General features: G+C 46.4%; 3 protein-coding genes and 2 non-coding genes across 15 annotated transcripts; all 5 read right to left on the bottom strand.

Moving 5' to 3' along the window:
* Positions 1 to 6608: 6608 nt before the first annotated feature.
* On the bottom strand, positions 6609 to 37997 carry IFFO1 (intermediate filament family orphan 1). Of its 7 annotated transcripts, none has more exons than XM_048503693.1 (10): positions 37034 to 37994; positions 18102 to 18162; positions 17911 to 18006; positions 15591 to 15731; positions 15177 to 15185; positions 14549 to 14733; positions 12460 to 12580; positions 9329 to 9427; positions 8059 to 8189; positions 6609 to 7358 (listed from the first exon to the last, which is right to left on the bottom strand). In XM_048503693.1, exons 1-10 carry the CDS (start codon positions 37795 to 37797, stop codon positions 7256 to 7258), a joined length of 1710 nt encoding a protein of 569 aa, XP_048359650.1. In that variant the 5' UTR covers positions 37798 to 37994; the 3' UTR covers positions 6609 to 7255. The 7 variants fall into 7 exon arrangements, with proteins under 7 accessions (XP_048359650.1, XP_048359652.1, XP_048359651.1 ...); XM_048503695.1 differs by having other exon boundaries at positions 15177 to 15182; XM_048503694.1 differs by having other exon boundaries at positions 9329 to 9424; positions 37034 to 37992.
* Positions 37998 to 48345: 10348 nt separating this feature from the next.
* NOP2 (NOP2 nucleolar protein) lies at positions 48346 to 68275 on the bottom strand. Its single transcript, XM_048504698.1, has 16 exons — positions 68079 to 68275; positions 65482 to 65527; positions 63105 to 63178; positions 59552 to 59808; positions 58282 to 58319; positions 57984 to 58138; positions 55942 to 56141; positions 54370 to 54459; positions 54184 to 54271; positions 53940 to 54080; positions 53560 to 53699; positions 52410 to 52499; positions 51656 to 51778; positions 51447 to 51544; positions 50985 to 51115; positions 48346 to 48910 (listed from the first exon to the last, which is right to left on the bottom strand). Exons 1-16 carry the CDS (start codon positions 68182 to 68184, stop codon positions 48573 to 48575), a joined length of 2115 nt encoding a protein of 704 aa, XP_048360655.1. The 5' UTR covers positions 68185 to 68275; the 3' UTR covers positions 48346 to 48572.
* On the bottom strand, positions 66054 to 66160 carry LOC125437358. The gene has a single exon (XR_007245197.1). It is a non-coding gene; the product is annotated as a small nucleolar RNA U13 (small nucleolar RNA).
* Positions 68276 to 71658: 3383 nt separating the features above from the next.
* Positions 71659 to 104097, bottom strand: CHD4 (chromodomain helicase DNA binding protein 4). Of its 5 annotated transcripts, none has more exons than XM_048502926.1 (41): positions 103964 to 104097; positions 102900 to 103080; positions 99180 to 99307; positions 98847 to 99041; positions 98379 to 98497; positions 97422 to 97663; positions 97077 to 97204; positions 96813 to 96948; positions 96193 to 96374; positions 95858 to 96097; positions 94064 to 94267; positions 93746 to 93951; positions 93029 to 93160; positions 92432 to 92528; positions 91225 to 91416; positions 90934 to 91134; positions 90451 to 90588; positions 89513 to 89634; positions 88802 to 88975; positions 88381 to 88522; positions 87664 to 87795; positions 87419 to 87536; positions 87136 to 87260; positions 86694 to 86958; positions 86440 to 86612; positions 86121 to 86301; positions 85782 to 85868; positions 85527 to 85615; positions 85308 to 85441; positions 84555 to 84699; positions 84214 to 84379; positions 83538 to 83668; positions 82157 to 82283; positions 81908 to 81985; positions 81661 to 81798; positions 81469 to 81577; positions 79419 to 79551; positions 77359 to 77554; positions 76813 to 77016; positions 72410 to 72585; positions 71659 to 72204 (listed from the first exon to the last, which is right to left on the bottom strand). In XM_048502926.1, the coding sequence occupies exons 2-41, from the start codon at positions 103006 to 103008 to the stop codon at positions 72187 to 72189; spliced, it is 6012 nt and encodes a 2003-aa protein (XP_048358883.1). In that variant the 5' UTR covers positions 103009 to 103080; positions 103964 to 104097; the 3' UTR covers positions 71659 to 72186. The 5 variants fall into 5 exon arrangements, with proteins under 5 accessions (XP_048358883.1, XP_048358884.1, XP_048358885.1 ...); XM_048502927.1 differs by having other exon boundaries at positions 82157 to 82280; XM_048502928.1 differs by having other exon boundaries at positions 102912 to 103080.
* On the bottom strand, positions 84040 to 84177 carry LOC125437354. Its single transcript, XR_007245193.1, has one exon. It is a non-coding gene; the product is annotated as a small Cajal body-specific RNA 11 (non-coding RNA).
* Positions 104098 to 115266: the final 11169 nt, after the last annotated feature.

The following is a 115266-nucleotide window of genomic DNA, read 5'->3' as shown; positions in this document are numbered from 1 at the left end:
TTCAGGTTATAAAATCAATAAAAGAAAAGCAGATTATCTTAAGCAAGAATTGATGGAGATTGGTGGACTCACAAACTGATGTCCATTCTAAACTTGGATGGATGTAATGAAATGCTATTTTTTTAAAAAAACTACTTGGCTACTTGGAAAAAGGGTGTGTGTTTGGTACCATGGATAGCAACTAAGGCTGTAGGTTCTATGAGAATATAACATTTGCAAACTATATTAAATGCTTGGATTTAGTTGTATCCCACTGTAGCCTCTAAATGCACTTAAATGTGTTTTACTTTAGGGGAGAATGCTGAACCCTGTGCTTTGGCTTAAACACTGAAATTGCCCATTATACGCTGTCCCTTAATTTTTCTTAGTCTAAACTACAGACACATGAGGACTTGTATTGGAGGTCTCACAACCTGGTCTGTGAGTCATTTTGTCTTAGGCAACTGTTAAAAGATGAATGAAAGCATCTGTTAACATCCCGCCTAAGAAAATGATACAAACCAGCTGCTGTTCAGAGCGTGAAATATGCTCTTTCCATATGAAACATGTCACATGCAGTAGCTTACTGATGTCTGCACTTGGAACATTAGACTAGGTATGTCCTGCTCCACATAAAGATGATAGTAGGTTGTATATTCCTCCACCACAGAACAAAGCCTGCTGGACTTTCTTTGTTAGAATGCTCTGCCTGGGTCCTGGTGCCCCTGCCCCCCATCTGTTTGCAGATTTGAAAGTAAAAACACATTTGTATCAAAGTTCCATGTTCAGTAATGCATAAAATAATGGTTTTGACAAAGGCAGTGCATAAAAATCAATTACTAGTAATGTGTAAGCATACAACTTTCTCAGCTGCTGCACTTCAACTGATTGAACTGACATTTTTATGTGAAATAGTATAGCAAATTTTGGCGAACCAGTAAAGATTTTAAACCAGCTCTGACATAAAGGAAAACTTTGTAGGGTAGGATCATTATATAATAAAAAGCTTTTTAAAAAGATACTCCAAAAGGGATACAAATTGGCCCAATCCAGCCAAGACACTTAGTTAGAAATCACAGTAGCTTTCTTGTTATCAACAAAAGAGACTTAAGTTTTCAGGATCTGATGGCAGCTGCTTCACTCCTGAGGCACTTTTAAGTATTTGAGGCTCAGATGTTGACCTTGACTCTACTGTTTTCCAGACTGGTGGTAGCATACAATTTTGCTCTTTTGTTAAAAGCAGATGGATGGGGTGCTGTGTGGTTTCCGGGCTGTATGGCCGTGTTCTAGCAGCATTCTCTCCTGACTTTTCGCCTGCATCTGTGGCTGGCATCTTCAGAGGATCCTCTGAAGATGCCAGCCACAGATGCAGGCGAAACGTCAGGAGAGAATGCTGCTAGAACACGGCCATACAGCCCGGAAACCACACAGCACCCCAGTGATTCCGGCTGTGAAAGCCTTCGACAGTACAGCAGATGGATGGTTCAGCCAAACATCCTGGAAAGGACCTACCTGCAGAATGTCAAGAAATTAAGGCACACCCTCCAATAGACAGGATATTCCATTATGTGCATCTGCTCAAATCCCATTGAAGGCCCAGAGCAGGGATTATTGCAGAGACACAATATGATCTGCTCAGTCCCTTTGCTGCAGAGAACACGGGATGGACTTATAAATGATAAGCTGTTTTAATGCACTTCAGCTATGCAAAAGGGGCAAGGGTCTCTGCCATATTGATAGTTACACATCTACATAGCTTTTCAGATTTAAGATCAAGGGTAACTCTCCCAGTACTTGGAGCTGGCTTTGCTTTCTTAGATGAGAAAATTTCTTGGTTGTTAAGAGGTGCAAAAACACTGAGTTACTGTAAATAGGTGGCCAAGTATTTGGCCTTCGTAGTAGCAGCGGATAGCTAAAGACCCATGTGCCTGGTTTGTTTCACCTAATTGTGTGCCTGATAATGACAGTGGTTGAAGGAACAAGGACTAAGTGTTGTGGGTTTTCTGGACTTTGTGGCAATGGTCTAGTAGTATTTTTGCTCCTAGCATTTTGCCCAAATCTATGGCTGGCAACTTGAAAGAGAAACACATCTTACCATGACATGCCTCTGGAAGATGCCAGACATAGATGTGGGCAAAATGCTAGGACCAAAGACTACCAGAGCGCAACCACACAGCCTCAAAAACCCACAAGGCCCAGTTGATTCTGGCCATGAAAGCCTTCAACAATACATTGAACAGGGATTGGATTGGGCATCTACAGAGCCTGTGGGGCCGAGCATACTGCTAGTACATAAACTTGGTTCTTGGAGCCTCATCAAACCTTTTACACTGCCTTTAAACTCATTGGCTGTCCCTGGCCCAGGCACACACACGGTCCAAACTACCCTGTAGTTTTGAAGAGGACAAAGCTGGGAACAATTATTACACACTGGATTTCTTGGAAGGATGCTCTAGCCGTAAGGAATGTGTACTATGAAACTTTGGGAGTTGGAAGAATTCACGTTTTGGGGTGCGTAGCAAGGTGTCACCCTGGCCTGGATGGCCCAGGTTAGCCCAATAAGCATAAGCATAAGCATAAGCATTTTATTGTTATTGTGCACGCACAACGAAATTTACAGCAGCATTCCTCGATGCACACAATTTCAGACTCATACATCATACTCATACAATTTCATACAATACATCATACTCATACAATTTCAGACTCATACATCATCCTCACTTTCCCCTTCCTCCACCCATCCCTACACAGCCCCAAACACATCAACGTGAAGCCGCGGAGTTTAGCATAGCCACAGCTCTAGAGTAGAAGCTGTCTCTAAGCCTCTTTGTCCTAGTTTTGATAGACCTGTATCGTCTACCAGATAGTAACAGTTCAAAAAGAGAGTGTGCTGGATGAGATGGGTCCCTCAGAATATTTTGGGCTTTTTTTAGGCTTCGGGAATTATAGAGTTCTTCCAACGAGGAGAGAGGGCAGCCGATAATCCTTTGTGCAGTATTGATCACCCTTTGGAGCGCCTTCCTATCTGCCACTGTGCAACTGGAGAACTATACACAGATGCAGTAGGTTAAGACACTCTCTATAGCACAGCGGTAAAAGGACACCAGGAGTTTTCCATCCAGTTGTTGCTTCCTTAAAAGTCTCAGATAGTACAGTCTTTGCTGGGCCTTCTTAACCACCGCGGCAGTCTGTACGCCCCAGGTCAAGTCCTCTTTAATCATAACGCCCAGAGATTTTAATCAATTTTAACGCCCAGAATTTTAATCATAACGCCCAATCTCATCAGATCCTGAAAACTAAGTAACAGCAGCCCTTCTCAGTATTTGGAGAAGAGCGAGGATTTCTGTACGGACAATGGCAAACCACCATTTATAAAAACCAGCAGGGTCACTGGGCTGTTCCACCAGGCTTTTCCATCTGGCCAGCCAGGATGAACCATCAGGGTACATCTAAGCCTCTCGTGGGTCTGCGTAAAGAATTTGCCATCTTTGTTACTGGGTTTTACTGTTTGAATTGTTGATTACGATCCATTTGTTTTAATTGTATCTATTTATTGTTTTACTGATTGTACACCACCCTGAGCCCTTTTTGGGAATGGGCAGCCAAGAAATCCTAAATAGATAAATAAATAAAATAAAAATACGTCAGCTGCTATTGTGCCATTTTTTTAAATATACATGCATACACCAAGCATTCTTGCACATCTTGATCTATATCTCAGGATGAATCTCTTTTTGCTTTTGGCACCTTTTATTCCTGTTGACTCTTCAGTTTGTTGTACTGCCAAGCCACATATTAGCAGTTACTGCTACAATTATAGTTTCCTACTTTGAATGAGGGAGTTTTGACTCTTGAAAGCTCATACCCAGAAATTCCTGTTGGTCTCTAAGGTGCTATGGGCCTTGAATCTAACTGCTGCAATTATAGTGGCTGTACTTCATGTAATTCACCACATCCAGCCACAAGGCATAGCCATGGTCTGTCTTCCTCTCACAGTCACCCAGGGAATGAGGACTGCTTGAATGCTCCAGTAGACCAATGTGGCAGCATTGTTTCATATAGAACAGTGTCTGGCTTAGGACTTACATTGGGTGTGCTTTTCTGGGTCACCAAAGAAATTTCACATGCTCTTGTGAGTACATGCTGGAATGCAAACCCACAGGTGTGACGAATGCCCTTATACGGCATTCAGTTTCCAGGGTGAGAGTCTACCCTGAAGGAGTTAAGCCCTGGCCAGCCCTGATTGGCTGGAGGGAAGTTGCAGGAATATAAATAGAGTCAGCCAGAGTGCTGAGGGTTCTTTGTCTTTTGGCTTTTGTGCCTTAGGGTACGTTTTAGCAGAGTGAGGAGATTAAGCCAAGATCTCTCACTGCTGTTGGTCTGACAGGAGTCAGACAGTTTACTCTATAAGCTGAGGAAGCTTACTAGAGACATCAGGAAACCCTGAGTCTGGTGGAGAGTCACCTGCCACTCAGGTGTTTGAGGGAAAACCTCTGACCAGACTAAAGTCTGTCCTCCACAGTATAACACCAGTCTTGGGAGGCCCAGTCCAGTGGCAGTGAGGCCAGTTTGGATTGTGGGAGAGGGAGGCTTGTGTGCCAGAATCCCACAGGGCAGAGACTGGGGTGTGTTGTTTAGTGGTTAGGTACAGAAGGACTAGAGTCTGCCAAAAGAGGGAGTGTGAAACCTCTAAAGTAAATATTTTCTAAAGCAATCTTTTTCTGAAGAAACATCTTACTAAAGTGACACCTGCGTGTGTCTAGTAATGTTTGAAACTGAAGTGAAGTGCCATTAACATCTCTGCAACCGTTAAGCTCTGAAACATTAAGCTCTGAAACCAACAAGTTTTAATTCCTCTCAAGTTACCTGAGAAACCTACTTTTAAGCCAGAAATAAATGTTTCAAGTTTTGTTCAGTTAAATCCGTTCCAGTCTCTATTTTTGTCTGTGTGTGTGTCCCCAGAAAGGGTGGTGTCCATTAAATCAGTTTGTGGGCTATAGTATAGTACAGATTGGTGGCAGCGAAAAAAAACAAATTTATTATTAGGGAGGTTCTGGAAACCAGCTGAAGCTAACAACTTCCCGTCCCGTTACAACAGGTCTTGATTTGGATCAGAACTGCAGCATGTGAACAGGAGTTAGCCCCCACCCCTCCCCATGTCATTTTACTCAACCTGAAACTGTCTGGGATTGCATTGTCATAGGCTCCATAGAGTACACACAGATTTCCCCAGCAGAGCAAACAACTGGCATAAAATCACAGAGTTGGAAGAGACCACAAGAGCCATCCAGTCCAATCCCCCACCATGTGGGAACACACAAAGTACTCCCAGCAGATGGCCACTCAGCCTCTGTTTAAAAACCGCCAATGAAGGAGATTCCACCACCCTCTGAAGCAGCATATTCCACTTCAAACAGTCTTACTGTCAGGAGGTTCTTCCTAATGTTTAGGTGGAATCTCTTTCCCCATAATTTGAATCTTTTACCCTGTGTCCTAGCCTCTGGAGCAGAAAAAAACAAGCTTGCTTACTTTTTGAACATGACATCCCTTCAAATATTTAAGCACAGCTACCATGTCACCTCTTAACCTTTGTTTCTCTCCAGACAAAACATATGCATACAGCATGGATTTCAGGTCTTTTACCATTTTGGTCACCCTCCTCTGGGCCTGCTCCAGCTTGTTGATATCCTTCCAGAATTGTGGTGCTCTGCACTGGACACAGCATTCCAGACCAACGCAGGCAGAATAGAGTGGCATTCCAGACCAACGAAGAATAGAGTGGTACAGTTACTTCCCTTGAGACACTGTACTCCTATAGATGCAGCTTAGAATTGCATTGGCTTTCTTAGCTACCACATCACACTGTTGATTTATGTTCAGCTTGTAGTCAACTAAGACTGAGTCCCAGATCCTTTTCACATATATTGTTGTCAAGTCAGTCCTAACAAAAAATATTGTTAAAAATATTCCAAAAGAGATACAAACTGGCCCAACCCACACCAGACACTAACTTACAAATGTCTGTATCCTCAGAACATGAAAATGACACAGGGGAGGGAGGTTGAATATCCCGCTCCCCATGGGTCACCTGAATTAATCCTTCATGTACCTGTGTGATAGAACAATGAAGAAGGGGCCCAGAAATTGAGCACAGTGCTCCAGGAACATACCTTGTCACCTGGACCCAGGGAAAACATAACGTGTTGTTGGACCTGCTTTTTTAATACCTGAACACCCAAAAGAGGGGAACAAACTTAACCCTACAAAACTAGAATTAAGTACATAGAAGGTCATGAAACTGTCAAAGTAATCATTAAATATAAAACTATTAAATATCAAAAACACATATGTATTTATTACAAATTAAAATCATCTGCACTTCTAAAAGGCCCATAATAACCTACCTTATACATACAATATCACAATTACAATTCACAGATAAGTGTAGATTATTTTAATTTGTGTTTTTGATATTTATTGGTTTTATATTTAGTGACCCCTTTAACAATTTCTTAACCTTTTAGGTACTTAATTCTAGTTATTAACACCTGCTCCAAGAGATTTTTGGTCAAGATCCCACCGTCCCTCAGAGAGACTCCTCGAAAACAAAAAGCCCAGACCAAAACTGTAGAAAATACCCATTTATTGGTTCCTCAGACATAGCACATCACAGACAATGTTTGTGTCACGGACACAGAACCAAGCAAAATGCAAAGGACGGAGCTGGGGAGGCAGCGGGAGGAGGCAGCAAAAGCCCAGTCTTCATCCCCAAAAGGAGAGGCTCTCGCTAGCTTGTACAATTCGGGGACTAAAGATGCGTTCCGTGAGCGAGGAGAGCCACACAGAGAGTCCAGCCGGCACCAAGAGAAGGTTCATTTTTTTGGCCTGGTGCTATTTCTTGGCACATGAGGACAGTCATGTATATTAAAAGGAGGTAAAGGAGGGAGGGGCTTTACTAGACCCCAGGAGGTTCTCAACTGCAGTTAAGGCAGATGTCTCCCCCCTAAAGCCCACAAGAGGCAAGGGATGGGAGGGGGAGAGAACGGAAAGGAGGTGATCAGATAGGAGAAGAATCGTGACACTGGACGCCTTGAGGGCATCTATCTAGCTTCACCTCCAGGCGTGGAGGGACAATGACAGAACTTTATGTGTTGGGAAGGCTCCTTGTCCCTTTCGGTCCCTCACAGCCATGGCCGGGACATGGCCCCCCACCACCACAACCTCCTGGGCCAGGAGGGGGGCTATGCAGAAGGGGGGCAGAGTCCTCCCCCCATTATCTTATGGAAGCATCACTCGGGAGGTCACGATCGGACTCCTCCATCTCCTCGTTTGGGGCTGATTCATTGTTCGGTACCGGAGTGAAAGCAGGAGACTTTCTGAAAGAAAAAAATGGCGGGGTCACATGGGCACAGGGGGCTGCGGGAAGGTAGGGAGGGATTGGCAAGCACCAGTTACAAGGTGAACTGGGAAAGGCAGCAAAATGGACACCGGCATACAAGACAAGGGGGCCTAAGAATGTGCTTGTAAATGATGAACTGCATTGGAATGGCAGGCTTACTTGATCGAGCAATTTCAAAGGGCACAGGAAAACACCAGGTGGGCCAGAGGGTTTCCAGGGGGAAAGGATCTTGCAAGCCCATGTTTGCATGAGGACAGGGGGCTGTGTGAACACTCTCCCCCAAGCTCAGCACTGCACTGAATTCACAGTCCCATAAAGCTAGGGTACAAAAGCCCAGCTGGTCGGCGACGTCTCTTTTGTCCGGTGGAGGTTCTCTTGAGACAGCGATTGCATCTGTCAAAACCGCCATCACCTTCTAGACACACATGGCACGAAATACAACGCCTGCCAGTCTGCAAGGGGGGGGGGGGGTGACAGCCAATCACTCAGAATCCAGCCCAACTGAGTCACCACCTCCCCCAACACACACACTCCCCTCCCACAACAGGAAGAGACTCCCCTCCTCCAGCCGCCGTTGCACCAACCCACTGCTAGTGAGAGAACCTGGTGGGTCTGAAATCCACAACCTCCCTCCTAGGATACAGAGTTAGGAGCCGTCTGCAGGTCCTGGAGCTCACCTGTCCCCAGATTGGGTGATGAGTCGGCGACAGGTCTCCATCTGCACATCCAGCCCACGCTTCATGCTGCACATCTCCATGTACTCATGAAGATGCCGGTTCATGTCATTCTTGGCCGTTGCCAGTTCCAGCTTCATCAAAAGGAAGAGATAGGTGGAGTCACCTTGCTGGTTGGGTAAGGATCATCTTGCCCACAACACATCCTTCTCTGTCAGAGAGAATAATGGCTGGACCACTGCTCTAAGCAAGAGTTATGCTCCACTCCAAAACTCCACTGAATGCAAGGGACAGGTCAGAACTACTATAAGGGGTTTCTGCAGAGCCTGCCCCAGGAGGCTGCAGCTGATTCCCAGTTGGTTGTTTGCAAAAACCAGCTGCAAATATTGAGGGTGCTTAAAAAGATCAGAACCCCAAAATAAGCATTGGACTTCCTCAAAGTTTGGTGAAGAGAAGATTAAGAGGTGACATGATAGCCATGTTTTGGGGGGCTAGTGACATAAAAATTTGTATTCCACTTTGTATTCCACCACCTTAGGTATGACCGACTGGGCCCTCAAGAGTGATGCTTCCCTTCCTAGAGCAACCCAGCTCCTGGTACCTCATTGGCTGCCAATGCTAACTGCTAACTTTTTGCATCACCAGCCCCAGCCAGTGGTGGGATTCTGCAGGTTTGCACCACTTCAGCAAAGCCTGTTGTTAAAATGGTGTTTGTAAACAACCAGTTGTTAAATTATTTGAATCCCACCACCAGAACCGGTTGTTAAATTATTTGAGTCCCTCCTCTGGCCCCAACTCTTCTTTGCCCTGGCAGCCCCCCTCCCCCTTTTATTCAGTGAACTGGCTAAATTTATCCCAGGCTTGATTAAAGCAGGGACAGCGTTAGGCTTGCCTTATCTTTTTTATCGTCAGTCTACAGACATGATTCCTACAAGGCCCAAATATAGCATTCAAAGAGGGAGGAGGTCAGGCATTAGGTTTCCCTAGGAATGTGTACACACAGGCGTCTGTAAAGAGAGGGAAGTTATGTATCCTCTTCCTTCTAGCAAGGACAGTCTCTGTAACCTTCTCCCTCCCCCAATAATGCCCTGCCCCTTCATTAAAAGAATTCCAGACATCAGCCTCAAAACATAACTTTCCCCTCCTATATTTTCTTTAAATAGTGTCACTTGAGGAAGAGTTCTCAGTGACTCTGGAGTCTGCTTTCAGCATCCTGAACCCAAAAAGGCCCAGCTCCCCCCCCCCCACCTATCTTCATTTCTTCCTCTCTCACCTCTATTTGGTCGATGGTTTCCTGATATTCTTTCTCCCTGCTCTTGAAGAGTGATTCTGTGTCTTTGATCACTTTCTCCAAACTGTCATCTGGTTGCTGGCAAGGGGAAAAGAAAATAGCAGTTGGCATCGTCCATTGGAAATAGGGAACAAAAAGCTACATAACTGACAAGCAGGATCACTTGCACAGAATACTGCATTTATAAAACTTAATTCATGGTTGGGTGTGATCATCTGATACAGACCCTTTCTGCACAAACATGCACAAACATACATGATTCTGCACAAACATACATGATACAGACCCTTTCTGCACAAACCTTTTAAAACGTGTTAAGGCAAGAAATAAAACGTTTCCTCCATGGACTTCCACATTGCTTTTATCCCAAAACATTTTATTTCCAGCCCCACAGTGTTTTAAATGAATCCCCTTTTAAAATGATTCTCTGGCTGAAACATTTTCAAAACGTCTTCAGTTGCCGTGCGATCTACTGACTATGATTCCCACACTTCTCTGCTTCCCTGAACTTCCTCCTTGGTGCCATCTTCTGAGCTCTCTCAGTGCCCCCTCGCCTGTTTATTTGCAGTGTTTCTCTGTTTGTCCTTTTATTGGGGGGGGGTAAACCTTTGAAGCATCGAATATACAAGCAGTATAGAGAACAGCAGCACAAGACTGTGAAACATTGATTCAACACAAAACTTTAAAAAAGGGGGGGGAATCACATAATGGAGCCCAGGAATAATTTCGAGGGATGAGTGTAGACATACATCACTGTAAAGGATGTATGTCCTCTATTATCCATTCCCCTATGGCCATAGTGGCGAACCTATGGAACTCCAGATGTTCATGGACTACAATTTCCACCAGCCCCTGATGGGAATTGTAGTTCATGAACATCTGGAGTGCCAAAGGTTCACCACCACTGCCTATGGGATCTTACACTGGCCGAATCCCCACTGAAAAATAAATACAGATACAACCAGGTTTCAAAAGAAACGGAACCTTTTAATCGAGGTTTCCCTCTCCCCACCACAGTGTGTGTGTGATGAGGACATCCATCTCAATCACGCTTTCAAACAGTGCAGCAATCCCCACTACCGCGCAATCAAACACGCAAACTGGTCAGCGGCTCTTCCTTCCTCTCCCTAATTGGCTGTCGTGCCGTGTTGGGGCGGGAACTTGGGGGTTTTTTGTGCAAAAAACCTGTGCTAACATTAAAGTGAGTACAGTTCTTTTGTGCACATGTTTAAGCAAGTAACATTCTCTCGTGCACACTTTTAAAGGAGTAATGTTCTCTCGTGCACATGTTACAATATGATAGACTCACTCAGCGCGAAACAAAAAAAAGACGCAAACACATTGAGCGCAGTCCGGCGCATTCTGATTGGCTGGAAGGCATTTGCGTCACTCTCTACGGCAGGAAATTTGAAACCACATTAGACCTCTGAACCTCCCGCCCGATCTAGATTGGAGACGTGTTTTTCTAAAAGGTTCACATTCAAGTGGGTTCGGGAAAAACACAGGATAAGGGGGGGGGGAACGCTAGAACCGCAATGAATCTGTGTTCGGCGGTTCAGCTGTGGGGATTCACGAAACCTGGATATTTCAGGTGAGTATCCCGAGATTAATCGGCAGTGGGGATTCGGCCACTATTACTTTAAGCTAAACAAAACTGTGATCACCTGTAGTTGACCTTCTTTTCTATGGCAGGAAAGAAGTTTGCAGCTTTGACTTTATACTGCTTATACTGACGCTATTTTTGGATGAAAAAATATCATCTTCATTTCTGACCCACCCTTTCTCACTGAGATTCAAGGTGGATTATAAAATATAAGCAATTCATCCAGATAGCAGACACCTCCAATAAACAAGGTCACTGGACTAAGGTTACAATGCAGAAAATGAACGCAAACAAAAAAAAACCCATCTGAGGTAGACAACAGCCCTTTCTGTACAAGTCAGTGAAGATGTTTTGCAACACTTGAAACTATTCCTGGCCATTTTGTGGTCATTCTAGTTTTTTAAAATAGCTGTGGATCCAATGCTAAAAATCTCAAAGCCTCTTGCTGCAATTCTCTAGGGGTCATGTCTTTGAGGTTACAAAGATATGACCCCCCCCCTCCCATTTAAAAAAAACTGACAAAGGTACAGCATGAGGTGGCCAGCATGAGCTCAGAAAATGGCGCCAACAAGGAAGTCTGGGAGGCATGAAAAATGTCTAAAAGAGCTCTGCACAGCACATGAAAACATTTTCAAAACTTTTCAGAAAAAGAATAGCAACCGAGCAGGATGCAAATAAATTGTTTGGAGGCTGGAAATCCAATGTTTTGGACTCAAAAACATGTGGATCTCCTCAAAGGAAATGTTTTATTTCCTGCCTCAAGACATTTTATTTGGGTTGTGCAGCAAGGGTCAACGCTGCAGTAAGAAGGAAGAAACTGGCAATGGAGTGTATTGTCCATATCAACGTTGAGGCCACTCACAACATAACATCCCAGAATACAGGCACCGTTTTGAGGCAGGAAATAAAACATTTCCTTTGAGGAGTTTCGCATTGTTTTTATCACCAAACATTTTATTTCCACCCTCAAAACATTTCAAGTGAATCCCCTTTAAAAATTATTCTTTGACTCAAATGTATTCAAAATGTCTTCAGTTGCTGTGTGATCTATTGACTTCTTTTCCCACACTTCTCTGCTTGCCTGAATTTCCTCCTCAATGCCATTTTCTACTCAGTTTCCCCCTCACCTGTTTATTTGCAGCATTTCTCTGTTTGTCCTTTTATTGGGGGGGGGGGCAGCATCATGCTGGCAGGGGATGATGGGAACTGTAGTCCATAACATCTGGAGGGGCACGAGTTTGACACCTGTGATCTAGTATATGAGGAGTATAGGATGCAGCACAAGGCTGTGAAACATTGAAGCATCTTTTCAACACAGAAAAAAAGGGGTGGGGAATCATGTAATGGTGGCCAGGAATTGTTTTGAGGGAGGGAGTGCAGACATATATTGTTGCAAAGGAGTGGGGGAATTGAAACGATTTAGAATGTTTTAGGGGATTTGTGCAGAAAGGTTCAGGGTCTTAGAGAACGCAGCAAGAGAGCCCTAGAAAACAAAGGGGTCACCAGTTACCTCTCCCTGGGCCTCTGCAGCAGCAATGGCATAGCCAGAGAAGTCTTCCCAGAGCAGCAGTGTCTCTTCCGTCTCCTCCCAGGTAAGGCTATCGCAGTCGTCTTCAAAATCGTATTCCCGCCTGGGGGTGAAGGAACAGGTGATCAGCTGTGGACAGACAAGGGCAACAGGAACCCTCTGGAAAGGGTGGGAGTAATGGTTTGAAGGCGCTCCTGTGCCTGCTTCATACTGGGACAGGCCAGACTGTAGGGAGAAGCTTCCAACCACTTTAATTTTTGTCTCTGTTGCAGAGGCGTTCCTCCCATTGGGCAAAGTGGGCCGCTGCTCGGGGCACCCCCTTGTGGGGGGCGCAAAAACTGCAGGTTCATTTGTGGGATTTTTTGTATTTTCAGCGTTTTTCCATTTTTGGCCTGAAGAGGGCGCAGCTTTTAGGCTAACAGCACCAAAATTTCAGAGATTTTTCGGGAGACTCTCCTGATGATATCAGCCAGGTTTGGTGAGGTTTGGTTTAGGGAGTCCAAAGTTATGGACTGGCAAAGGGAGTGCCCCAGCCCCCATTGTTTCCAATGGGAGTTAATAGAAGATGGGGGCTATACCTTTGAGGGTCCATAACTTTGGACCCCCTGAACCAAACTTCACCAAACCTGGGTGGTATTATCAGTAGGGTCTCACGAAGATACTCTGAAATTCTGGTGCTGTTAGCCTAAAAGCTGCGCCCTCTTCAGGCCAAAAATGGAAAAACGCTGAAAATACAAAAAATGCTATCTTAATAATTGTACCCCTGGCAGCAGGCACACCTAAATTTCCCCAGATTTTCCTTTTAAATCCACCCCTTCCTGCCAATGCTTGTTTTCTTTCTTTCTTTTATTCTCTCAATGCCTAATAAAGGTTAAGGTTGTTGTTGTTGTTAAATCCACCCCCTTCGGCATGGATTTAAAGGGAGAATCTGAGGCCCCCAGTTTAAACATTGAAAGTGATGCGGTTTCAGGGTGGGGGATAATCCACCGCAAACTTTATTAACTGTGCAGATTTTTAAAAATATCATTTTGTAGCAGCTGCCACCACAGCACAAGGATTTTCACTGAATGACTGAAGGTAAGCTGCAGCAGCCATTTTGGCTCTGCCTCCTACAGCAGTTGTTTTGTGGCTGCACTATCAGTTCTACATCATGAGCCCAAAGGTGCCTACAAGCTAAAAAAAGATTGGGGACCCCGGGCTGATCTAATAAAACTGGCTTTGCCGAACAGGGAAGGCTTCATGGATGTGGGACTTGGCTGGTATGTGCATATATTTGAAAGGCAAGAAAGCCACTTGCTTCCTGAAAGGACCTATCTGAAGGCAGACTGACATGAGAACCAGCATGGTGTAGTGGTTAAGAGCAGGTGGACTCTAATCTGGAGAACTGGGTTTGATTCCCCACTCCTTCACATGAGTGGTGGACTCTTATCTGGTGAACCAGATTTGTTTTCACACTCCTACATTCCTGTTGGGTGACCTTGGGCTCGTGGCAGTTTTCTCAGAACCCTCTCAGCTGCACCTACCTCACAAGGTGTCTGTTGTGGTGAGAGGAAGGGAAAGGAGTTTGTAAGCCCCTTTGAGTCTCCTTACAGGAGAGAAAGGTGCAATATGAATACAAACTCTTCTTCTTCCTTTGCTTTTGCATCATCTGCTGGCGTTCGACAAATTGACATACAGGATTGTTCCTTTTGTTAGCTACAGTTTATCACAAATGGCTCCAAATTCGAGGGAGAGGGCAGCTGAGGTTTCCTTTTTGGAGACCAGGTTGGGATTATGGTACGTTTGGCAACTGTGTGTTGGGAAATTCCTGGAGATTTGGTTGTGGATCCTGGAAAGGTTTGGTGGCAACGGAGAGACTTCAGCAGGATAGAATGCCATAGAGATCCCCCTCTAAAGATGCCATTTTCATAAAGGGAGAACTGATCTCTGTTGTCTGGAGATCAGTCACAATTCCACTTCATGAGGCCCCATGCAGAGGTTGGTACCCTAGCCTCAGGAAGGGTATCCCAACCAAGTACGAGTCAATGGGGCCACTGTTCTCCACAAGCAACACAAGGCAGGCGAGACTCACAGCTGGTTCAGCATCCTCTGCATCTCTTCATTGATGCTCATGGCTGTGGTCTCATCTTCTTCCTCCTCCTCTAGCTTTTTAGAAGCCTCACTCTCTGACAGGGAAGTGTCTTCGTCACTGACCAGCTTTCGGTCCCGCTTCCGGCCCATCGTAGCTGGGACCTTAATGGGAGATAAGTGCAGAGACTACAGACCGAGGTTGGGTTGGAGGTTAGAGGTAGGTGGGTGGGTGGGTGGGTGGGTGGGTGAGAAGAGATGGGAGGGGGAATGGGATGGCATGGATTGAGAGGAAGATTGAGATAGAAGTAGGGAGAGGAAAGAGAGAGAGAGACGGGCTTATTATGTCCAGGTTACAGATGGTGCGGTGGCTCAAATGCAATTTTAGAAACGTCGATTTTTAAAATTAAAAAAAGCTAAGCAACTGAAAATGGACTCTGATGAAGGTTCACAGTTAAAGGAACTCAAATCACACCCCAGAGAGAGATGGAGGCAAGAGAGGCCAGAGCGAGACAGAGGTTTAAAAGTTAAGGGAGAAAAAGATTGCCAGGATTAACAGATAAAAAACTTTATTTTACAGAAAGCTTCTAGCTCGCGCAAGTTTTTTTCCAGCTCAATGACAAAAAACTAACCAACTGCTTCTGTAGGGGAAGCAAGAGAAAGAAGAGTGAGTGAGAAAGAGAGGCCGTGAGGAGAAGTTGAGTGAGTGAATCAGACAGAGAGAGAGAGAAAAGGGGATGGGGGGAGAAGAGAGAGACGGTGTTAGAAAGACACACATACTAGGGCACCGTCTCCCTCTCCATCAGCTGTTCCCTTGACAGGACCCTTCAACTCAAACTGAAGTTACACTCTTGGGGGTCCCCCAAGCCCCCCTGAGACTGCAGAGAGGCCTGCCCTCAAACTGCCTGCCACTTTCTCCTGTGTGACAGAGGTGAATTCATGAAATGAGGGTTAGAATGACAAGGGTACATTTTTCGCAGAAGCGGCACACGTTCCCTTTGGCATTTCCCTTCAATAAAGGCTGCAAGGGAGTTGGGGCCTCTCACCTGAAACATTTTGATCATGTCCTCGCAGTTACGCTGCTGGGCCACGTCACACAGTTTTGCTGTGATGTCTATGCGTCGACAGATGTCCATGTCTACCTTCATGGCCTTTTCCTGAATCTTGGTATCTAGCTCAGTAAGGTTCTGGAACAGTACAAAGAAAAGATAACCACGGAGCGATAAGGCCCTTGGAAGATCCTGGTACAAATGATACCAACTTATTGGGTATGCTGGTATCCTCTCTCCTCAAATACCTGGTCAGCTAACAAAGAAGAGATGAGAAGGGAGAGCCAGCATGATGTAGCAGCTTGTGTCAGACCACAATCTAGGAGCCTAGGAATTGAGTCTCACATCTGACCATGAAACATTTTTTCATTGGTTCTGACCCCATAAAGGCATTTTTGTGCCTTTAGTTTTTGCTTCAGGTTTTTCTGTCCCCCACTTTCCCCCCGTCCTTTCAAAAAATACCTTTAATTTAATAAAAGCCAAGTCTTTTCCTTGTGGAAATATGTCTTTTTCCTTAAGTCTCCAAAAGGAAACAGAATAGAGACTTAATTTGTTACAGAAAAAGCTGGGAATTCAGACAACCCACTCAATCTATCACAGGGGTAGGGAACCTTTAACACTCAAAGAGCCATTTGGACCCGTTTTCCATGGGAAAAGAAAACACTTGGAGCCGCAAATAATTTTTGACATTTAAAATAAAGATAACACTATATATATAGGGGTTTTTTTTACCTTTTACTCCGCTCATTCTGAGAAGCGCATGGATGCGCCCGCCCTGCTGCCTGCAGGGCGGGCAAGGATGAAGCCGGCGGCTCGGCCTTGCCGGCCGCCGGGAAAGCGCCCAACCTGCTCCAACGAGAGGGGAAGCCCGTGGCACGGCCCAGCTGACCATGGGCAGTTGGTGCGCCCGCCCTGCTTCCTGCAGGGCAGGCAAGGATGGGGCCGGCGGCTCGGCTCATGGAGCCACAGTGCAAGGGCAGACAGACAGATGCGTCTCTCGAGCCGCGAGGTTCCGCATCTGATCTATCACATAAGCTATTATATATCAAAGAACCATAAAACAATATTTACAGTGCAATCTTAAGGAGAGTTACTCCAGTCTAAGCACATTAATTTAAATGGACTTACACTGAAGTAACTCTCCTTAGGACTGCATTGTTAGTGTTTTAAAAAATACAGCCATGATATTGATATAACGATATATGCACGCACCAAAAAGGGTGTGTTTGTCAGAGGCATATGGCCTATAGGGACATGGGGTCACCCATAGGTCACTCACGTCCTCAGGTGCATGCCTTTTGGTTATGTGGGGGATCCCAGGCGCCCTCCACATGATCAAAAGTCATGTGCCCCAGCCGCACGCCACCGAGCCCCGCCTCCCTGCAGGCTGGAGGCAGGGGGAGGGCAGGGTTTGGAGGTGGGTGGCTGCGGTGCCTGCCTGGGCTGCCCAGTCATGCCCCCAGCCTCTGTGCAGGCCTTCCCAGGACACTTATATCCAGTCAGACACAACAGGATTTTCTGTGCGTTGGGCTCATCTTCTGCTGTTCTTTTGCTCTCTTTCCAGCCCTGAAATATTGGGGTGATTAAATTCCTGTTCACATGCATGAATAGGCATTGATGCCTGCATAGTGAAAGTATGGGAGCCTGTACTTGCATACACCTGTTTGTAAGGAAACATGTGGTTTCAATCACCTGTTTCACTGTCACTGCAATAACTGTAACATGAGAAACACAGAGTTCATACAAAGAACAATCAAGTGTACAGTGTATACAGACTGAATGTACATGCATGGTAACTTGTCAACAGGGCTTAAAGGTGTACGTGTTGAGGCCAACATATACACTTTACCTAGTACTCCCTGTAATATTTATCTCCAGTACTGTTGATACAGGGACTGCTGCCACATGGTGAGCCAGCATAGTGTAATGGTTAAGAGCAGGTAGACTCTCATCTGGGAAACTGGGTTTGATTCCCCGCTGCTCCACATGAACGGTGGACTCTTAACTGGTGAACTGGATTTGTTTACCCCATTCCTACACACGAAGTTGCTTGGGCTAGTCACAGTTTGTTCAGAACTCTCTCAGCCCCACCTACCTCACAAGGTGACTGTCGTGGGGAGAGGAAGGGTTTATGAGTTTATGAGCCCCTTTGAGTCTCCTTACAGGACAGAAAGGGAGGGGGATATAAATCCAAAACTATATTTTTCTTTCCACTGTCTCAGCCTTTTGAGGGATCTGTGTCCGGTCTCATGACAAAGAAACATTTGATCAACTGACTCTCATAAAAGAGTTTTTGTTTGTGGATGCGTTGACTCACATTACTCATCAGCCCCTTGAAGACCACCAGCTCTGCCTTAAGCTGCTCCACCTTCATGGCCAGCTCCTCTTGGCATGCTTCAGCCTCTTGGGCTTCCTGTCAGAGAGGGAAACACCCCAATGAGACCTTCAAGTTCTTCTGTGAGAGGAGAGGACCAGGGGACAAGGAAACAGAAGAAATGGAAGTCTCACCTCATTAAGCTCAGTGATCTGATCTTGCAGCTGAACACGCAACGTGTACTCCTCTTCCCACCTGTCGAGACAAAACAAACAAGAATGTGCTTGAACTGAATCAGACCCTTGGTCCCTCGAGGTCAGTACTGTCTCATCAGACAGACAGTGCCCCTCCAGGTTCTCAGGCTGAGTTCCTTCACATCACTTATTACCAGATCCTCTTAAAGGAAGAGGCCAGGGATTGAACCTGGAACATCCTGCCAACCAAGCAGATACTCTACCACTGAGCCACAGCTCCTCAACTATAGTCTGTTTCAGAAAAAATATATTAGTAGGGTTGTATATTCCTCCACCACAGAACTCAATATGCCAGACCTTCTTTGTTGTGGAAAGCTCCGCCTGGGTCCTAGTGCCTACCTAAACCTACCCACCCACCCATCCGTTTTAAAGTAAAAATACATTTTGGCATTCAGTTTAATTATACAACATAATGGTTTTGACAAAGGCAGCACATAAAAATGAATGTTAATTCTCATATTCATTTGAGACTATATTCTAATGCAGAAGCACACAATCTTCTCAACCGCTTCTCAACCTCAACTGACCGTATTAACATATTTTTCTGAGACAACAATATAATAAAGATGAGCAAAATGTTTCAGCATCTGACAGACTCAAGGAGGAGGATCCTTTCTCTTTCACTGATTTTTAGGCCTGGCACAAAAAAACTTTCCTTGGGATTTTGGAGTGTGTAAGGAATTGGTTGTGGGACAGACACACCCTCTGGAATACGTAACAAGCACCACCAGGGAGTCTTTGCCTTTTCCTGAACTGAATTCACTGTCTATGTGAGGCAGCTTGTCAGGGGCAGACCCAGGAAATTCACCACAAACTATGTTTAATAAAAGCAACACATCTCAGCCTTTGGTACCTTGTGAATCAAACCATTACACTGGACAGATGATCTCCCACCGCCATGTCTCCCCTTGCCAATTTGGACTGGGCCAGAGCTTTGTAATCCCCTCCCTCCACACATCTATGGCCTTCAGCACTCAGCTGTCCCAGGTCTATGGACTAGCATTTTACTCCTGGGGATAACTAGGTAAACGCAGAGATCTATTCTCTGTAGGGTTCTAAGCAGCTAGGACAGGTAGTGAATTGTCGGCATTGCAGTACCTCCACTGCCTTGCAATGCCATGGAATGCATCACTGTGGGACACCCTGGATGCAGGCTTGGAAGCAACATTAGAAAATAATGGAAGTCAAATGTACAATAGTAATAACAACCTACATTTTAAAGTTAGCCTGATGTGTTGGGATCCCCCTAAGCAAAGAAATTCAAAACCAGAATTACTCTTTCCCCTTCTATTACCATTAATATTCAAGGGTAGTTAGAGAAATTGGAAGTGAATGCAGATTCCAGCATCTGGGGAATCTCACAGTGATTGCATGTAGACGGAGGGAGGGAAGGAGGGAGGGGGGTGTGTGAAGGAGAAAGGGGGGCTTGCAGTGAGCAGTCGAATTTAAAACACATACAACATATATGACAGAGGAAACAGTAGCAAAACAAACCATTCAAAACAAACACATGTAAGTGTCAGGTTTTGTTGTGTCACCTGCAATAACCAGACTCTTGGGTGCAGAAATCGATTTATTGCAGTGATGGCGAACCTTCGAGACCGAGTGCCCAAATTGCAACCCAAAACCCCAGTGGCGTAGCTAGGGAACATGGAGCCCGGGACAAAATCTGAGTTTTGCACACACACACCCCCGCATATGGGCATCGTCTTTCCCCCACCACGACCAAACACCATCACATTATAGAACATGCCCCAACACACAAATCTGTACACACCCAGGGCTCCCTAGTTTAAGCAACATTGAAAGTGATGCTATTTTTTGAAGGGGGGAATCCACCCTGAAACAGCATCACTTTTAATGTTGTTTAAACTAGAGAGCCCAGATTCTCCTTTTAAATTCACCTTAAAGAGAGACTCTGGGCTCTCTAGTTTAAACAATATTGAAAGTGATGCTGTTCCGTGGGTAGATCCTCCTCCCACTCCATCCGAACCCCAAACAGTATCATCATTGTTAATGTTGGTTGTTGTTGGTTTTCTGCTGGCGTATTGTCGTCTTGTAGGTCTTTAATCTCCTAATGAAGCTTTCATTTCTCCTTGTGCATTCTGTGGCTGGTGCATCTCTTCAGAGGTGTATCACAAGGAGAGAAGTCTGTTATACACCTCGTGTCCAGACTTCTCTTAATTAACAGGACTCTCCTCTGTGTGATACAATTCTGAAGCATGCCAGTTTTCACAGGATGCAGGTGAAACGCTAGGAAACAAGATCCACTCAGGACTTCAACGCCAACACAGCGTGCAAAACCCACAACAAGCAGTCATTGAATCCTTGGGTTGTGGAAAAAAGCCTTCTCAACAATACTTCTCTTAATGTTTTTTTTTACTCTCTAGGGGAGTCTCAGATTCTCCCTTTAAATCCACTCCAAAGGGGGAGGATTTAAAGAGAGAACCTGGGGATCTTCTAACTTTAGAAGAAATCCACTCCAAAGGGGGAGGATTTAAATCCACTCCTCCCAAAGGGGGAGGATTTAAAGAGAGAACCTGGGGAAAATTTGAGGGTGCCTGTCAGGAGAGCAATGTTTAAGCTAACAGTACCAAAATTTTAGGCTATCTCATAGGAGACTATCCTGATTATACCACCCGGGTTTAGTGAAGTTTGGTTCAGGGGGTCCAAAGTTATGGACCTTCAAAAGGGTAGCCCCATCTACCATTAGCTCCCATTGGAAACAATGGGGGATGAAGCACCCCTTTTGGGGGTCCATAACTTTGGACCCCCTGAACCAACCTTCACCAAACCTGGGTGGTATCAGCAGGAGACTATCCTTATGATACCACCTAGATTTAGTGTAGTTTGATTCAGAGGGTCCAAAGTTATGGACCCTCAAAATGATAGCCTCATCTACTATTAGGTCCCATTGGAAACAATGGAGGATGGGGTCACCCCCTTTGGGAGTCCATAACTTTGGACCCCCTGAACCAAACTTCACCAAACTTGGCTGGTATCTTCAGGAGAGTCACCTGACGATAGCCTGAAATTTTGGTGCCACTAGCCTAAAAACTGCACCCCTTCAGGCCAAAATTGGAAAAAACAGTTAAAAATACAGAAAGCCACAAACAAAATTTGAAAGGTAGGTTAGGCTGAGAAAGAGTATGCGTGACTGGCATGAGATCACCCAGCAAGCTTCACAGAAAAGGAAATCTGAGCCTGAATCTCCTATGTCCTAGTCTGATACCCTAACCACTATGCCACATGGTTTAAAAAGAGACGCATGCAATAGATTACAAAGCACTGTGAACTGCTATCAGGCTGGAAATCTGCTCTGTTAAGCAACACCGTCCAAACGAGATTCAGAAAAGACGCAAGAAAATAGTTCTTCACACACCACAGCATAACCTCATGGAACAAGCTGCTTTGAGATGTGGCCACGGCCACTAACTTTAAAAGAGAACTCAACAAATTCAAGGAGGAAACTGTTTGCAGTTATGAACAGAATGGAACCTCCATGTTCAGGAGCAGTGCAGCATGGAATGCAGGTTGATTGCTGAGGGGAGGGTTTGGTCTCAGAACCTCTGCTGCGATCCTTCTGGTCAGTCACTGTGCAAAATAGGACGCTGGAGACAGTGATCAGATCCAGATATCCTCAAGTTCTTAGCCCAGATGCTTGACTTAGCGGCTGCAGCAATGACATAGCTGTTCCCAGACTGCCATAATACCAGTGTGTTTCTCATCCTTCTGAATGCCCAGCAGGTAAAACCAACTACAGCTGGGCCGATTTATTCCTATTATCTGCTATGTTCAATCCTTCCAGGGTGGTGTAGTGATTAAGAGCAGTAGACCTGGTTTGATTCCCCACTCTTCCACATGAGTGGCGGGTTCTTATCTGCTGAACCAGATTTGTTTTCCCACTCCTTCATTTCTGCTGAGTGACCTTGGGTTAGCCAGAACTTTCTCAGCTCCACCTGGTGTCTCTTGCAGGGAGCGGAAGGAAAAAGGAGTTTGTCAGCCCTTTTGAGTCTCCTTAAAGGAGAGAAAGGCAGGGTATAAATCTAAACTCTTCTTCTTCTCCTCTTCCTCCTCCCAGTAGCTGTCAGGGAGCTGCAGAGGTGCGCAAGAATCCACTCCCGCAGGAGACCTAACCAAGAATTTCAAGATAAATGGAAAATATATTTTGTCTATTAACTTTCAAATGAAAAAAAATACTTATGAAATGAGATGCATATGGGTGAAGTGTTATATTCAAATCATCAATAATTTGTTAAGGCTTTAATATTCTGTTGTGTCCAAAAGGGGGGGGGGGAGTTAAAATGGAATGGAAATTTATATTAAATAAGGTGTTTATAATTTCACATTAAAACTTGTATACTGTTATTTTAGAAAACAATTATAGTAGTTACTTATTAATGCTTTTTCTTACTATTTTCTTTCTAACAGACGCTATTTTGAAAATGTGCATGTGTTTTTATGCTAAAAACTGTTTGTAAAATACACTGAATATTTCATGATTTTATAGAGAATTATTTGGTACAATTATATTAATTCTCTCGGTGCCCAGAACTATAACTAAGATATGATCTGTTTTTCTACTTTTTGTTTGTATTTCTGTACTTTTTGTTTGTATTGTCTGTTTACTTCTTTTCAGTTACTACTAAAAAATAAAAATATACTTTAAAAAAAAGAAAATCTATTGCTGCCTTTTGCCCTGAGCAGGAACACCAAGAGGTATCGCACATATGCCCAGAGGCTTCACTAGACTTGCAATAACTATTTTTTTCCATCAGCAAATGTTATTACCCTGATCTCCTAGCACAAGCTTTTAGAATTTTCCTTGGGTTCAGAAGGAGTTTGCTTGACTGAGAAACACCGGACCAAAGAGGTAACGTTGGGCAGAAAATTTTCCCATGTAGAAAATTTTACAACCAACTTATGTAAACAGAGTCTGCTCACCTATAGTTGTTGTGTTGCAGATCAGTCATGAGAGACAGAACGTAAATATGGGATATGAAATATGGAAATACCTCCCTTGATTGTACAAGTGTATTTGACTCCTCTGCTGGGGTGTACTGGTTAACAGCAGGTGAATCTGGACAGCCAGGTTTGATTCCCACTCCTCCACATGAGTGGCAGATTCTTAATCTGGTGAATTTATTTGTTTCCCTGCTCCTGCACATGAAGCCTGCTGGGTGACCTTGGGCTAGTCACACTTCTCTCAGAACTCTCTCATCCCCATCTACCTCTCAGGGTGCCTCTTGTGGGGAGAAAAAGGGAAGGTGTTCATCAGGTGCTTTGAGACTCCTTATGGTTAAGAAAAGTGAAGTATAAATCCAAACTACTACTCCTCTTCTTGTTATTTAAATTTGAATTGGATTTTTCAAAAAATCAAATTTACCCACAAAGGGCACAATTCCACTTCAAAGGCCCCTTGGGTGTCTGGAATCTGTTGTGTAGCTCTTGATACCGAAAACACTGACTGCAAATTCTTTGTTCCTTGGCCTGCCCATAAGAGTCTAAAACGAAGGATTTCCACAGCTTTTCCTAACACTCTAGCTATGATGAATGCAGAAGCAAAGCTGGATTTGGATCTGCACCAAAATACAACCCCATCTGTGTCCCACCTGTGTGCACCTTTTTAAAGTGAACATATACCTCCCCCCAGAGAAGTATGGAAGGGTCTGGTAGTTATGTGCAGCTAGGGTCATGTCTGATCTTTAGAATCTCTCTGGTGGACATTTGCTCTGTCCTCTAGCGTTATCTTTTGGTCATGGAAACAGCCATCAAGTTGCATCTGACTTACGGTGGCCCCTTACAGTTTTCAAGGCAAGAGAGAAATAGAGATGGTTTGCCATTGCCTGTCTCTGTATAGCGACTTTAGAATTCCTTGTTGGTCTCCTCTCCAAGTACTAACCAGAGCTGACTCCATTTCCTTTCTGAGATCTGGTGAGATTAGGCCAGCTTGGACCATCCAGGTCAGGGCAAATCTATCTTTAACCACTGCATAAAATAAACACTGGGATGTGGAATGGTGTAGGATAGCCTAATCTCATTAGATCTTGGAAGTTAAGCTTGGACAGAAGGCCTCCAAGGAAGGCTCTGCAGAGGCAGGCAATGGTAAACCACTTCTGTTTAACCACTTGCCCTAAAACCCCAGCAGGGGTCACTATATGCTGTGACACTTAACACACACACACACAATAAATACCACTTTATAACAGTTCCCTTTTTATCCTGCACAGCTGAACTACCATTTTGCCTTGGCTAAAATAAGTGGATACTTTTTTCCTCTAGCAAAGCCCATGCCAAACAGTCTCAATGCCAAAGGGCCAACCCTGCAGGAGACGAACAAACTGGCTGTTACTCATTGCTTCTTGGGGGAGAAAGAGCAGAAAACCAGGCAGAATTCAAGCAAGAAAGAATGATTCAAACAAGAAAGCTGCACAGGGAGGCAAACTGAAAGCTCAAATTTTTTCCTTCAAAATAAGTCTAACATTGCCTCCTATGGGGGGAATAGGAAAAAAATCAGTGATTTTTTTTGTACCAAACTTCCTGCTTTTAAAACTTTTTAAAATGAAATCTCAATTTTTAAAACGAAATCTCAATTTATTATAATTATGCTCAAAAAAATGTTTGTTATGAACTTTTAAAGCTGGCTCTATGGCCAACTATCAAAACATATCTTAATTAATTACTTAATGGTAGTCCACAGTCATATTTATAATGCACGATCAAATGTACTGTTCTGTATCATGCATTATAAATATTACATTAAAAGACTGTGGACTACCATTATTGACTTAATACTAGGTAAGGTTGCCAACGGGATTTCCAGCTATAACAACTGATCTCCAGATAACCAAGACCAGTTCCCCTGATGAAAATGACTGTTTTGAAGGGTGGATTCTGTGGCATTTTACCCTGCTGAGGTCACTTCCTTCCCCAAACTCTGCCATCCCCTGGCTTCACCCCCAGAATCTCCAGGCACCCCTCCCCCCAACCCAGAGGGGGCAACCCTAATATTAGAACAGAGGGACCAGAAGTCACTAAAGGTAGCAGGATCTGATCTCTGGCTCCACCTATAACTGAGTCTCCTATAGTGATGTTGCTTCTATTCGAAATCCTCTAACCACCTAAACGTTACAGCTTGCTCAGTTTATAAATCAGAAAGCTTTATGGCCTTGCTTCCATCTTTATGGAAAGCCCTACTAGGTCCTATGAAGCCCTTGCTATTCAAAAATTCTGGGCATCTGTTTTCCCAGGAAACAGAATCATTTACATACTCAGAAAAACAAACATTCAGTCATGTTGCAGAAAGAAAATGAATGCTATATGTTCATACGTGCACATGAACATATGCACAACTAACTACTTATTTTGCATCCAAAGGCAGCTTGGCATGAATCCTACACCAAGAGTTATCAGGCAAGATTACCTAAAATGGCAAGTCTGTTATTAAATACTTGAGAAGCTGTGCAACAAGAGCCTCCTGAGTAACATAAAAACTTTATTAAACTCTGAATCAACATTTTTCAACAATTAAATCCAGAAGTTGCCTGGCACCAAACCTTGTTGAGTTTAGCCAGCTGAGTAGGGAAAGAGAAGGGAAATTTCATTCCCTTTGGCAAATCCCATCTTCCACTCTCCCATCCCAGTGCCCCAGACAGAACCAATTATGGTTTCCCAAACTTGCCCTGTTTCCCCAAACGGAACCTCCACTGCAGACTGTGAGGAGAAAATAGGGACGATTCCCTCAGGAAGCGAAGATGGGCCAGTGTGGTATAGTGGTAAAGAGTGGTAGACTCTAATCTGGTGAAGCAGGTTTGTTTCCCCAGCTCCTGCACACAAAGCCTGCTGGGTGACCTTGGGCTAGTCACAATTCTCTCAGAAATCTCTTAGCCCCACCTACCGCCCAAGGTGTCTGTTGTGGGGAGAGGAAGGGAAACACTTTGTAAGATGCTTTGAGACTCCTTCAGGAGCTAAAAGCGGGCTATAAAAACCAATTCTTCTTCCTATCCATTAATGGTGGCCATACTCACTCCTTCATAGAAGGGATGAGGGGATGCTCCTGTGGTAATGCCATTTCTAAGTATGACCCTCTTCTTTCCTCCTTGGGAATGAGCAACAGCCATGCACTTAAACAGCAGAGAGCCAGGGTGAGAACTTCAGGACTAATCCTGCCCCTAGAAATCACAGTGCCCAGGGTGGGGAAACAGTCTTGCCCCTTTCTCAGCTCTGGCCCTCCCTGCAGCCCTGACATGGTGACACAACCCAGTTTGTATCCTTCTACTCTATCAAACCAGTTTGGAAGACTTCCTCCATCCTATGGAGCCTCTCACAAACAGAAGAAACAGAGGACACAGTGTGTAACAGACTTCCCTCTGTGATACACCTCTGAAGATGCCAGCCCCAGATGCAGGCGAAACGTTAGGAACAAGATCCACCAGGCCACGGCCACACAACCCACCAGAACCAAACAGAGGAATGCTTTCCCATTTGTCTGAGTAGGGTGGTAGCATGCATACAAACAGCCCAAGTCTTATTTATTTACTTCATTTATATCCCTTTCTCCCCAAAGGGATTCAAAGTAGCTTACATTGTTTACCTCACCACCATTTTACCCTTACAATAACACCGTGGGTGGGTTAGGTTGAATGTGTGTGACTGTCCCAAGGTCACACAGTAAGCTTCCAAGGGAGAGTGGGGATTTGAACTCAGGTCTCCCAGATTGGACACTTTAATTGCCCCACCCTACTGGCTCTCCAGTCTTTTCCTTTCTCAGAACAGCTCAGCTAATACCAGACTGAGAGAATGCTTAGGAGTGGCTTAAACATATTATGCACACAACGCCCCAACCATCAATATGCGCAAAACTGCACATCATTATGACAGGAGAAGGAGAGTGCAAGAGAGAAGACAGCAGAGCCCCCGACTCAATGCACATAAACAGAAGAAAATGAATGGGAGGACTCAGAAATGCCGGCGGAATCCTGGGGGAGTCCCAACATTTACGATCTGACCAGGGTTACCTCAGAGAGATTACAGCACAGTTCCATCCTTCCTTCCTTTTCTTGATCTTCATGGAACAGAATATCAGGAACTGGCTTTTCCACAGACAGAAATAGGGTTGGAGTCTTGCCCCTTACTCAATCCTCTCCCCTCCAGCCCAACAGCCCTCTCCTTCAAATTCAGCCTTCACTTTCTTGCCTCGCCAGCTGCTGAAAACACTAACAAGGGAGCTGAACAGCTGCAGACTGCAAGAATTAGACTCCTTCTCCTTCTCTTTGCTTGGCCTCCTTTCTTCTCTTGACCCGGCTTCTCAAACTCATCTGCAATGCACCATTCCCTGCTAAAAGCCTCACCACAACAGGCTTTCCCCTCCCTCACAGGCCAGACAACCAAACAGAATCCAGCAGGCACAGTTTCCTCGCATGACCCTTGCTGCCTCCCCAAGCTCACGCCTTGGCCACAACCAAGGAAGCAGCTTCATCTACAGGCTCCAGGACTGCCAACCCCCCCCCCCCCCCACACACACACAAGGCATCCGAGGATACAGCAAAACAAACCCCCGAAGAATCCAAGAAGCTGGCTCTGCCTCAGGAGAATGGTAACTCTCCAGTCATCATTCTCAGCTGCAGTGAACCATCAGGGCTTCAAGAATGCAGACCCTACTGGGAGGCAATGTTCCCCCACCCCACCCCGTAGCACTCCCCCAGGCCCCATTTGAGTGACCAGATGGGATCACCATTATGGGAGGGGGAAGGGTCAAGGGGCCACCCTCTGAATGACAAGGAAAACTATGAAGCCAGAAAAGCTGACTGAGTCTCATCTGGGGGGGTCTTGTCTGAACACCAGGGTGCAAAGGACAGTATCAATCTTCACCCTACAGGTTTCATGAATGATTCACAGGTTTTATTTACTTTATTTTTAGCCCACCTTTCTCACAGAAACCCAAAGTGGATCAATCAAAGTAATCTACCAGAGGGGACAACCCATAAGCAATTGCTGTTTTATTGTTTTATCATATTAAACCAGTGGTTCCCAACCTGGGGTACACCAGAGCATTGGGAGGTACGTGAAAAAGATCAAATATAGGGTTTGCTAATATGGGGGTACAATTTTAGGGAAATGATTTGCCAAGGAGTAGGTGAGTGAAAAAAGGTTAGGAACCACTGTGTTAAAGGTTGCAAACTACTCTGAGCCTGTAGAAGATGAGAAGTTTAGAAATGTAATAAACACAAACATTGTAATGGGATTAGGATGGCAAAAACCTGAAGCAAAGTTGGAGCAAAGTGTAAGTATTAATGTGACATGTTAAACATTGCAGAAATCATACAATAGGATAATACACAGAGAAGCAAATAGCATGTGCTACACATAGCAGTACAGTTCACAGTGCCTTTCCCTTTGTTTAAGCACCTTCCTGAACGATTCTACCAATTCCCTCCATTTTAGAGGAGTAGTTTTTAAGGTCAGCTACAACAGTGGTCTCATAAATGTATACATATCTGCTGATGTTTCCTAGCACAACAGTTATTCAGAGTATTAGCATGCATGCACATGAGCACACACACAAAATATAGACGAATGCACTTCCCAGATGTTAGTGAGGAACAGGATGCAAGAATTTCTTTGCTGGACCCCATTCTGTTATCAAGCGGATGCCTCAGGGAAGCTATTTGGTATTTTAACATGTTTGCACCCAGCTCCTCTAAGAGGGGACACACACTAAAGGAAAAAGTATGTCTACTTTATAGGTTTAAGTTGGCTTCTGGGTTCTAGGTCTCCAGGGAATGATGGCAACTGTACTTCTTGAGGAGGTACAGTTATCTCCAAAAGAACTCTCTGCACCTTCAAATTATAGTTCTCAGGGTTTACAGACTGAAGCCATAATGTTCCCCCGTTGGTTTTAAAGCAATGTCAATTCACATCCAGTATCCCCTCACTGTTTTTGAAGTACTAGGTATTAAGTACCCATAAGGCCAAGCTTTCAAAACTGAAAAAGATAAAACTTTTGTCACAGACAATTTTCCCAGATTTGGCACAGTTTAAGGCAGAGGTGTGAGGCAGCAGATTTTCCAGTGCTTTGTTTTTCCTCTGAAAGTTTTCCGTTTCTAAAGCTTGATCGTTTCATAAAACAAACAATGAAAGTGTGCCATGGCTAATACAGTATTAGGCACACTATGCGGTTTCAAGATGGTAATTAAGTTTTTTTTTCAGATGACTATCCTTAGGAATTATATGAGAGAGTGAGTGCAGGTTTTATTGATTTGCAAATGGGAGTGGTGGTAAAAATCACAAAGTTATCATAATCCATTTTTTTAAAGATCAAGTTACAAAGGCACCTGATTAGTTTTGATTCAAAGCTAAAAAATTTATATATGTGCCTCCTCTCACATATCACCTGAGGGACAGGTGATCGCTAACACCAATCTTACAGAGAAGTAACAAGCAATGCAGCTAGTGAAGTGTCCCACTGACTTCCATGGACAAGATTTTAGATTAATGGACAACCTTACACAGGTTTTTTTTGTATGCACCACTAAGTCACAGCTCAGTTATGGTGACCCCATAGGCCTTCCAGGGCAAGAGATGTTCAGAGGTGGTTTGCCATTGCATGCCTCTACATGAGCACAGTTATTTGGGTGTGCTAACTTAACTTGGTGCATTAACTGTACTTTGTGCATTTGAGGTTTTTCCCCTTAAACAATGTAAGGGAAAAACATGCTATAGTTAAGTCCATAGAATTATTATATCAATAAAAAATAATTCCCACATAAAGCTTTGAATTTGTTTCAATATAACATTTTGACTATGCATGATTTATTTTCCCCTCATCAGATACTTCCATTCAAGTATTTGTTGCTATGGGGATAAGAAATTAGAATTGGGTTACTTTTAAAATATGTTAACTTAGATGTAAGTCAGGATCAACATGCTAAATCAAATCCTGCTGTATTTAGGGCACAGGATAATTTTCCAAAAGATGTTCCAATCCTATTTTTTTCCAGCAAACCAGAAAGCATGAGGAGGTGGAGCTGTTGTCTTGTTCAAATCTATTCCAGCCCTCAGACTTGTGGCACTGAAGAAATCGGCAGCATTTCCTTCTCTCTGCTTCCTCCACTTTGCCAAGCTTTCAGTTTTGAAAACTGGAAAACTCTCTGGAATTTTTCAAACTTCACATTACTCATTGGGCATGTGGACTCCATTTTCTTTCAGAACAGCATAGCTGAGGGATTCATGAGAAGAAAGAAACGAAAACAAGTAAAGGAGAAAGACAGTAATTCAGCTAGAGAGGCAAATTTCTTTCTGACTGGGTAACTATTCTTTCCCTGAAATTGTGATGAGGAAACAGCCAAGAGAGGTGCTAAATAAAGTCCTTCAGCTATGTCCTTTCACAGGTTACAAGTTGGATTCACATAGAAAAGTTGAGGAACATGTGTCTAGAATGTCCACACACCCTGTTTACCTCAGAGTTTTCAGTATGTTTATTAACCCATGTGATTTTAAGAAGAGACTTGCACAGAGAAACAAAGCAGCTGACAATTTATGTGTTTCTTTTTCTCTGTACAAGCAAAAGCTATACCCGCTAAATTTCCAGATGTCAGGCTGTAATTAACAGCATGGGAGGAAGCCACAACACATGTAATACCTTTATTAGAAGTGATCAACACAATTCAAAAATGTGTGAGAAGTGTTCACCCGAACTTTTCATCAGGCTGAATGTTATAAAACAAATTGGGAAAGGAGGGGGGAAAGATTTTTTGTAATCCATTACATCAATGCCTTTTCTCACAAGCTTAATACTGATGGGCAGGCAGATATTAAAATGGCACCACTGGTGTCAGGTTACACCTAATTCCTGTCAGCAAGAAAAAAAATGATGTGCCTCCACTGAAATCACAAAGTGCAGCAGTTTTGCTTGTCTCTGACACTAAGCAAGATTCACAGAAATTCATTTGCAGTAATTGTATTAACTATTCTAGAGATAAGTCTGCACAAGGTTTAAAGTCAGAAAAGCCAAACTGGGTAGTTTCACTTCATGTAGTGGGTAATTCTCCATTTGCACAAAGGCTAGAGTAAAAATACCCCCCCCTCGCCAAAAAAAAAAAGGATATGCCTTGTAGGTTCTGTTGTGCAAAACATCTTCTCACTAGATGTTCATTTGCAGGCGACATGTTGATTCCCTTCCTCGTGTACCAAAAAATCTTGAATTGCCCTACTTGGAGCAATGTGTGTCAAAAGTCCCACTGAGAAGAAGAGCTAAATACAAGTTAAAAGCACAGCATCAAATGATGGGAGAATGTGGAAAGCCAAGAAGCAACAAAAACATCATGGGGCAGGGATTCGAACAGAAGTCTGGAATTTGGGAGGTTCATGTCCTTCTTCTTCCCCAAAGATCACAGAGTGACCTTGAACCATCCACCTTCTCTCAGACTAACCTACTTCACAGGGTTGTTGTGAGGATAAAACGGGGGAAGGAGATGCTTGTGTGCTGCTGTGAAGGAATATGGGTGGGATTAAAATGCACTGGGGTGGGGGACTTGATCCATTCCCAGCCCATCTCTTTCCAGTCATCCCTCCACCATGGTTATACATGCTTGGAAGGGTAAACACATTTGGAGTGGCTTTTCAGAACAGGGAAAAAAGATAAGTACCCTCCAGCATGGTAACAGCCAGAGTGGTGTAGCAGTTAAGAGCGGGTGGACTCTAACCTGGAGAACCGGGTTTGATTCCCCACTCCTCCATTTGAGTGATGGAGCCTTATCTGGTGAACCAGATTTGTCTCCCCACTCCTACATTCCTGATGGGTGACCTTGGGCTAGTCACAGTTTTTTCAGAACTCTCTCAGCCCCACCAACCTCAGAAGGTGTCTGTTGTGCGGAGAGGAAGGGAAAGGAGTTTGTAAGCCCATTTGAGTCCCCTTACAGGAGAGAATGGGGGGTATAAAGTCAAACTCTTCTTCTTCCTCCACATCTGCTGGGTTTCCTCCTCAAAGTCCTTTCTCATGGATACACACAAAGCCAAAATTTTCCTCAAGTTAGGCCACACCAATGGATTAAGGTCAGTCCAGTCTCCTCTGATATGCAGCAGCTCTCCAGAGTCCGGGAAAGAGGTTTTTTTCCACATAACCTGCTAACTAGAGATTCCTTCCCGTCAGCAGCTGTTCCCTGTCGGTTTGTTTCTCCCATCAAAAGATGCTCCATTCTACAGACCTTTTGCTTATGATCACAAAACCAAATTAGCCTCTTGAAGTGCTCTGAAGTGCATCCTTTTTAAGACCCCTTTTCAAGGGTTCAAATCTGCATCACAGTATACCCCATTAGCATGGAAAATAGCAATAGGGACAGAACCTGCCCCAACAGCATTTAGAAGAGTGCATCCATCTGGACCAAGACTCCATCCCAATTCTCCAAAATGCATCCATCACCCTGGTAAGTTTAAACTGCCTGGAATTTTGCAAATGATGCAGATCTTCCCACTTCACCCCTATGTTGGTGTTCTTCTCAAAGCCTGGGACCTACAGGCATGCAATTGTATGTGAGGGGGGCTGTATTTAAACTACATGTCACCTTCCCCCCCAACCCCCTCCCAAAAAAGGTAATGGCAGTTTATGCAGCCTAAGCCCACCAAATGTGGCCACTGGCAAAGCTCTTCAGATGAAGTCAAGGCATCTCAGTGGGCGGGGCTTGGCTGAGCCCCAAAAAAGCACTTGGGTTTATTTTGCTATGCCAGGAATGGTCATCCAATCTATCCTTCACTTATCTTCTCTGAGAAAAGCGGGGTGAGGAGAGAGGGAGAAGAGCTTTATTGTCTTTCTCAGCAATGGGAAACAGGCTGCTATTCTAACAGACGGGAAGATTAAATATTAACGCCAATCGATGAAGCATGATCAGATTCAGAACTCTGATTCTACAAACATGGATCAATGGGATCATGCTTGGAACTTCCAGTTTCTAGGTTTGTAATCTGCTGGGGTATTTGTATGCATGTCTGTGTGGAGGAGTGGTTCTTGTTCAGAGCTGTACATCCTTGGCACCTTTTTGTTTGTTTTAAGTTCTGCACTCAGAAGCAAGACCACTTGCATCTATGTCAATTAAGAACATTTGCATCTGTTTTCCTGATGTTTGCAGTTTATGCTGCTTCCACTAATACAAGAGCCCTGGTGGATCAGCCTCACCTAGCCCAGCATCTGGTTTTCAGCAATGGACAGCTACGTGCTTCTGGGAAGCCATAACCTGTAAGAACGTGGAACACCTTCCTTCTAAAGCCACCTAAAGTGATAGCAAATTCTATTATTAATTAGTTGTCACTTAAAGAACTGCTTTCTTTGTCTGTTCTTGAATTCACTCCACCAACCTTAATTCTGTTGACTTACCCAGAAATAGAGCATCATAAGAAACTTTTCTTCATACCATGAACCATTTTATAGATTTCCAGCATGCTTTCTCCTTAGCACTCTTTCTTCTTAAACTAAGATCTCACAATTTGCTTTGGTGTTTTATGGTTTGGTTTTCCCTTACTGCAAATTTCCTAGGTCCAGGTTACTCTCTCTCACACACACATACACCATTCACTTCCAAGAAAAGTCTGCCAGAATTATATGCCTGATGTCAAGTTTCCTGTTTGCATGTAGTGGGAGAACGCACACAATCTTCCATTTTTTCACATATATACACTTGTTGCTGTGTATAATTTCTGTGGAATTACTAGACTTCATTTTCAGAGTGGCATCAGCTGTGGTAGGAAAGGAACTACAATTGAAGAGAAACCCAAACAAGAGCAACCCAAACAAACCAAAGCAGTCCTCCAAAACTTTCCAGTTTTATGTTCCTTGGATTGTTTTTATGGAAGTGCTTTTTGGCTCTGCATCAGATCATCATGGTTCCCTGTAACCCATCAGCAATGGATCTGTAGGCAGTTTTGTATATCTACTTACTGTACCTTCCAAACACAGGCAAAGCAAGTGGGAACAGGTACGATAACACAGGTGAGCATTACACACAACCCCTGCACTCCCTCAGGTATATTCCTTGCCTGTCACACAAAGTGACGATGTTGATGCTCAGATCTTTGCTTGTAAAGGCCTCTTCAGCCTTCAAGTCAGGAGCTGTCCTCTGCTGGCTCCATCAAAAGATGCTCCACTCTACAGGATTCTGTTCGCTTTATGGATCTCTGTGACTCCGCATCAGCTTCTTCTCAAATCCCCTCTGTCTGAACGGTCAGGGAGTTTGCAAACCCAAGTGTCTCCAGATGTTCATGAACTACAAATCCCATCAGCCCCTGCCAGCAGACCCCTGTTGTTAGAGCCCTTTGCCAAGGTTCAAATGTGCTATTATTATAAGGTGGAAAATAGCAATTGGCACAGGACCAGTCCCGGCAGAATTCAGAAGAGAGCACCCATTCGAACCAAGGTCCCTCCCCCCACATTCTGCAAGATGCATCGATGGCCCTGTTATGTTTCACCAGCCTGGAATTTCACAATCACAACCGATCTTCCTACCAATCGATCTTCCTACCCCATTTCAATGTTCTTCCCCAATCCGTTCTCTCCCATGAAGAATTTGCCTGACTCTTTCTAGCCATTTTTTCCTACTCAAAATTGCCCTCCCAAACTACACAGAGGTGTAGGAGGACTGATGACACACATACCTGTATCTCCCCTCCTTGCTCTAGCAAAAAAGCAGCACGGAGGAGGATTTTAGAGGAAAGAGCTAAGCGACTATTTTTGCAATGTTGACATGCCTTGTTTCTGAGCCAGTGTGGTGTAGTGGTTATGAGCAAGGGGACTCTAATCTGGAAAAAATGGGTTTGATTCCCCACTCCTCCACATGAGCAGCAGGCTCTTATCTGGTGAACTAGATTTGTTTCCCCCACTCCTACATTCCTGTTGGGTGACCTTGGGCTAGTCGCAGTTCCTTCAGAGCCCCACCTACCTCACAAGGTGTCTGTTGTGAGGAGAGGAAGGGAAAGGAGTTTGTGAGCTGCCCTTGAGTCTTCTTTCAGGAGAGAAAGGTGGGATATAAATCCAAACTCTTCTTCTTTTTCTTCGTGATGATGAAGAACACATAAGGGAACACAGACTTGGGGCTTCATACATCGCATAGGCTGACCCCTGTGCCTTTGTTCTCAGGCAGAAACAATACACATAATTGTGTTTGTGTTGGAAAGTACCTCAAGCTACAACTGACTTAGGGTCACCCTGTGGGGCTTATGAAGCAAGAGCAGAGGTGATTTTCTCTTGCCTGCCTCCGCACAGTGACCCTAGACATCCTTGGTGGTCTCCCATCCAGATATCAACTAAGGTTGAATCTGTTTGGCTTCCGAGATCAGGCTAGCCTGGGTTGTCCAGGTCAGGGTACTGACAAGCTGGAACAGGTCCAGAGGAGGGCTACCAAAATGGTGAAAGGTCTGGAATCCACGCCCTACAAGGAGAAACTTAAGGAGCTGGGTATGTTTAGTTTGGTGAAAAGAAGGTTAAGAGGTGACATGATAGCCATGTTTAGATATCTGAAGGGGTGTCGTGTTGGTGAGGGAGCAAGCTTGTTTTCTGTGGCTCCAGAGACTTGTACCAGGAGTAATAGGTTCAAGGTGAAGGAGAAGAGATTCCACCTAAACATCAGGAAAAACTTCCTGACAGTAAGGGCTGTTTGACAGTGGAGTGCACTACCTCGGAGTGTGGTGGATTCTCTTTCTTTGGAGGTTTTTAAACAGAGACACGATGGCCATCTGTCATGAGTGCTTTGATTGTGTCTTCCTGCATTGCAGATGGTTGCACTTGATGGCCCTTGGGGTCTCTTCCAACTCTATGATTCTAGGTCTAACTGCTTTTGCCCATCTTTATTTGTTTCTCTTTCTCCCTCCTTTTCTTCCTGTTTGGCTTGTGACTCTCCTGTCTCCCCGCAACTGTCTAAATTTAGACTGGGCAGGGCCCCGGCTTTTGCCAATGCAGAAAAGCAAAGCCGTTGGAAGGGCCATATAAAGAATCCCTCACCACAGCTTGTGATAAATATAAGGCAAAACAGATGCCACTCTGGCATCTCAGCACCTTCCCAAGCTCAATCAGCACCTGCCACAAAACTCATTTGCTGCGGCCCCAGGCAAGAACATGGCAAAGGCAGTCCGGTGCTATCTGGAACAGTCAAGTAGTTTTAGGCTGGCACCTTAAATGGGGAGGCAGCAAATAGGCGTGTGGGATCAGTTCTTGGCCAGGCTACTGGTCCCGCTGGAGGGCATTTTGCTAATATGCAATTTTATTCCTCCATTCCCTCCTCCCCAGTTTGCATAAAGAGGAGGATGACTTTGCCTTGCACAGTATCTGGAGATTTATAGATTTAAGGAGCAGTCTGGAAAGCACAACCAGAACTCCAAGGGGATGATGGAGGGGGGAAAAGAGAGTGATCTAATTCCACGTCTGGGAGAGAGCAGATGAGTGTTTTAGATGCATGTCTGAATCACTTCCAGAGTCTTCCACTCTGAAAGAGGACAGCATCTTGCACCAGACCAGGCTGGACCTGATGCCAGAACAAGACGACACAGGCGTACCATAGGCGGTTAACTCTTTGTGGGCATTAAGGTGCCACATCAGCAGCTACACCAAGAGCCCATTTCCCCCTCTTTCTCCAAAAGGTCAACCCACAGAGGACAGTAATGAGCTACCTCTGAAAAAGCTGGCTTGGGGGAGGGAGGAGATATGGATCCAGGGCACTGAGGAAGAGCAAGTTAATTCTTGAGAGACTCAAAACACACCAGCAGTCAGTGCGCCATTGTGGGGGGGACGGGACGGGATGGGGGCGTGGAGCCCCGACCTGAGAAACCAGCTGAGTTTATGGCTGGCATCATCCCTCCCCGCGTCCGCGTCCGGTCAGGTGGGGCCTCCTCACCTGCGCTTATACTCGTCCCGCTCCCTCTTCACCTTGGCCAGGACGTTGTAGAGGGCGCGGATCTCGGGCGTGATGGTGTCGATCTGGACGCCCACGCCGTCGGGGTGGACCCAGGAGACGCCGGGCCCTTGCACCAGGGTGGTCTCCGGGCCGGGCCCCAGGCGGCGCGCCTGCGAGAAGGACCAGATGGTGCCGGGCAAGAAGCGCGGCGAGGCCGAGAAGGAGCCGCCGGGCAAGGAGGCGGCGGAGGCCGAGGTGGGCGTCAGCGGGGCCCCCGGCGGGTGGCCCCCGGGCGAGCTCAGCCCCCTCGACGGCGCGCCCAGCCCCGCCGTGCCCAGGGAGAGCCCGAGCGGCCGGATGGGGCTGACGAAGCCGGTCTGCACGGCCTGGTCGCGCCGGGGGGCGCCGCACCGCCGGGCCGCCCCCTCGTCCAGGGCCTGCTGGAGCTGCTTCTCCAGCTGCCGGTTGCGGCGCTCCAGCTCGTGCACCTTGGCCAGGAAGCAGCGGAAGCGCAGGTTGAGGGTCTTCAGCACGTTGATGTTGGAGCCCAGGTCGTTGCGCAGCGCCATGGCGGGCGGGGGGGGCGCCGCCGCGAAGGGGCCCCCGCCGACGCCGACGCCCAGGGAGCCCAGCGGGGCCAGAGGATCCCCGTCCCACGAGTCGCCGGGGAAGAGGAAGGGCGGCTGCGGAGGCTGCTCGGCCGCGCCCAGGCCCGCCTGCTCCTGCGGCAGGAGGAAGAGGTTGGGGCCGAATAGCGGGTTCATGGCTGGCGCCGCCGCCGCCGCCGCGGCCGGCCGGGGGAAGCGGCCGAGGGTGGGTGGGCTGAGGCGGCGCGCCGCCGAGCCAATCGCGCCCGGGGGCTGCAGCCCGGCCGGCGGAGCAGGGGCGGGCTCCGGGTGGCGAGGGGCCGGCCGCCCCTCCCTCCCTCCCTGCCTGCCTCCCTCCCGATGGCTCCGCGGCGCTGCAGAGAGAGGGGAGGCGCCTCGGCCGGCGGGGGGGGCGGGCGGGGAGGCTGCGGCGTCTGCCCGGGCGGGCGGCGGAGAGGTGTGCGCCGCACGTCCAGGGGGGATCCGAGGACGCGCGGCAGGTGCCAAAACGGCGCCCCCGAAGCCTCCCTGGGCGAGATCAGCCGCCCTGGACGCTTCCCTCGCAAGGAGGGCGACTGGGCGGTGGGGGGAGGGGGGAGGATCTGGACTGCCAGGAAGGAGAACAACAGCGAGGTTACGTGGCCCCTAACCGGCCTGAGCCTCGACTCCTTCCTCGCTTTCTTTGCTGCCGCCCCTTCCCACGACGCACACACGTGTCTATCTGCACAGTTCTCAACGCCGCCAGCGCGCCTTGGTTTGCCTGAATGCGAGGCGCGAAGGGGACTCGGAGGGGAGGACGGTGCGCGCAGACGGGTTGGTGCGTTCACGGTGACGGTGGCGGTCCCAGGGCTGACGCTCGCTCCGCATTTCCTCGGCCTTCAGGCGCAGTCACTGCGCACTTCTTTCAAGAAAAGCTTGCAAGCACCACATTGCCTTCCCTCGCCCCCCCTCCCCAAGTGCGCATTGCAAAATTTGATGTTTTTCTCTGCACTAGTCCTCTGGAAATTGAATGCTGCAGGTTAGCCCGATCTCATCAGCACTTTGGAAGTAGCAGGGGCTCGGGTTGCCAACTTTGCCTTGGGAAATACCCAGGGCAGGCTCTACAGCTTTTTTGGGAGGTGGGGAAAATCCAAAATGATCCTCCCCATATATAATATATACATATTTTCTATCTATACGCATGTTTGTAATATAATCAACAACTTTTTAAAACGATACAATAAATCATGTTCATTTCTATTAACTGTTAAATGAATAATGACACCTTTACGTTATTTTACCTACCTGTCAAGTTTCAATATTCCCTCAGCCCCCCTGCAAACGTCAAAACCCAACCCAAGGAGAAAGTTTTTCAACTTAGCATTTTCCCGGACTTTTTTTTAAAAATACAGCCCCTATAATTTTGAGTTGGGAAACAACAAACCCACGTCACGCTCCTTCTCAGCCTGATAAAGTACAGCCCAAGAAAAGCTTTATCTGGTAATTATGCTGCTGGAAGCTACAATGACTAAAGTGAAGCTTCTGTACTTTAGTCACTGGGAAATACACGGAATGCTGGGAAATGTTGAAGATGGCAGGAAAAGAGGAAGACCCGCCATGACATGGATTGACTCAATGAAGGGAGCCCCCGTGGCTCTCAGTTTGCATGACTTGAGCAAGGCTGCCGATTAGAGAGGATGTTTGGGAGGTCATAGATTCTTAAGTCAGAGGTGACTTGATGGCTCATAATGCAGGAGGAGGAGGAGGAGGAGGAGTTTGGATTTATACCCCCCTCCCTTTCTCTCCTGTAAGGAGACTCAAAGGGGCTTACAATCTCCTTTCCCTTCCCCCACCCCCAACAAACACCCGGTGAGGTGGGTAGGGCTGAGAGAGCTCAGAACTGTGACTAGCCCAAGGTCACCCAGCTGGCGTGTGTTGGAGTGCACAAACTAATCTGGTTTACCAGATAAGCCGCCATAGCTCAAGTGGCAGAGCATGGAATCAAACCTGGTTCTCCAGATTAGAGTGCACCTGCTCTTAACCACTACACCATGCTGGCTCTCAGGCCTCTTGCCCCCTCACTCCACCTTTCCCAAGGTGTAAAATCAGGCTCTTTGAGGAAGGCCAAGCCTATCAAATTAGGGGAAAGGTCTATTCATACTTTGGCAAACCAAGGCATAACACAGTTCCCTGTTTTAAAGCAATGTGTGGGGGTGGGGTAAAAGGACCCATCCTCTTCCCCTCCATCCTCTTGGACTCCAGGCTGCTCTAGGGCGGAGAGAGAAGGGCATCGGGCATTCTAAATCTTTAATGGTCACCAGATCCCGGAAGCCTTCTCCCCCTGTGTTTTCTCCCCACCCCCTGAAGTGATAGAGCCCAAAGTGTACAATGGCCACTACCAACGTGCAGTCGTTGAAGGGATGGGACAGAAATGGGAAAGTCCTGCAGATGGAAGAGTGGAGGGTGCCTTGGCCAGCAGAAGGGAGATTAGTGAGGCCAAGGAAGGTTACTTGGGGGCCTGTGTCTCCCGTTGCATATAGCTTGTGACATCTTTGAACTTCTCAGGTGCCTTTTCCTCTCCTTCACTCGCCACAGTTTCACCTGATCAACAGCCACAGCTTCTGCCTTATCTAGGGCTGTGACTCCCCTCTGAGGCCCAGGGTCAGCCTCTCCTTTCCTCTCCACCTCCTAGAAGCAGCCTAATTGTGGGATGGGGCGCATGCTGCAGAACCAGCCCCCTCCCCCCACCTCCTAGCGGCTGCCTAATTGCACTGCAGAATAAGCCATTCCTTTCAGGCAATGGAACCCCCTGGCCCCCTCTCTGCCCACCACCCAGGGCACCTGCCCCCTCCCCCTCCCTAGATCCAGTCCTGAAAATACCTGGAGATTTTGAGGGTGGAGCCTGAGGAGGGTGGGATTTGGGAAGGGGAGAGACTTCAATGCCATACAGTCTACCTTCCAAAGCAGCCATTTTCTCCAGGTGGACTAATCTCTGCCACCTGAAGATGACCAGCAGTGGCATATCTGCCTAGGGACAAGGGGTACCCGGGCGCCACTCTTCTGGTCACGTGGGGGGTGCAAAATCGCCCCCCCACGTGACCGGGAAGTCCTGCTGTCTCGTCGTTTTTGCGTGCCTTGACCCCGTCCGAGGCACGCAAAAACGACAAGACAGCAGGACTTCCTGCTGCCTCCAAGCACCCTCAACGCCACCATGGACTCCCCCCTCCCCGAAGGCCTCCCAGCCAGCAGCCTGCAGTCTCTTCTGACCTCCCTTCAGGGCAGGCCAAAAGAGACTGCAGTCCCGGCCTCGGAGATCATTTTTTATAAGCACTGAGGCCGGGGCTTGATGAGCAGGAAGTCTCACCCCTTCCTTCTCTTCAAGCCCCACTCCCGGCCTCAGTGCTTATAAAAGAAGGTCTCCGAGGCCGGGGCCGGAGGGGAGGTCAGAAGAGACTGCAGGCTGCTGGCTGTGAGCCCAGCAAGCAGGGGAGTCTGGGGGGAAGTAGGCACCCTAGACCTTGCCCATGTCCATGGTGACATGGACGGGGTTGAGGGCAGTGGGGGGTGGAACCTGGGGGCATCAGGGGGCGGAGCCAGGGGGCAGAGCCTGGCGGGCGTCCTGGAGACAATTTGTCTCCGGGTGCCATTTACCCCTGGTTCCCCTCTGATGACCAGTCATCACCCGACCACCGTGGAAGTCTAAGGGCCAGAAGTGGCAGGCAATGGCAAACCACTTCTGTACGTCTCTTGCCCTGACCTGGATAGCACATCCTGGTCTGATTTCATCAGATTTCGGAGGCTAAGTTGGGTCAGCCCTGAGAGACTGTGAAGGCAGTCTGGGGTTACCACACAATGGCAGGTAAGAGCAAACAACCGGTTTGACTCCTGCCTTGGAAACCCCATTAGGGGTCACTGTGAATCAGGTGCAACCTGACAGCACTTTCCACCACCTTGGCATTAGTATTGTCAAATGCCTTCATCAGAGACTTTCTCTTTATCCATAACAGTAAATGCCATTTATTAAGCTCAGTTACAGTAACAAAATCACTGACAAATCTTGGCAGTCCCCAGAATTCAAATGAAGTAAAAACAAATAGGTGTAGTGGAAAAATAAACAAATACACCCCCCCCCCAACCTACTACCCTTCAGCTACAAACGAAAATATACATCAATCTAATAGTGTGCTTATTTAATCAGTCTTGTGTAACATAGTAAAATAGAACCACAGGCAAACTACAATAGCATGTGCAAGAATCCACACCCCATGTACAAATTAAACTATTGCATGTGACATCAAAAACATGGGCCAGACTCCACTGTCAAAACACATCCAACTCAAGTCCATGTAACATCAAAGGCAGGTTTCCCATTTCGTGGTGCCCTACCCACTGTTCATGCTTGCCCCTTATTGGGTTCACTATTTCCAGACATCTAGCATGGAATAAAAAATAAACAACAGAAATAGGAAAAATATATAGCATTTGTAATCTGTTTCATAATATAATACAATAAATACCATATAAATGCATCAAAAATAAATCTGTGCTAATATTGTACAAAAATATATAATTATTCACCATCAGATTGGATTTTCCAAAATGAGACCTTTCCCCACCTCTGACCTGACAATGTGTTTTGGGGCTCTCTAGAACTTACCCGCTCTATTGCATTACTTTTACATTACCACAACTTTTGTTCTGAGATTTTCTCTGTTCCAATTAATTTGTTTTCCTTCTCTATGTAGGCTAATAAGCCTTGTGGAATGTGATCAATTGGAGGTGGAGGAGTGATGTAGTGGCCAAGAGTGGTGGACTCTAATCTGGAGATCCGGGTTTGTTTCCCCACTCCTCCACATGAGCAGCAGATTCTAATCTGGTAATCCAGGTTTGTTTCCCCACTCCTACACATGAAGCCTGCTGGGTGACTTGAGCCAGTCACAGTTCTCTCAGAACCCTATCTCACAGGATGGCTATTGTTTGAAAGTTAAGAGAAGGAGTTTGTAAGCTGCTTTGAGACTCCTTTTGGTTGAGAAATTTATTTATTTATTTATTATTGCATTTATAAACCGCCCTATCCCCTAAGGGCTCTAAGTGGTGTATAAATAAAGTGGTGTATAAATATTTTTTTTCTGTATACCAAGGAAAGGCACATGTGTCACAAACAGCACAATCTATGTTCCCAAGTTGGTCACATATCCTCTGTGGAGTTCCCAATTTTCTTTCTAAAAAGCCTTGGATAAACACTCTGTTCAAGAAACAAACCCCCTAAGTAACCTTCAGGGCCATGCAGACTTGAACCACAATCACTACTCCAAGGCCGCCTTATACCAGGCTTTATTTGTTCCCTGGTTGAGAGTTCAATCTTCCAGGGTAGTTGCCTTTAAAAACCATGACAGTAAAAGGAACGGGGAGTTTTTGAATCACCTTTCAAATATTTATTTTGCTTCATATTCAGCTCCAAATCTTTCCATATAGCATTCCCCTGCTTACACAGCAGTAAGCACCAATGAATTCTGAGGAAACTGCTTTGCCTTTGTAACATAGAGGAAAGTAGTTATTCTTCCGATCCACATATTTCTGTGGAAAGACTTTGGTCAGCAAGATGGGACATGTGCCCAAGTATGCCTGCATGGGTGTGCAGTCTTAATTCAGCAGTCCAGGGAGTGTCTAAACACTCTGGGTTGGCACAGGGCCACGTCCAGCTGTCAAAATGACACATCTGAGGGACAAATGGTCAGCTGTTCCAAGCTAACACACACCCAAACAACCCCTTTCTTTGGAGATGGAGACAGCAGTGACAGTGGTATGTGACTGGCCCTTTCATGCTTCTGTAGCAGAGTGGGAATTGAACCTGGGTCTCTCAGTTTCTAGTCCCACATTCTAACCACTACATCATATTGATATCCCAAATGGGCACTATGTGGAGAAGAAGCACATCACAATAATGGGTACAAGGAAAAGGGTTGGTTTTGATACTCTGCGTTTCTCTACTGAAAGAAGTCTCAAAAGTAGCTTACAAGCTCCTTCCCTTCCCCTCCCCACAACAGACACCTTGTGAGGTAGGTGGAACCAAGGGAGTTCTGAGAGAACTGTGACAAGCCCAAGGTCACCTAGCAGGCTTCATGTGGAGGAGGAAGAAGGAAAACAAACCCACTTCACCAGATTAGAGTCTGCTGCTCATGTGGAGGAATGGAGAAACATACCCGGTTCTTCAGATAAGAGTCTGCCACTTTTAACCACTACATCACGCTGGCTCTTGTTCTGTAGCCACAACCCTGGTTATAAACAATGCCTGTTTGGAAGGGCAGAGTGGGGGTTTAGCCCGTGCCCATATGCCTGGCATTGAGATTAGACACAGATAAGCCATTCCTTCCTGCTTAAAGACTGGCTGGATCAGATTTCGCTTCTCCTAATCCTGAATTCTCTGCCAAAATCCCAGCAAGAAGGGGGAGGTCAGCATGTAAGGCCATCATGAAATACCAATGTGAGCAACCACAGACCATGCGCAAGGGGCATGTGGGGAAACAGCAGCCTCAGCATTCCATCCCACTCCTCGACCGCCTGGCTGCAGGAGGTTCCATCACAGCCACAGAAAACTGTTCACATTTCTATACTTCAAACAGCCTGATTTACTGCAGGGAGTTGGTATGAATGCAAAAAGTTTTTTTTTTAATCTGCAAAGCGCTTTGGGAAAGTCTAACGCCGATGGCAAAAGTTCTCTTCTCCTCACCAGTCACGGTCACATACCTATCTTCTGACAACATGCCTAGAAACTGCTTGGTTCAGAAACATGTTATAAAAATGTACAAGCATTTTTATCCCACCCTTTCTCAAAGGAATTCAGGGCAGAAGGCACGATTCTCTTTTCTCCGTGTTATCCTCACAACACCCCTATGTGGTAGGTTGTGAGGCCCATGCTTTAACGGAAATTCGAACCCAACCTTCCCACATCCTACTCTGTTGCTAACTGCTACAACCCACCAGCTGAGATTCTCAAATTTCTAAATTTGTCGTAGCTCTTCAGAAAGGGCCTTTTGAAGATCCCAACTCTTATGTTTACCATTAGCATCACACTGAAGCGGTGGTTATTCTTTCTTATGCTATACAGGTCCTTATATCATTAGAGCTAAAACTAAGTCAAATACAAATACTGCCTTCTCTAATAGCTTTTAAACCATCCTTCAGTTAACACAACACACTAAAGAGCCCAGTAAAGTTCCTTCTTGAGCACACTGGCAGTCTGGAATGTAAACTACTTGCAGCTGATTAATGAACAACGTAGCCTGAGGTAATACACTTTGCACACTCAAAATAATCTTACAGCAAAAAAAAAAAAAAAGGTCCATGTATCGCAGAGCTGTGTTGCAAGTTCTGTGTGTGCCGAGTGCTGTCAAGTTGCTTCTGACCCATGGCGACCCTGTGAATCGATGTCCTCCAAAACATCCAATCGCAACGGCCTCGCTCAGGTCTTGCAAACAAGAGTCAATCTGTCTCATGTTGGGTCTTCCTCTTTTCAAGCTGCCTTCAACCTTTCTTAGTGTTATTGTCTTTTCCAGTGACTCTGGTCTTCTCATTACGCAACCAAACTATGACAATCTCAGTTTGGTTATTTTAGTGTAATAATAGGTGTCAAACTTGCGGCCCTCCAGATGTTATGGACTACAGTTCCCATCATCCCCTGCCAGCATGATGCTGGCAGGGGATGATGGGAACTGTAGTCCATAACATCTGGAGGGCCGCAAGTTTGATACCCGTGGTATCTCACCTCCCAGAATCTCCTTTTCCAGGATTCTTATCAGAATTTAAGGATTTGAGTAGGCAAGTACCCTCCCCACATTTCTTTAGCCAACACAGAGATGCTCTCGACATTGTCTCTTTTTCAAGCATATTGACACCTCATCAGGCCAAGAGAATAGTCTCCTTCCCTTAAATTTGCTGCATAACTAGGATATCCCCTGAATATGTAGGAAACCCCTCCCTTGTCTGCGGGTGGCCCCACTATATGCCGATTCCATTGTCCACATGGCAGCCAGCCAGTTCACTAGTGATGTGAGAATAACGGGACTACAGTTGTGAGTTACAGGAGGGACCAAGCATCTAATTCACATAATTTATTCTGCTTCTATCAAGCAGCAGAAAGAGCAGAGCACCACAGCTTTATTCTCTGGCCCCTAGAAACCTTGTTCTGCATTCTTCTGGCTCCCCAGAGTGTGCTGGGTAGAGCATGACACCCTTTTAAAGCAGATCTTGGCAAACTGCAGGAGCCAAGATTTCTGGAAAAAAGTGCTTCACTAAGTGATGGCCACCATCAAGAGTAAACATTGCAATTTAGAACAAAATTATGGAGGAGGGAACTTGAAACACTCCAGGGCAGCTGACCTCATTCAGGCTCAGGAATGCATGCAATAGATTTTAGAAATGTCTGGGATAGCATTTTTTACAAGAAATTAAAACAGTAGCATAATGCAATAGCTCAAAACATAACCTATAAGGGATAATACTGTCACCCATGTTTATTGTATGTGCCCTCCCCACTTCCTTGATGCAATGTTAGCTGGGTGTAGTGGTTAAAAGCAGAGGATTCTAATGTTTATTTTCCAGGTTTATTTTCCCTGCTCCTCCTCCTGAAACCTGCTGGGTGACCTTGGGCAAGTCCCAGTTCTTTCAGAACTCTCTCAGTCCCACCTACCTCACAGGGTGTTTGCTGTGGGGAAAGGAAGGAAAGAGTTTGTAAGCAGCTCTGGAGCTCCTTTCAGTTGAAAAAAGTGGGGTATAAATCCAAACTCCTCTTCTACCTTTGTAAACATCCTTGCTTTATGATGCTACATCATAGCTTAGATTAGAACATTTGCATTGTTTTTCCAACTATACTGCTTACTGCTCTCTGATACAAACGTTCTTTCAAATTTTGTAACTTGCCTTGAGCCTCAGTGAGGCTATTAATTAAAGTAGTAATAACCACCACCACCACCACCATCAAAAGTTGATCAGGAAAGGGCTCTTAGGAAACTAAATCCAGTGGCTAATGCTATACTCTGTATCTCTGGCCTTCCCAAGCTAAGCCACCTGTTTAAAGTTCAGAGTTTTAGAAACACACTGTATTTCCAGGTTTCCTCTCCCCTTTTTAAGGGCATACATTCTTTTCCCCGCTGCTGCTTCACCCACACAGGCCACAATCACATTGCACGGTATCGGCATTTCATTTTGCCCCCATGAGTCACTCACATGGAAACCAAGGCTAGTCTGAGGGCACCGCAGGTAAACTTCAGTACCCTCTCCTGTAGAACAGACATATGCACACATAAAGAAGCATCAGTCAGTTCATTCCAAGAGTGGCAATCCTAAGCATATTTACCAGGGAGTAAATCCCACTGAACATATGGGATTTACTTCTGTGTCAGCATGGTAGACAGGCATAGTAGGAACTCTGGTTCAGCTCTCTCCCTGCTTTTGATGCTCAATTTTTTGGCATTACCAAGTTCTGATGCCCTGGGTAATCTTCTAGCTTTGCCTAGCAGATGAGCCGGCCTTGGTACGAACTGCAACGGTTTCTTGAAAATGTATGGGTACCCTTTCAAGGTGGTTCATCTATCTGACTGTCTCTCTAGACCAGGTGTCTGCAACCTGTGGCTCTCCAGATGTTCATGGACTACAATTCCCATCAGCCCCTGCCAGGGGAATTGTAGTCCATGAACATCTGGAGAGCCACAGGTTGCAGACCCCTGCTCTAGACAAAGCTGCATCGCAACCCTCAACTGTTCTCACAATACTCAACCTTCCAGACATGCATGCAAGTTCCACAGATGCCTCTACAAAGCATGCTCTGACCCTCTAAAGATTTTAATAAATCTATTAGCCTTTAAAATGTCCCAGGACCCCTTTCAGTTTGTACATTCACACTATCGTGATGGGTATTTTTGCTAGTGGGCAAAACAAGTCTGAAATTTAGACTATGGCATAACAGAAGAAGAGTTGGCTTTTATACACCACTTTTCTCTACTGAAAGGAGTATTAAAGTCGCTTACAAACTCCTTCCCTTCCTCTCCCCACAAAAGTGAGGCAGATGGGGCTGAGAGAGTTCTGACAGAACTGTGACTAGCCTAAAGTCGCCCAGCAAACTTCATGTGTAGGAGCGTGGAAACTAATCCGGTTTACCAGATAAGAGCCTGCCGCTCATGTAGAGGATTGGGAAACCAAACTTGGTTCTCCAGATTAGAGTCCACTACTCTTAACCTCTTCAATATGCTTGCTAAAAGAAGACCTGAATTGAAAGGAGTAAGCTAAACCAGAACAGACGCTCTGAGGCAAGAATCTGAGAAACTTTTCTTCAGATGAGACTGCTCTGGGTTTGTCTGAAGGCTGGCTCATCCGCAGTGCAAGTCAGCCTGACTTTTAACCCAATTGTTTACACACACACACACACACACACTCGCTTCTTCCACCAAACCTCTGATCAACTCCTACACATCAAACACCTGCCAAGGATGGAGGCAATTAATATTCATGCTCAGGGGACTGCTAAGCAGACAGCACAGGACTGTTGCTCTCCAGATCAGACAGACTATTAAATGAACCTCCCCAGGCAGATTCAAAAGACATCACAAGGAGGAAAGCCAAGGATTTCAACAGGGAAAGGCAGACACCTGTCAAAAACCCTTCCCCGCTTGGGAGTAACTAACGGCAAAGGCACCAGGTCAGGAAACTGCAGGAGCAGAAACAAAGCTCTCTGCCAGATGGCCATACATATATGTTGCAACCAAGTAGAAAATCTTTAATGACAGACAAATCTCAATCAGACAGCGTGACCAAAGAGCTAAATTAAATAACAGAAACTGGGCCCCAAACCCACCAAGGAGAGCATCCAAGGGCCAATCTAGCACAAAACTGCACCAGAACATGTGCCTTGGACAGGGGACCCACTTTCCCTCAGTCTTACTGGCACCAGACAAGTGCTTGTCAATGACAGACCCCCCCTATGGGCGGCTCCGGGGCATCCTGCGTTTCTTGCCGGGGGCTGGCTGGGCCCTTGGACCTCCAGGAGAGGGCCGGGCAGCCTTTGAGGGTCTGGGCCGCTTCTGGAAGGAGCTTCTTTGTGCAGCCAGGGCCCATTTCTTCCGCTTGTTCGCTTTCAACTCTCTTTGAGGTGGGGTATTGGCAGCTGTCGATGCTGAAAATGCCTGTTTTGCAGTCTGCTCCTTAACGCCTTTTGGACCCTTTGGTTTCTTCCCTGCTGGCAGAGGAACAGCAGCCGCAACTGGGGCAGATTCCTCCTTTGTGGACGGCAGACCTGGCTCCTCAGTAGGTTCCTTATCTGGAAGCAGAATGAACAGAGTATGGAGGTGAGGCTGGAAGAGATGCCGAACAGGGTCCCAGAGAAAAGCCATTCCCATCCTTAAAGGGCCTTTTGCTCACTACCCCCCAAAGGAACAACAAACTCACAACTCCTGCTTTCCAAGATGGCATTCCAGGCACATAAGATTCTGGCCCATTTGTGCTAAAATGACCCTGGGCTGTTCACCAATATAACAATTTTCAGTTGATTAACCTGAATAATATTTCACTATTTTTTTTGTCACCAAATCACTGCTGACTTATGGTAATCCCTGGTGAAGTTTTCAGAGAAACAGTCATTCAGAGGTGGTTTGCCTTTACCAACTCCACATCACACCCTTTGGTATTTCTTGGAGGTCTCTCAACCAAATGGTTGCCAGGGTCAAGGCTGAGAGTGTATCACTGGCCCAGGGTCACCCAGCAAGTGGTCATGGCACAAGAGGGGATTAGAACCTGGGTTTCCCAGGACCTACTCAGACACCTTAACCACTAACCATGCTGGTTCTCGTTGAAGTAAATAAGTACCCTCATTGCAAGAAAAGTCATGTTTACAATTTTCTTCTCAATTATAGGGCTTATTACAGTATCTCAGAAAAGTTGTGCATTTTCTGTATAGTATAGTAAAATTGTATATTCCTCTGCCACAGAACTCAACATGCCGGACCTTTGTTGTAGAATGCTCCATCTGGGCCCTAGTGCCTACTTAGCCCCGACCCCACATCTGTTTGAAAGTTTGGTGATAATCATTCAATTAACTATAAATGCTCTTGTATCAAAGTACTATGTTCAATAATGCACAAAATAATAGTTTTGGCAGCCCATAAAAATGAATAATTCTCATATTCATTCGGGACTACATTCCAATGTGGAAGCATACAATTTTCTCAACCGTTGCACCTCAACTGACCGTACTAACATCCTTTTCTGAGACAGAGTATAGAACCAAAACAGCCTAAAAAGGAATACAAGTGTAATTCATAGTCACACACACTGAAGCATGCAGCCCTCTGGATTATTTGACTCACTGTCAAGTTTGAACCATGGAGTACTGGTAAACAGAGTGGGTCAACTCCTCCTAAAAATGAGGAAATGGCTTCATTTAGGTCACACTTGCCAAGTAGCAAAGTGTGGTTCACTGTAATGCAAAAAAGGGCCTTCCTACTGAGCTAAAGCTAAATCCTGGGATATAAGTAAAATTCAGAACTGGCTCTTTGAGTCTGACGCTACTTCGTGGTATCAGTTAAACCTGTCAGTCAGAATCTTCCACATGGTTTACTTCTGTCAAGAAAAAGAAGTGATTCTCTTGTTATTTAAGTGCTCTTAGTATTACATCTTTCAGAGATGTATTCACAAGGAAATGTTTCCAGACCACGACTTTTGCCTATCTTTTTGTCAAGATTTCATAAATTTGGAACAAAGGCTTTGCTCTGCAGCTACGATCAAGTCAAAGACATTAAGCATTAAGTTTTATGTTGTCTTTATGGAAATTTAAGAAATTAACTGCTGTGTCTGTTATTAATTTTTCAAGTTCTGATGAGCAATGCATTACATTTTTACTGACAGATGCACTCTCTTACATTACTTTTGAAATGGCTACATTTATGGTTTATCTATTAAAATCAGGAAGAAGTTTGTATCCTCTACTTAATAGATAAGGATTTTTACCCTAACTGTAGCCTTAAGTGTTAGCTTTGTTGTGTACTGGGAATATTTCAAATAGTGACTGGATGGGATTTATAGTTCATACCTGTATTCTGACACATTCTAATGTTGTTTACTTAACAGTATATTCTTGTGTTTGCATTTTTATCTGATATTTATGTTACATCTTGACATGATCTATGGTTACAACATTAAATTCAATTTGATTTGACAATACTGAACCCAATCTAGAATGAAGAAGTTCAAGCACCACACGGTTCTGCAAACTCTGCTGGTTGTCAGCTTTAGAATTTATTCTGCTGGGGAAATTAATTTCCTAATTCAAGAACTGGAATGTGGTGTGTGGGAGAGAAGGGGTCAGTCAAAAATGAGGTCCTGATGACTTCCGTTACCTTGTGGAGCCTTAGGAATTGTGTTGGAGAATTTCTTGAGCTTGGCAACGAAAAAGCCATCCATGTTGTGTGTGTGAGGATAGAAACGGCGTGCGGACTTCAAAGACGGGTGGAAACGACGCTCCTTAAACCTAGAAGTTGCAATTAAAAGATGGAAAGGGTCACAACCTTCCCAGGGCAAACTTAATGGAACCACCATCTGTTCTTCCACTTCAGTTTCTAACCAGCAGAATCCTTTGCAGAGTCACTCCAGTCTAATCCCATGGAAATCAACAGGCTAGGTGTCAAGCTCGCGGTCCTCCAGATCTTATGGACTACAGTTCCCATCATCCCCTGCCAGTATCATGATGGCAGGGGATGATGGGAACTGTAGTCCATAACATCTGGGGGGCCACGAGTTTGACACCTGTGTGCTGGTGTAACTCCACAGAGGATGGCATGCTGGAGATTCTGGACACTCACCTGACAAACCCTTCTTTGCCAAAGTCCAGTCCGGTTGGCACCAAACGGACATTGCGCTTCTTCAGGGCATAATCCACCACCCACTCATTCTCCTCCACCTGAAAACACAGAAGAACAACAATCAGATTGTCCCGAGTCTGGCAGACCACTGGACTCTCTTCCTTGTTTGAGCTGGGATTGGGTAGGGGGGGGGGGGGGAAGAGCCTCACCATGACCGAACAGGTGCAATAAACTATGTAGCCCCCAGTCTCTGAGGCAGCATTGACTGAGTCGATGGCACTGAGGATCAGCTCCTTCTGCAGGTGAGCGCATCGCAAAATGTCCTTCTCGTCCTGGAAGAGAAGGGGTGAGAGAGCTTCAGTACCAAAAAAGCTTCCGCTGGAGTAAAAGTTCTGTGCATCTTTTTGGGTGCTTCAAGATCTCTGTTTATTTCTTATGTAGTCAACACACTCTGAGTATTTCACATATGCGGTCATGCAATCCTGGGTAAAACAGAATAGTCTCTTTTAAAAATAGATTCTCCCCCACCCTCCCCCTTCTGTCAAATAAACTTCCAACAGCTTACAAACAGATTCAATATAAAATCCCAGAGTCTACTAAGCAGTTCCAAAATGCTGTGCAGAACATTGAGCCTTCCAAGAGACCTCCCCTTGCTAGGCGGCCAATATGGCTGTTGTGTGGATATGCACACGCGCAGCTTACAGGGAATGTTGAGAATAGCCTTTTCTCTAAATAAGCTTTTCTCGCTCCTTCCAATGCTCCCACCTATACGATGGTTTCCAAAATATGCAAGTTCAGTTATTGAATTGATTTACTGGTTTAAAAAGCAGAACATTAAATCTGTCAACACTACTGGCAAAAATTTTTAAAAGCAGGAAGCAGACAGAAGTTCTGAACTCCGCTTTCTCCCATCCCCTGAATGCAAAGTCAGGTTCCCCAAGGATCAATACGGACTTGGCTCACCTTATTGGTCTTAACTGAGGGGTCCTTGGAAATCACACCTGTGCCGCTGCATGGAGCATCAAGCAAGACTCTGTCAAATCCCCCCAGGACCTTGAGACAAAGGGAGAAACACCCAGAGAAACAGTTAGGCTGTGGCTCAGTGTTAAGAGTATTTGCTTTGCATGCACAACGTCACAGGTTCAATCCCTGGAATTGCCCGTTCAACAGATTCAAGCAATAGGTGAGGTAAAGAACCTGTGCTTGAGACCCCACAGTTGCTGCCAGTCAGAGCAGACAATACTAACCTTGATTCAGTAGAAAGCAGCAGCAAGTGACATATCACCCATGGCATTTCCACTCCCCATGTAAGGTTTCCCACCTCTCCCTTCTCACCTTTGGTACACCAGGTTGTGATGCAGGCTGGAAGCCAGAACATCCTACTAATTCCTCTCATATGTGCTCCATCTTACCACCCCACCCCACCCCGCAACCCAACTCCAGATGAGGAATGAAGAAAAATACTAGACTAGACAGGAGTAGCAATGACCAACTACCATTGTGATATAGTGGTTAGTGTGTTTGACCCAGGTTCAAAGCCCCACTCTGCCATGGAACCTCCTCTCAGGCTAAACTACCTCACGGGGTTGTTGTGAAGATAAAAAGGGGGAGTAGGCGGTAACCTGTTTTGGGTTCCCTGTTGGGGGAAAAGTTGAGGTATAAATCTACATATGTAAAAATAATAAATGATGTTCTACTACATCAGGAGATTTTTTTAAAGGCTGCAACACAATCACCAATTGTGGAGCGGCTACCCTAGCCCTCTTCCCCACACAATGGGATGTGCTGCTGCAACATTCACCACTAACATGTTTCCCCGAAAATAAAACAGGGTCTTATATTAATTTTTGCACCAAAGGATGCATTAGGGCTTACTTTCAGGGTAGGGCTTATTTTAGGGGAAATATGGTACCTTCACAATTCATTAAGGTGTGATGCAAGCTGCATCCTCATTGGCAGGGAGCACCCTGCTGGATCACACCATCCTGATCTGTAACTACCAGTAGGGCTTATTTTTGGAGTAGGGCTTATATTTTAAGCCTCCTCCAAAAATCCTGAAAAATCATGATAGGGCTTATTTTCGGGGAAGCATGGTATGTTCCCACTAATGTACCTTGGGGAACTGGCGTCCGTCGCAGTGGCTCACAACCGTGTTTGTGACTCCCAGCCGGTGCAGATTCCCCACCACGCTGTGCAATCTCTCCGCATTGCTGTCGTTGGCCAGGATTTCGCCTGTGTTCTTCATCAGCTGAGCTGCAAAGGTAGCAGGAAGGGGGAGTTCAAAAGGCTGCCAGGTGGCCAACTGGCTACTGCTAAAACAGTCACTCCCAACCTTAGCTACTTCCCTCTTCTCCCACCCCTTTAGCCCAGTCACACAAATCAGAGAATCTCCCCTTGTCCAGCCCAGCCTGTCCCTTCTAATCCAGTTGCTCCCCATACAAATCAGAGAATCCCCTCTACCCTGCCCAATCCAGCCCATCCCCTCACTGGTACCTATGTAGCTGGTCTTGCCTCCTGGGGCACAGCACATGTCCAGAATGCGCTCATTCTCCTGAGGAGCAAGAGCCATGACTGGGAGCAGGCTGGAAGCTCCTTGCAGCATGTAGTGCCCGGCTAAGTACTCAGGGGTGGCGCCTGGTAGCAAAATCACAGACAAAACAGTAATAAATCAGCTGTTGAGAGGAAAACGAGCTAGGAGGAGGGAACAGAAGCAACACTCAGCCTGGTTCTCACTCACCAATGGGCACGGAGGAATCATAGACGACAAGTCCCGTTTTGGACCACTTCCCCAAGGGATCAAGATTCACCCCACGATTAATCAACGCCTGTAGGATCAAGAAGGGAAAGGTTGAGGGCTGTGACCAAGGCAAAGGAGGCAGAGGAAGGAAGGGAGGAAGAGAAGACACACAGCAGCTGTGCTCACCTGTGCCAGGTCGCGCCGGCGTGTTTTGAGAGTGTTGGTTCGGAGAGTCACTGGCCGGGAAACCTCATTGGACTCCAAGAAGTCAACCAGCTGGATGGGAAGATGAAAGGACTGAACAAAAGGGCAAGACCCTCCTATATTGTGGAGAAGGAACTGAGTGGGGGGTAAGAATTCAGCAGAGAATCAGGCTTTAAATAAAGGGGGGGGGCATGATTCAATAGTGGTACATCTACTTGGCATGCAGAAGGTTCCATGTTCAAGCCCTGGCATCTTCAGTTGAAAGGACTAAGTAGTAGGTGACATAAAAGAGTTCGACCTGAGACCCTGCCAACCTAAGTGGAAAAGGACTGACCATGAAAGACCAATAGCTTGACTCAGCAGGCAGCTTTGTGTGCTCACACATGAACACATATTTTGGTGCCTTCTACTGAATCTGATCTTCATCCATCAAGGCCAAGATTGTCTGCTCAGACGGACAGCAGCTCTCCAAGGTTTTAGGTAGAGTTCTTTTATATCCCCTCCTTCCTGGTCCTTTCGACTGGACTTGGCACGGACTGAACCTGGAGGAGGACCATCAGTGGCAGTCAGTCAGCATGATCAGCCCTTCCCATGTGATTCAGTTTGATGAGACAGAATCTCAGATGGTTTGGGACTATTTCAGGGCTCTCCCCATGTGGGGGATTGAACCAGGGGGTTGTCTTTCTCTCGACTATGCCCCTCTCTCCAGTCTCCTCTGCCCTGATCTATAGCGCTGGTATGGGTATCAGGGCTGCTGGGGGCTTTCTAATGCCATCAAACACCTTCATCAGGGCTACCCATCTATCAATCCAGGCTATAGCCTCTGCATAGTAGCCACTGAGCTTTGCATCCATTGCCTGTGCATGCATGCATGTGTATATACACACACACACCCATGAATGAATGAATGAATGAATGAATGAATGAATGAATGAATGAATGAATGAATGAATGAATGAATGAATGAATGAATGAATGAATCAATGAAGGGGGCTCTAGCCCACAAAACCTTAAATAATTGAGCTGGCCTTTACAGTGCCACAACATCCCTTTCTTTTGCTCGCTGCAACAGGCAGACACAGCTGTTCCCCCTTGTAACCACAGAGATGGGAGTGAATTTATGAAGCAGAGAAGCTGGTAAACAACAGATGCCTCTCTGAGCCAGGGATTCCCCTTTATACTTTGGAGAGTCCTGGGTTCTAGACAATGGTTACTACAAATAATTCAGCAGGGCAATTCCATTCTTCCTTTGGCTTCTTCTCCAATCCCAAAGGAGACTTCCAAGACCTTTTTCCAATCACATCCTGGCCAGGGGAGATTTTGGTACTGCTTGCAAGCAAGGGAGAGTGGGCAGGCGTCATCTTTTCTCCCAGAAAATGTGGCCTGATACTTGAAGTGTTTTCAAAACCATACACGAAGGCTTGCAATTGCAGCCCCCAGATCCATACTTGAATTCTGTTACCTTAACGCCCCTTGCTCCAATCTGCCTGGCAAACAAACACTGAGGACAAGGCAAATCACCCAATAAGGAATTGCCTCCTCCTGACAACCTACCTCAGAAAGTGGGAAGAGCTCCATCATTTTCCCGATCAGAAAGTCGCTGTAAGAGTAATAAGAGGCCAGGTCCTGGCGAAGGAGCATCAGGTACTCTTGCCGGGAGTGGCCGACTTCTCGCTTCGTGCTGAAATTCTGAAGCACCTCAATGTTGTCCTTAATGCGCTGGTGAATGAGCATCAGGTTGGCTGGCTGAGCGGGTGGGAAGGCGGTTAAGGAGTGACATCAGGTATGAAAGCTGCAAGACCACAACGGTCTTTGGCGTATAGTTTGGGGACTTCCAGAGGGTCGTAGAGCCCCCTCTTCTGGGTTGCAGTACCCCCTCCTCTCCAAAGAGAGGAGTCCTTGCTAAGGACTTGCTCGAAGAGCACATGTATCAACAGCATGAATCCTGCCACTCTTTGCATATCTGAGAGCAGCCATAAGACATAGAAATTAAGTTGTTCACCAAGGGAGAGAACTCTTCCACAGCTTTCGCCAGGATGGACTGGGGGCAAAACAACCCAATTTCTACCCCGCCCTGGAAAAAAAACCCACCCTCCAGGCCATTGGTCCATAAGGAATTTCCCCAACAGCCTTCACAGCCAATCGACCACTACCTCTCACCCACGGATCGTTCTTCACTATGGTTCGCCCCCAGGTGCTTAGCCTCTGCTTGCATTCTTTACCTATCTTGGTTGGCTGCCTGCAGCCCTAGCCTCAAGGCTGGAAAAGTCAGAACTCTGGCTTTTCCAACTTCCTGGCACATGACTCTGATGTCACAGTACTGCACTTCCCCCTGCCCCAGCAGTTCAGTGGGTCCCAATTCTGCAAAGGATGACAACTACAGCCCAAATTCTGAATCAGCCATGATTCATCCTGTATAGCAGGGTGATGTCTTTGGCTGGCTACTCCTCTGGCTGGGAGAGGCCTGTGCTTACCTAGGATTTTCTGGAGACTGAACTGGCCCACTGAGCAACACCCCTCTCCCATAAGCAAAACAAAGACCCCAACATGTACAGCGCAAGGTCATGATGTACCATAGCACAAGGGGTTGTGTGCCAAATTACATTTTGCACAGCGAACACACATGACCAGTTACACCAGGTGCTCCCAATCTTTTACAGTTGGTGGGCACCTCTGGAATCCTGACAGTCTGGTTAGCAGAGTGACAAAATGGTTACCACAAAATGCAGAAGGAGACAACCACAAACTGGCTACCTTATCTTACCTTCAGTCACACAGTGAAAATCCTTGTGCTGTGGAGGCAGCCACAGATCTTCAAAGGCCAATCAGAAGGCTTGCTGCATTAAAGCCCCATATACTTTCTAAAAGCACTTGGCAGACACCAGGCGGTTGGTGAGCACCACATTGGAGACCTCTGTGTTACGCTCAAACACAATCTAATCACCACCAAGCAGCTTGTTTTCAGTCACACTTCTCCAGTTCCCCCCCCCCCCTTACTACAGTCCCAGGCCCCCAAAGCTTTGGTCCATACAGGGGTGGGAAGCGCATGCACCCCAGACATCCATAACATCAGTCATTCTTAAAACTGCCATGTAAGACAAGCAGTTTCAATTATTCTGACATTAATGCAGGGAGTAGACTCGGCAGGGCAGTCACACTGGTCTTCAGCAGAAATGTTAGTCTTGGAGCCCAGTTGCACCTGGGAGACAAACAAGATTGCCGAGATATAAGCTTTCACGAGTCTGATTTTTGAAAGCTTATACCTCAACAATCTTGTTGGTCTCTCAGGTGCAACTGGGCTCCAATCTAGTTCTTCTGTGGGGAAGTTCACGTTCAAGACAGATAAATTGTCTGCACCCTCTCCCCCCTCCAAGTTTGAGGCTGAAGACAACACTAAACTGGAAAGTTGCTAAGGATGCATCAGGCTGCTCCAACACTTCAACTTGCCACCAGGGGGCATAAGAGGAAAAAAATGAAGCGTCGTCCAAGGCTGAGGGGCTGGGGGAGGGAAGAGTCCAGTCTGGCCACAAATATACCCTTTGTCCATGGAAGCACAGCCCCCATGCCATGTTAACAGATACTGAAAGGAAGGATATTTTCTTTCTCTATTTCCTGACCGCTGGGTAGCACAAAGCGCTCATCTGTTTCCACATTGAGCTGCAGGTCTGTTTCCTGGGTTTCTTCCTGTGAGGGCTGGGATTCTTCTTCTTCCTCCTCCTCCTCCTCATCTTCATCCTCATTGAGATCCTGTCTGCATCCAAAGAAGATAAGCCTTTAAGAGGGAGTTCCTTGCTGATTAGGATTCTGAAGGAGGAAGAGGGCACAAGGGGGAAACCTGATAACCCTCTCATCAGAGACCCTGATTCAGTACTAGCAGCCTCCTGAAATACTCACCCCTTCTGCTTTCGGGCAGCTTGCTCAATAGGCAGGAGCTGAAGAAATGAAACAAACTCTTACTTCTAACATGAAGCTGTTCAGGCACAGATCAACACACAAAAAAGCACGCATGTGCATGCAAAAGTAACACACAGCCCACACTGTGATCTAGGGTATTTTCGTTTTCCCAAATCAATATGCAGCAGTCATATTTATATCTCAAACAAATGAAGCAGTCAAGGATAACCCAGAAGAAAACAAATGAAGGAGAGGGGACCCAACCTTGAAGTGAGTCTGGTAGACTGAGCTGTTGAGCAAAACCAACCCAAAATGAACCAAAATGAACATGAACCAATGTATTGTCGAAGGCTTTCACGGCTGGATTCAACTGGTTGTTGTGGGTTTTCCTGGCTGTGCGGCCGTGGTCTGGTGGATCTTGTTCCTAACGTTTCGCCTGCATCTGTGGCTGGCATCTTCAGAGGTGTATCACAGAGGGAAGTCTGTTACATAAGTCTGTGCGTAACAGACTTTTCTCTGCGATACACCTCTGAAGACGCCAGCCACAGACGCAGGCGAAATGTTAGACCATGGCCACACAGCCAGGAAAACCAACAACAACCAACATGAACCAAGATTCATACTGAAAATAAATTTTTAAAAACGACAACAATTTCAGTAGAACACACAGCAATAAAATCAAGCTCAATTTAATGGGCTCTATGAGGCAGTGGAGCTTAGAACCAGCCTGTGAGACCCCTGGACAATTGCTGTTTAAGACACAGAAGAAGGCTGGTAGTCTTGAGATTCTGCTAAAGCCTGAGCTTGTCCTTCCGAGGGATCCTAGCTCTGATCCGGGTGTTCCAGGTGAGATTTGTCCCTTAAGGCCGCCTCCTCCTTATGATGCTTGATGTGGCCAAGCAGAGAAAGATTCCTTTGAGGATTTTTCTTTATCCACAATAAGTATCAGAACTCTCTTGCCTTTATAGTTATAATTAGTGGAGCTAGGAAACGAGCAAGCTGTCCAAACGGCAGGGCTATGCAGACTGGAGAGGGACAACCCCCTACAGTCCAGGCGAGTGTGCAAAAAATGTACATACCTCTGCCTGAACAGTTGGAGGTGTGACCTAACCAGCTTGGATGACTGACTCCACTGTCTTTTTTCTTCCTGTCCACATATTTTCTTCAATTCTTAGCCGCTCATTTTCCTGTGTGAGCCCAAACCCTCCTTCTTTGCTCCACCACCCATTTCTAACAGCAGCAAGTAAAATGGGAGGCCAAGATGTCTTACTTCCTCATCACCAGAAGACGACGCTCCATAGTCATCCACCATCCCATCATCACTTCCGTCCTCTTTGTCGCTGTCACAGAGCCCTTCCCATTCGTCGCTGCCACTGAAGGCCTCTTCCTCACCCTTCTCAGGCCTGGGCCTTTTTTTCATGGAGCTGGGAGTCAGCCAGGCTGCGTTTTCATCACTGAAGCCATCCAGGCGGCCATCTTGTGAGGCTGGTCGTTTCTTGGCCCCCTTCAGCAACAACTCGCCTGGAGCTGTAAAGCCAGGCAAAGGAGTGATTTAGAGTGAGCTTCTTGAGGATTACTTTGTACTCCAGGTTCCCAAGGAAAATACAAGCATTGGAGACACCTGCTCAACTTAGATATTAAGAAACTTGGAACTGCACACACACACACAACTGGGACATTCCTTTCATACACATCAAATAAATGTATAGCCCTCGTACACACCAGTGGTTCTCAACCTGGAGATCGCGACCCCTTTGGGGGTCGAACAGCCCTTTCACAGGGGATGCCAAGACCACCTTTGACCAGGAAATTCCCATCACCCTCTCAGCCGCAGCCACGCCGTAATGGCGGATCGGGCGCAGACTTTTTCGCCTCCACCTGAGACCTTCCATAGGGCTTCAGCTGAGAGGACCCGAGCAGCAACCCGCCAAGGGGAAAAAGACCCCAACAAGATGCGGGAGGACGCCCGGGAGAAGGTAGCAGCAGCCGCTTCTACTGCCGCTGCTGCGATAACAAAGAAAACGACCCGGGCCAAGAGGGGTGCAGCTCCTCTGTCACAGCAGAGGCTCCTGGCACCTGGCAATCGGCCATGCCGCAATTCTGGCTGCTATAGGGCCGATTAAGGAGCGAGGCTGCAAGGCGGGACCAGCAAGGAGTTTCCCACCATCACGGAGAATGATCCGCCCCTTCCAGCTGGAGCTGATGGCGGATCCAGGCAAGATCGGGGTGTGGGGGGCCAGGAAGGCGAGTCGTCCAGTGGGGAGGGCAGAGGACCCCCCCCCCCCCTGAGCAGCCCAATCCCCAGAGAGTAGAGCAGACCCCAGCTGGGTGGGCAGGGCTACCTACCACATTCTTTCCACCAATTCGAACAGCCAGGAAAGCAGAGCCTTTAGAGCAGGCTCATGGAGGAACGCTTCCCCAGATGAACTCATGAACAGTTTAGAGAGGCCATGGGGGTCACCACAACATAAGGAACTATATTAAAGGGTCACAGCTTTAGGAAGGCGGAGAACCACTGCTATACACCTCTTTGGGAAATATCTAGCATGAATACTGGTGTAGTGGTTAAGGTATCGGACTAGAATCTGGGAAACCCAGGTTCAAATCTCTGTTTGTACCATGGAAACTTGCTGGGTGACCTTGGACTAGTCACACAAACTCAGCTCTGATCCTGGCTAGTATTTGGATGGGAGATCTCCAAGGAATTCTAGGGGAATGATGCAGAGGCAGGCAATGGCAAACTACTTTTGAAACGTTTCTTACCTTGAAAGCCCCATTGGGTTGCCTTAATCAACTGTGACTTGATAGCAAACATAAAATTGAATAAAAATTTAAATGCACAGCACAGAGACCTGGAACATCTACCTTAATCTGTGCTAAAGTTTTGCAATCTGCCAATATAATATTTTGGTAGGTCTGCCACCTGTCCTAGCTTCTGCCATGGAGACAAATATCAATCCTCAGCATTCCCCATCTTGCCGCCTCCTGCAAAAACCTGAAAAAATCAAGCCCATCTGCCAATCTCAAAAGTCACGCCCTGAACAATTCTTGACCAATGGGGCTTCTAAGTCACAGCGCTGTCTTTCTTTTACCTCTGCCTTCCTCCTATGACCTGGATCCCACAGAGATCAACAGGGTGGCAATTTCCCACATTATGTGAGCTAAAGAGGTGCTGGTGAATTGGGTGGTGGGGGTGAATTCTCATTCTGAAGGCTGGCAGTTATGGGCTTAAAAATTGGATTTTCTTCCAACATTTTCCTTCAGTTGCACTGCATGGAATCAGGAAGAAATTCTTTCCCCTCTTTCTCCAGAAAGCAGATATTCAGACAGTGAAGGAAAGAATGCCACTGGAGACAAAGGGAAGTTTTTTCCCCTAAAGATGAGAAATAGTCCTAAAAAGCACGTCTTTCTATATCTCAAATAACAGACCTTTCACCTCCTTTTCATGTTTTGTTTATTTATTTTTTCTTTCATTTTCCCTCTCCCCCTTTCACGTCTCTATAGAGGATAGAGAAGAGGGTGGATTTATGAGGAGAGGTCATTTGATAGTGTTTCATACTGTATTTTTTAGAAAAAAAAATACATTTAAATAAGAACAGTTGGATGCAGATATGAGGCATTTCTTACAATGCCCCTGAGTTTCACTGTATCCCTTTTATTTCACATTCTTGTCTTATGCTTGGCACATAAACAAAGAGAATGCCATTCAATCTTTACTCTGTAAGATATAACTGGATTGTTCTGTTACTTGGATGTACTGTTTTGTTCATGAGAAACATTTTACTTGAGTATGGATTTTGTTTTTATCCATGGGTAAAGGGAGCAGTGGGAGGGAAGGTGGCATGTCAGATCTTGGAAGCTAAGCAATGTGGGTAAATGGATGGGATATCACTCAGAAAGATACAAATAAGTTCTTCATCAAAACATTCTGATATGAGAAACCAGCCATTTGGGGCACCAATTTTCTTCCCACATTTTCAAAAACCCCATCACGTGATGAAATTCCTACCAAAGTGAACTTCATCAGAGAGAATTTAATAGTACCGTGGCAGGAACGTAATGTTTGATTCTCCTACATCACATTAAATCAGATACTTTTACTCCTCACATCTGCTAATCTTCAAAGATGTCTCCTTTGTTATTTTTACTAATATAGACACATACTGCTCTGCCTTGGGATTACATTTTGCCTGCAGAACTGAACTGCCATGAGCAGCAGAGTTGATATTATGCCAGCAGCAGTCGAGCATATCGCCAAAATCAACAACCAAGTGGAACAAACCAGTGATAGGCTGTTGGGGGTAGGAGAGCTCTCCAAGAAAGAAAGGTGGCCAAGGAAATGAATTTGAACTGAGAATTTCTGTGAATTAGTTCTGGGTAGGAGCATCTCACATCCTGAACTGAATGTCTCAGAGTAGCCCAGCCTTGTCAGAGCTTGGAAGCCAAGCAGGGTCAGCCACAGCTAGTATTTGGATGGAACCGATGAAATTTAAGGTTGCTACATAGAAGCACGCAATGGCAAACCACCTGTATTCATTTCCTGCCTTGAAAACCACATGAGGGATCGCCATAAGTCAGCTGTGACTTGATAATACTTTCTACTATGGAATCTTACGGTGCTTTTCTGCATGCTCAATGAACACTTTCTGGTAACATCTGCAATGTAACCTCCCTTTAGGTCTATTGACACAACAGGGGAAAAAAATCAGGAAGTCATTCTGCTGTATCAGGTACAGCCAGCAGTGCATTGCTGCAATGGGAGTTTAACCCCTTTGGAACAACTAACAGAAACAAGGTCCAAGCCTGGTTGGCTACCTCCTCACCTGTTGATTCCTGGAGAGCACAAACAGTCTTGCCAGATGGTGGCTTGGCAGATTTGAATCGCCGTTTTGCAGCTCTAAAATAAAAAAAAAAAATCAGAAGCAGTAGCAAACAAGTGGAGCTGAGACGGTCAAAATAAGCATGTTGACCAGCTCCAAATTTGTTAAACTCCATCAAAGTCACCGTCTGATTCTCAACATAGGACAAGACCGGTGACCACCAGCCTCCTTTGTTTTAAACAGAATTTGTCCTAGCATGTCATCATTATAGGAAACAGGGAACAAATACATGATTGGAGTTTTTGAGAAACAGCGACCAACGCATTTCAGAAGATATTTTTGAAACACAACTAATAATAGTGGCTATAAAGCCCAGGAAAATGGACTGGCCTAGAAGAGCAAATAATTACTGAAGCAAGACAAATTATTAGCATATTTAACTTACGCTGGAAGATGTCAACCAACTCTCGAGTCTTGATAATCAGCCAATAATTATGTACCAAGTGCCATTTCTAAATCTAATTTGGATTACTGGAGTTTATTCCGAAAACTGCTTTCTTTGTTACTTTTTGATTTTATTAGGTTACTTTTATGATGTTTTATTAGGCAAGAATAATGAAAAAGATCAAAATTTCTTAAATCTGCCACTTTGCCAGTAAGATCATGACAGAGGCATAGCTATAAGGGGACAGGGGTGGTATGCGCTGTGCACCAAGCACACACCTGGGGGGCAGAAAATCGCCCCGACCTCTTCCCTGCGCCCCCCCCTTAGTTCAGGCTGAAAAAGCATCCTGGTGGAAACTACACTTCCCAGGAGGCCATGTGAGCCCAAAGGTCTCCTGGGAAGTGTAGTTCCCACCCGGGTGTTTTTTCAGCCTGAACTGAACAGGCCACTTTTTCAGCCTGAACTAAGGTAGGTGAAGGGGGGCGGGGGGAGAAGCCAATGGGGGGTGGAAAACATAAGAGTCCACCCCGCGCGCAGTTTGGCCCAGCTACACCTTTGGATAATGATCCATCTAACTCAGGGGTCTGCAACCTGCGGCTCTCCAGATGTTAAGGGACTACAAATCCCATCAGCCCCTGCCAGCATGGCCAATTGGCCATGCTAGCAGGGACTGATGGGAATTTGTAGTCCATGAACATCTGGAGAGCCGCAGGTTGCAGACCCCTGATCTAACTCCCTATGCTCCCTATGACAGTGGCTTCAGATCTTTTTCTTCTTCAAACCAAGTTAAAAGTCAACCCAAACTTTTTTAGATGCCTCTGCCTCCTCTCCCACTACTGGGAAAAACACAGCAGGATTTGAACCCATATTCCTACTACAGCGGTCTTAAATCAATGAACCACAATATCATCAGCAATTATACATGGCTTACAAAGAACAGCCAGGCTTTGCTCATTACAGCAATGTTTAACTTATTTTAGAATCGACCAGTAAGGTAGGTTAAGTTGAGAATATGTGATTGGCAGGTCATTCAGCAAGAAAAGCGAGAGCTAGAGCGGTGTAGCGGTTAAGAGCAGGTGGACTCTAATCTGGAAGCTGTATTTGTTTCCCCGCTTCTCCACATGAAGCCTGCTGGGTGAGCTTGGGCTAGTCATGGTTCTCTCTGAAGCCTCTCAGCTCCACCTACATTACGAGTCTGATGTTGGGAGAGGAAGGGAAGTTGTAAGCTTCTTTAAGTCTTCCTTTAAGAGAGAAAGGGGTGTATAAATCCAAACTCCTCTTCTCTTGTGGCAGAGCAGGGATTTGAACAAGGTCTTCCCAGATCCTCTTCTGACACTCTAACACAAGGTAAGTACACAATGCTTTGCGATGCAAAAGATCAACCCTGGCAACCTCCATCATAAGATCTCCAGAAGCAGATGCTGGGAAAGGTGTTTCTCTGTCTGAGACCTTGGAGAGCTGCGGCCTTCTAAGAGGGACTGACTGTCTGGGGCTGTAAAAGCACCCTTAGGGCTTTGGCAGAAGAAGAAGAGTTTGGATTTATACTCCACCTTTTTCTCCTGTAAGGAGACTCAAGTTGGCTTACAAACTCCTTCCCTTCCTCTCCCCACAACAGACACCTTGTGAGGTAGGTGGGGCTGAGAGAGTTCCGAAGAACTGCGACTAGCCCAAGGTCACCCAGCAGGAATGTAGGAGTGCGGAAACACATTTAGTTCACCAGTAAGCCTCTGCCACTCAGGTGGAGAAGTGGGGAATCAAGCTCGGTTCTCCAGATTAGAATCCACCTGCTCTTAACCGCTACACCACATTGGCTGAGAGAGATGAAACAAAATCTGCATCTGGTGGGAAACCCTACTGAAAAAAGAGGTGGGGGAGAGAGAGAGGAAAAGTTGTGTTTTGAACAAACAGGGACCACCACCATGTTAACAAACTCACCTTCTCCGCGCGTGGTTGGACAGCTTCTTTGTGCCATCTTCGGGATCTAGGCAGAAGGGAACCCAGTAAATCCGTTGGTGCTGAAGTTAGCATGACAACATTAGGAACTTCTGGCGTCTATGTTCAGGAGACAAGTGAAAGAGCCTCCAAGCGGAGCCAACACCCATTCTAGAAAATGGAACTACCCAAGCCACACTTCTGCTGGGAACAAGCCTGTGTGTTATACTCACTGACCATAAGCCCACCCCTTCATCTGAGTGCTCTGACTGCTAAGAATTCGTTTAAGTGGTGCTACAAACTTGCAGGGAGGGAAAGGAGGCTGTAATACTGGAGATGCGACCTTAAATGTCGGACAATTAGATGAAAACATCGACTCAGCATGTGGTAGTGGTGAAAAAGGTGAATTCTGTGATGGGAATTATCAGGAGAGGGATTAAAAATAAGTTGGGTAGTATTGCGATGCCTGTAGAGCATTGGTGTGACCCCATTTCGACATCTTTGTGCAACTGCAGCTGCTATATTTCAAAACAAATATTACAAAGTTGGGGAAAAATGAAGAGAACTATCAAGATGGTTACAAGGTTTAGAGCACCTTTCATACAAGCAGTAACAATAGGGACGGCACATTTCACGCATGCGCGTGCCCAACCCACTCATCACGTTTAAGAACCTGAAGGAACCTGAAAGATGACTAAAGGATGACATGAAGGATGCTTATGAAATAACTACCAGTAAAGCCTCTTGTACAAACAAATACAACGGGCTCTAGAAAACTATTGGTGGGTTAAAGGCACCCACCAAGGAGGCCTTTTCTCCCCACTCTTGCCTTTTCTCCCCACTCAGCCCCATGTCACCAGCTCCCTCCTCCTTCCTCTGCTGTTCCCAGATGCCTGCTACTCTTCCCGGACGCCTGTACATCATGCAAAAGTTAACACTGCAGTTGTGGTTGCCAGCAGTTGTGACCCTACCATGGGAAGTGGCTGACGCCTGTGCCTGCTCTTCAGGCAGATGCAGATGACACAGTGACAATAACTATTCAGCAGTGGGGAGAAGGGTGAGTGAGCACAAGAGAGTGAATTTCTGCTGTTTTTGTTTATGGTTTTTAAACCCATTCTGTGTGTGAGCGTCAATTGGCTGGAAGTGAATCATCACTGCCATGGCTAGCCTTTTATATAATAGGGTGCCTATGCAAGGACAGCTTTTTCTCCCTCTCCCGTAACACAACAACTCAAGGGCACCTACATAAAAATGTCAGGTAAGAGATTCAGGACAGACAAAAGGACTCCGTGAGTAATTAAAATGTGGAATTTAGACATGTGGAATAAAGACATGGATGTAGATGCCTTTAAAACAGGGGTTGTGAGATGCATGGAGGACAGGTTCATAAAAGGCTACTACTATGGTGGCTGAAGAAAGCTTCCATATTCAGAGGCAGCAAACCTCTGAATCTCAGTGCCAGGAGGCAACATCAGGAGAAATGGAAATGGGCAGGGCCAGGTAAGGCTCTTGCCAGCAAGACTATTGATTGGCTGTGCAGATTTGTATAAATGTTGCTCTGCCAGCAGCTGCCACCACAAGGATCTATACTGGGTTAGTAAAATTAAGCTGTGGCAATCATTTTATGGCTGGCTCTGCCTCCTATTACAGGCTGAAGACTACCTGGTAGATGCACAACAGAGACTAGCCTCTAACAAAATTGCTTAGAAAAATTATTAGGGACTGTGGTCCATGTTATTATGCATAGCTTGCTGAAACTAGGATGCTTCTATGGAATTTTGCATCATTTAATGTATCGTGTAACACTCACCGTCTGGTTCAATTTTTAGACTTCTGTTTTTACAACCCTAAACTTCTGAGTAAAATGCCATCAAATCACAACTGACTTATGGCAACCCAGCAGAGTTTTCAACACAATATTCTAATAGTGCTTTCCTCTTCATGAGGACCCTGGTATTCCCTGGAGGTCTCTCATCCAAATCCTATCCAGGGCTGAACCTGCTTAGCATTTGAGTTTGGGCAAGATCAGGCTAGCCTGAGCTAGCCCTAATCCTATTACTTTATCAATTATCCCACTGTTGATTGAGCTCAACCTCTGCGGTTCTTTGCACTCTTGACTTAAACATTTAGGGTGGGTTGTGCGGGATTCTATTTGAGACATTACAGAGAAGAAAATGAGGGAAGAGTTTGGACTTATACCCCACTTCAACCGTAAGAAGTCTCAAAGTGGCTTACAAACTTCTTTCCCTTCCTCTCCCCACAACAGACACCTTGTGAGCTAGGTGGGGCTGAGAGAGTTCTAAGGGAACTGTGACTGGCCTAAGGTCACCCAGCAGGCTTCATGTGGAGGAGTGGGGAAACAAATCTGGCTCTTCAGATTGGAGTCCGTCGCTCATGTAGAGGAGTGGAGAAACAAACCCGATTTACCACATTAGAGCTCGCCGCCTTAACCACAACACCACGTCGGATCTCTTTACATGCCAAAGTTCTCGCTTACATACTGATAAAGGGGGAAGGCAGGCGCAGCCAGAGGAAAACCCCAGCCAGCCCCCATTGCCCGCTCCGAGCGCGGGCTGGACCAGAAATCCAGGGGGACTCACCAGGCGGCAGGAACCGACGCAGCTCCTGCTCGGCGCCGCGCTGCTTGCGAGCCTTGCGCCCCGGGCCCCGCTTCACCTTCTGGGTCGGGTCCAACTTACGCCCCATGTCGGCGCCCTTCTCTCCAAACCACGGGGCGAATTCTTTGCACGTGGGAGATTTCCTGCGGTAGGGTTCCTTCCGCTTCCGGCAGGCCTGATTGGTAGGATTTTTTGCATCCTGCCCCTTTAGTCCCAGTGACTGCCTGGAAAGCTTCCCCTCCTCGCAAATAGTTCAACCTTTTCCGGCCATTACAACCAATCCCTCGGTAGAAAGCGCTCCTCTCCAATGAGAGTCCATTTTTAACGTCATTCAGTTGCTCGCTTGGCGACGCCTTTTTAGTGGTGGAGTCCTCGGGAAATGGGATATCGCCCTCCACCCCAGAGCCTGCCTTTCCCCTGTTTTCAAGCGACTTTCCGTTGCAACTCACGTCTACCTGTGGTAGCGTTCGGTCCCAAGTGGATCTTGCGTCTAAGGCCAGAACACGTGCTGCTGCTTTGCGTTGACATTGATACCCAGGCAGGCCCTGTGGACAACTTTTTTAAAAAATGCACATCCAGACAAAACGTGCAATTTCAAGTAAAGTGTGCAACTCTCAAAGCACTTCCGTGCAAACCAAAAATTCCTGCAGCAGGTACCCGTCATTGTTTACCAATCAACTAGGAAGCATCACACACACCACTGCACCAACTCACCTGCATCAAAGAGAAAGGAGATCATCCAGGGACATTTTAAAATTACTTATTATTCTCTCACCCCCTTAATTTATTTTCCTGGTTCTTTTGGCTGGGACATTCCATTTTGCTGCAAACACCACTCTAGCTGCTGTCCTCTGATATTTGAACAGTTCTTCCCAAACACTTGAGCTGCTCTTTAGTAATGCCTGGTAGCGTTCTTTGCATCCATAACAAATATGGTTTATACGATTTTTTGTATTTCTGGGTATGTCTTTCCAGTATTCCCCCCCCCCCCCCCCCAAACTTCTCTACGTGACCACCCCATAGGATTGGAGTGGCCAACCTAAGGCACTCCGGATGTTCATGGACTACAATTCCCATTAGCCTCTGCAGGGCCTGATGGGGATTGTAGTCCATGAACATCTGGAGCGCCATAGGTTGGCCGCCCCTGCCATAGGATAAAAGGAACCATCTGTTTCTTGACATTTCCAGCATTTTCCTAATTCTTATTCATTTTTTCAAGAACATACAAAGACATCAGTGTTGAAAGAGGACAGATGTAGACAACCAAGATGCAAGTTTGTTATAGTGGTGCATGTGACACACACCAATTACTGTCACACTCTCCAGTGCAATGTTACATTCTTTTTTGTTAAAGCCCTGCGGTTGCACCTTATTTGTACTTGTCGCATAATGGGAACACTTCTACAAAATAATAATAATCTGGAAGTGGATTCTATCATTGTACTGTACTGAATGTTGCTCTGGTTAGACCAACAGCTAGGTTGCTCTATATATATAATTAATTTATGGTAATACTTGACAATTTGTCTTTTCTAATCCCACTGATTTTTGGTGGGGTGACAGGAGCTCTACCTCTGCTTGCTCTATTAGTCCAGCTGTTAGTAAAGTTGAGGAATCTTTTTTATATGTGGGGAAGCCCAGTCTGGGGGTGGGGCAAAGCAGCTCCTGGAACTGGTGCAGAGCTGGCCAGCACATTACCCATATCCCTCACCCAATCTGGAAAAGCCATGCGGACATGCATCTAGACACCAGCACAGGCTGGGGGTCAGGCTTGGGGTATTCCTGGGAGTGAAGCTGACTTTAGTTGGCTTCCACCGGGCTTTCACGCCAGAAACATCACTAGCACAGTCCTCTGCCTTATGCCACTCAAAAAGGTGGCATAAGTCCACACTGCCCTATGGAGGGCTTTCAGTGGGCTGGGGATTTTCTGGTGTTTGCTGCCTTCCTACACTGCCTGGAAGCATTCCAAAGGCAGTGCAGAAGTGACGCTGTTCCCAGCCACCAGAGTCCTTGGGATTGGGCTGTAAGAAAACAACAAAAATTTAGGAATGTGGACAGCAAGTGTGGGTGCTTCTATACACTTGAGCTACTAGATGTTGTTTCAAAAGCCGCAGAAACGCATGATAGTGGCTGCACATTTTCCATTGGAGAATCACATTTTTGCCCAGTGGCTACTTTTCAGCAACTCCCATCCAGGCAGAACAAAATGTGTGTCATTCCTTCATCTCATCAGTATATGCCAAATTCCTGAAAGCTGATCATATAAACACGTTCTTAAAGGCACCATGTGCCAATTTCTTCACAGAAACAATTGCAGAGGAATACTTACGTTAGTCTGGCGCAACAAACTGGAGTTAGTGGCACTTTGAAGAGCAGTGTTGGGAGGCCTACATAAGAATCCAGTGGCACCTTCAAGTTTCCTTCATGAGATTTTAGCTATCCCCTTGCCTCTGAACAACCTGATAGCAACGCATGCACTTCTCTTCCCGCTGTAGGCCAAGGTTTTTTTTTTACACAAGCTTGTTCATCTTCCCAAAAACTGATGGGGGGTTGGTATGAAAGACCCTCTCAAACAATGGCAGCACAAACTCCTGCTCGCAGCTTTAAAATGTAATTTCTGCAGAACTTCTGCTGGCCAGAGCCTGTTGCTTCTCTGACATAGCAGATACCGACTAAAGGAGGAATAGATGCAATAAAAACAGATAAAAATGAAGCCAAGTATTCAGCACTGACAGCTTCAAAGACAAGACTTAAAATCAAAAGTATTGATACTGCATGACCTGCCAGTGCTGGTACTGAATCAACACACACACACACGCACGCACGCACGCACACAGAGAAAGCAGAAATTTCTAGGTCAGTTTTGCCAACAGATCAAAAGGGAAGCTCCAGCTTTTAACTTCTGAACAGTTTACCTCTTACTGTGGCAGATGAAAATCTAACTCTTACACAAATTAACCTGACTGCATGAAATTCAGAGTTGATGCTGCTCACATCAATAAACTGATGGGGGTGCTAATGTAACCTCAAGCAGGGGTCCCCCACCTTTTAAAACCTGTGGGCACTTGTGGAATTCTGACATGGCACGGTGGGTGCAGCAACAAAATGGCTGCCACAGGAGGCAGAGTCAGCCACAAATTGATTACCACAGTCTAACTTCAGTTAAGAGTGTTGACCCTTGTGGTGTGGTAGCAGCTGCTGCTAAAGCAATGTTTAAAAATTTTTGCAGAGAAAATCCAATCGAAGCCATGCCCATCAAAAGCTCGAACTGGTCCCACCCATTTCCTAAAAACACCTGGCAGGCATCAGAAGAGCCAGCTGGAACCACATGGGAGCCTCGCCTTTGGACAAACTATGCCATGGACTAAGCAGCTCCATACAAAGAACGGAATACCAAGAAGCACACTCTGCAAACTGTGTGGGTCACTTGTAATCCCCCTGCAGATCCCACTGAGATCTACTTAAAACGTGCACAAAAGCACACACACCTGATTCATACGTAGGCCGAAAAGTGTCCTGAAAGAGAAACCTCTGGCCCCCAAATACTTTTGATAGAGCCAAATAAAATACAAGGAAACCTTTATTTTCAACTTTATCAAGATTTTTTTGTCTTTTTTTCCAGCTGTTTCAGAGGACAAGTCCAGTCAGGTTTCTTTTCTTTTTTTCTTTTTGTATTAAAAGGATCTTGATGGAGGTAGCTGTGTCTGTCCTGACGTTTGCTTGCGCTCATCTCGGTAAACAAACTCAAAATAAAATTAAAATCTAGGAAGAGTGGGCCAAGGTGGTGAGAGCGTTGCAGCCAGGTCTCTGCGTGGCGCTGCAGCCTCCAGTCACTATATACAGAGTCCATCCGATGCTTCCCCCGCCCCTCGCCCAAAGGCAATCCGAGTGCCTCTGGCGACTTAGGGCAAGGGGGGAGAAGTGCACGTCCTCCTTTCCCCAGCCACGCCCACCCCCCCATGCAGAGAGGGCCTTGTCTGGTCAGGAGTGCCAGGCAAGAGGGGAAGGGAGGGGGGGCAGAATTCAAAACAAGGGCGTGGCGCCTGTCACTTGAGCTGAATCACGGGGTAGGCAGCACGGTGCACGTTTCTCATTGCTGCTGAGCCACCTGGGCACACAGAAAAGGGTAGATGGGGAGAAGGAGAAGAGCAGAGAAAGCAGACAAGTTAACACAGAAGCAGAACACAGTCCCTGCAAAGCCCACCCAAGAGGGGACTGTTTTTGCCATGGGTCCCCTTCCCTCCAGTTTATGGGTGGGGTTGAGGATGGGAGAGGGAGAGAAGGCAGGGCCAGCCGGCCGACCAACTGCTTACCTGCTGGGGAGGCGGTGGCGGAGGAGGCTCACTGCTACGGTTTGCCAAGCGGCTGAGGATGTTGCGCTCCGACATCTGGAGGCGCACAGCCACTGGGGGAATGCGAGCAATTGTGGCAGGCAGCCGTGTCACATCGGCCTTCATGTCGCTCAGCAACTCTTCCAGCTGCTTCAGCACTGGAAGAGAAAAGGAAACTCTGGGCTTACATGTGGCTTTCTGTTCTCCTGGTTGGGGGGTGGAAGGGGAGAAGGCAGATACTGTGGGAGCAGGCCCTCTCTTATGTGACTGGGAAGACAGGGCCCTCATTTTGAACTATGTAGAGTGGGGCTCTACCTTTGGCTGCCTGGATACCAAAGCTAAGAACATGCCCATCCCCAAATAAGCAGACCCAAAATATCTACAATCAATGGCTGAAACCAGCTGAAGATAAATTGCAGATGTGGTAAAAATGTGGTAAAAAACAACTTGCTTACTTGGCTTAGTAAATCAGATTATCACCTGGACAGCCTTCCACAGGTAACACTGGAATGCAAGCCACTGATGGGTTGTTGCTCGCTCAGTGGGCTGGAACTTTGAACTGTGGGGCTGCCCAAACTCTCAACAACCCTCCCACGAGTCAAGTCCACATCCCCTGTGTAGCTGAGTCCTCTCTCTGAATTTACTCTGTAGGTTATATGGACAAACAGATGGAAACCAGAGACTAGAAAGCTAACAGATGGGTGAGAGGCCGCCCCCTTGGGCAAGCTCCCTTTCTGCCTTTGCCTGTCTCCAGCCGGGGTCACTACGCAAAGGCACGGGCATAGCAGGAGGGGTAAGTGGTTGCCCCCTACATCCATGATGCCAAGAGAGGCTCAGGAGGGCAGGTTGGGGAAGGCTGAAGGGGCTGGATTGCATAAGGGGGGAAGCCAAGGCCAGGAACAGATGGCTGCTACAACCAGACCTCACTGTGTTGGATGTGAAGAACCTGATCCCTTTGACCCAACTCTTGTCCCTGTAACCACTGTGCCATCTCTAGAAGACGGAGCCCCCTCCCCCAACGGAGCAGCGGGAAAGGAGAACAATTCCAGCAAAGTCCTGGCAGATAGCAGGCCCAGGCTAATGGCCATGTCCATCCGTCCACCTTGCCTGTGGAGTCACCCAGGAGGCTGGTCTGGCTAGCCAGTGTGGGAAGGGCACTGGGCCAGGGCCTCGGGGCAGGAGCCAGTCTGCAGCTCGGGTGAGGAGAGGCTGCCTATGAGCGCCTAGTAGATGTTTCCACAGAAGCACGTCCCCCGTCCCCCCCACCCCCGTCAACGTAGCTCTCCTTTCTGGGTCTCTTGATGGCTATACAACAGTGAAGGTCTCTCCCTGAGAGAGTTAGCTATCACAATTGTTGCCCCCCCCCCCCATCTTCTCCTCAACCCTTTCAGAGGTCAGGGGTTGGGAACACATCTCTGCCTACTTCTGCCCCTCCCAGTCCCTGGTCTGACTTTGCCATTCCTCTGCCACCCTGATGGATGGAAGCTGTCCTGCCCGTCGAGGCTTCTGCTCTACTCCCTCCATGCCAATGCTGCTGTGTGCTGTTCCAGATCCACAGACTGGCTTTTGCTCTGCCATTCTGGAGCTGGCTGCAGCACACTTAGGAGGTGGTTCACTTGTGCTGTTCTTGGCTACAGTGTAGCTGCCCCTCCTCACCCCCAGGACTGCGCTGTAGGAAATGATGAGCACCTACTGGCTGCATAAGCACCAGGACAATTGTTCCAGTCTAGGTCCAACTCAGGGGGCTTTTCAGCTGCTGTTGCTGACAACTGTCATGACCCTCTTGTGGTGGGTCTCCTTGATGGGTCGTCTCCAGATCACATGACAGAATGAAAACACCCCCTCTCAAGGGCCCAACAAACTTTTCCCAGAACCAACAATCAACAATTTGAAAGTCTGGAAGCAAAGTCTGCAGCGATTTGCTCATTGGGAGAGAAACAATTATTCCTAGGAGCTTCAGCCAGTAATAGCATCCATGACCTGGGAGAATGATGGAGCTACACTTCCAGAAAGCTATCAGAGATATCTGCTTGATAGTCCAAATGACAGAGTTCTTCAGAACCATTCTATATGGATCCAGTGAGCTTTTTTTCCTTTCAATTTAATTAGAAACGCTTCTGTTGTATGAAGGTTATAAGAGGTCATGAGTCTCTGGCATCGTTCCCAGGACCAAGGATGAACACATCATTTTCCTTCTTTACCCCTGTGGACATCGAATCTTGGTGAAGATTCTGAAGACTAAGAGGAATTGCAAGCAACTGGCCTCATGACATTTAGCTGAAGCCAAAGGAGTCACCATACCTATTATTTCACCGGGTGAAAATAAATCCAGGTTAGGTCTAAATCTTCCATCAGACAAATCTCCCTGTGAATTTGACCAGCAACTAGTTGGATCCAAGGTAGCTCATTTCTTCAGGTGTGCAAAGAAACATCAGCCTCCTGGCTCAATGGGCTAATCTGCAGTGATGAAGGGTCAAATTTGAAGAGCTAGTGGTTTAGACAGCTAGTTTAGGTGGATTGCAGCATGGTAGGAGACATCATCTCTGCATTTTGATTAATTCTGAAGCACAGATTCTGGAATGCAAGTCCTGTGTCAATAGGTGGTGTTCTTCTAGTAGAATGTGTGGTTCGGTTTTTAGTGACACAATAAGAGGCATGGATGTCTTATTTCTGCTATCATTGCTACAGGACAAAGGGGAAGAAGAGTTTGGATTTAGAGCCTGCTTTTCTCAACTGTAAGGTGTCTTCTTTTCTTCCTCTCACAACAGACATATTTTGAAGCAAACAGGACTGAGAGGATTCCGAGAAAACTAAAGCTAGCCCAAGATCACACAGACGACTTCACATATAGGAGCATGGAAACAAATCCAGTTCACCAGATGAGTCTACTGCTCATATGGAGGAGTGAAGAATCAAATGCAGCTTTCCAGATTAAGAGTCCACTGCTCTTGACTACTACACCACGCTGGATCTAAATCAGCCTAAACTAGGGAAGGTGTTTTTGTGATCAGAAGCTATGATGGATAAGGGTTTGAATATCCTTTGTGGATAAAGAGCTTATCACAGGAGAACGTTCCTATGCCTTTAGAGCAGTGGTGGCGTACCTATGGCACTCCAGATGTTCATGGACTACAACTCCCATCAGCCCCTGCCAACATGGCCAATTGGCCATGCTGGTAGGGGCTGATGGGAGTTGTAGTCCATGAACATCTGGAGTGCCATAGGTTCGCCACCACTGCTTTAGAGTGATCTTTATCTTCAAGATGTATATGTGAAGGGGGTGGGTATTACAAATGCCAAGTATTATGGGTGCTCCACAATAACTTGCAATCTCCAACAGGATCACAAAGATGAGACATTACCCCATCTGCAATATGGGGATAAGGCTGAGAGAACTGTGGCTTGCTTAAAGCCAGTAACATGGTGGCAGAGATTCAGATCTTTGGCCTGTGTGGGACCTCAGCAACTACACTCTTGGCGGGGGTGGGGTGGGGGCACAAGGCAGACCCATTTGCCAGCACATCAATGGCCAAATGCCTGACCGTGATGCTTACGAAGGCTGAGTACTAGACTTACACCTATCTGGGAAGGGGGACTTCTGCCCCAGAAAAGCTGCGAGAAAAATTAAGACTTCCCAGTCATAGGAGAAAGCCTTCCTGCTCTGAAAAACTCAGGCAGGCAGGATGAGACGGACGGTTAAGGAGGTAAGTGGAAAGTCACCATGAGGCCTTGAAGAGAGATGTAGAAGAGATACTCTCCTCGCTGACCACCAGGAGGGGCAGTAGAGCCCTTTCCCTGAGATGGATGTTCTAATCCAGACATTCTCAAACTTTTTAAGTTGCAGAGTACTTTTCAGGAGAGAAATTCGTCATGGAGCACTATTGTCATGCATTCTTGGCTGTTTTTATCTAACTGCCAATATTTTCACATTTATTCCAATCTCTTTGTGGAGCACTTGAAGACGTTTCACGGAGCACTGTTTGACAACCACTGTACTCTGAAAGATGATTGTACAATCAGTTGAGGTGCAGTGGTCGAGAAATTGTAGGCTTCTGTATTAGAATACACTCCCAAATGAACATGAGAATTATCATTCATTTTTACACGCTGTCTTTGCCAAAACCATTATTTTGTGCATTACTGAGCATGGTACTTCAATACAAGAGCATTTATAGTTCACTGAACGACTTTCAAACGGATGGGGGGGGAGCAGAGCTAGGTAGGCAGTAGGACCCAGGCGGAGCATTCTACAACAAAGGTCCTGTATGCTTTGTTCTGTGACAGAGGAATATACAACCGTATTATCTTTCTGTGGAACAGGGTACAGAGGCATCTCCTTCACTGGCAAGGTGTGCTCTAAGCATAGGACGCCCTAGAGACGTTACCTGGATTTCCGGAGGATGTTTTCGAACTGAGTGGGAGGTCATGATTGGGTTGATTTCCACAGACTCCCCCCTGACAGAGCTCAGCCGCTCCAGTGGGGGGTCTGTCCAGCGGCGAAGCTTCAGTGCGTTCTTCGGTCACGCCTACTGAGCCAGTATTAGATCGGTCCCGCTGCCAGACCTCTCTGCTCCAAGTTCGTTTGCTGCCTAGAGTTTCGTTTGGATTTTTGCTTAGTGAACTCTCTCAAATACCAGCCCTACCTGAGACTGCCTCCCCCAATAAAAGCAGGAAGTAATCTGAGGAGCTGAGGGGAGAAGCCCCTCCTCCTGCTCCTCCAGTTTAAAAGGGGAGCCTGCCTTCCCAGCCCTGGAGGAGGGACTTGCCCCCACTGCTAGCTGCCTTCTCCCTTTGCAGGAAGAGAGAGGGGTGAAAGAGAAAGGGTATGCGTTTTGAGGGACATGGACAGTAAGTGAAGGATGGAGGGGAAGGGGCCAGTGGCACACCATGCGCGCCCACCCCTTGCGCATGACCTCTTGCTGCCTCCTCACCTTTGTGAAGCACCGCATTGGCCGGCTTGTTCCCAGCCATCGACTCCTTGGACAGGTGCTGGTGACTCTCAGCCAGGCATTCGACCTCGGCGAAGCGCGTGTTCAGGGCCATGGAAGGGTGGGATGGATCTTCGGACATGTTCAGGTAGGCGGCCCTTCGGAGCTGCTCTTCGATTACCAGTGCCTGTTCCAGCAGCTGTGAAAGTCAAAGCATCACAGTTACCACCATCATGCTCCTGGGCCAAATCTGGGGTGTGGCCCCCTTTCAACCCGGTTAGTCCATAGTCAAAACAGGCTGCTCAAGTCCTTCAGCACGATCTATGCATGCTGGTCAAAACTGCTGATGCATCAGCTCACGTCCCATCATACCTACACAGTAACTGGTGGCGGGGAGTGGGGTTATACTGATGAAGAAGACACCATGTGCAGGATTTTAGTTCCTCTTCCCCATATCTCTGTTGCAAGTGCTTGATAATTGGACCCTCGCAAATAATACACGTCTGAAAAATTGGATCTTGCTGTTGAAGGAGAGCAGCCTTACTATGCAGAGCGCTCTCATTTTATCCAGATTCTACAAAACCCGTATCCAGATGCTATTCTGTCTTTTACCATGCACCTACATGCGAGCATCCAGGTGCAAGTCAAAGCATCCCAGCCTCAGCTCCCGTCATCCTGTTCCTGGGCCAAAGCTGGGGTGTGACTCCCTTCCAACCCAGTTAGTCCGCTGATAAAGCAGGCTGCTCAACTTCCTTGGCAAGATCTATGCATTAGCTGCTGATGCATCAACTCCTGCCCTAACATACTTACATAGTAACTGGCATGGGGAGGGGGGCTTTACTGATGAGGATATCGTGTGTGGCATTTTAGTTCCTCTTGCTAATTTCTCTACTTAAACAGCCCCCCCCTTTAAAATAAAATTTAAAAATACATGAAGAATCGGGTTGAACGAGAGCAGTCTTATTATGTACAGCGCTCTTGCCAACCAATGTTTTCTACAAAACCCATAACCTGGTGCTGTTCCATGCACTATGATGCACATCCACAGAATACTGCAGCAGCAGCATCAACAGGTCCCCCGCTCCCAAGAGGGGAGGAGCTTGCAAAAGTGGCTTCATATATTTTACTCCATTTTCACAGGAAAAGTTTACTTATTTCAGGCCCAGATCTTGAATGCTCTTCATACATCTACTGGACAACTGGCTAGGTCCCCAAGACCAGTTCCTTAAGTAGAGGGGCTGCCCTTTGGTAGGAAGAGCCCTCCCACTCTTGGGTATCATCTGGCACCAAGCAAAAAGCCAACAGAATGAACCTTCAAGATCCAACCCCATGCTCCCCCACTCCCTCCCAAGCTACAAAATGCCATGAAATATTGATAGCCTGCCCCAGATCTGAAGCCGCTCTGAATGTGGCCCACGTGATAAATCCACACACTCAGCTCTTCAAACAGAACATGACTCAGTAGCCAATATCACTCATAAGGGGCAGTCCCTACCACTGATGCCACAAGCAGAGCAGGTTTGTTCCAGTAAGATCCGAAAAGTAGAGCAAACTCAACACTATCTATGCAGCTTGACCAAGAACATCTTGTGACGCACACAAAACCCCACTGGGTTGTGGACTCCATAAGCTGCTTTGCTTTCTGAAAACCACTCCTGGATCTGTAGGACATTAGTACCAAAGTCTGGCTCCATGTTTGACCAATTGGCAATGGAATGGCTACCTAGCCTCATGCCAAGACTTTAAAAAACAAAACTGCCAATCCTCAGCACAACATAACCCAGCATGTTTGGCAAGTTGAAAAGCTGATTTTTTACAGACCTCTGCGCACGTGAGCCTCTCCATAATAAGACAAGCAGAAGGGGTATTTATATGGTTTCTCTCCTCTTTAAATGCCATGTCTTTGTAAACGTCATTCTAATTTACTACAAATTGTTTTACAGAATGGACTCTTTTTCATGCAACCACAGGAAGAAAACAAGCCAGAGAAACTGGATCTACTCAGAAGCTCACCGTCACACAGCAGAGTTAGCAGACCAATAATGAAGAAAAGAAGTTCTCACCTTAAATCTCCTGGCTAAGAATTTGTTCTTGATCTCCAGAAAGTTACCCCTGTTCATTTCACCCTTGAAAGGTTCGTTGAGAATGGCATAACGGGGGTCGTTCTGGATGTCTTGCCAGCGAGCGTAACCATGGCTGAAGTTGGCTGAGTTCAGGAGAAATAATTTGGGGGAAACCACAGATCCAGTAACCAGTGTAGTACCCTCTGTACTTCTGGGTCTTTGTGATGGGACTAGACTGCATTCAAGAGGAATGGCACTGGTACAGTTTCCTAAGGGGAAAGGATGCCTCCAAGTTGTATCCTAACAACAGACACATCTCCCCCCCCTCAACCCACAAAAGATGCAAGTCATGCTCCAGAGCCCAAAATTAGTTCAAAGAGTTGCCAGCCTTGGCCGTTTACTTTCCTGGCTCATCTTTCATCCTTTAACTGCCAAACCGCTGCTGCAAAATGTGCTGGATCATAGCCTTTCTGCACCAGACAGAATGCGCTTGTCTGGAGGTGGCTCACATGATGGGTGACTAGAGCATGCCAGAATAAGAGAACTTGGGGGAAAAAAAGGGAAAGCATCCTAGCGTCACTTGCTGTGGAGAATGCAAAAGTACAGAACCAGTGGCAGCCACAGGAGGAGGAATGGTGGTCGGGGGATGTGAAAAATCACCCAGAAATTCACAGGCAAAAGGCCCAAGGATCTTGCTCGTGTTAGGGGAAAACGGCACATGTTGAAGGCTTTCACGGCCGGATTCAACTGGTTGTGGTGGGTTTTCCGGGCTTTGTGGCCGTGGTCTCATAGATCTTGTTCCTAATGCTTCGCCTGCATCTGTGGCTGGCATCTTCAGAGGTGTATCACAGAGGGAAGTCTGTTACACTGTGTCCAATGAGAAGGGAAGTGGGGAACTTGCTATGCAAAGGTATGGTTGATAGTACAGTATTGCGGGTGGGGTTATCAGCCCATTTACATTTGTAGTTGCCGCTGCAGGGAATGCAAATGAGACTACAAATGTAAATGGACTGATAACCCCACCTACAATACTATATATCAACCACACCTTTGCATAGCAAGTTCCACCCAAACACTTACTGATTGGTTCCCCACCCTGGGACATGGACAACATATACCCCACTAAACATTCCTTTCTGACTAGACACAGTGAGTAACAGACTTCTGTCTGTGATATACCTCTGAAGATGCCAGCCACAGATGCAGGCAAAACGTTAGGAACAAGGTCTACCAGACCAGTGGTGGCGAACCTATGGCACTCCAGATGTTCATGGATTACAATTCCCATCAGCCCCTGCCAGCAATTGGCCATGCTGGCAGGGGCTGATGGGAATTGTAGTCCATGAACATCTGGAGTGCCATAGGTTCGCCACCATGGTACCAGACCACGGCTACACAACCCGGAAAACCCACCACAACCAGGCACATATTATGTTTGCAGTACATACCACAGAATGGCTAGATTTGAATCTAGTAGCACCTTAGAGACCCATAAGATTTTCAGAGTATTTGTTTCTAGAAACTCCAAAACTCTTTTGTCAGGTCTCCAAAGAAAATCTTGTTGGTCTCCAAAAAGAGCTAATGGACTTAAATCTAGCGATTCTGCAGCAGACCAACAGAATGTATTCATGCTAGAATGTTGTGTTTGGATATGGGCAGTGCTGGGTTCAGATCCCAGCCAGCAACTACACTGGAACATTGGGAACATTAAACCTTTGCTCGTCAAACTGTTGCAAGGATTTCTTTATTTATTTCATTTCTCCCCACCATTCACCCAGATGGGGATCGCGAAGCAGCTTACACTGCTCTCCTGTTCTATCTTCACAACAGAATTACAAGGTAGGCTAGGCTGAAGTGAGCTAGCCTCGTGTATCGTCCTCTCAAACATCCAGGGAAAGGATGGGGGATAGCACTAACAATAAACATGTGCTGCACATGTAAAGCACATACACACAGAGAGGAGGAGCTGCAGAGATAAAATGAGTCCCCTTCCCCCTGCGAGCATAGGGCACACATAAAATCTGGCTAGTCCTGCAGAAAAAAAGGATACTTTATGATCCCTGCCAGGAGCCAGTAGTCATGACGCCGGTGCCAGATCTCATAGGTCTTCTTGGTAACAGTAGCTGCTCGCTCTTCGTTTTGCCACAAGGAGTGCAACTCTGCAACAGAGGAAAAGAAACATCAGACAATATTCTCCCTGGAATCTCGGCAGGCAGCGATGACGTTCTTAGCCAGCCGGTACCTGTGAAGCCTCCATCTGCAATGTTGAACATGAACCGTTGCTTCAGAGCTTTCTTGTGCCGGTCCTCAGGGGGGTCTTTCAGTGTCTCCCCATTCTGCAGCATCACCACATCCTTCTTCTCGTCCTCCTTCTTCTCTTCTGCAGAGGGAAAAAACCTCACTGGGGGGCAGCTCACTCACACCATCCAAACTAAATCCACTTCAGAGGACACCTGGGTACTCCTGCCAGGCGTTTACAGCATGTTTACCTTTCTCATCTAGATTGATGGTTGGGGGCTCACTGGGAGGCTCTGCAGGGGCCTTCTCTTCCACCTTTTCTATATCAGCTGTAAAAGAGGACATAATTAAAACAAACTTGAGTGCCCGGTCTGTTGAGCTGGAGAAAGCAAAGTTTCAACCCAAGTTCATCTGGACCTTTACAAACTCCACATACAGGAAATCAAGAGGACTCAGAAATTTCCCAGCATCCTCAAGGCACAATGTGGCTATGATCATACCTTTGTTATCTGTTTCCATTGGCTCCTCCTTCACCACTGGTTCATCTGGCTTCTTATCTTCTGTATCCACAGCATTCACAGGGGATTTAACCTCGGGCGCGTGTGTCTCTGTTGGAGGAGGGTCCTGCTGTAGGTGTAGGGATAGGGGAGAAATGCCAGAGGGCACAAGAGCAGTATACATCAAAGGTGTTCTCAACAAAATGTTCAAGGGGTAATTGTGATTATAAGTTTTGAAAATGTTTAAATAAGAATTATTTAGCAGAAGAAAAAAAACACAAAATGTTCAAGCAGCAGAGAAGTCATCTAAATGCTGAGATTGCAGAAAGGTTTTTCTCGTGTGTCTGGGTCCAGGGTCTGCAACCTGCGGCTCTCCAGATGTTCATGGACTACAAATCCCATCAGCCCCAGCCAGCTGGAGAATTGAAGGTTGCAGACCCCTGGTTGGGGTTACCATACTTAGGAAGATTCATGCAAAGAAATTACATAAATGCCTGATTTGTCTTAATAAATATATTCCACCATAAAAGAGAGAGTCTTCTAGCTGTCTTGCATGCTTAAGTAAGAAGCTGTATCAATTGTATCACTGATAAATATAAAAAGCTGCCACGTGCTTATATTTTAATGTACTGTTTTAACATTTTAATGTTCATTGCCTTGGAAATCCTATTTGGGTGGAAAGGCGGCATAAATGATTTAATTTTTAAAAAAATGCAGCTCATAAGAAAGTTAAAACCTTCCCACATCTCCATTTACAGACAAGCTTCTCAGGGATGGCTGCAGTTAAGAACGGGGACTATACTAGATGGACCCTAGAAACACTGAAGGTGGTAAAGGTAAATGTCCGCAATGAAACACAAGGTCACTCAGAACATGGATCTATTTTGACATACTGACATTTTACATTTATAGTGTCTATAACTTTCTGTGAAGATTACATGCCCCTTCGTAAGAAGATCCATCTGATGTCCTCTCTGCACCCTTTCAAAATACCTTTATGTGCTCTGTTTTGCCAACAGGCATGCTGCAATTTTTACTGTTTGCACGCACAAATTAAAAGACTGGAAGATCTCAATAAGAAAAATATTGCTTTAACACTTGGATAAATGTTGGGTGCTGCACAAACCTTAAAATGATCTATGGAGCTCTACTCAAAGAAGAACAGTTGTTTTTTATACCCTATTTTTATCTAACTTTCAGGTGTGTCAGAGTGCCCCCCGCAAACAGGTACCTTGTGAAGTAGAGTGCCCCCCCAGCAAAGATAGGTCAGACAACACGGCAAGGAAACAATGGCCCTTGAAACCCATCTCCAAGCACTAACAAAAGGCTGACAGGCCAAGGGAAGAAACTGGACCGCCTCCAGCCAACCCTGGCACATGCTCACCTCCATGGGGACTTCATTTTCAGCTGCAGGAGCAGCCGCCACAGTGGCAGGAGGGCTGACCTCCTTCTCTGGCTCCGTAGGTTCCCCCTGCTCCTTGGCGCTAGCGCCTTCTTCCACTTTCACTCCCTCTTCTGTACCCCACATGTAAAACAGGCATGGGAAAGAGAAGCGTTCAGCAAGAAATCTTGTTTTTCCTCATATCTTATCTCTAAGCCTCCCTCTGCTCACAAGAGACACCACTACTCTGGCGTGCCCCCGCTCCTGTACAACAGACACCCTGACCTGGATGGCCAGGCTGGCCTGATCTTGGAGCTAATCAGGGGTGGCTTTGGTTGGTACTTGGATGAGAGACCACTAGTGAAGTCCAGGGTAGCTATGCAGAGGCAGGCAATGGCAAACCACCTTCTGTTCACCCCTTGTCTTGAAAATCCTACAGGGTTGCCTTAAGTTGGCTATGACTTGACAGCACTGTCAGCCACCACATACACAAGCATTCCACACAGATGTCCTCTTGAGCCTTTGAAGGCTTCACCACGCTCCACAGAAGCCCTCCTAAATGAAGAGGAATTTCATCTACGTCCGCCCCCAAGCTCCGAGGCCACAGTCTGGGCAGGAGGAGCAGCAGCTGGAAGCTGGACGGGGCGGGTTAAAGATTACACTCCAGTTTCAGACTCACCAAGGGGAGGCACAGGGGCTGGGGTATTCGGTTGCGTGTCTCCGGGCGTGGAGGGAGTTGGGGTTTTGGGGGAAGGCGAACTAGGCTGCAAAAGCTTCTTGTTCTCTTCTATCTCCGCCAATTCCGGCATACTCCAGCGGCCATTCACGTGTTCAAACTCTTGCACCTAATTGGTGGGAAAGACACAGCAAAGCTTCAGAATCAGAGCTAATCAAAGTATGAGCAGTCTGGATCTAGCAGATCTCTTCTGCTAAGAAATCAGCTGTTGCCTAAACAGCAGCCAGGATCTACATAGGGATCAGATAGTGTTGAGGAGGCAGGTGGGAAGTTTTTATATTCACCTTCTTGCGTATGAGAGACATGACCCCTATTCGCGTGAGGACATGTTGCCGGGACAGGCCCTCGCGAGGGACCCCATCCGCAAAGGTTTCTGCACCATCAGCTCCAGGCTCACATAAGTGGCGCATGAAGAGAGAGACATAGGCCCTGCGGAAGAGAAAGGGGGATCAGATATATGAACAGGACTGGACTTCGGTGGCTTGGCTCAGCCCCAGCAGTTGCCTTTGGGAGGCGTCTCCAACTGGGAGCAAAATAAATTATTCACTTTTGTCCCCACCGTTGCTGAGGGCAGCAGGAAGATGGAAAAGGGAATTCATATTTTTGAGTGTTTGGGTAAGATGGGCTCAAGGCAGCATTGAGGAAGCCTGTCCAGCACAGTGTTGGAACAGGATCTGGGAGACACAGCTTTTAATCCCCACTCTGTCTTGGACACTTGCTGGGTGACCTTGGGCCAGTCACTCTCAGCCTGGCCCACCTCACAGGATTGTTGGGAAGATAAAATGGAGAACAGGAAAATTATATAAGCAGCTTTGGGTCCCCATTGGGGAGAAAAGGTGGAATATAAATGAATTATAACATACATAAATTAAATTAAATGTAGCAGGCCAGGGATTCAGCTCTTTTGGAGGACAGAAACCTTTGTAAAAATGTGCATGTTCCCTAAGGAGGAGGTGCTGTCTCCTACAAAGACTCCTTCACCCATGGATGGAGAAGTTACTCCCACCCTCCCCTTCAGCCCTGCTCAGAAGACTCACTTGAACTCCTTTTCTGACTTTCCACGGAGGTCCCGCACCAGCCACTGGGTGGTAAAGGCATCCTGAGGGGGCATCCCATAGCGCATGATGGCATTAAGGAAGGCCTTCCGCTGGCGAGCATTGAAGCCGAGGACCTGAGAAAAGAAAGCGGGCTTAGAAAGATTAAGGGGCAGCCCATAGTACACAGGCACCAATGATCCAATACAAGTTGCCACTCACCTCAATGTTCCCTCCCACACGAGCAAGCAGTGGAGGGAGCGGTTTGTCTTTGTCGTTCCTGAGGCCTTTGCGGCTGGGACGGCGAGCAGCTGGAGGGGCAATAAGGTAGGTGAGAGCAGAAGAGATTAATAAGGGAGAGTGAATAAGTCATGTTAAGTCACAGGAGGAAAAGCGCTAAAAAAAGAAGCCATCCACTCTCACATAGCCCTCCCCAGTGGTTCCGGGCACAAATTTCCACAGTCCTACAAAACCCACCTTCCGACCTCTCGTCAAAGTCTTCGTCTCCTTCCTCAGAGGCCACAGAGTAATCTGATTGATTATCCGATTGGTCATCCTGCCAGTCTTGAAAAAACCCAAAGAAAGAATTATTATTAATGTATTTAAATCGCAGGATCTGATCTAAGGTGAACACACAAGACTCCCCAGACCTGCTCAGCATCAATAAGCGTTCTGTACACTCACATGTCTCCGTGTCAAGGATTGCCCAAATAAGCTATTTGAATCCCCACACACACCCCTTGCCTTTTGAGGTCCACTTCCTTATTGTCTCTTTCTCTCACTGTGCATGCCCGAAAATACGCACATACACCCTACCTCTGTCCTCCTGGGAGCCGTCGTTGTAGTTGACTTGCTTGCGGATGCGCTTGCCCTTCCCCAGGTTCCTGGCTAGGTCTTCCTGCTGCTGTTCATAATGGTGACGGAGAAGCTTCTCCCAATAGTCTGGATCCACCGACTCTTCTTGTTTGATGATTTCCCGCTCAACCTCCTCTTCCTCCTGCCACAGGAACGAAACAGTCTAAGTCTCCAGCCTCCCCCCCCCCTTCCGATGGGCCCCTTCTGGCCTCTGCTCTCAATAGCTTTGTGGCAGGAAATGGCAGAATCAAGATACACAAGGCGGACAGCACATACTTACACCCATCTCCTCTTCGCGCACAACATACTGGGCCACCTTGAAGGAACTCAGATACTCGTTCATGCCCTGAAGCTCAGCATCCTCTGTCTCGTCTTGGTTCCTGTCCAGCAGGCGTTCAATGGCTTTGTCATCGTAATGGATGACACTGATGTCCTCACCATCCTTGTTATCACCTGGGGGAGAGAGATTTGCTGTATCTGGGAAACTAGGGCCACAGCTGAATTGACCATGGGAGAATCAGCCCTGTTACTCACTTTGTATTGCGTTGCGCAGATTTTTACCACTCTCAGTGGCTTCATCTTTGAAAAGCTCTTCAGTGCCAAACTTGAGGATGTCGTCCAGTTCTTGTTTGGACATCGACCCTGTCTTGGAACCCAACCCTGGCCTCACAACCAGATGTGTCAGCATCATTTTTTTCTTGGCCACTTGTGTGATGCGCTCTTCCACAGAGGCTCGAGTCACAAAGCGGTAGATCATCACCTTCCTGTTTTGCCCAATTCGATGAGCCCGGCTGAAGGCCTGATCAAGGGGAGGGGGGATGAGCGGGAAAGCAGTTGGGAAACAAACAAAATAAAATCAGCAGTGAGTCATCAGTTCTCTTTCTTGGAGTTCTTCAGCTTCTCCATCTACCATGGCTCACATGTTTATGCCAATTTATTCCCCCTGCTTCTTTTCTGCCTGCCAGTTCAGACTCACCTGGATGTCATTATGTGGATTCCAGTCAGAGTCATAGATGATCACAGTGTCTGCTGTGGCAAGGTTGATGCCGAGACCCCCTGCTCGAGTGGAGAGCAGAAAACAGAACTGCGGAGCTCCAGGTGCTGAGAAGAAAGAAAAAAATAGTAATCTATTACTGCTTTGGAACACCCAGCACCCACTTTTCCTCTGGAGAACATACTGAACAGGGTCACTATGTCAAGCAATCAACCCCACCAAAGCTGGGGAGGAGCCAGGATAACAAATGTGCCCTTCTCCATACCGTTAAAACGGTCAATGGCTTCCTGGCGCATATTTCCAGTGATCCCGCCATCGATTCTTTCGTATTTGTAGCCTTCATGCTCCAGGAAGTCCTCCAACAGGTCCAACATCTTAGTCATCTGTGGCCCAAGATGTAAATTTCAGTTATGGCCTAGAAATCCACCCACCCACCCGCACGTACACCCACTGCAGAGCCATATTCTCCAACAGACCCAGCCGCAGAAAGGACCTGTTGCTCTTGGGTACCTGGGAAAAGATCAGCACTCTGTGGCCACCCTCCTTGAGGTTCCTCAACATCTTCTGAAGCAGAAGCAGCTTTCCAGAGGCCCGGATCAGTGTACTCCCATCGTACATCCCATTGGGCATCTTTGGCGCTTCCTGGGTGTTTAAAAAAAAGGAACGCATAGAAGAATGTGCATCATTTGCTACCTGCTCCTTTTAACTGGATGTCCAGGACTGAACCTCAGACCTTCTGAATGCCAAGCAAAAAATCTACATCTAAGTCATCACTCTTCCCCTGTATCCAAATGTAAGAGAGCCTAGTTTATCCTGGAGGTACTTTTATTTGTTCTGTGCCTCTGTCATGTATTAGTAAAAGCTTAGGGAAAGTCATCTCACCCCTATGCTGTTGCCCACAGAAAAAAGCAGCTGACTCCATCAAAGAGAGCACAGTGAGAAACAAAAGGCCTATTAGAGACACTAGTTTGAAGATGTGACCATCATGTGATAAAACTGCCACTCTGCTGACTGCATTCAAGCTTAACTTTCGCTAAGTTTCACCCAACCAAGCTTTTAAGCAATAGCTGCAGTTAGTTGCTCATAACCATAATAATCAGAATTGGCTGACAGACCAGAAGAAACCAACCTGCATAACAGGGGAACAAACCCAAAGGTCCACTGCAATACACACACACTGTGAACTGAAAGCACGGAAGAAGATACTAAGGGAAAACTGAAACATACCATGGCAGCCACAGGGAAGAGATAGGGGTGATTGCAGCATTTCTTAAGGTCCATGACCACGTTGAGAAGAGACACTTGGTTACCACCACCCCGGGCATTCAGCGCCTCAAAGTTTCTTGTCAGGATGTATTTGTAGTACTTTCTGTGAAAACAGCGGACAATGCATTTTTTAACCTTCCACAAGAGATATGCTTCTAGCATACTTGGCATCAGTATTACCCTCCCCTCCCTATTTCCATGGTCCACCTCACGCATGCATTCAGGTCAGAAGGGACAGCAGAAACTGGGTACATCAGAAATTAGTTCCAATCAGCACCCAGAAACAACCAGCACAGGAAGGACACAATTGGCTCTGCCTTCTTAGCATCAATATGCTCAACAAAGAAAGCTGCTCGGGATGGAGCGTTCCCACCACACTCACTTCTGCATAGGGCTCAGTTCCACTCTGACAATCAGCTCAGTCTTGGAAGGCATGTTCTTGAAGACGTCAGCCTTGAGGCGCCTCAACATGTGCGGACCCAGCATGTCGTGAAGCTTCTTGATCTGATCCTCCTTGGCGATGTCTGCAAACTCCTCCAGGAAGCCCTCCAAGTTGCTATAAGAAAATTCAGAGGAACATTCGGGGAGTGCAGAAGACAGGAAAAAGTGCCAGCCAAAAGCTGCAGCTGGCACCATCTGCCCAGAAGTGCACTGAAGGACCTGGGCTGGCCCAAAAGGGACTGGTGATCCAGGCAACCACAAGGGAGGTAGGCTGGGATGGTGTACCTGCTGCAGGTGTGCTACCAACCCAACAGATGAAGCCATATAAAAACAGAAAGAACAAGAGTGAACATTCTAAGGCTGTGTCCTATTTCCTACTGGTTCACCCCATTATTTTTAATCTGTACATTTTAGTTATTCTTTAAAAAGATTTCCAGGTTAGAAGAAACCAGTTTTGTCTCTGTACGCAGGGTATAAATACATTTCAGGACCTTGCTTGAACATGCATACTTTTATGTGCATCGCAAGCAGGAAAGGGAAGTTACAGATTCAATAAGGTATTTAAAAGCTAGACAAATGGAAGGGACTAGGACAAAGTTACTCCTTGGCTGGGGAGCCATTTAATCAACAGCCGGATACATGCACGACTTACTGAAATCTTTCTGGCGTCAGAAAGTTAAGCAAGTGGAAGAGTTCCTCCAGGTTGTTCTGCAAAGGAGTCCCCGTGAGCAGCAACTTGTGCTGAAGAGAGTAGCCATTCAGAACCCGGAAAAACTGAGAAGAGCATGGGAAGAATGGGGCAGGGGAGAAAGGAGAGGTGGTCAAGAATCATCCAATTCATTATTGTACACCTGACATTAAGCAAGTAGCAACCCAGGACCTTCTTGATAGTGGCACTTAATCTCTGGAACTCTTTCCCCAGGAAGATTCACCTGCCCCCTTTTGTTGCAATCTTCTGCCAGCGGGTGAAGGCTTCTTTGTTTCGTTTGGTGTTCCCCCAGTAATCCTTCCTTCTCCCCCGAAGTTTTAATTATTTCAGTGTTTTGTATTATTTTAGCTCTGGTTTTGTTTTAGTGATATTTGTGTTTGTTGGCTGTAATGTCTTTTGAGACAGTATTTTAACATTCATATTCTAATTTGATAGCTAGGGTAAAAAAATTTGGAAAACAAATTGTTCTTTTCACTCTTCAGGCAAGTGTTCTGCTTGGAACATGGACTGATTCCACATGTGCAGCATTACAGCGTCCGAAGACAACACAGAGGAAACAAAAAAGATGGCAGTTTGTTGTTTTCGTTAAATCAAAGCTTTCAGATAAACTCAGTTTTTTAAGTATTCCATCTCATTGGTAAAAATACCCATGCAATGTTCCAGCAAAGCTTTAATAATGCACAAAAGTTTGCACAGCAACTCAATGCAGAGTGGGGGGAAAGCAAAGCTTCTAGAGTAAACGGGAGATAAACACACATACAGAGATGGTGTAAGTAGTTACAAAGGACTGTTTGGTTAAATGACATCAGTTCAAGAAGAAATTTCTGATCTGGGCAAGTCCCCGAGGGAAAAACTACAGGAAGTGCAGACTCTGTCCCTACCTTGGACTGATTATTCTTGAGTCTGTGCGCTTCATCCACTATGAGGCAGGCCCAGTCAATGGAGCCCAGAATGGCCATATCAATAGTGACCAACTCATAAGAAGTCAGCAACACATGGAATTTCACAGACGCCTCTTTCTGCAGAGACCAGAAAAATGAATCAAACATAAAGAATGAGCTACAACACAACCCAAGCGGGCCACAATAGCTTTCCATTATTTACTGAAACCTCTAGGACCTTGTCTTATTTATTTATTTATGCCCGGCCTTTCTCCCCATCACTTCTCCTCTCTACTTTATCTTCACAACAAGCTTGTAAGGGAGATTAAGCAGAGTCTGTGTGACCAGCCTAAGATCACCCTGTGAGCTTTTGTAGCTGGGTGGAGATCTGAACCAGGGTTTCCTGGATCCCAGATTGATATTCTTAACCACTCAGAAGCATGCAAAAATGGGAATTGACCCACATCAATTAGCCATCTATACCTTCATCCTGGAAGCCTTCTTTCCCCCACGGATAGCGTTGTCCTCAAAGGAAAACTCGTTCTCCCGGATAATGGCTCGGCTGTCTTTGTCCCCGACGTAAGTAACCACATACATGTCTGGGGCCCACATCTCAAATTCTCTTTCCCAGTTGATGATGGTGGACAGGGGTGCACTAACTAGGAATGGTCCTTTAGAGTGTCCCTGTGGGCAGATACAGCAACATTAAGATTGAGGGAAGAACACATTCGGAAGGTGGTTCAAGGCACACTTCAAGCTGCAACAGCAACTCACCTCTTTGTACAGCGAATACAGGAACACAGCTGTCTGTACCGTCTTGCCCAAACCCATTTCATCAGCCAGAATGGTGTCAGTGCCCTGGGCCCAGGAGAACCGCAGCCAGTTCAGACCCTCCAGCTGATATGGATGCAGGGTCCCTCCAGTCACATCCAGGTAATCAGGCTGTCTGTCATATTTCACGGTTGGCTGCAAAAGTGGGAAAGAGAAGTCTTGTCTCATGGCTGCTCCTCCAAGCAGGGACAACGGCCAGAGCTTGCTCTGCCGGCTCAACGTGCGAAGTCCCCATTCAAGGACTCAACAAAACAAACTCACATCCCAAGCAATATTAACTGAAAGGAGCTTATATCCCAAGCCAGCCACAGTCAATTTCAATATCCTTTTTGTGTGTAATGGGATAACGGTCAATAGCTCCCTGATCTAAGAACCATGACACCTGGAGCAGTTAGGGGGGAAAATTATCCATGCAGGGTTCAATGTGTTCAGCATCCTGATTTTTAAATATATAAAGTTCACATACCAGTCTTCTATAATTTTGAGCCACACAACCTCATCATTACACTGCTGTGTATACAGATATCAGAAATTCATTTCTACACAACACCAAGCACATCTGACAGCACCTAGCTTTGATTTTTGGAAGGATATGTGTAGCATCCAAATTATCCAGGGCCTGGGCCTCCCATTTGTGACATGCAACTGGGGCATGACCAGAATCACAGGGAACATATTTTCATGTCATTTCTTTTACCCTGACTTTCCACCAAGGAGTTTAGGGTTGAATACACATCTCCCCTTCACCCAAGGCCAGCAAATTAGAGATGCTGCACTCGACTCTTTCCCCATAATCTTTAGTGTCATAGAAGGCATCACAACCAATTCTCTCTGCATCCTCCTGACTGAGCTTGCTTGGGAGAGACATTGGGAGAGAAGCAGGCCCAGAGCCGAGCGATCTCCCTGCACTCCAGGCTGAGCCAAGGCTGAGCCTCTGTGGCTACCTGGCAACAACAAAACTGGCTGGGGGCCAAATGTCCACAGGATGCACTCTTTCGCAGGCTTGCCATGATGGCACAGATCTCCCTTCAGCGTGAAAGAGCATCTGGACGCACCATGCAGTTCCCCCACCCTGAAGCCACAAACCGCACAGCAAATCTATGTCCACTTTCCTTCTTGCACCTCCGCCACCTCATAAGGGAAAACTTACATCTACGGTTGGTGTTTCTGGAGGTCTCTCCAGTTTCCGCAACTTCACCTTCTTTATCTTCTTGCCTGGTCTTCCCTCTTCACCCCTCATTAATTCCCTGTGCAAAAAAAAAAAAGCCACACACAGGCTGAACAAACTCTGATCAGTAATAACACCTGAAGATAACATAAAAAGAGTATGTCTATGGAAAAGGAAAAAGTTGGTTTTATTACCTGCTTTTCTGTACCTTGAGTCTCAAAGTGACTTATAATATCTCCCCCACCTCAATAGACACCTTGTGACGTAGGTGGGGCAGAGAGAATTCTGAGAACTATGACTATCCAAGGGTACCCAGCAGGCTTCATGTGTAGGAGCAGGAAAACAACCCGATTCACCAGATTTGAGTCTGCCACTCATGTGGAGGAGTGGAGAATCAAACCCAGTTCTCTAGATTAAGAGTCCACTGCTCTTAACCATTACACCATGCTGGCTCCATGTGAAAGGTAAATAATCACTAATCCTTTCAGAGAAAGAGACAGACAGACAGATGGGAGAAGAGCAATAGTCTTTATTCACACTAACAATCATAAGACTCTCTCATCCCTTCCACATTCTTACCTGTGGTTCCAATACCCCTGCTTGTAGATGTCATAATCCTGAATTTCGGCCTCCTCATTTTCCCAAGAGGCCTGGTCATAGGGCAGATCCCTCCATTTGATAAGGTAGTGAACATTCCCCTTCTTATCCACGCTGGATGGAAAACAGAGACAGAGAGCATGAGATGCAAGAGATGAGCCTGGTCTTATTCCCATTCTCCCCAAAAAGGTGACTCAGCAACTGGCGGAAACGTAGTGAGGAAATATCTGGCTCTTCAGCCTTCAAATGAACAAGAGCACCGAAGGAACGCAGTTTTGACTCCTCCCACCAGACAATGTAAGCATCAGTACAAAGTGGGGATATCAGGCCACAAGGAACAGCGCCTCCTGCTGTAATGTGTCCTGCCCACATACTTCGTAATGGTCCCAAGACTAGGAACTTTGCTCCACAAGGAGATGTCTCCTGGAAGGGGCATTAATCACACACACATACATCTGTTCACACACACTCTTATTCCAGAAATAGATGTGATTCTTGTCATTTGCTGCATGTTGTGTATTAGTGGTACTGACTGTGTGTTTGTGCCTCAGATACCTTGACATGGAGAAGGACAGCACACCTTGCTCCACCATCCCCACCCTAACAAGCACTTCAGGCCTCTCTTTTCCGAAAGCACTTCCACATCGAACATAATCATGTATTAAAGGTTCCAAGAGGCTGAGGCCAACTCTTCCTGACCTGTGATTGAGAATTCGATGGATCATCATCCACTCTGGCTTGATCCCGTAGCGGTAAAAGCGCTCTTCCATCTCTGCAAAGGTCGGGTCCTTGTTCTTGCGCTTGCGGCTCTTCTCTTCCTCTCCCCCGAAATCACCTGCAGGGGGCTCGTCCATATCGTTCTTGCGTTGGTAATTGCGAAACATGACCTGGCAATGTAACTCCAGCTGAGGCACAAACAGAAACGGTTACACGTTAGAGAAGAAATGTCAGACTGAGTCAGCGTCTTTGCTTTGACCGGGGGGGAGGGGGGGGGAAGGAGACACACCCTTTGCATACCTGTAGCTCAGACACCCACGAACAATGCCAGTACGACATGCCCTGCCATTTGACAAAGAACTGCCGCTCTGGTCTTCCCTCCAACGGCTTTGGAGAAGGAGCATTTGGGTCTGCATCAGCCGGTCGTGGCACAGGTGTGGGTAGAGGGGGCTGCCCCCACTTCCAAGTCAAGATCTTCTGCACCTTGCCCTTCATAGGTGGGCACTGAAGAGAGACAGAGGTGTCAGAAACACTCCTCACGTTCCCTCGCCTCCATTCTCACTATTTGCTGGAGGTGCCATATGCTTTTGTTGCAGGTACAGCATCCAGCAAGATTGCTGATGATCTCCAATCACTCTAGTTTTTGGAGTTCAATTTTATATTCCCTTCCACGATCCCATCGACAGGTGCAAACTCTTAGCACCTTGAAGCCTTATTCACAGATTCATTCAGTAGATAAAGAGCTACTGTGCTTCCCTTCAGACTTCCACAATGTAATATGTTACACTTCTATCTCAGACAATAACAATGGGTAAAAAAACAACCCTGCAAGTTTTATTTTAAATTCCGGCTATGTAATCGGCTGTCCTGGTTTAGTGCAAACAATGGTTGCATCTGTCTCATACGCCAGAAAGAGCCATCCAGGACTGCCTTCTATTCCACAACTCAATTAAATCTTGCACCAAGAAAACACTCATATTTTGTTCAAATGTTTAGAGTCCAAGGCTCCGACTGCCTTTTTGCCACAGCTTGCAATGATGCTGTAGTTTGCACCCTGGAGAGAACAGTTTTACTTTTTAAAAAAAAAACCCAATTATTTGCAACAAGTGGGTGCCGAAGAGCAGTCAGGGAGTACAAAAATCTAATCTGCATATGAATAACAAGTTTCAGGTGGGTAGCCATGTTGGTCTGCAGACTTAAGGATGTCACTTTGGCACGTTACAGACTCGGTCCATCTCCTCCTATTCTCCAATTTCCCTTGGCTGAAGTTATAATAATTCCTTTTGTTTAGCAAATTATCTTAAGAATTTGATGGCTCCCCACTACTGAAAGCTTTTCACTAAGGGCAGATTCAACATGTTTCCCTCAGAGGAGCTCTATGATAAATTTGTGGGCACTCCCTCTTCTGTTCATGTACTGGCACCAAGGTGGAATTCACTGACACACATTTTGCTATTCTGTAAATTCTATCTTAGAATACAATAGTTGAGGATAATGCCATTGGTAGTTAGGTGGGAAAGCCAACCACCCTCAATACTAATTAAGATCCTCTTAGACGATAAGAGTGACAGAACTAACTTGGTTGAAGCTAAGTTTCTTTCAGAAGAAGTAAGGATCAGACACTTTTATCTAGCTCATGGCCAATTGGCCATGCTGACAGAGGCTGATGGGAATTGTAGTTCCTGAACATCTGGAGAGCCGCAGGTTCCCTACCCCTGAACTAGCTTGTATAAACGATGCTGATTATAAAGTATAAATTTTGACATTGTTCTGCATGCTTTTATCTTATCAGTATTGTTTGTTTAATGTTGGTTTTATATGTAATTGGGTCAATAGACCACAATAAATTAATTGACTGACTGAAGTCACCTGAAAGACCAACAAGATTTCCACAGCTTTCTCCTGACTCTCAAAAGCTTATGCCCTGGAAATCTGGTTGTTTTTCAAGGTATTTCTAGACTCAAGTCCAGCTGATCCAGAAGCATCATCCGACATTTGTAATGTAGACAGTGAACGTGAGAGGCCTGGGTTCCAATACACTTTTCTTCAAGTAGCTCCCAAGGCCACCATTTATGAAAGAGCACAAGGACTCACAGTACAGCGTGGGCAAAGCCATTCTCCATTGGGAATCTCTGGCAGGGGAGGATTCAGGCAGTGGATATGGTAGGAAGAAGGGCAGGCGTCACAGCAAAGGAGCTCCCCTCCATCTTTGCAGACCCGGCAGAATTCCATGTGGTGATCGTCCTCCTCCTCCGCGTCCCCTACAACATCCTCCATGGCCTCCTCGCCCTCAGAGTTGTCGTCCTTCGCTTCCCATTGGATGCCCTCTTTTTCCTGAAGCCGAACGGAAACAGTCAGAACAAAGTGCTAGGAACCCGAGCCGGCGCTCTCTGCCTACCACTGCTGGCGACGCAGAACTGAGAACTCACACAGTGTGGGCAGCTCCACTTGCCCTCTGGCGCTTTCTCCATATCTGGATCCAGACAAACCATATGGTAGGCACGAGGGCAAGTGTCACACAGGATGATCTCTCCCCCCTGTTGGCACACCTCACAGTAGTCCTGGTGGTCGGTTTCATAGCCATCAACAGTGGCAGCAGAATCCTCTTCTCCTAGAAGGGGAGCAGAAGCAGGTAAGGCATGAAGCAGTTACCCGAGCAATGAGTCCTTCATGCAATGAGAAGATCAAAACTGAGTTCTCCACAGCAGGAGCAAGACCCCCCCCCCTTCAAAATTCAGACAGTTACAGCTGCAGGGATGGAAGTCCAGATTGCGGGATTAGATCCAGAGCAGCAGCAAACCAGCTGTTGTAAATGACAGATAAAGGCCAAGAGACCTTTTAAGATCTTCTCACAATGTCTGTAACACAAGCATCCCTTGAAAGGCCCTCCAAGTGTTCTGACTTACATAATCCGAGCTCTTCCCGAGGTTACAAGTTACACATTGGTCTTCAATGCCACAAGTAACCACGAAACTCACCTCCCCCCCCCCCGCACGCCTACACTCAAATTCATATACGTGCCCATATCAAGCTGAGCAGAGCTGCTTACCTTTCTTTTTTTTCTTCCCTGCTCTCATTTTCTTGCGGCTGCGGCTGCTGCGACTGGTGGACCCATCAGACACAGAGTAGCTGTTGATGCTGGCGTCATCAAAGTCAGACTCCACATCCAGGTCATCCTCCTCGCTCTGAACCACAGAGAGATGAACAGGTCACAGGAGCGTGGTGCCCCTTGGCCACCCAACCACCACAAACTCCAGGAGGCCCAGGGCCAGAAGCAAGCTCCCAACTCTTACTATGAGAAAAATAAACTCACAGAGGATCTTTTGCGCTTGGAGCCAAATCCTCCCAGCTTGATCTTCAAGGGTGCCACCTTCTTGGTTTTGGGCTTTTTGATTTCCGGAACACGAGGACTGGGCTTGGGTTTCTTCCGGGCATTGGGACCTAAGAGACAGGGCACCAGCACTCCATCATTAAGTGCCACCTGGAGGAAGTGGCACAGGCCACTATAAAGTGGGAAAGGGCAAAAGAGGCCTTGCAAGAGATGACCAGCAAGGTCTTGAAGCACTCGCTATACCACCATTGAACCAGATTGTCAGGACCAGAGATGAGCACAGAATTGGACACCTTTGCCTGTCCTGACAGCATGTACTGCTCTCACCTTTGCCCTCCTTAGTCTTGGCCTTCCGGAGAGGCACTTCAACAGGGGGCTGAGGCAAGACTGTATCCACACTAGCCACCATGCTCTCCACCACAGCTACCGCGGCTGCAGCCGCTGCCGCCACTGATGCTCCAGAACTCCCTTTGAATGGGTTGTTGGTGCTGAACTCCCGCCACTTCGCTCCCAGGACCATCATCATTTTTGAGACTGCAATTTTGGGATTTTTAGCAGCAATGAGCGGTCTGGGGAAGGGAAGGAAAAAAGGAGAGTATGACTAGATGCTGCTGACAACTCAAGGAGCTTTATCCAAGTTAAGACCCCATTCTCAAGAAAACTAGCTACTTCACTCCCATAAGTAACTGCAAGCAAGTTCACATATGGAACAGATTTTGGTTTATGAGTTCTAAAGTGGTTTTGTTTATTTATACTTTTTGGCCCCAAAAATTTGCTTTTCAAACAATTTAAAGAAATCAGTAGCAATAAGAATGTCATTTAAAATGAAAAATTCTTATAGATTCTTCAGGTTCTTAAAGATTATTCAGCTTTATAGTAAACGGTAGATTTATGGCAATCAAATGCTTCGTTGGGTGTATTTCAGTCTTTCCCTCTTCTGTTAACAACCACCTTAGTGAGTTCACTACATTTAAAGCACAAGGATTTCATAACTTTTAAATCTATCCATTTCCCAAAAAACCTTAAGTACTTCATACACATTATATTAATGTTTCTCCACAATAGTACTGTAAAGTAGGCCAGTACCATTACACATACACACGAGACCCATTTTGCAGATGAGTAGACAAAGGTCAAATGCTTGCTTAGAGAAACCTGACAAATGCACAACAGAGCAAAGAACTGAAGAAGGATTTCTGTCTCATAGCTCAAACTGTTTTCTCTTCATGCTCTGCCAGCTCCTGGATCATTCACTCTAGAGATCTAAATGCCGGTCAAACACACCTGACAAACTGGCTGAAGGCTTTGTAGTTGGTGAGAGTGCGATAATCCTCCTCTGTGAAAACATGATCAATATCCTCCATGCCCCAGTCCTCCAGAAGCTGAGCCGAAGACTTGGGCTCCTGTTGAGGTAGACAGAACAAGTAGCAAGAGTGTGTGTAACCTTCATAGAGAGGGCTTTCCCGGTTACAAGCAGCGCACTTGACAAGAAACGACAGGGTGGGGAAAGGAGCTCCAGGGCAGAAGAGGAGGAATATGAGCTGCTCGACATTTTTCAAACCAGAACCAGGACCGCTCCAGAAAGGAACACAGCACCCACTGTCGGTGTCACCTTTCATTTCGGAACCTGCCCCCACCCCAGCCCTCTGCAACCAGTATCCATTAGGTGAGCAAGGGGGAAGGCAGAACCTCAGAAGGCGAAAATCATTTGTGAAAACATTTCACAGGGTATAAAAACATGTCCTCTCTCACCTTGGAATCATCTTCTTCTTCCTCTTCCTCCTCCTCCTCCTTGCGCTTTACTTTGCTCTTCTTCTCCTTCTTAGGCCCCAGCTTCTTCTTCTTCTTCTTGCCAGGGGTGTAGTCGCTCCCCTCGCTGTCCGAGCGCAGCAGCACCTCCTCCTCTTCCTCCACAAACTCATTCCCTTCACCAGAACTGTCACCAAGCTGGGAAAGGAAGGGGCGGAAGGGAGAAGGGGGATATCAGAGTAGGCTGATGGCACCCCTCCCCCATCGATCTGGCATTCACACCCACCCACAGAATGACCCCTCCTGACCCTCCGTAGTCCTGCTCTACTCCCTCACCTCTTTTTTCTGACGCTTACTGAGCTTGGGGACTTTAGGTTCCTTCAGTTTCTTCGGCTTCTTCTTCTTCTTAATTTTTGGCATCTCTGCCTCAGATAACAGCTCTTCCTCTGGCTCTTCTTCAGGTTCTGGGGAGGGGGTTAATAAGTAAAAGAAATTGGGGGATGTGAAAATGAAGAAGAGTTGTTTTTAGACTCTACTTTTCTCTACTGTAAGAAGTCTCACAGTGATTTACAATCACTTTTCCCCTTCTGCCCCAACAGGCACCTTGTGAGATAGTTGGGGCTAAGAGAGTTCTGAGAGAACTGTTGACTAGCCCAAGGTCACCCAGCAGGCTTCATGAGTAGTGGAGAATCAAACTAGGTTCTCTCCGCTGCTCTTTGCCACTACATCATGCTGGCTCTCGTTATAAGATGCAGCCAACAAAAATCAGTACATACAATCTTTCATTGGAAGAAGAGTTTTTAAACTCTGCTTTCTTTACCTTTAAACTGCCTTCTCTCTCTTTAAGGAGTCTCAAAATGGCTTGCAATCGCCCATCCCCCATAACAGGCACCTTGTGAAACAGGTGGGGCTAAGACAGTTCTAATAAAACTGTGACTAGCCCAAGGTCATCTAAGCAGGCTAAGTGTGGAGGAATGGGGAATCAAGTCTGGTCATCCAGATCAGAGTCTACAGGTCATGTGGAGGGGCGAGGAATTAAGACAATTATTCCAGATTACAGTCCACCACTCTTAACCACTACATCATGCTGGCTCTAGTCTCACAACTAATTTTCCAAAGCCTACATGATACATCAAACCTCACGAACTAGCCATTGAGTTGGACCACGTGCTGATTGTGTTGTCCAAATTCCACCTCTTCAGTCTGCCAAACCCTATCACGTGGCAGTGTTCCTCAAATTTTTTTTAACTCATCTTCACCTTTCTTCACTTTTATCTTCTGCAATGGACACAAGTGACACTGGTCATCTATTCCAAAGTGATAAAGATCCTCACACACAGCCTCCTCCTGCTGCATGACTTTGTAAATTATACTGGCAGTGTTCCTCAAATTTTTTTTAACTCATCTTCACCTTTCTTCACTTTTATCTTCTGCAATGGACACAAGTGACACTGGTCATCTATTCCAAAGTGATAAAGATCCTCACTCACAGCCTCCTCCTGCTGCATGACTTTGTAAATTATACTACTAGCCCAACACTGTTAGAGGAGTGGAAAGCAACTGCTCTAACACTTTTCTAAAGGGTCTCAACTCAAGGGACTTCCCTTAAAAGAAAGCAGCAGATCTGCCTGCATTTGCTTCTTCCCAACCAGACTAGGACGACAAAACAATGGGGGCAACGCAATCTCTAGAAATCTGAGGTGAATTATCAAGTATCCTTTGCCCAGAGATCCTCAGCCCACCCAGATCTTTGCAGAAGGAAGAAGCTCCACTTGACTTCAGATCATATCTCTATTTGTTCAGGTATCCTGCATTCCATGAGGAGAGCAAATGCCATAAAGTTCAAAGGCTTGATTGTTCCCCTAAGAACGTAAGAGCCCTGCTGGATCAGACCAGTGATCCATCTAGTCTGGCATCTTGTCTCTCACAGGGACCAACCAATTCTTCTGGAGGTCCAATAACAGGGCATAGAAGCTTGAGGCCTTCCTATGATGTCGTCTCCCTGCACTGGGATTCAGGGGTTTACGCCTTTGAATGTGGGGGTTCCCATCAGTCACCACAGCTAGTAGCCACTGACAGATCTCTCCTTCCTGAATCAGTCGAATCCCCATTTGGGAAAAAACCAAAAGAGGAATGGTTTTCTAGACCAGGCACCAGATCAAGAACAGGCCAAAGTAATGACATTCAACACCAAGCCTCTGCCACTTTCAAATGAAAAGTATCCAAGCGAATGAAGTGGGGGGAGAGCAGTAAAGGGGTTCAAGCTCTCGCCCCCTCTCAGCAAACTCCGCAAGCAGCTGCCCATCTTCCCAAGACAGTTGCCGATCAGAACCTCCATTTCAACCGCCAGGTGCTTTCTCAGGTGCCAGCCACAGCAATTGCCTCCTCTTTATGCAAATGCAATCTTCAAACTCGGTTGCCTCTCAACACCCCCCCCCCCACACACACACACACCGCACACATCTCTCCTCACCCCCACAGGCCACACTCCCATCTGTTCTTCCCCCCAGCCCCACAACCCCCCCCCCACCTCCGCAAGCACAGCCAGCCGGCGGCTTCCTTTGTGACAGGATCCACAGTAGCCAGCCATTCTCCCTCTCCTCTCCCCTCCCCCCATCAGCCAGCCACCCCCGCCCATTACACGCAGCCAGAGTCACTAGCTCTCCCTCCAAGAGAAAATGGCCTCCCAACCACAGGCACTGGGCAGGATGGGGGAAAGCCACAGGTCACAGTAGTTTTCTGCAACCAGAAAGGCAAGAAGAAGAGGGGAAACTAGGCCGGGTGGACGCCCGCATTCCAAAACCAGAAAATATATCCTGTGCCAGAAGTGTTTCCCTTGCATTTCCTCCCCCAGCATGGCTTTCCCATCCTTGGCCCTCCCAGATTGCCGGCACAGACGCAAACCCAAGAACCCTCCCCGCCCCTTCTAATATCCAGCAGCAGTAGGAACCACAGCCTCTGAGTAGAGGAACACTTTTTGGTCTATGAGACAGGCTACCCTAACAATTCACATCTGTAACCTCAAGGGTAAAGGGGGAGGAGGAGAAATTTTTAAAAATCACTGTATCATCAGTAGTACAAGAAGCGCTTCAAAAGCAAGACTCCACTGCCCTCAGTCTCATTCAGAAGAAGAGCAGCTCCATCCAACAACCGATCTGAAACACTGCTGAAGATGGTCAAAGCCAAAAGAGGTGGGGCAAAAGATATTCCCCCACCTCACCACATTGGACAGGTCACCCTTAATACAAAGACAGGACTGTGGTGGGGCCAGATCCACAAGAAACAGATCTGGGTGTGGTTGAAGAGGAAAAAGTGGGTCATGTAGTAGCCCAGGGCACAGATCTTTTTGGACAGAGAACATCCGAGCATTGGGCAAGAGAGAAGAAAGCCACACTCCGTCTTTTACCTCATGCTCCCTACAGCAGCCTTAACTTTGGGCTCCCCGTCCACAATCGTCCCCTCCTCTCCATCACAACACTGGCTATGTTCCCACCCCCACCAAAAACCCACAAAGTCCAAGAAATGAACTTCACATTTTAGAAAATGGGACGGAAGTGAGAAGAAAAATGCTTTCTGCAGCATGCACGTGAGTTCCTAGTAAACAGAACTTTCCCTTGTGCAGTGCCTTTCTGCATCCACTAGTCATACTGAAGCAAAACGCACAGCGAGAACGGCAAGCTGTCTGTTCAGAATGATTGGGAAGAAAAGTCTTTCCAGGTGTGGAAAAGAGAAGCTGAAGCAGGAAGCGACAGGAATAGACAAGGCAGGTGGTAGCTAAGCATGCAAGCAACAGTAGGCAGCAATTCACTAGAACCCCCCAAGTGAAAAGTTCCAAACTCTTCTCATTTCACAACCCCAGGTCCGAACTTTGGGTTGTTTTACCATATCTGAAAGCACCACAAACCCAGAGCCTTCAGGTCAAGGCACATGATCCCGCTGACACCCCCTAGTTCAAACAGGCACCAAAATAAAAGACCTCTTTTTGTTCCTTGCTTTAGTGATAAGCCACTGTAAAGTCCTCCCCCAAATAAGTTTGAGAAGTCACGGGAGTCTCACCCTGTGGTGTACCTTGATGCTGGTGGATGCTGTTGTTCATGAGAATCTCCATTTCCTCCTCATCACTGCCGGCAGAGCACGGCGATGGCGATCCAATCCCCGAAGCCATGGCCTGCGATTCAGAGGCTCAAGCAGCGCCCGCTACCCTTGGCACCTTCTTATTGCTAATGCCTGTGATGTGCTGGGGGGGCGGCGGAAAAGTCGAGTTAGAAGCAGCAGCCCAGAGGGAGCCAGCAGGCAAGGAGTTTGATCCCCCCCACCAGTCAATTACTCAATTCCCTCCTTCTGTCAATTACCCCCATTGCTAAATAAAAGGATGGGAAGTCTGGCCCAGGGACTTCCAGTCCTAAGTAACCTGTAGTGGGATAAAAGCCTTGCAAAAAAGGAAAATTAAATATATTGGGGGGAGCCCTTAACCAAAATAACTTTAATAAGTGGAGAAAGGCTAAACTTGCCACTTTAGGGTTTCCCTTCCTGCCTATGTCATTATTGTAAACGTACTACCTATTTACTTGTGCATGAGAGTTCCCCTTTCATATTTTAAGCCAGTCATGGGCGGGGGGGGGGGGGGAGTTCTGGCAGGATATTTCCAAAGGAGACCGGTTTGAACAGCTGACCCCCCCCCCCCTTAAAAAGCAAAGGCAGCCAGGGGAAAAAAGGCCCCTTCGCCTCCTTTGGCTGGAGACAGGGCAGATTCGGGGGGGGGGGGGGGGAGGGGCGATTGCAACTGAGGTGGAGAAGTTTTGGGGGGAATTGTAATTATTTCTGCATGGGGGCAGGCATAGCAAAAAGGACAAGGAAACTCGTGGGGGAGAGTTCTCTTTCTCTCCGGAGATGTGGGGAGGGAAGAGGGGGCAGACGGGGGGGTCAGGTGAGACAGCCCCCCTACACGTGTCTCTTAGAGGGGTTAGCGGTTGGGGGCCCTGTGGGGGCGCCTCAGTGTCCCCCCCCCAGAAATTGGGGCCGGGGCTGCCGGAGTGGGGGGCTGGGCCTCCCCGGGCGCCGGTTGGGGTTCCCGGCCTCCTCTCCCCCTCCCCCTCCCCGGGGCCCTCCGCCGCCCTCACCCGACTCGGGGCGCCCCGGCTTCTGGTGTCTCGACGCCGCTGAAGGGAAAATGGCTCCGGCTCCGGCGCCGCCTCTTAAAGGGGAAAAAAAAGCCCCAGCCAGGCCCCGCCCCTTCTCCCCCTACACAGACACACTCCCGCCACCATCCCATAATACGCCCGGCGCCATGGCGACGGGTCCCACCCCCGGCACCTCAGCAAACTCCCCCCGCGCCACCTTCAACTGAGGCATCCCATAATACTTCTTTCAGCACCCCCCCCACAGAACTCACAGCCCGGAGTCCCGCATCCCATAATAATCGCCTTCCAAAACATCCCATAATAATCCTCACTAGTGACTGTCCAGTAGTGCATTCTCTTTCTTCCCCCTCTCTCTCTCCCCCCTCCCTCACGGATATATCCCATAATAACCCGCCCTTACTCATACATACCACAATAGTCACCCTCCCCCCACACTCCAGGCATCCCATAATAATCACACTCCCTCTTCTTCCCCCTCCCCCTCCTCCCACGGGCACCGGTCTTACTGCCCTGAGCATCCCATAATAATCACCTTACACCCCTCCTTCTCTTCCAGCCAGCCCCCCATCACTCACTCAGATATCCCATAATAACCACACACTCCCTCTCGGGTGCCAAGTCTGGCATCCCATAACAAGCATTCCTCCCTTCCCAATCTCTTTGAAATATTCCATAAGAGGCCCCCACATGTTATCCCATAATAGTCACACCCAAAGCATCCCATAATATTACTCTTTCCACTTCTTCCATCCTCAGAGAGGCATCCCATAATAGTCCCCCAGCCAGTGAGACATCCCATAATACCTCCAGCAACTCTTAGCCTCTGCCTACCATGCATCTCCTCCCTCGCCTGTCCCCCACCCATCTCACAGCCCATAATAATCCCTGGCACACGGCTTCTCCCTCGGCCAGCCAAGCCAGCATGGGAAGAGGACCCGGCTGAACAGTCCACAAGACCCAACAATCCCAAAGTCTCCCCCTAAGAAACCCCCACAAGGCATAGGATAATCCCATCCCGTCCCCCTCTCCACACACGGCCCATAATAACCCCTGGAGGCACAGGGCCAATGGGCACATCCCATCATACTGTGGCACAGCTTGCCAGGAGCCTTTATTCTTTTCTCCAGAAGATGCAGAGCCAGGGCATCCCATAATCTTTCGTGCACTTCAACAAGGCATTGAGAGAGCCAGACCTTTATAGGCCTCTGGGGCAGACATTACCTCTCCACACATGCACAGGATAACCCTATGCCCCTCTACACATGCACACAACCCTGTGCCCCTCCACGCGTGCACACGACAACCTAGGCTATGCCCCTCCCTCCACACATGCACATGACAACCCTATGCCCCCTCCAGATGTGCACACAACAACCCTATATACCCCTCCCCCCATTCATGCAACAACCCTATGCCCCTCCCTCCACGCATGCACACAGCAACCCTGTGCCCATTCACACACAGCATGGGGATATGGCATCCCAGAATACCCCAGTGGGAGGCATCCCAGTGAGTAACCAGGATTCCCAAAGAGTCTCCTTCAATTTTAGTGATTCTCACACACATCAGTGGCTCTTCTAAGGGACACTGGATTCTACTTCCATCAAAAACACAACACCAGTGTTTTAAAACTTCACATAAGCATTTCATCATCAATATATGCACACATGGCACATCCCATGATACTACTAGCAAGATACAAAAATACCATTTTATAACCGCTATTTCTCATATATTTAGATCACCAATTTTAAAAAAGACAGAACTTATAGTATTTGCATTCTATAAAGCTATCCTAACTACAATGATACATGCGCGTATCATGTAACCTTAAATCTGTGGAGACATACAAATAACCAGCTTGGGAGTCAACTGGGTTGACATTGCAGGGTGCCAATCCCTTAGATAAATAAATAATACATTAAAAAGAGTACCCCATTAGCCAAAAAGACAGCCTACAATATTCAGCCATAATATACCATACTGTGTTGTTTTATACACACATAACTTACAAGGAATCAAGGATGCGCCACTGGATAGACTGCATCTCTGAAGAGGACATGGGTCTGTTTCTTAATTTAAAGCACAGTTCTCCCTTTGTTATAATCGACTTCTTTTATCAAATATATGTATTATCCACAAAATCAAATCAATAAAAATATGGATATATTGTACGTACCCGTGTTTCCCTGAAAATAAGACAGGGTCTTATATTAATTTTTGCTCCAAAAGATGCGTTAGGGCTTATTTTCAGGGGATGTCTTATTTTCTTACATGATTTTGCGCCCGCCACTTCACCAGATCAGGGGAATCTGTAACTAGGGCTTATTTTTGGTGTAGGGCTTATATTTCAAGTATCCTCCAACAATCCCAAAAAATCATGCTACGGCTTATTTTCGGAGTAGGTCTTATATCAGTGGTGGCGAACCTATGGCACGGGTGCCAGAGGTGGCACTCAGAGCCTTCTCTGTGGGCACGCGCAAACACAGTCCCCCTCACACACAGATCTAGGCTGGCCTGGGTCGCTGGGCTCGATTATTAGCATTAAACCTAAGACCTAGTTTTGGGGAAGCAGTGTAGGTAACCCTGTTAAACACTGTTAAGCCTCACTGATTTTCATGCAAAGAACTAAAGCGTGATCCTTTACCTGGGAGTAAGCTCAGTTGCTGGCAATGGGGCTTGCTTCTGAGTAAATCCTCCTAGGGTCGTGATTCACCCGTTGGAAGAGTTGCACAGTTGCTTCAAAGCAAAGCCACCGACTACCACCAAGCTTACTCCCGAGTAATACATGCCTTGGAGCCAACCGTTTTTCCAAAACTAAAACCTCAGTATTCAGGTTAAATTGCCGTGTTGGCACTTTGCAATAAATCAGTGGGTTTTGGGTTGCAGTTTGGGCACTCGGTCTCAAAAAGGTTCGCCATCACTGTCTTATATCTTAGAAACAGCAGGATTCAATTTGTTACATTAGGCTGAGTGTAGTTAACATGGCTACATTTCAAACCCAGACTATATTGGAAGTTATGGGAAAATATTTCAAACCCAGACTATATTGGGAAATTATGGGGAAAGGGCAGAGGAAGGCCTTTTCCACACACAGCACTTACCCCATTTTGAAGGTGTTTTCAGTCCCATTGAAGTAATGTCCCATTGTTTACTTCAGTCCCATTTTTTACTTCCACATTCCCCTCCTTGAAATGTTTTCTGGTCACCATAATTTTTTTTCACTTTTTCCACACATGTGCTGCAATGATGGTTATGTGCCCTTGCTGATTTGATAATCTGTAAAAATGGGGTGGGGGGAGGAAGCATATGAAAAAGGGAAAAATTAAGAGGAAGTGGGAGAGGAGTGAGGTTGAGGACCAAAAAATGTTGGAGCAAGCACCAAAGGGAAGGTTTGGCGATTGCACATGGGGTGTGGTGGGAAAGAAAGAGTGTTTCAATACAATTGCACTGTGAGGGAAGCCAGCACGGAAACATTTCAGCCAAAAATATTGCTGTAAGTGTTTTCAAAAACGTGGGGGAAAGGTGGCTGAAAAGGTTTCCACAACCAAACCAGGGGTGGGGGGGGAACAGTGCGGAACTCCACAGAGGAAATATTTCATTATTATCTTGGAAATGTTGTAAATGACTTGTGCGGAAACGGCCGAATTCAAGTATCAGAATTGAGGCCAGCCTGGTGCAACAGTTTGCAAGTGCAGATCTACAGATCAAAATTTCTAGATAATTATAGCCACAAATTTGAAATAATTTAGCTTGTGAATCCTGTTAATTCCAGTGCAGTTTATGAGTTCACAACTGGTTTCCCATTCTGGCTTTATACTTATAACCATCTACCGTAGTACCCATCATACATGAGATCTAAACTTCATCCACCACGTGCTGGGCCATCTGTGTTCTAGAATGCCCCGCTTGGGTCCTAGTGCCTACTGAGTTTTGTTAGGTAGGAAGCAAGATCCAAGAGGAGCATTCTGAAACAAAGACGTGCCAGTATGTGGCAGAAGAAGTTACAATTCTGCTTAGATCTTTTGGTGGAAAAAAAAGTATAGACAGAAGCTAAAACCTCCATTCTTCCAGGCCCCCTGAGATCTCTCAAGTTTTAAATTTTAATTAACGTAATGAAATAGCTGAATTTTATTATTTTAAGCGGCTAGTCTGTGCTTAAATTTGGGAGTGTAATTTTAGACATAGTTTATTGTTTTATTACATGTAAACTGCTTTAAGGCTTATGGGGGGAAAGTGACTTAGAAATTTAACTATATATTTAAACATACATTAACTCACTGGGAAAAGGACAATAATGCTAGCTGAATATAGCAGGCAAAGAGAAAGACCCAACATTTGATGAATGTATTCAATAAAGAAAGCCAAAGCCCTCCCTCTTTGCAAGACCTAAATAAGGCTATCAATTGTATGGCATTTTGGAGATAATAAATTCATACAGTCGCCTAATATCAGAAGTGACTTAATGACACATAACACACACAACGTAACTGTCCACTCTGTGGTTGCTTCCACACAGAGGTTTTGCTCCAATCTGACATCCAAACTGTAACATTTTTATTTATTCATTCTGAGAGAGCATTCACACTATGCCAGTCTGTTTTCAGAGGGCACCTGGGCTGGTCTGCAGTAAAACAGTTAGATTCAAGTCCAGTAAAACCTAAAGACCAACACAATTTCAGGGTATGAGCTTATGGAATTTCACACCTTAAAAACCTTGTTGTCTCTAAGGACTCAAAACTGACAATGTCAGCCTGTAATCGTCCACTTTGTCAGTTTTTCTCTACTTTGATCTTCCAGAAACCTGATCTGAGACCATTTTTATTTTTTTATTTATTGGATTTATATCCCGTCCTATCCCCACAGGGCTCCACAATTGCAATCTGATATGTTTGCACACCACGTGCGCAGGAAGGTATGCACGTTTTAAAAATTTGCTCCATTTCTCTTGCATTAGTTCCTACAGCTGCCATGCACCCATGGCACCAAGAGAGCTTTCGCAGGCTTTAAAAAATGCCTAATTGCAATAGCAATACAGTAACTACAGATTTCGAAAAACAACTCCCCAATTGCCTTCCAGTGTTATATGGAGGAGAATGGCTAAAGAGGAGATGAGTCAAGGAAAATGTGTAGAAAAACTGCCATGAGGATGATCTGTTACTCCGACATTCACAGTCGCAATGAGACCAATGTGGGAAATCGTTACTGTCGAAGAAGCCCCAGTCAGCTACCACATTTATGGCTGTATGTCTCTTTTGCAGTGTTACTCCTTACACCTTGCCAACACCCCACAGAACAAGCAGGGTCAAGCCCACAATTCTGGCACACTGGTTTTCACTCTCATCTTTTAGAACTTGAGATGCACCGATCCAAATACAGAGCCACAACCTCTCTTCCTCTCTAATGGAATGCTTCTTAAAAGGACCAGACAGGCACACACCAAGAGTACCACAGTCAGAGCTCCCAGCTTTTAAAAAATGCAACCGTAAGATGCACAGAGTCCCAATTCTGATCAGACCTATGGCACATTAGGTAGAAAGGGGTTTAACCTGTCCCGCCACACAATTTTCCCTATCTGGGACAGCTGCTATTTGCCCCACGAGGCTAACTTAAAGGCATCCCCGGGACTGTTTCAGGTTGTAAAAACAGCACAAACTTAGCCCTCCACCCCCGAGATGCCATGGACTCAATCGGAACTGGAACACTACACACTGATTTTCTAAAGAGCTTGGGGATCTAATCACAGAACTCCCAGATCGTCTCTGGTTTGGTCCTGCAAGATATGACATACGCATTCATCCTACACAAAGAAAGTATGTTCTGTTCTTTTCCACAATTATTCTTTTTACTGATGCATATAGGTGAATCTGCTCTTGCAATAGATCAATTATGATTTATCTCATTGGACAACAGTCCTGCTTTCTGTTTTGCTTAATGGAGTGCAAATACAACCAGCAAGCTGAAGATTTCAGATGTTTCCATTTGCATATTTTCTCCCCTTCTACCTGCCACTGCTGTCACCTCTGATAGTGGAACAAAAATTTTAGTTTGAGATTTTTTAACTGAGATTTACTACTTAGTATCTCTGTGTGCCTTTGATGTCTGCCAACGAATCCAGCGAACCTTGCTATTAGTTCTCAAATAGTGCCAAAAGCAGACAATGCAATCTGGCTAACGTTGGTTGGTTAAAGAAGCTATACAGTTGTGTCAGCACAAAAAGAGGACCAATGCAAGCAATTCATGTTTTACAGAAGTCAGCCAGTTAAATGGCCTCAGCTACCGTGACCTTGAGGATATCCTCTTTTCTCCAGTAGATTCAGTCACCAAGAAACTGCTGTGCAGCGGCAAAACTGTTGACCACAGTACTCTACATCGGACCAAATTTAATCAGGATGTTGCCTTGTAAATATTTGAGAGATTTCAACCAAGGTATGTCCATGGTAGGCTTACCGTTTCCCCGCTGTCAGTGGGATCTTGTTTTCCCTTTCTTTCAGCTCCCATTCCTCAAGCTGGTTCAGTGGCACAGCATTTGCTTGTCATGGAGAGGGCGGTCCAAGATTCAATCTCTGGCATCTTCAGTTTAAAAAGAAAAGGCAGTAAGTAATGTGAAAGACCTTAACCTGAGACCCTGGAAAGATGCTGCCAGTCTGAGTAGACAATATCGAACTTGATGGACCAAGAGCCTGGCTCAGTATAGGGCAGCTTCACTTCTATCTGAGAAGGAGAAAAGGTCCGGGGTGGGGGGGTGGAAATGGAGTGCCCACATCCTACATGTGAGCTCCCAAAGGCACCTGGTGGGCCACTGCGAGTAGCAGAGAGCTGGACTAGATGGACTTTGGTCTGATCCAGCTGGCTTGTTCTTATGTTCTTATGTTCTTAAATGACATCATGTGACTCCAGGGCAATGTATAGTGATTCACAGTGCCCTAGTCTAGGGCTGAAAGGTGGGGGGGAGTCACCTTCCCATGTAGACAACATCATAATGCACCTGAACTTCACTTTTCCTCAAAAGATCTCATAGTGAAGCAGGTTTGGAAAAGAGCATACTGAGGATGCAGAAAGGACAATTTGAGAATAATGTCATGAGGATCCTTTTAAAAATGCTTCAATTTGGATGCCAAACTGGAAAAAATAAGGCACAGCCAAATGTTGTTGTTGTAAACTTATGATCTGGTTACTGCACACTGTTCAGAAGCCTGTGGAAGTCTGTAAATGAATATAATGTAGACAAGAATTTTCAGCAACAGAGCGGAGGAAGAGAGGGAAAAGATGAAGTCAGACAATGGTCCTCGGTGTGTGAGTTGGAATGTTATGAGCATATAAGCTTGTTCAAAATATTTCTTGATCTGCACAACAAGGAGGTTTGGAGGGCACTAAAGCTTCGTCATGTTGTTCTGTAAATATATAGCTTAACCTCTGAATTATTTTACTTCTATAAGGCAAGAGGAATAGAATCAAATTCAGCAAGGGTACTTGCCAATTTACTTTACGGCATTATAAATATCTGTCTTTATTTCTTCAGTGCCAAAGGTTGCCCAAATTACTCGTTGTGAGTTATGCTTGCAAACTGTTTTCAAAAGGCAATGTTACAAAATCTCTATCTTTACCAGGAAAGTAGCTTTGTTGTTATCACATTCTCCGTTTTAAATGTATGGGCTACAGTGCAGGAGAGAAGAAACACAAACTTTTAAGGAGTTAAAATTAATCTAATTAGAAATTTTAGCAGGTAGAAATGCATGTTAAGGGCACACGGATTTATCTTATGCAGGCTATTTTGATTCGTGAGTTACAGTACCAGTGAATGAAACAGAAAATATTAACCATGTCCTTTCCTTGTAGCAATGAAAGTCAGTTTTTGCTTATTAAAACAAGCTCTCTTGTGCTTATTTTCAATACATCAACATGGCATCCATACAGGAAGTTTGATAATATTCAGATTCATTTAAATTTAACTAAACAATCTGGTAAAAAGGAGATGATTACTAAAAATCAATCAGTTGACAAATCACACATGGTCAGACTGCTCAGCACTCCTAAAATATTAGCTTTTTGGAGAGAGAGATAGTCCAGAGGCAAGGGATGTGGTGCCACATTATAGTTTGGTAACAAATAATAATAATACCAGTAATAATAAAATAATTTTCAAAATACAGTTTGGTAATTAAATAACAGAGACCCGGGGAAAACTTGTATCATTCAAGTTGCCTTTTGAAAGATACAAGCGGGTGAACACAGGAAAGCTATTTCCACTATATGTGAACATTCACCCCTCTTTCACCTTTTAGTTCTAGGTTGCAGATTCCTCCTTTCTGGACACATCTAACACATTTTATTGCCCTAAATGGGCTCCTCCCAGAGTCCAAGTTGGGAAGCACCTACATAAACGTATTTGTGGACAGGCATGCAAGGATCCAGCCTATCCATTAGGCACACCAAGGCCATCTCCTTGGGCACCAGAGGTGAAAGGGCATCCAAATGAGACCTGCTGCCACCACATCTCCCTGACGTGCCAGGGTCTGAAGCAGCAAGAGGCAGCCTCCTCTCTTGACTCTGCGCCTCAGGGGGGGGGGGTCAATGGAGTGCCCACTCCTTCTCTCCCTCCATTGTGAGCCCCTCTTCTTTTGTCTCCTGAACCAACCCTGCTGAGAGATGTGGTTATGGTTGCCAACCTCCAAGTAGTCCACCATGACCATGTCCAATAGGTTAAGCCAATACCACTCTGCTGGGAGTTCTTTCAAACCCAATGTGTTTAAGAATGGATTTCTAAATAGCTCATATAACCTGTAACAATTACCCCTTTATTTCTCTATACTCATCAGTGAAAATCCAAAAAGACTATTGGTACTGAATACATTTATTTACATGAGTAGAATTTCTCCAACACACTGAGAGAACCTCCAACGACTGATGTAGAGTGGTATTAACTTAACCTCCAGGAAGTCCCTGGAGATCTCCAGCTGTTACTACTGACCTCCAGATGACCAAGATCAGTTCCCCTGGAGAACACGGCTGCTTTGCAAGGTAAATGTTATGGCATTGTACCCCACTGAAGTCTCTCCTCTCCCTAAACCTCGCCCTCTCCAGGCTCCACTGCCAAAACCTTCAGATATTTCTCCAGATATTTGGCAAACCTAGAAGTTGCACCATAGCGAGCCACACCCTTGGCTTCAGTGAAGGTGGTGTGAGTGGAGGTGGCTTCCCTGTGATGTGGGGGAAGGGGAAGAGGGCAGCACTGTCTTTCCTGTAGTGTGGGAGGAGGCAGGAAGCGTGTGGTGGCAGCTTCCCCTGCACATACCTCCTTCTGCACTACTGCTTGGCTCCAAGACCCAGCTGTGACCCAGGTGAAAGGAATGGAGGTGACAGCAGGCCCAAGCCCTGCCCATCACTTCTTCCCATCTGCCAGTTTGGCTCCTCATGGCCTGGGGCCCCTTCCGCACATGCAGAATAATGCGCTTTCAAACCACTTTCACAATTGTTTTCAAGTGGGTTTTGCTATTTCGCACAGTAAAATCCAACTGCAAAGTACATTGAAAGTGGATTTAAAGTATATTATTCTGCATGTGCGGAAGGGGCCTTTTGGAGAACCAGCCTTGTCTCCTTTCCAGATATGGAGCAAATCTCTCTTGTTAAAACAACCTCCATCCAGGTAACCAAGTGAATCCCACCACAGTAAGGCAAAGATATTGTCTTCTTGGTACACTGGGTGATTATCAATTCTAAGTAGTTCAAGAACTGCCGTTAAAGAGACAATCACCCTGAAAAAATAGGGGTCTTATTGTAGACACCAAGTATTAGACCATCCATCCTATAGGACTGTGAAAGAGTTAATTAAGAAGTGGGGATTGGGGATGGGGAACTTGTACTGGGATAATTTGTGTGCGTAGCTGACTCATGCCCAGAGATGGACAGAGGGAATGTGACGCCCCTTCCGCACATGCAGAATAATGCACTTTCAATCCACTTTCACAATTGTTTGCAGGAGGATTCTGCTATTTCACACAGTAAAATCCAGCTACAAATTTCATTGAAAGTGCATTATTCTGCATGTGCAGAAGGAGCCTTGGATGATTTTCAGCTTTCAATTCTACACATCATGATATCCTTCTGGAGCACCTATCTGGATGGGGATTGGGAGGCATCCATTCTGCAGCAGTTCTGGTCCTAGCAGTAGAGTTGTTTTCGGAACATGGTGCTGAGGATCTACTGCTCAGACCCTTCGCCGTTGGTAGTGGCCAGGAGTGCCTTTTATCAGCTTCAAATGCTTAGCCAGCTGCAACCGTTCCTAAGCAAAAAGATCTGAGCACTGCGGTGCATGCCCTGGTTAGATTGAGCTTAGATTACTGCAATGGACTGCCCTTGAAAAAGTGTTCAGAAACGTCAGGTGGCACAAAATGATGCAGCCCAGATGTTGACTGGAGTGGGTTATAGGCACCATATCATTCCAGTCCTGACCTATCAACACTGGCTCCCAATTTGTTTTTGGCCACAATTCAAAGTACTGGTCTTGATCTTCAAAGCCCTTTACAGTTTGGGACCAACATGTCCAATTACTTATGAAGCTTCCTGACCACTGTAGTCATCTTCAGAGGTGCTGCTTCAGGTGTCCTGACTTCTGAACAAAGGTAGGTGGCAACCCAAGAAGGGACTTCTCAGTCATGGCTCTAGAACTCTAGAACTCTCTTCCCAGGGAAATTTATCTATTTCCTTCTGTTGCCATCTTCCACCAGCAACTGAAGGCTTCTTTGTTTCATTTGACATTCCTTCAATGATTCATCCTTCCTAATCAATGTTTTTATGTTTTGTGTGTATTTTAACTCTTTTTTATGTTTTTAGAATTCTCGTTGGTATTTTTAATGGCTTTAATCATGGGTGTTTGGGAGGATGGTGATTTTAATGGTTTTTAAAATGTGGTTTTTATGTTTTACATTTTTAACTGCCTCAGTGGGACCCTGTTAGGGCAGAAAGACGGGATACAAATTTTGTAAATAAATACAACTTAAGCACATTCTCTAGGTATTTTTGAATTCCTGTGTAGGACATTGTATTCTGGACACCAGTATCCTTAACGTGGCCCAGCCTAAGTGAAGCACCAGATTTAAAGGTTGCCATTTTTACTCCTTTGTAAACTACCAAGAGAAACTTGAAATCTTTTCTCGGTAACAATGAGAAACAATAACTTGGTCATGCTCGAACAGCAGCTGAGAAATCCAGCCAACGAATCCTTTCCCTCCCCTATTTCCAGACCAGGAAAACCTTCACCTGCTTTAATTGTGCAACACATT

Source organism: Sphaerodactylus townsendi, linkage group LG07, assembly GCF_021028975.2.
Source record: "Sphaerodactylus townsendi isolate TG3544 linkage group LG07, MPM_Stown_v2.3, whole genome shotgun sequence".
NCBI classification, from domain to species: domain Eukaryota; kingdom Metazoa; phylum Chordata; class Lepidosauria; order Squamata; family Sphaerodactylidae; genus Sphaerodactylus; species Sphaerodactylus townsendi.
Note: the sequence above shows the minus strand (reverse complement) of the source record. Positions and strands in the feature narration are given on the sequence as shown.

What these genes read in the sequence shown, in the direction of transcription:
- NOP2 (XM_048504698.1), bottom strand. Translation starts at nt 68,184, where the DNA reads ATGGGGCGTAAGTTGGACCCGACCCAGAAGGTGAAGCGGGGCCCGGGG. An exon ending in GCGTCGGTTCCTGCCGCCTG is followed by an intron (nt 65,528 to 68,078) that starts GTGAGTCCCCCT and finishes CCTTCTGCCTAG; the next exon opens with ATCCCGAAGATGGCACAAAG. An exon ending in AATTCCTAAGGCTCCACAAG is followed by an intron (nt 48,911 to 50,984) that starts GTAACGGAAGTC and finishes TTCTGCTTCCAG; the next exon opens with ATAAGGAACCTACTGAGGAG.
- IFFO1 (XM_048503693.1), bottom strand. Translation starts at nt 37,797, where the DNA reads ATGAACCCGCTATTCGGCCCCAACCTCTTCCTCCTGCCGCAGGAGCAG. An exon ending in CGGGACGAGTATAAGCGCAG is followed by an intron (nt 18,163 to 37,033) that starts GTGAGGAGGCCC and finishes TTGTCTCGACAG; the next exon opens with GTGGGAAGAGGAGTACACGT. An exon ending in AAACCATCGACCAAATAGAG is followed by an intron (nt 8,190 to 9,328) that starts GTGAGAGAGGAA and finishes CTTTTGATGAAG; the next exon opens with CTGGAACTGGCAACGGCCAA.
- CHD4 (XM_048502926.1), bottom strand. Translation starts at nt 103,008, where the DNA reads ATGGCTTCGGGGATTGGATCGCCATCGCCGTGCTCTGCCGGCAGTGAT. An exon ending in AAGAAGAAGATGATTCCAAG is followed by an intron (nt 98,498 to 98,846) that starts GTGAGAGAGGAC and finishes CTACCTCAACAG; the next exon opens with GAGCCCAAGTCTTCGGCTCA. An exon ending in CATCAATCTAGATGAGAAAG is followed by an intron (nt 81,799 to 81,907) that starts GTAAACATGCTG and finishes TTCCCTCTGCAG; the next exon opens with AAGAGAAGAAGGAGGACGAG.